The 116,471-nt window shown below is 47.0% G+C and overlaps 1 protein-coding gene across 1 annotated transcript; it reads left to right on the top strand.

Annotated features, from left to right (window-relative positions):
* Positions 1–16,126: 16,126 nt before the first annotated feature.
* On the top strand, positions 16,127–80,317 carry COL6A3 (collagen type VI alpha 3 chain). The gene is made up of 43 exons (XM_021679034.1): positions 16,127–16,217; positions 17,743–18,360; positions 23,525–24,127; positions 27,933–28,517; positions 30,259–30,858; positions 32,154–32,726; positions 34,118–34,726; positions 36,765–37,370; positions 38,744–39,358; positions 40,252–40,851; positions 41,630–41,967; positions 43,083–43,161; positions 44,010–44,155; positions 45,573–45,665; positions 46,126–46,179; positions 46,959–47,030; positions 47,743–47,769; positions 47,879–47,923; positions 48,039–48,092; positions 48,560–48,622; positions 49,222–49,287; positions 49,676–49,729; positions 51,703–51,738; positions 52,325–52,387; positions 53,379–53,441; positions 54,714–54,776; positions 55,672–55,734; positions 57,175–57,225; positions 57,422–57,457; positions 57,896–57,958; positions 58,637–58,699; positions 60,172–60,204; positions 60,290–60,326; positions 60,429–60,440; positions 60,538–61,031; positions 62,577–62,673; positions 63,466–64,164; positions 65,659–65,764; positions 67,860–68,281; positions 69,214–69,477; positions 70,506–70,601; positions 78,728–78,892; positions 79,508–80,317. Exons 1-43 carry the CDS (start codon positions 16,127–16,129, stop codon positions 79,546–79,548), a joined length of 9,558 nt encoding a protein of 3,185 aa, XP_021534709.1. The 3' UTR covers positions 79,549–80,317.
* Positions 80,318–116,471: the final 36,154 nt, after the last annotated feature.

Genomic DNA, 116,471 nt, shown 5'->3' with positions numbered 1-116,471 from the left:
GGGGGGGGGGGGGGGGGGGGGGGGGGGGGGGGGGGGGGGTGGCCAACCGCATGCAAATGCATTAGAGTGCAGCTAGGGGGCCACCCTGGGCAGAAGCTGAAGAGGAGAGCTTATATTCACACCTGTGGCCCTTGATCTGCCAGCCCCGGGGTGTTAGAAGCCCCAAGGCCAGGATGTCAGGCCCTCAGGCTTCTATGTGTTACCTATTGTTTTTTAAAGATTTTATTTATTTATTTGACAGAGACACAGGAGGGGGAACACAAGCAGGGGGAGTGGGAGAGCGAGAAGCAGGCGTCCCGTGGAGCAGGGAGCCCGATGCGGGGCTCGGTCCCAGGACCCTGGGATCATGATCTGAGCGGAAGGCAGACGCTTAACGCCTGAGCCACCCAGGCACCCCCTGTGTGTTACCTATTTATCCTTGCCCTTGCCCATGGCTCCTGCCTAACCAGCTGCCCACTCTGTCTGGGAGCAGGCATGGTCTCCCCGTGCTGTCTCCCCAACTTCCCTAAACTCCAAGGGGATAATCTGTGGAAAGGAGCTTATGTTACCTTCACTCTCCACACTTGGCTGTGGAAAGATCTCAAAGTCAAAAGTATCTATTAGAGGTCTCTTGATAGTTCCCATGAATCTCACCAAGAGTCACAGGATGGAGAGCAGGGGAGGTTTGGGGGGTGTCCAAGGCCAGGCTTTCGAACGAGCTCTGCCACGTACCCTGGTTTTTCTCACATGTAAAATGAGGCCATAATCTCACCTAACCAAAAAAAAAAAAAAAAAAAAAAAAGACAAATATGTATTTAAAGGGGTTGGGGGTGGTGATGTTTGGGAGAAAAGAGATAATGTGTATCAAAGCGTCGTGAGATGTGCAAAGCCTGGCAATTTGTTTCTCAAGAATTTTCTTGAAACTCTGAGCAAGGAAACCATCCTCGTTCCCCTTGTCCGTGTCCTAGAATGGGACCATGGGTCTCACAGGCAGAATCATTATGTAGAGAACTTTTTATTTTTTATTTTTTTAAAGAATTTATTTATTTATTTGACAGAGGGAGACACAGTGAGAGAGGAAACACAAGCAGGGGGAGTGGGAGAGGGAGAAGCAGGCTTCCCGTGGAGCAGGGAGCCAGCCCGATGCGGGGCTCGATCCCAGGATCCTGGGATCATGACCTGAGCCAAAGGCAGATGCTTAACGACTGAGCCACCCAGGCGCCCCTGTAGAGAACTTTTTAAAAAGGGGTAGCTTCATATTCTTGTCCTTTCACTGGTGAACAGAGCTCTGCTTAGCACAAGGCTGAGGAGATGCTAATTGCTGGTTTTTATATTTGAAAGGGAAGTTATTAGAAGAAGTTGCAATTCAGAAACTTCAAGAAGTGGGAGGGCGTGGTGAGGGTGGAGGGGGGAGATTGCATTTCCTGTTTTCCCTGCAGATGGTGTTGGAAAACACGGCAGGAAAACCATGGATACCCATGAAAAAAATTCCAAACTTCATTCTCTTTGCCACCAGGGGCCCAGCCCAAAAGGTGACGAGTGGAAGAGGTGGATTTCTTTTCAAGAGCTGGGGTTCGCAGGGGTCCAGCTAAAGGCTTGTAGGGTGAAGACAGCCTTCGGAGGGTGACATCAGCCTGCAGCGGGCGCCAGAAGCAACAGAGCACAGAGAGTCTGGTTTTCATTTACAGTTGGGTCAGGCCCACAGTGGGGAGGGGGAGCGGAGGGGAGGGGAGGAGGAGGGGTCGGGAGGAGGGGAGGGGAGGGGAGGAGGAGGAGAGCTGGAGGAAGCCCTGACTGTATCCTTGGACCGGGTCCAGTGTTTGGAGCTCAGTCTTCCACCGAAGGCCGCTCAGTTCTCCAGCGCTCCAGCCTCCTGCGAGGACCGCAAGGGGTTTCCTCCTCTGCCCGGAGCCCCACTCCTGCAGACAGGGAAGCAGACACCGTCAGTGGGGAAAGTCATGCGAACCTAAGTGAATACAGAAGCCCAGGGACATACACGTCTTCTGATTTGCTCAGGGTAAGTATGCGGTCCCCTCTGCTCTCCCGGGCTTGTGGGCCAGGAGGAACGGCTTCAGTTCGAGCGTTCTAGGGGGCTCTCGTGCTCGCTGTTCTGGACATGGTTCTGGTCCCTGGAAGATTCAGCTGAGGTTTCTTTCCCACTTCGGGGCCCCTGGGTTTCTGCAGCTTGGTTAAGGCCACGGCTTGCCGGTGGGCTGCAGTCGCGTGGCGCCGTGGGCTTCCTCCGCCCATCCTGCAGTGTTCCTGGGTTCAAAGTCTGTTTGACGTTCTCTCCTCCTTCTGGAACTTGGGGGGAATCCTCTTTGTTAGCAGAAGTGTCTTGCGAGGATTCTTAACTACCTGTTGAGCAGCTCTTCGGGGAGATTCTGTCCGAATTCTCCCCCACAGGCGCGTCAGGCGGGCATCCTGCCTGGGGGTTCACGTGGGCAGGGCCTGGTGGAGCACCTCTGCTGCCCTTGGGGGCTGGGGGCAACTTTGGTGCCCCGGCTCCGGGCCAAGTGAAGAGTTCCTCGGCCAGTACCAAGGGTTTCCTCTTTTCAGGAACCTGAGGTCACTGTTGGAATCTCTGTTCTGGGGCAGGGGAGTCGGGTGGGGGGGGTGTTGCGTAAAGGAGCTGCCGAGGTCAGAGGAGGAGGGGAAGGCATTTGGTGTTTGGGCCGCATGCCCAGTGGATAAGGCAGGGCTCCTAGGGCCGTGGGGCCCGCCCGGTTTGCCCAGATGTGGCAAGGGTGCCAAGTTGGGAGGCCCAAGGCCTGTTCCCGAGCTGGGACGCCCAGGATGGAAAGTGTTCTCTGACAGTTGCCAGCCTGCCTTGGGGACCCGTTTCAAGGGTTAGAAAGTGGACCAGGATTGAAGCAGGGGTGGGGTCGCTGGGAGGACCCGGGGGATTCCAAGGGGGGAGTATAAAGCACAAATCAGCATTTCACAGCCTGGCTCAGCAGCACACTGAGAGGCTGGTCTGAACTCCAAGAACAAACTGCTCTGAGTGCAGGGGTGCTGACCCGCGCCAGCCAGCTCCTCGCCCAGCACACAGCTATCTCCACATGAGAACTGTAGGATCGGAGGGCTGCAGAGGTGCTCAGAGCCCATGTGGGCAGATTCTCCTCCTCGACCTGGGATCCCCTGACCTCCCAGGGCACCCATTCTCAATACTTCGAAACACTGAACAGAGATGGCTTTAAAATCAAATATTCTTTGTTCCTAACCAAAATGATATTGAAAAGCAGCTGGCTGTTGGATCTCGTCGGAGCTTCTGAGTTCTTTGCTGGACTAAAGACAATGGCAGAGATTTTTGGTTGGAAGCCACTGAGGTGTGGTTCCCCGGTTTTCAGGATACAGAATCAGGGGCAGGGGCTCTGAGATGCTCAATGACTTGCAGGGCCTGCACAACCCATGGGTAGCTGAGATGGTAGTAAAATCTTCACCATTTCAGGAAAACAGATGGCCAAGCAATGGAGGATCCCAAGCTAACTGACATCTAGATTGGAACGGGCCATTTAATTTGTCCCTGCCCAGAGGACAGTGTCCTTCTGTCCTATTTTATTCTAAGTAATGGGAAACTTGGTTTATGTTCTCTAAGGCTCTCCCAGCTGATGGAGGAAGAAGTGCTAGGAGCTCAATGTTGGCTGGAGAATTTGAGCTGTAGGATCTGAGCACCTGACCTGAGTGGGCTTCTTGCCTCATTCAGGCCACCTCTGGGGCTGGGGGCCAGAGGGGTGGGACCTGTACTTTGTTCTTAATGTGGGCTTGTTGCTGAGGGTGAGGGCACAGGGATGGGGAGGTGAGGGGCTTTTGTAGGAACTCAACATATAGGAATGATCATGTGGTCTTGACCATCTTTGTTGAGGCAAGGGATTGCCATTGAGGCTTATTTTTCTCTTTGCCTAGTCCGGCAGTGAGAAAACCATGAATAAGACATTGGGTGGAGAACAGCGCCACAAGCAAGGTGGAAAAGTGTGGCCATCCTGCCTTTTTCCTATGGGGGAATTGGAGGGTGTGGCCACCCTACCTTCCTGGGAGGTGGCCGGGGAAGCCTCTAGAAGGTTAGCCCTTGGCTCCAGCTCCTGGGAGGCTGTGTGCCCCACCCCACCATGCTTGTGGCTCTCAGCTGATGGATTATACGGCCAATGTCCAAACAAGGCGTCTTAAGGGCATTTTTGATATAAGATCTTTCTGAATAGAAATGTCTTTGTTTCTGCATCTCCCTTTATTCTGTCCACATGAGTGCCTTTTGTCAGAACCTAACAGAGCACTGATGATAAAGTAGGAAGAAACCCCCTAATTGATAATCAATGATGGATTTCTGGCTCAAATGAGGTTCCCCATCTGACCGTGGTTTTGGGTCAGGGGGCTGCAGGGGCCACTGCTGTAAGCCAGCTTGAAATCAGCCCTCCGGCCCTTTTGGAAGTTGGTTTGAGAGTTCCTGCCTCGGGAGCTTGCTGCCCGGGGAGGTTGCTCGGTGTGTTCGGACAACCAGATAAAGTGTGGTCCTCACCAGCAGCCTGCATCACCACCCGCTTTTGTGTGAAATTCCACATTTAGGGTTTAAAAGCCACCAACAAGCCACAGAGTCTGTCCTAAGGGACTGTCTTGCAGGCATGCTAATGACCTCAGCCAGAAGTTTTATTTGACAATTCGTTTTTGTCACTGTTCTGTTTGGAGGAACCCGAGAGGATCTGCTATGTCTTGGAGAGGAATCACAGGCGGCTTCCCCGTCTCAATGGGACACTGTGTACCAGACAGCCTTTCCACGGCGACCCCCGGGCTCTCGTGGTGTCTTCGCCGTGGAAAGCACGCAGTGAGAGCCACTCCACTGTGGCACCAACAGCTGACGTTTCAGGAGGGACCTGACATTTAAAAAAATCTTGTTAGTAGCTCTAGCTGAGGAAATGGAAGCCCGACATAATTCAAATTTTAAAGCAGGGAAGCTTTAAAAAGTTCCTGCTAACTCGGGGCGCCTGGGTGGCTCAGATGGTTAAGCGTCTGCCTTTGGCTCAGGTCATGATCCCAGGGTCCTGGGATCGAGTCCCGCATCGGGCTCCCTGCTGGGCGGGGAGCCTGCTTCTCCCTCTGCCTCTGCCTCTCTCTCTCTCTCTGACTCTCATGAATAAATAAATAAAACATTAAAAAAAAAAAAAGTTCCTGCTAACTCAGACGGCTTGGAACTAGACAAGGACACTTCTCTTCACTCCCTGCATTTCCAGATATGGTGTCTGTCTTTCCAGTGTAAAAATTCTGGAAGGTTATATCCTCCACTTTAAGGAAAAGATGCTGCTTGCTCCTTCTAAAGCATGGGTGACGCCCACCCTCCCCACTCATAACACACAGGGTCCTGATTTACAAAAGGGGGCTCTCCACATTATGTTGATTTTTTTAAAAAGATTTTATTTATTTATTTGAGAGAGAGAGAATGAGAGAGAGCGAGCACATGAGAGGGGGGAGGGTCAGAGGGAGAAGCAGACTCCCTGCCGAGCAGGGAGCCCGATGCGGGACTCGATTCCGGAACTCCAGGATCATGACCTGAGCCGAAGGCAGTCGCTTAACCAACTGAGCCACCCAGGCGCCCTATGTTGATTTTTGAAAGCATAATTTTGAACGCCTTCTGGTCTCATAGGTCTATTCTGGGAGGGAGATGAAAGTTCGAGTTAGCACATACCATCCCAGTGTAGCCTATCCTGAAAACGCAGGCTGGTTTTCTGTCCTCTAGAGGGCGGTGTGTGTATCCCTCTGAGCTCGGGAAAAATCCCCAAGTGGTAGGAGTCCTTCAGGGTGTGGTTTCTGGGTTTGCAGGGAGTAGGTTGATAGACATCTCAGCAGGGCTCATGGGTAACGTTAGACTGTTTAAACACATATTTTTAAATGTGACTGTAATATCTGAAGTGGATATAAATTTAGAATTTTATTTTTTCTGTGCTCAGGTACTGAGGTGAAATTATGCCTTGAAACGAGGCATTCTGCACTCTCAAATAGTTTCATTACAAGGGCACTAGCCAAATAAGAACTTATAAAAGAAACATTTTGCCCACATCCCCTAAGAAAAGTTTAAGTTAACAGTAAGTTGTTTCAGAACCAAAGCGAGTTTGCATATTCAGGTCATGCTGTCTCCACGTAGGATTTTTGAACTTTAAAACTGGCAGGAATAATGTGAAGGTGAACTGATCCAGTATCTCCCAAACTTTGCATTACCAGCCCTTTGCTACTTTCTCCTAAGAGGCAACTTAGTTGAACATGTTTTAAAAAATTCACACAGACTATCATTACGAACGTCCCATTTTAAATCTTTGTTCAGACCTATCGTTAGCTGAGATTGTTAGCCTGAGCTACCCACTGTCAGGGTCCTAAAGGACAGAATTCTAGCTCAGAGAGAAGGTACCTAACCCTCTGCGCCGTCCATGTGTTCTCATATTCGTTCAAGCTCAATGAGCCCTGCTCTGCTCCATGGGCCCGGGAGCTTTGGGATTGAGGGAGGGTTTGGGAATGACTGAGACATAGACCCCGCCCTCTGCTTGGCAAATATGCCATTTCCATTTGGCTATTTTAAATATCAAAAAATTACTACCTGGGTGGATGCTTTCTCCACACCCTTGACATTTCAGACGAGAGAATGGAGCACAGAGAGGTGAATGACCTGTCTGAGGTCACAGTGCTAGTAGAAAAGCCAAGTCAGCATTTCTGGGCGCTCCTGCCCATATTAATGTGAGCCCATCCTAAGCAGATAACCCGGGACCAGGAATATCAAGGGAGTAAAAGTTGTTAGAGAATATTTTAGGGTATCCTGTGAAGAAAGGCACTTCTTTCCATTGACCAGTCTTCTGTGGAGCTGTGTATAAATTTCCTTAGCTGAGAGGTAATTGTTTAAAAAAAAAAAAATCTGGAAAGAGTAGAAAAATAAGACAAACAGGAAAAGTTCTGCCAAACCCTTGCCCAAAGGCAAATTGTTAATCTTTTGTAGGGGTCTGGCTGCATCTAGCAGAGCATGATCCTGCTGTTCTCCTTCCTGAATCCTAAGACTCACAAAATACCGAGAAACATTCACGAGCTGGGACAGGCCAGGGGAACACAGGGTGCGAACTAGCTCCGTAAGATTTCCCTGGTGTACGCCATACGTTTAGTTTTCATGGACCCAGAGCACCGAGCATTGGCCACTGGAAGGAAGAGCTCATGGGCCAATTTAATTTGAAAATTAAAAATTGAACAGCAGCTGGAGATGACTCAGGTCTCCAGGGAAGCCATTCCAGGAAACTGGTTTTTCTCTTCTGGAATCTTCATCAGTTGATTCAGCAGATCCGGGCCAGCACCCAGAGTTAGAGCCAGCTCAGCTGAGGCTCACAGATTGCCCGATGTGCCCCCGGGGTCTCTCTGTCTCTCGTTGGGGCAGCAGGAGACCCATCCCTGGTCAGGCCCAGGGAAACAGATGGAAGGAAATCTTGGCAGAACCCCACCAGTGAGAGCATCAGCCATTAGCCTTATTTTACACATAAAATAAGTGAGCCTGGGGAGATTAACTGACCATTGATGATGCAGAGGTAAGGAAGTAGAATTTTTCCAGACTTTACACTAAATCTGGTGTTGATAATATTATATTAGATGTTTCAACTTAATTAAAAAAAAAGTCTATTTTAAATAATCTTCTCTTCCAGATTTGATGGTGAATCAGAGCAGAAAACAAAGATGTTTAATTTTTCCTTACAGTGTGAGAATGTTTTAGCCACTCTGGGTCAGTCTACAGTGGAACAGCATGGTTTTGGAGAGGCCAGTAACCCCCAAAGTCCGTGGCCAGGAAAGGCAGAGAGGTGGCCCAAGGCCAGCGCCCGCCTGGAGAAGTGGCCCCGCGGGTCACGGCGTTGCCGTGGGGCAGACGTGTGTGCGATTTCTTCTGAAGTGTTTTCGAAGGCACTCTCTGCTTTAATGTTAAATCCCCTCTAGTCTCTGCGGGATGTTTATCGTTAGCAGGATAAATGGAGAAAAAGCTGTGTCTGGCTGCCTTGTTTTTTTTTTTTTTTTTAAAAATTTTTTTTTTTTTTTTGAGACAAAGGGAATGAGAGAGACAGAGAGCACATGGGGGGGGGGAGGGTCAGAGGGAGAAGCAGGCTCCCTGCCGAGCAGGGAGCCCGATGCGGGACTCGATCCTGGGACTCCAGGATCACGACCTGAGCCGAAGGCAGTCGCTTAACCAACTGAGCCACCCAGGCGCCCTGGCTGCCTTGTTTTAAGAGGGCAGAAAGTTTTCTACACACGCGCAGCGGTATGTAGCTTTTCCAGCTACCGCAGATGTAGAACTTTCTGCTTCGTGGTTATTATCTTGGACCCTAGGAATATGTCTTCTAAATAAATTTCCATGTATCTGGCAGCTAATCTGGAGGTTCTTCAAGTTGCCTTTATGGGGGGAAGGAAGCTGACCCAGACAGTGCTCAGCACACGCTCTCGCTTGACCTCATTCAGGGGGGAGGCTACTTGCGGGGAGGAGGGGGGGGACATCCAAACCACCTCCCCCTTTCTACATTGCTCTGTTTAAATACATGAGCTGCTGAATGGGTATCGTTTTACTTGATTTTACCAGGAGGAGCCAAAGATGAAAGATCTTGAGTTGGTTACTGAGTGTCTACAAGGACACTGTGGGTGGTAGAAAGGCTAAGTGAACATAGTTCATCAGAAGAGTTAAAATTTCGCTGTCACAGAGCCTGGGTCAAACAGATAATGGTTTACAGATATGTGTGCGTGGCTGATATTCTCTTCCCTTGTGCATTTTCATAAAATGGAAAGATGAGGTTCAAGTTGTAAAATAAACAGTTAAAAGACCACCTTCCCATTTAGAGGGGGTTTTCTCTGGAATGTTCCAAAGCATTTGCTTTTGAGGATTCCCCCAACGCTCTTTCAAATGGCAGGAATATATTAAATTCCACCCTCTTCCTTCCCTAACTGAGGACCTAATAAATCCTCCTTTTGCTTCCTCCCTAGGGGGTGAGAATGGGGACTCCTTTCCCAGGATTCTGGCCAGAAGGGAAGGGGAGTGAGAGAAGGAGGGAGAAGTAGGGTGGGCTGCCAGCTCGGGGCCCCTGGGGTTTCCTGAGGTGTGACTGCTGGTCTCGCAGCAGATAGGCCACACACCCGCCTGGTCTTCAAGGATTTCTTTCGCTCCTGCTTTAAATGGGACATCAGGAGTTAACAGAAGTCCTAGAACTTGATAGAAGGACCAGCCTGATTTTAAAAAGCAGTGCTTGCAGAAGAGCAAATAAATGCTCTCAAAATGGGGCCTCTGGATATATTTAAGCCTTTGTTTCAAAATGATTTCCTTGTGTGCTTGTGTGTGTCTCTTTCTTAAAAAAGATTTCCAGACATGGAAAATGAAAAAGCTTTTGAGTAGACTTTATGAAAACTAATTTCATGGAATTGCAAAATAGCTTGGGGAAGTCTTTGGAATTCGACCCAGTAGGATGGCGAGTCGGAGGTCCATGGAGAGCCATCTTTGGAATGAGAGATGTCTTTGTAAGTTTCAAATGGACAGCTACAAAAAGGAAAAAGGCACCTCAAATCCTTTTCAGAACGAGGCAGAGTGAAGGAATTACTAATGCCACATAGAAAGATAAGAATGAAAATTTATAAATCACAAAAAAAAAAAAAAAGAATGAAAATTTAATGAAGTTCTATGACCGGATCTGTTGACTTCTGGACCCAGAATCTATCACACAAAGAAGCACCTCACCGCACCCAACCCTAGGGTCTCTAGCAGCCAATTCTGACTTTTCTTTCATATTTAAAAGAAGAGCAGCAGACAAATGGATCCTATTGACACAGACTCTGTCCCCAGAGAAGTCTATTTTTTCCCCAGAGGAGATGGGGAGTTTCCTAGGGATCTGGGCCAAACCTGGCGCCATCTCTCAGGGTTTCCTGGGGCTCTTCCCATGGGCTTTGCAAACACAGACTTTGGTTAGGATTCTGGTTCTATCTTGTTTTATCCATGTGGTCTTACCTCCCCTGGTTTCAGTTTCTCAGCTATAAAATGGGGTGGGGGTGGGGGTGGGAAGCAGCCATTGGTTTGTTGGGCAGAGGACATGAAATCCCATGGGTGAGATAGAAGTGCCGGTAAATTCTACTTGAGCTCTCTTGTCTCTATTTCCTGGGGTGGTGGGGAGGGGTGGGGGGAGGGTAATGAGGGAGTGTCTTCGTCCTCCCTCGTTAAAAATGAACAAGCCCGGTGATCATTTGGGAAGATGATGTTTGACATCTTTTAAAAACTTCAGTTTTAAAAATTGGGACTCCATGACATGATAAATAGAATAGACTTAATTGCAAACAGAAACACTAACAAATATCCAGCAGCTGGGCTAGGAACACTTGAGCCACATGACTGGCTCCCGAGCATGATGGCAAGAAAAGTGTGTGGGACTGAAGGCAGTTTTCCCACCTGGGAATTCAGCTCAGCCAAACCACGTGAGCTCATCAGTCATGAGTGGGGCTTGGATAACACAAGCATCGTCTCCAGAACGGGAAGAGCTTTTCCCCCTCTGTCCTCGCTCCCCTCCCCTTCCCTCTCCTCCCCTGCCCTCCCCTCCCCTCCACGCTTCCCCTCCCCTCCCTTCCCTTTTCCTTAATATCTGGGTAGATTTTAGAAAAGATAATTCCTGTGCACTGTACACTCATTTCATTATTTTGTGTCTCAATGGGCAGCACTTCATTTATGGGGTTACCCTTCTAAAGATGAAAATCTTGGAAATAAAAGTTTTTACATGTCATTTTCAACCGATTTAAGATTCATTTTCCTTAGAGAAGAGTTGAAGTAAGTAATGCCTCAGGAAGATGTTAGAGATTTCATCTCATTACAGTTTAGATTTTTTTGAGCTTCATCAAAGAGGAGAAAATTATTTTGGAATTTCTCAATAGAGAGCCTACTCAGTGTTTAATATTTGAGAGGATTCGTGGATTCCAAGAAGTCAGATGTGACGCCATGTGGGTTGCAGGGACGGTTACAAAGCCATTAGTAAGCTGCTGAACACAGTGCACCCCGTTTGTGAAAGCTGCCTGCAGGGGCCTGGGGCCCTCCCGTCCCACACCCAGCAGAGGGTAAGCAGATCTTATCTCCCGACCTGCTTTTCTCCACATGGATTGCACAGTCCAGTGATTTCTTTTTTTTTTTTTTTAAAGATTTTATTTATTTATTTGAGAGAGAGAGCACAAGCAGGGAGAGGGACAGAGGGGGAGTGGCAGATGGAGAGGGAGAAGCAGGATCCCCATTGAGCAGGGAGCCCAATGCGGGGCTCGATCCCAGGATCCCGGGATCATGACCTGAGCCGAAGGCAAACGCTTAACCGACTGAGCCACCCAGGCGCCCCAGTCCAGTGATTTCTGAAGAGACCCTATGATATTCTCTTGCTCTTATTCTTAAACAAAAGCACTACTTAGAATCTTGCATCTTGTGCGTGGATCAAATATTTCAAACAAGTAGCTGGACTCCCTGAAAGATTCACATTAAAATTTTTCATTGAAGCGGTGGTATATGGTGCTTAAACTTTAGCGGGGAGGTAGAATAGATGCTTTTAGAATCACATGTGAACATGGATCGTATCCCCAGAAAGCCCCGTATACACAGTTACAGGTGTGCACACATTTGTGGGAGTTTGACAAATCCTTTGAAATTTGTGGATCCCATATTTAAAAAAGGTTTTGACCAATTACAATATTACAGGTTGTTTTAGAAAGGGCTGGCTATAGTTTTGGAAAGAATCCAGTAGAATTCAAATAACATGGACAATTTTCCCATAAAACAGTTTTCTAGTAGGATGCTTATTGGTGATAGAAAAATCCAATGTTTAATTTTAATAGAAAGAATCAAGAGTAGCACACATACAATGTACTTTTACATTGTTCTAAAGTGTATATCCTAAAGGTGTCTGAGTGGCAGAGTTGGTTAAGAGGCTCTTGATATTGGCTCGGGTCATGATCTCTGGGTCATGAGATTGAGCCCTGTGTTGGGCTCCATGCTGGGTAGAGTCTGCTTGAGATTCTCTCTCCTTTTCCCTCTGCCCCTTCTTCCCCCCTCTAAAAGAAGTGTGTATCCTCATTGAGAACACACACACACACATAAATTATAGACCTTGCATTTACTTTTTTTTTTTGTCCCCAGTAGAAAAATTCGAGAATAGGTTTAACAGATTGTGGGGGAAGGGAGGTATGGCTGGATGGAAAGATCTGGAAGATTCCCAGGGTGGAGCATCGGCTTGAGGGATTTCTAGGGAGTGAAGGGGGCAATCGTGGGGCTGGTTGGAAGGTCATCCTCGGTAGAGAAAGCAAACCAACCAGCTAAGTGGTGCCTGTAGGGAGTGCCCCGAGCACCAGCCAGGACTCAACTAGGACTTGGGGACACTGTGGCAGCAAAGCACCGAGCACTGGGGGCTGCCCCTTTCTATCGTATCGACCTGTGTCTAACGCGTGTTCACCATTTCAAGCCAAGATGATTGTGCTGAGCCTTTGAAATACTGCCGTTATGACCACTAGCTGTCGCCTTACTGTAAGAAAGAAGGATGCCCTCTTGATGACTGGCCTCCTGATCATCATGAGAACAACCTTTTCTTCGCAGTGTTGATACATTTCCAGGAGAAAGTTGTATTGACAGGTGGTTCTCTTTCCAAGCTCTCAGAATTGGAATCACAAGGTAGATTTGTCTCAGCCCGGGTGAGACTTTGTTGACTTTCCTTGGAAATCCAAAAGTTCAGTGGATCTTGGAATCCACTCTCTTGTTTATGGTTTTACCTTTCTCTGTCTGGTCCACCAACTTTTGGCCTACTGGCCGAGGGCCCACACTCTGCGTCTCGCTGTTCCTCAGAGCTGGGCCATGAGATCTGAACTCCAGCTTCTCCCTCTGGGCCTGACTTTTGGTGGGCAAAACCGTGCGCCTGAGCTTAGGTTTTCCTTGTGTTCGCTGCAGCTGTGTCCTTAGGTAGCAGCCTCAGAGGGGCTGCCTCTTGGTTCTCCTTGGCCCTCAATGCTGTCTTGCTGAGTAGTCCAACCGAACACTGGTCTCCTGCCAAGGCCACCTCACTAAATAGTCAGACAGACTTTCCTCTGCTGTCATGACTTGTGTTGCTCTATATGACAACACTGACGATATCAGACCATCCTTAACACTGACTTCATTAGCAATGTGGGGAAGATGGAGTTCCTGCACTGTACGGTGGACAACTGTGAACAGAATCACTGGGCCCATGGAGTGCCTAGGGCAAGAGGAAGGTCTACCTGGTAAGGTCAACAGGTGCAAAAGCTTAGGCCTTACGTGGAGCCGATTTCAGAGCTCAGGTGGTACTGAGGGCAGAAATAATTTTTGCACCAGGTCTCAATGTTACATCAGATTCTTTTTTACTTTCGTAAGATTCAAGTCTTGTTCCCCAAATCTTAATATTTTGCTGCCCGATAACATCTTTTCTTCTTCCTTTCCAAGTATTATTTACGGACAAGGACAAACATTGTGCTGTTTCTTTCCAGGGGCATGGACACATGCTTTAAGAAAATGTTTACTAGTATTTTGTTCCCATTTTAGCTCTTAGCCGTGATCACACCTCAGAGAGTTTATATTATACCTGTTAAATCGATGGTTACATTTAAGGGGTACATTGTTACCCTTACTTTTGAAAACAGGTGATTTTTCCTGTCCTTTTTAAAAAATTGTGGTAAAACAAACATGACATAAAATTTACCATCTTAGCCATATTTTAAAAAATATTTATCTATTTATTTTTGAGAGAGAGAGAGAGTTGTGGGGGGAGGTGAGGGAGAGAGAATCCCAGACTGCCCTGTGGATCCCGATGCGGGGCCCAATCTCATGACCGTGAGCTCATGATCCAAGCTGAAAGCAGGAGTCAGATGCTTAACCCACTGAGCCACCCAGGCGCCCTCCATCCTAACCATTTTTAAGTGAACAGTGCAGTAATGTTAACTGTATGCACCTTGTTGTGCAATGAATCTCTAGAATTTTCTCATCTTGCAAAACTGGAACTCTTCGTTTGTTGAGCATCTCCCCCCTCCCCATTCCCCACTCTTTGGCGACCACCGTTCTATTTTCTGTTTCTAGCCGTTGGACTACTTCAGATAACCTCCTCTAAGTGGAATCTTGCAGTATGTGTCTTTTTGTAAAAGGCTCATTTCACTTCTCACGGTGTCTGCAAGGTTCGTCCACGATGTCACATATGATAGGATTCCCTTCTTTTTTAAGGCTGAGTAGTACTCCACTGTATGTGTATCCCACATTTATCTTTACCTGTTCGTCCATCGATGGGCATTTATGTTGTTTCTACTTCTTGACTGTTGTGACTAATGCTGCAATAAATTTGGGTGTGCAGATATTTCTTTGCAATCCTGTTTTAGTTATTTTGGATGTATGTCCAGAAGTGGTATTGCTGGGTTATATGGTAATTCTATTTTTAATTTTTTTGAGGACCCTCCCTAGAGTTTTCTATAGTGGCTGCACCGTTTTATATTCCCACCAACAGGGTACCAAGGTTCTAATTTTCCTGCATCCTCATCGATAATAGTTGTTTAATATTTTTTTGATAGTAGTCATTCTAATGGGTGTGAGGTGATATCTCATTGTGGTTTTGATTTGCATTTCTCTGATGATGAGTGATGCTGTGCATCTTTTCATGTGCTTAATGGCCGTTGGTGTATCTTCTTTGGAGAAATGTCTATTCAAGCTCTTTTCCCATTTTTAAGTTGGATTATTTGCTGTTGTTGCTGTTGTTGAGTTGTGGGAGTTCTTTATATATTCCGGATTTGAACCATTCATCAGATACATGGTTTGTGAATGTTTCTCCCTTTCTGTAAGTTGCCTTTCACTCTGTTGATGGTTTCCTTCGCTGCAAGAAATTTTTGTTTGATCAAGTCCCATTTGCTTTTAGTGTCGTATCCAAGAAATCCTTGCCAAATCCAATGTTATGAAGACTTTTATATTTTCTTCTAGGAATTTTAGAGTTTTGGGTCTTACATTTAGATCTTTAATCTATTTTGAGTTAGTTTTTATAAATGTTGTAAGGTAAGCATCTAATTTTGTTCTTTTGTATGTGGATATACAGTTTTCCCCGCACCATTTGTTGAAGACTGCCCTTTCCTTATTGTGCAGCCTTGGCCCTCTTATGAAAGATCATTTGACCATATACATGAGGTGAGAGTTATTTCTGGGATCTCTGTGTCCTTCCATTGGTCCGTATGTCTGTCTTTATTCTAGTACCATCCTGTTTTGATGACTGTAGCTTTGTAATATGTTTTGAAATCAGGAAATGTGACACCTCCAGCTATATTTTTCTTTCTCAAGATCGCTGTGGCTCTTCTGGGTCTTTTAAACTTCCATATGATTTTAGGATTTTTCCCCCCTATTTCTATGAAACAAATGCCGTTGGAATTTTGATAGAGCAGGGGTGCTTTCTGATTTGGGGTAAGGGGAGGGTGTTGTTTGTAGGGCAAAGGTCTGGTGACACAGGCTACCAAGCCCATCTGAGCACGAGCTTGGCTGGTTGGAAGTCACGTGTGCAGCCCCCAGCTGGTGCGTGGCTATGGGAGATCGTGTAGCAACGTGGTCAACCCTCAGGTCTGGCATCACAGGCGTGGTAATTCAATGTCCTTGGACGTGTTCCATTCTGAGATTGGTAGTTGGCATCAGCAGGTTTTTGTTGGGAAAAGAGTGCTAAATAGAGAGCAAGGGCAAGATTTGAAGTGGGTCCAGAGGCCATGGTTGTGTTTGCACACACTCTAATTTGGGCAAAGCCCATTTTCTCCATAAACTGAAGATTTCCTGTGGGATTCTTTCAAACCTCATCTACACAATTAAGCTGGGTGTCACAGACCTGCTACTCTTTGGGTCCACAAGTACCTTTACTCTTGACTCCTTCTGCCATTTGTTTGGTGACTTGCTGCCCGCCTCAATCTGAGAAGAAGCAAGGTTTAATTGCCCCCCCCCCCTTTTAAGCTACGGCCAAAGGTATATAATCACTAGATTCAAAGATTCTCATGTATTGTTTAGTCAAAACTACATTTCATAAAAGGGATAAATCCTTGATGTACTAGTTTGTAATCTGTCGAAACTGATCATTTTACTTTGCCCTATTTTCTCGTTCAGGTTCCCACTTGGTGCTTAGACACATTCAAAATGAGGAAACATCGGCATTTGCCCTTGGTGGCCGTGTTTTGTCTCTTTCTCTCAGGCTTTTCTCTTACCCATGCCCAACAGCAGCAAGCAGGTAAGATCCAGAAACATTTCTTACTTTTATTCAAAGGAGTATGTTCTCTGATTGTAGATCTTAGACCTCACGAGCTTGAGATAGAACTTAGACATACTTTGAAAGGATGGTGAAGCCCTTTGTTACAGGATGTTCATTCAGCATACAGACTTTTCCAGATGCTCTGTATCCAGGGAGAGACGGCTTATTTTTACTAAAACTTGGGTTTGATATCTTGGAGTTGGTTTGCAGGTGGTTTGTTTTTACACTGGGTATGAGCAGAAAGCTTGTTTCACAAATATTTTACCCAATGAAGAGCTTTTCCACATTTCTGGCACTGGTTTGGTCTCACAGCATATAAAACCAGGACAAGACAATTATTGAGAATAAACATTTTTCTTGAAAACAGAACACATAGATCACCCTCCCTCTATAACTCTGGGCACAAAAAGACATTTTTCATCTAGAATCACCCCATCTTTAAAAAAAATTAGTTTCTCAAACCGGTTTACAAAATAGATGTGAATTAACCCTCTCAAGAATTTGCTTGCAGAGTTTTAGAAAACTGAGAAGTGCTTCATGCATTGTGAGCTCAGAGGGATGGCCTTGGGTCTTCTTCTCCTTTGCCTGGAGAGTGGGCCTTGGGCAGGGATCCTCCTACTGGGCTCCCTGGTCCTTAGATGGCAGGGAGCTGAGCTCCACCTCATGGAAAGGGGAGCATTACTTGGGGCATCCGGGCAGCCTAAGGTAAGTAGAGTCCGGGAGCCGGCTGTGTGAGGCCAGCCTGGCCCACAGCGCAGAAGGGCACTCGCCCCCCCCATAGCCTGGCACCCTGAGCCCCCTGCTTCCACTTTCGAGAGAGGACTGGATTCATCTTTGAAAAAGATAAATAACATCCCACATCTGCAAAGGCTTTTCTGGCCCTGAGAAAGATATAGTAACTAGTTAGAGTACCTTTCTTCATGCTAAAAAGACAGAAAAATGAGACACTGCCTTTCACTACAGTTACATCAGTCTTCCCTTAAGGAAGACCTCTTTATTACATTTATTTTTCTCGCAAATTACCCAAAGCGGCAGAGGCTAGTTGATGTAAAACGGTAGAAGTTTTCACGGTTCCTTCTTCTCAAGGCCCAGTCTCAGAGCCCCGACTGAAGGATGAACTCATAAAATGCTGGTTGGCGATCTCTGATGGGATAGCCTTCTGGTCTCATCAGGTGGGTCTTGGGGCTCAAACTGTCACAAAGAATCATGTCTGAGTTAAAAGACACTCCAGGGAATGCTCCCCCTCCATTCTGGAGCCTGCCACTGGCTCACGTATGGGGCTCATGGCATATGGAACTTGGGCCATATGCAGCCATCGAGTCCCCACGCCCAGGTCCCCGCATCTCAGGTAAGTCAGCCTCCCTGCCCGTAGTGTGAGCGAGGTGCAGCTCCCTCAAGTGACAGCCCAGTTCAAGCCCAGACAGCGTAGGAAGGAAGGTTTTGCGCCGATGGGAAGTCATTGCCTGAACAGGAGAAAAATCTAAACCAATGTCTTTTTTTAAAGATGTCAAAAATGGTGCTGCTGCCGATATAATATTTCTAGTGGATTCCTCTTGGAGCATTGGAAAGGAACATTTCCAACTTGTTCGAGAGTTTCTGTATGATGTTATAGAATCTTTAGCTGTGGGAGACAGTGATTTCCGTTTTGCTCTGGTCCAGTTCAACGGCAACCCACATACCGAGTTCCTGTTAAATACGTACCGTACTAAGCAAGAAGTCCTCTCCCACATTTCCAACATGTCCTATATTGGGGGAAGCAATGAGACTGGAAAAGGATTAGAATACGTAATGCAGAACCACCTCACTGAGGCTGCTGGAAGCCGGGCCAGTGACGGAGTCCCTCAGGTTATCGTAGTGTTAACCGATGGACACTCGGACGACGGCCTTGCTCTGCCCTCAGCGGAACTTAAGTCTGCTGATGTTAACGTGTTTGCAATTGGAGTTGAGGATGCAGATGAAGGAGCCTTAAAAGAAATAGCAAGTGAACCGCTCAATATGCATGTTTTCAACCTAGAGAATTTTACCTCACTTCATGACATAGTAGGAAACTTAGTGTCCTGTGTGCAGTCATCCGTGGCTCCAGAAGGGGCTGGAGGCACAGACACCCTTAAAGACATCACAGGTAATGGCAATATGGCCAAGCTGCTACCCGCCTCGCTGTTCTTTGGAGATAAGCTTGGCCACCGCTGGTGTTCGAGCAACACTGTAGCTAGCCGTGGGTGGGTGCAAGCGGGAAGAGATGGCTGTTCATGGGTCTAAAAACAAAGGTTTGACCGTGCCCTGGAGCTCCTTCGGAAATAGAGCTCTCACCTACCTCCAAGAGGGTGTTTTTTTGAACGCTTAAATTTGAACTCTAAAAATACCCCCATCTGCTATTATGATCCCCCACGAGGCACTCCTACGATCCCTAGCAAAGGAAGCCTCTGTGTAGCGAGCCAGGCGTCTAGCAAAGAGCCCTCGCACCTGTTACCTGAACAGAGAGCCTGTTTCCTGGAAAGAAGGCTCCCGGCCAGAAGGCCATGCGGAGGTCACAAAGAGAGGATCTTCTTGGGAAGGAAATCCAGAATGGTAGTGAGTCAGTGCCTGCAACAGCCCACGCAGGGGTCCTGCCTTGGGGAAGAGGGGGGAAGACAGGGTCAGTGGTGTGGAGCAGGGTGGGGAGGAGCCCTAGAGGCAGCCGGGTGTGCGACCCGGGGAACGCCACCACCGTGTACAGAGGGAGACCGAGGGCAGACCGTGGGCGTGCAGTAGTTAGTGTCCAGCGATGCTCACAGGCCCACGTGGCCCTCATGTGCATAGGGTGCAGTGGACAGAGGGCCACTGGGGAGGGGGCAGCTGGAGACTTGGGAGGCTGGCGCTCAGGAGGGTTAGCCACAGAGATGTTAAAGTCTCTGGAGATGAGCACAGGGTGTGCAGCGTGGACCCAGGCTGAGCGTGATGGAAAGGAATCCCTTAGGAAGGTCGACGATCCCTTCGGGGCACATAGTTGCCCCGAGGAGGAGGAGGAAGTGGATGATTCTTCGAAGGAGGAGTGAGCGGGGAGCAGCCTGGGCAGGCAGGCTCCACACTGCACCCAGGAAGTGACCACAGGAGCAAGATCCATGGCTGTGGCTTCTCCTAAGCTTTCCAAAGTTGTTGCCATGCAGGGGCTCAGAGATAGGAGGCAGGAGGCTGGGTGGCCGGCAGAGAGTCCATCTCTTGTTAATTCAACACATTGGGTGGGGCAGGGAGAAGAAAGAGTTGAGATTGTGAGGCATAAATTGACCAATCTAAAGGGCCACGTGGGAGGGTCTGGTGGAAAGACAGGAGGGGCCTGAGGAGTCTGGAGAAAGGTAGAGCTTTCTGGATTGTGGTCAGGATAATGGGGGAGTTGTAGGGACACAGTATGGATGTCAGGTTCCCATAACAGATTCAGAAAGCAAAGACTGGGGAAGAAGTTGACTAGTTGTCAGGAGAAGGAACCGGTCATCTTGGGCAGAGCTTGGAGGAGAGAAGGGTTCCAGAACTAACCAACCCCAAGTTGTTTCAGAGAGTGGTCTCCCCAGTGGTCACCCATGATCTCAGCTGTGACAGGGGTGGGAAGGCTAACACCCCTGCCAGCAGGTCTTATCTCTGACAGAGGAGTGAGTAACGGCCTCGATCATTTACACTTAACCCCGGAAGGTGTCCTCTGCTACACGTGACAAGCCTCATTTATGTTTTATGATGGACGTGTCAATCCTGCCAGATTATAGAAGGAGCTGGGACCCCCCAGAGCATCCCGAACCAAAAACTCTGGGCCACAAGGCAATGACATGAGGGTATTTATGATGACCTATCCCAATCTCTACAATATTCTCAGTGTCAGTAATTCACCATCAATCACATTTCTGAACAGAGGGGTAAGAACTAATCCACTGTCCATACAGTGAAGGCATCAGTAGAGAAACAGGACATCTTTTCTTGAGTGCCGGTTTGGCCAAATCAGGAAAAAGAGGGGATGAGTTTGCCTTTATGTTTAACCATTCTATCAATGAACAAGGAGCCTGTCGATATAGTCTGTTTCCACACAGATGATAAAACCTTTGTTTTTATGCCAAGGAAGCATCTCTGTCTTCTAGTGTCCAAGCCACTAGCAGCTCCAGGGTGGAATATTAATCTGTTTATGTTGTCTTTTCTGATTAACTTCACTCTGCAACTCCTCCAGTATCACAGCCCATTGCATGTTCCACAGCCAAAAGTAAAATAATAATCATTCTCTGCTTACAGTTTTTGGGAAAGGTAGTCAGAGGACAGTAGAGAGATTGCTAGTAAGTTAGCAACCGTCTTCCCATTACCTGTAGGTGTATGAAATGTTAATGGTCCCCACTGTTCTAAATGAACTCTACTCAAGTCATCAGTCTCCAAAGGTTGTATTTTTAAAAATCTCTTTGTCATTCTTTTATAAATCTTTTATAAAAGAATATCACTAAGATACAAAACCTTTGCACTGAAGCAAAAGCTAAAAGTGGTCTGTATTCAGTGAGGATTTCAGTGTCAGCCTTATTTTCTTTGCAAAATGTAGGTTTAAAGAACTCACAAAATCCATCTACAATTTTGTAGACTTGCATAGGAAATACATATGTGATCTTTTTTATTTTTCTTAAAAAGAGAAAGCATCCCACGAGCTCAGGAAGGCATTGTGCCCACACAAATGCGCTCAGGGAAAGAGTGTTTCCAACAGTGTTAAAGGAGCCTGATGTTTCCATGGACATTGTGAAACTTCTCTATAGAAAATGCCACAGAGGGTGTGATACACGAGCTGTTAAAGCAGAAAACCAGACAACCTCCTGTTTTTAAGTTTAGTTACAGCTGGTTATCCTTAGAGTTGATATGGGTCATTGGTTTGGCTTGCTGTACACAAGAACCCATAGCTCTTGTGTTTGTCTGAGGCTTTGGTTCTCCTGGATAACATAGCATGCCCTTGTTTGTCCCATCATTGTGTGCATCAGAGGACAATGTTGTTTTTTCAGTGATGACAAATTATCCAACATGTTTCTATGACCTGCTGCAGTCCAGCCTTTAGGAAGAGAAAAGTTCAAGGATTTTCCCCAAGCCCTGTGGGAAAATCTTTATGTACTCCTGTAAACTGCAACCAAAAAATAATAATGTGATAAATTAATTTAAAAGTAATCAACGAATAAGGACTGTGTCATCCTGCGTTTTAGGTATCGTTTTCCTCTTCTTGACCCTAGGCTCATAGCTAATCCTTCTTTTAAATGACCTGGTATGTGGAGTCAGCGGCCAATCTTCCACTGTCTCTCTGGGGCATTTGTTCAGGCCTGGGAAATGTTGAGGAATACGGTGGTGTGCCTGACATAGCGTCTGGCCCCAGTGACGCTGTCCACCATTTCTGTGGCACTGCATCCTCCCAAAGATCCCTCAGGAATCTTAAGTTTTGGCTAAAGACCAGCAAATGCTTTGGTGTTCTTAGCAAAGGCCCACTCTTATTTAGTACTTGGGTGTGATGTTTATTAAAAATATGAGATCTTAATTACTGTAGCAAATTATCCCTCTCATTAGATCTCATATTTCCAAGTTAATATCTTCCCCCATGCAAGGAATTCATCTGCAAAAGTGTCAGGGATTTTGTGGAAGTGAAAGAAAGAACCTTTCTGATTCTAGCAATCCCTGGCTTGGCTTACCCTGTGAGGGAACTTGGGGAAGAACGTAATGTCACTATAGCAAAATTCTTTAGTTTTATGAGATCAGATTTGTATCCTGTGTCCATAGTGAAAATGAAAGCAATTTTGCTGGCATAAGGAAAAATTCATTTTAAACATAAAATATTCACTGTCGTTAAAAAGGTCAGAATGAATAGTTTTATATATATATATATATATATATATATATATATATATAGTGTTGTAATTATATCGAAAATACAGCTTCCTAAAATCTCAGAATATAAATATCACATATGCTCCCATAGAATCTTTTCCTGTTCCTGACGTGCACTTAAGTTATCAAAAACCATTCACCAGACTAATTTGGCTTTTCCTCCAGTTTTAAATCAGTCTGATATAAATGTTCTAGCTGAGCCTTTGAAATATTCTACTCAGGTTTCTAAATTATTGATTGCTATTCTTTACAGAGTGCGTCTGTGAAACCCCCCATTCTTCCTAATGGGGTGGGAGTGTCTAGCTTGCCATTGCAGGGAGAATAGAGGCCTAGGTCTCTGTTTTTATGTCCATCTGTAAAACCCCAGAGCTAATTCTGATTCAGGGTTTATTAGAGGCTCATGGGCTCACTAGGCAGTCAGTTTAGGGTGTCATAAAAATAAGGTTGGATAATTATGTCATGACTGGTTTCATATCACTCTGTTTAACATTGTTCTGCATTATGTGATTGAATACAGAGGCAATAGCAAAAACACACAACAACAAATTTAGCCTAATCCCAGACCCACATGTGAGTTCCACACAACTAAACATCATATGAGAAAGGAAAAGACCTTGATGTAATGAGCACTAGGTGTTATATACAACTGATGATTTACTGGACTCTACATCTGAAACTGATGATACACTATATGTTAACTAATTGAATTTAAATAAAATAGGTTATTAAAAAAAGAAAAGATCAAACCAAACATCTATGAGAGTATTTTTAAGATGAGAACTTTAAGTGTAGCTTGAGTTCTTTCTTTCTAATTCACAGAGTTGCGTGCCTGCGCCATTTTGGTTTTTAAAGAAAAGAGAAGAAACTGTTGCTCAGAGAATTGTTTAACATGCTGGGATGATAAGTCATCAAACCCTGAATCTGAGATTCTATTTCCCAGCTGTGGATTTGGACAAAGAAAATTCCTATAATCATTTGGGGATTATAAGAGAAATGTCCAAAAATTACAAATCTTGTTTGGACCTCTGTGAATAGTGCACACTCCCTTATCTTTTCCTGTGGGTATGATAATGCACAATTCCAAGCAACAACATCTCCCTCCAAATTTCCTAGAAGTTTCTAGAATACGTACAAATGATTTCTCAGACAAGTGAATATGATGTTTTAATGTGTAACTACAGAGATGGTGCAAATGAAAATTTGATATAAATGCCCCATTTTACACCATGATTCCTAAGAAGTTGCCTCTTATCCATTCAGAATGCAGAACTAAAAGAGAATTTCACACTCCTTAATCAACATGTGTTTTGTGTGTCCATATTTCGTGTTTCTTATTGGTTTCCAAAGAAACATGTCAGAACACTGAACGATGCATGTGGTCACTTGTTCTAACGCTTTCACATTTTTTGCATTTCTTTCTTTTAAAGCACAAGACTCTGCTGACATTATTTTCCTTATTGACGGATCAAACAACACCGGAAGTGTCCATTTTGCAGTCATTCGCGACTTCCTTGTAAATCTCCTTGAGAGACTCTCAGTCGGAGCTCAGCAGATCCGAGTGGGGGTGGTCCAGTATAGCGATGAGCCCAGAACCGTGTTCTCCTTGGACACCTACTCCACCAAGGCCCAGGTTCTGGATGCAGTGAAAGCCCTTGTGTTCACTGGTGGGGAGCTGGCCAATGTCGGCCTTGCCCTTGATTTCGTGGTGGAGAACCACTTCACCCGGGCAGGGGGCAGCCGAGTGGAGGAAGGGGTTCCCCAGGTGCTGGTCCTCATAAGTGCTGGGCCTTCTAGTGACGAGATCCGCGACGGGGTGGTAGCACTGAAGCAGGCTAGCGTATTCTCATTTGGCCTCGGAGCCCAGGCCGCCTCCAGGGCCGAGCTTCAGCACATAGCTACCAATGACAACTTGGTGTTTACTGTCCCGGAATTCCGTAGCTTTGGGGACCTCCAGGAGCAATTACTGCCGTACATTGTTGGCGTGGCCCAAAGGCACATTGTCTTACAACCGCCAACCATTGTCACAGAAGGTACGTATGTTCTTCTCGCCATCCGTGGGGAAGTGGGGGGTTTTGTGTGTTGGTTTTCATAGAAGTAAGGCAGGCTCCTACAGAATGATTCGCCTCAGGAGAACCTGTAAGTACCCACGGTGGAGTCCTTCTGACGTGTGCTAGCTCTTGGTTGTGATGTCTGTGTTTGTTGTGGTGTTGGAGAAAGACACAAGATCTGGGAGTGAGTGGGAAGCTCATGTTAATGCATGCATTGTCAAGGAAGTGTGCTTTGAAGGTGAATTCAGGAGAGCTGTTCCACTGAGGTTGTCGAGCATCATTGTATTGTTTACTTACGGTCCAGTCATCTGAAAAACGGAGCTCAGGGGCCTATGGCAATTCTGGGAAAATTGGTCCCGGACAATGGCACTGCCTTGAAGCCAGCGTGTTAAGAGGTGTGCTCGTAAGCAGGTGTGGGCTGCCCCGCAGGGTCCTCTCTCTGGTGGGTTTCGAGAGCCACACTTTGAAGGTAAGCAACAACACAGCACTCACTTGGAATATTTAGGAGATGCTGTTTGCCTGTGCTTGTTGAATTTCTGACTTGTTCTTTTGAGTGGTGAAATCATGACATACCTTCAAACAGAGGGCCTTTGGCAAAAGAGCCCAACTGGAATCATTTATAAACATAAAACAAATCCCATCACCTAACAAATATACATGTAAGAAGTGTGGGAGGCGAGAATGTGTTTTCAAAATGTAAAGAAGAGTCCAGCTGTGCTTGAGGCTGTGACAGTTAAGATTCAGGCAGACCCAGTGGTACCAAGTTACCTTAACTGGTGATCTCACCTGCCTGCCAGAGATTACCCGTGGTATTCTGCATTATTGCTGGGTAGGGAAAACCAGAGTTGATGCCCAATTCCATCCTGAAAATCCCCTTGATGTTTCTAGACATCCCTCTGATTGGAATACCACCTACGGAGGTTTCTCTGGACTTGTACAGTTCTGGAAACAAACAGATGGTTTCCATAGGTTCCGTCCACATTGAGGAAACACCAAAGCTGTAGCTAGGAGACCCGGCCTTGGTCCTGGGTCTTATGGTAACCAGGTGATCCTGGTCAGGCTGCACAACCTTTCTGGGCTCCCAATTTCTTGAATTTATGACAAAGGAGCTACACTGGATGAAGACATTTTTGTTCCAGGAGAAGCTTCATGTTCTTCTTCTTCATGGGTTGCACATTGCTTTCATTTCAGTTCTCCCAAGCTAGAGTGTTAGCTCCTCACTCACAGACAGCCTCTTTGATCATTGTGACCATTTGTGACTATTCAACAAAGATCCTTGGCTCTCTGGTGTGAGCTGGACAGTTTGCCAAGCACCGGAGACACAGTGCTGGTGGATGAGAGAGATGTGGGCACTGACCCGTTACAGGATAAAGGGGAGATGGTGGAAATGTAAGCCAATGACCAGACGCAGTATTCCGAGTGTGAGAAGGTAGATGAGGGCAGCCTGGGGCTGTGAAGGGAAGAACAGGGGGAGGGAACTTTGGATGGGATGGCCAGGGAAAGCGGGTTAGAGAAGCTGCAGGATAGAAAGGGGACAGCAAAGGGACGGTGCTCCAGGTGCGGTGTCCCTGCAACACCAAGGAGCCTGGACTCTTTCCAGAACTGTTGGAAGGCAGCGGGGCTGGAGTTCACTTGATACACGGAAGGCTGGAGCTGAGGGACTGCCCTCCGGTGGCTCTGGTTTCTCAGGGACCTACCTGTGTGGTGAGATTGGGCGTGGGCGTGGGCCAGTCTGAGCCGAGAGCAGAGGATGAAGTGGTCATTCTGGAGGCTGGGAGAGGAAAGCTTGCAGGAGAGCACTGGCCGTCGTGGGCTGATGCAGATTACCCCGAGGGTGGGCTGCGGAGCAGGGGGAGCAGATCTGGGGCCTGGCGTGGCAGAGGCAGGGGGAGCATGAGTGAGCACCAGGTGGAGGCCAGGCCGAGGTGGGGGGGTGGCAATCTCCAGAGACAGTAAGGGCAGGTGGGGCCTGAGAAGCAGGTGCGGGGTCAGGGGCGGGGCAGGAGGACGGGCTTTACTGGGGGCCAAGGTCCCCAGTCGCTGAGGATGGGGGGAGTAGGGTGGAGACAAGACAACACCGAGAAGCGACAGGAGGGGTCCGGACGTTTGTAGACAGCAATGTGGCAGAGCCAGGGCAGTCACCCCTGGTCCTGGGCTTGTGAGGTCTGGGGGGATGTCGTGTCCTGGGAGTGCGCTGGTGACTGTCACCACGGGAGGTGAGGGCAGAAGCCCACTGATTAGCAGGACCTTAGGTTCACCTCCCAACAAAGGTATTTCAAACCCAGTTCCAGCAGAAGACAGCTCTGTTTGGGTGGGCATCACATGCCAAGAACGAGGATGCACTTACTGGAGGGGGAGGGGAGGCTGCCACTCAACCAGCTGAGGGAGTCAGCCTGGGTTATCGGGGATGACAGTTGACCTGTCTTTCTATTCCATCTATGGTATATCTTATATACGTATATGCCTGCACATACATGGAATGAAGGTATCTCTGCATTTATGGTCTCAGGATCAACTTCTGCGTCAGGGGTGGAGGAGGGCTGTGTGTGTGTGAGTGCATGTATCCGGGGCAGGCTGACGATCCGTGTGTGCGTGAAATGTACATGTGTGGTTAACTGTATATTTGTATGTATGTGTGTCTTCTATGTATGTGTGGAGGGGAGTGGAAGGCAGGGCTATGTCACACTCAGTGTCTTTCGCACATACACATAGTAAGAATTTCATGTGTCTGCACGTCTCTATGGAACGTTTAAGGACTTGGAACTCATCGTCTACATCACAAACTGCTGACAAAGCAATGGTCTCCGCATGCCTGTCCCTGGATGCTTTGTGTTCATGTGTGCATTTACATGTTTTCTCTATAATCCACCTGAGAGTGTGGAGTCATGGAGGCCTCTTTATGTCCAGATAATTATTTAATAAAGGGCAAGCACTCCTGCCTCCGCTTTAACCATTGACATCCTTCTAAGTCTTGGAAGCCCTGGCAGGGGTTTGGACTAGGTGTCAGGTCTGACCCAGTTCTTTGTGCCCGCGGCTCAGGTGGGCTGCCTGTGTGTCATACAGCAGGTGGACCCAAGTTTATAGTCACGAGGCAGTGACCTCGTCCAGATGCTTTTGCTGTGCGGTTTATCACAGTCCTAACACGGAACTTAGCCCCTTCCTGCACTGTGCAGGTCTCTTACATGGAAATCCTTCTGTGCCACTTGCTGGCTTTGACATCGATTTCCTTTCTCTAAATTTTATGATGTCAAGTAATTGGTTGTTTTTTTTTTTTTTTCCTTTGCCTGAAAAATCCAGGCATGGAGAGTAGAACGGAAGGGAATGGGGATGTTCACGCTCTGTCATCCTGGTGCTAGATGTTCATGACGTCACGGGTGTGAAACAAAAAGACCCTCTGGGTAGACACTGATGCTCCTTTACTCATTTAAGCTATGGCTTCGTTCTTGACTCTCAAATCTAACCTATAGACTTTTGGCAGAAAAGAGCTTCCTGGCTTTTTTAACCGACAGTGTGCTAAACAGGTGGTTACTAAAACTCAATTTGTTTTTGTGCGACTATTTTGTAAAAAGTACTAGGAGTGGGTGGGGGTGGAGGGATCAGGAGCCCAACCTGCCACCCCATAGGGAGGATGTGTGTATTCCGACAGATTCTCCTGGGGCTCCCACTGACTTCACACTGGCCAGAGCAAACGGGAGTGCCCTCGGAATCGAGTTAGCTGTATGGAGAGTCATAGTTGAATGTGCTAGGTAAGGCCGTTCTACTCACCTTATAATGTTGCTACCTACAGTCATTGAAGTCAACAAGAGAGACATAGTTTTCCTGGTGGATGGCTCATCCGCACTGGGACTGGCCAACTTCAATGCAATCCGCGACTTCATTGCCAAAGTCATCCAGAGGCTGGAAATCGGACAGGATCTTATCCAAGTGGCACTGGCTCAGTATGCAGACACTGTGAGGCCAGAGTTTTATTTCAATAGCTACCCCAGTAAAAGGGAAGTCATTACCGCCGTGCGGAGAATGAAACCCATGGAAGGCTCAGTCCTGTACACAGGCTCCGCTCTGGACTTTGTTCGGAACAACCTGTTCACTAGTTCGGCTGGCTACCGGGCCGCCGAGGGGGTCCCTAAGCTTCTGGTGCTGATTACAGGCGGTAAGTCCCTAGATGAAATCAGCCAGCCTGCCCAGGAGCTGAAGAGAAGCAGCATCATGTCCTTTGCCATTGGGAGCAAGGCTACCGACCAGGCTGAGCTGGAAGAGATTGCTTTTGATTCCTCCCTGGTGTTCATCCCCACCGAGTTCCGAACCGCCCCTTTGCAGGGCGTGCTGCCCGGCTTGCTGGCGCCTCTCAGGACCCTCTCCGGAACCTCTGAAGGTATGCTGGGGAGGAAGTCAGACTCACGGCAGGGTGGGTCTGCAGGCAGAGCCTTTGAGAAAAAAAAAAGCAAAACAAAACCAAGTTTTATTTGTGCTCAGCTGAGAGAGAGGTCTTAAATGATGGAAACAACTTAAATGGTGGAAACAAGAGCCATAAACAAGATTTATTTCAGGCTTCCTTTTACCCTGAGTTGGGATTGTGTGACTTGAATGCCATGTGATACAACTGTATGTCTTAAAATGTCATATGATAAGAATTGTATGACTTTACATGTCATCAGATAGAAATCATATGACGGAAACTATAGGGCCAGGGGCCACCTGTCCTTCTAGCTTCTGGCCTGGGGGGGGTCACTTCTAGTTGTTACCTCTTGTCAGATCCCAGGTCTGTCTCTACTGCTGACTCCCATTCAGCCTGCTTCTGCCACCACCAAGATGTGGCTTGGCTCTGGCTTTCCTGAGCCCACAGTCCCCACTCAGTGGCCCAGCCCCCAGTAGCGCAGAATGTTAACCCTCTCTCTTTTCTCTGAGGGATTTCCCTTCAGTCCTTGAATGGGCGTGGAGATTAAAAACCCAGTGGTTTCTAAAATCTTTCACTTAATATGATTATCAGTGAAAAGTTATTTTCAAAGACACGATAACAGTCTGTGAGCTCACTCGCTGGATGAGTACAGTTCGCCGTCCTTAACGAAGATGAATATCACGGAAACAAGCTTTTCCGCCTCACAACCTCACCACTGGAAGACTGTTGGCTGCATGACCCATATTGCATGATGCATGCTTTCTCCTCAGGCTCTCTGCTCTTCTGAAAGCCTCTCTCTCTCTTCCTTCCTTCAGACTTCCATTCCACACTCTCATAGCCAAAGTCATTTGATAGGACACAGGATAAAATTAGTTGTCAAGTTGAAATTTTAGTGAGACACCAGGGAAGAGATGGGAGATAATTTCTTTTTAAAGGCAGGTAGTTAAGTGTGCTGCTACAAATTCTTTAATTTGAGAACTGTTCTTTTGAATCTTCGTGTGCCTATCCTCAGCCAAGCATGGCAAATAGCCCTTTTGCATTTTAACACGTTTCCATGATCCTATTATCTCACTCTGGAGGAATTCCCACGGGCACCCCATGGGATTATTGCCAGGCGATGCCGTGACTCCCAACAAGAGAGAAGGACAAAGGGATCGTCCTAGGAATACTTCAGGATGAGAACAGCACAGTTTTATTAATTTTTTGTCTAGCCTTCAGGACCTCGTGTTCTCAGGTGACTTGGGCTAACACTCTAATCTATCTGTAAGTGGAAATCTCTCTGCAAATGTGTAGAGGTGAGCCCGGGGGACCCGGTCTCACCCGTGTAAGGCTGGCCCGGGGGACCCGGTCTCACCCATGTAAGGCTGGCCACGACCACAGTCATAAACCTGAGTGAGGCAGAAAGGCAGGGCACGCTGGTCGCTTCACTTCCGGGGAAGGAAGGTTCTGCTTCAAGGATTCTGATCACTTCTGTTGGTTGCAAACCCTCTCACTTTGGCACTCTCTCTCTCTCCACGAGCCCACTTGGTTTCGCCAACTTGGCTATCGAGTCGCCTCACAAACACCAGCTACCACTAGAGGAAAATATGCAGCCTTCCGCCATATTTTACGAGCCGGATATGCTTTGCCTCACCGACAGTCTGTGTGCTCTAGACGTTGGCATGCGTGCCCCTCGGGGTTGTGTACGTCTCACTTTGTTTTCTGTGCTCCACTGCAGTTCACGTAAACAAAAGGGATATCATCTTTCTTTTGGATGGATCGTTCAACGTTGGAAAGACCAATTTCCCTTACGTGCGGGACTTTGTCATGAACGTAGTTAACAGCCTTGATGTCGGAAGCGACAATATCCGTGTCGGTTTAGTGCAATTTAGTGACACTCCAGTAACAGAGTTCTCCCTAAACACATACCAGACAAAGTCAGAGTTGCTGGCCCACCTGAGGCAGCTGCAGCTCACAGGGGGGTCGGGCCTGAACACGGGCGCGGCCCTGGGCTATGTCCATGCCAAGCACTTCGCCGAAGCTGGCGGCAGCAGGATCCGCGACCACGTGCCGCAGCTCTTGCTGCTGCTCACAGCCGGGCGGTCTGACGACGCCTACCTGCCGGCCGCCAACGCCCTAGCACGCGCAGGCGTCCTCACCTTCTGCGTGGGCGCTGGCCAGGCGAGTAAGGCAGAGCTTGAGCAGATTGCTTTTAACCCGAGCCTGGTGTATCTCATGGATGAGTTCAGCTCCCTGCCAGCTTTGCCTCAGCAGCTGATTCAGCCCCTAACCACTTATGTTAGCGGAGGTGTGGAGGAAGTGCCCCTCGCCCAGCCAGGTAAAGCTCCCCGACTGCGCGGGGCTCCCTTCCCCCAACACCTCCCCTGGGGGGGGGCGGGGCAGGTGGCCCAGTCTGAACAGGAGAGCCTGCTGAGCTGTAGAACCAAGACTGGGCATCTGGGGTCAAAGTATTTTGGATGGGGGCTTTGAGACACTGTACCAGCAAGCTTAGATCCTCTGTCTAAAGGGAGTTCGTTCATGAAAGAAAGTCTAGAAGATCCAGCTTCTGTTCCTCCCATCTTATCCACAACCCCCCTCTTTTTTGCCCCAGTGCCTGTGAAGGTTCTGGAGCACAGATCCAGAATGGAAGTGAGAGCAAGAGGGATTGAGTCCCTTTCATACAGGAGAATGCATCGGGGTTGTTCACAGATGGAAATTATTTATATGATCTTTTTTTATGTTCAAAATCCGCTGAAGGTAGAAAATTATTATTATTTTTTAATAAACCCAACAAGGGCTGCCTCTTTATGTGATGACAAAATGATTTCCCAAGGAAGCCTGGACTATTGCTATCACTGCAAATTAGTACGGTGGTGAGATTTGGACGCATTGGATCTGCCAGCTTGCGGACATCACACAGATGGGGAGCAAGACTGAGACAACTGAAACCTAATCAAAATACCTCTAAGAACTCTTAGAGCTGAAAATAATGCTCACGTGATATTTCGTAGCCCCCTGTGGGCTGTCCTCCCTGTTTTCTGTTGGCTAAGTACAGCAGGCTGGGATGCACTGATAGACAGTATGACCCACAGAGTAATGATGGGCCCTCTTTGGGGTCCTAGCCCATAACCTCAGAGTTAGGAGCAGATAATCCAGTTAGAGCAGATAGGTGTCAACTCATTTATCCTTGGGTGGTTAACCCATGTCAGCCTTTGTTGCTAGAGATGGGTTAATTCTTAAGCAAAAGGACTGTATGGACCACATTTTAAATAGTTTAATTTATAACAATTGGAAAACACTGTTCTCCTAGGGTGATTACCTCCTGATGCAAGGATAAGACCCTCTGGGGCTTCCACTGTCTTGTTTTGTTGAAGAAGCATGATGCTTAGATTGGGTAGACCCATCCAGTTCTATCTAGTCCTTTGCAAATATGCACTGCTTTGAAATGGGACATTTTAGACAGCTGGTGCTTCAAGTTTTGACAGTGGGTGTTCTCCTTCCTTGCTGGTACAGTGATCATCAGGTGAATTGTGTGACCTCCCATTACCAAATGCTAGTGGTGCTGGGCTGAAGTCACATCGGTGCCTGTTACATTCTCCTCCCTCACTGTGTCCCAACCTACTTTTGTTGTAGAAAGCAAGCGAGACATTCTATTCCTCTTTGATGGCTCAGCCAATCTTGTGGGCCAGTTCCCTGCTGTCCGCGACTTTCTCTACAAGGTTATTGATGAGCTTGATGTGAAAGCGGAGGGAACCCGGATTGCGGTGGCTCAGTACAGCGATGATGTCAGGGTGGAGTCCCGTTTTGATGAGCACCAGAATAAGCCCGAAATCCTGAGTATTGTGAAGAGAATGAAGATCAAGACCGGCAAAGCCCTCAATCTGGGCTATGCCCTGGACTACGCACAGAGGTACATTTTTGTGAAGTCTGCTGGAAGCCGGATCGAGGATGGAGTGCTTCAGTTCCTGGTGCTGCTGGTTGCAGGAAAGTCATCGGATCGTTTGGACACACCTGCACTCAACCTGAAACAGAGCGGGGTGGTGACTTTCATATTGCAGGCCAAGAACGCAGATCCTGCTGAGCTGGAGTTGATGGTGCCGTCCCCCATCTTCATCCTGGCCACTGAGTCACTTCCCAAGATTGGAGAACTTCAGCCACAGATCGTCAATCTCTTAAAATCAGTGCAAAATGGGGCACCGACACCAGGTATGGCATAGAGATTCTGGTTGCTTCTGCAGCCCCGTTCTGCAATGCATGAGTAAGGTAGGGCTGCTGGCTCTTTCTTTTCCCACTTTAATTGTCTAACTGCTCTCAGGGCAAGTCAAGAGAATCAGGGTGACCGTTAGAATATTTCATAATTAGGTAGATATTTCATAATTAGATGATAAAGATTTAGACACATCAATAGTTAAAAATCCTTTCAAAAACCCTATTTTTACTATATGCCTAATAAAAGCCACACACCATGGGTACATTATAGCTAAAACAGTCTTCAGCTTCACAGTCCTCTAAAGTCTTACTTTAAGTGGGTCTCATTGTGCTGTAATTCATCCACAATTCATTCATCAAGAATATAAGGCGTGAGGAGAGGCGGGTACATTCCCACCATAAATGCTGCACTGGAATTTCCAACTGCTGATCTTTATTACCATGACTTTGTGTTTAACCGCTTTCCATTTGTTGGTAAAAATGCAGTTAAAAGAATAATTAATTTCAAGTATAACCCTTTTGATTAAAAACTGAGAATTTAGAACTTCTGCATTGACTCTTCAGCTGTACACTGTCGGGTTTGGATTGTAACCCTGACATCTGGTCTCCCTTTCCCCTTGTTGATCCACTGTGACTTGCAGCAAATCATTCAAAAGCTCCCATCTATGTAACGTGTTGATGGTTACACAGGTTCTGCCCTCCTGTCTCTCCTCCACCCAACACTGTTTCCTGAGTACACCTCTGAAAGTTGATAATGCAAGTTCTAAAATAAAGGTCTGTCTATCTATCTATCTATCTATCTATCTATCTATCTATCTATCTATCTATCATCTTTTTATCTATATTGCTGCATTCATTTTCTATTTCTGTAGCAAGTTGCCATAAATTTAGTGGCTTAAGACAAAATGGATTCATTGTCTTCCAGTTTTAGAGGTCAGCAATCCAAAACCAGTTCCACTGGGCTAAAAGCAAGGTGTCAACCAGATTGCATTCCTTTTGGAGGTTCTTGTGTGTTATGCATTCCCTTGCCTTGTTCAGCCTGCACTCCTTGGCTTGGGGCCCCTTCCTGCATCTGCAAAGCAGCAACAGAGCATCTTCTCTCTTCTCTGGCCTCTGCCTCCTCCCTCAGAGCTCTTCCTTGGACTCTCATCGTCTTATCTCCCTCTTAGAAGGACACATGATTGATTATACTGGGCCTACCCGGATAATCCAAGATAATTTCCTCATCCCCCAAACACTTCATGTAATTGTACCTGCAAAGTCCCCTCCACAAGTTCTGGGGATTCTGAATTGGATACCTGTGTGGGGCCACTATTCAGTCCAACCTCGACCCATAGCAGATGGTCCCCTTTGGGTCACGTGTGTCATTGAGGCTGTCTCCCTCCCAGTTTCAGGTGAAAAGGATGTGGTGTTTCTGATTGATGGCTCTGAGGGCGTCAGGAGCGGCTTCCCTCTGCTGAAAGAATTTGTCCAGAGAGTGGTGGAGAGCCTGGATGTGGGCCCGGACCGGGTTCGTGTGGCTGTGGTGCAGTACAGCGACCGGAACAGACCCGAGTTCTACCTGAATTCCTACATGGACCAGCAGAGTGTGGTCAACGCCGTACGCAGGCTGACCCTACTGGGAGGGCCAACCCCCAACACTGGGGCTGCCCTGGACTTTGTCCTGAGGAATATTCTGATCAGCTCTGCTGGAAGCAGGATAACAGAAGGTGTACCCCAGCTGCTGATCGTCCTGACAGCGGACAGGTCTGGGGATGACGTGAGGGGCCCCTCAGTGGTCCTGAAGAGGGGAGGGGCAGTGCCCATTGGCATCGGCATTGGGAATGCTGACATCACAGAGATGCAGACCATCTCCTTCATCCCCGACTTTGCCGTGGCCATTCCCACCTTCCAGCAGCTGGGGACCATCCAGCAGGTGATCTCCGACAGAGTCATCCAGCTCAGCCGGGAAGAGCTAAGCAGGTTGCAGCCAGTTTTGCTCCTCCCAACGAGCCCAGGTAAGGAAGGGAGTCCTTTGGTCATTGTTCCTAGAAACCTCTGGGGCTACTTATTCGGACTGTGGGCTCAGAAGTGTTCTTTGTTGGTTTTCTCTACCATATGGGGTGAAAACTGGCCTTTCATGAAGAATTAGGGGCCATGTGCCTTTGGTCTCAGTGGCCAGCAGTGGCAGAGGCCTGGGGACATGCTATGATTCAGTGTTTTGGGCCAAATTAAATTTTCAAAGAGGTGCATGTGCTCGGCTTTAGTGCCGATCCCTGAGTCTGTGTAGAGGCTTCTGCATAATATCGGAAGGGATGGGACCATCTCATTGGTGGCACCAGCTCAATATCAATTCTAAGCTGCCCCTGGCAGGTCCAGCTGGCAGCCTTCTGTGATAAGGGAGGGAAATTGACCACAGGGTCCCCCAAGCTGGGGCACAGTCTCTGAAAATATTGGTATTTCCAGAGCCAAAGTGTGATGATTGCTTTTGAATGTGGCTGGTGCTGAGAAGTAAATGTCTTAATTGGCAGGAGTCCACCTTGCTCTTATAACTGTAGTCCATTCTATTTCATCTTTCCTGTTTCCCTTTTGTGGGCCTGGTTACAATAAGCTAGAAACAGTGGGAGCCTGGCTGCTGAGAATGAAGGGGGCTGAGATATATCCATCCCTTTCACAGTAGCACTGAGGGCCTGCCCGCCCTGGGCACTGCGGTGGGGAGGGTCACAGTAGTGAATAGGCAGCAGCATCCTTGCTCCCTTGTGGCTTACATTCTACAGAGTGCCCTCTGAAGCCTCACGGCATGGAGAGGGAAAAAAAGGAAAGGCAGAGGGGAACAAAAGGAAGGGAAAAGTAGAAGCAAATGAGAAAAAAGTCAGATGCTGGATATGGTACCCTTTGGGTGAACGAAGGAGGTGAGGGTGACTGACATGGTACAGTTGAGAAGGACTGGCTTTTCCTTGCTGGTGTCCAGGACAGAGTACAGCATGCCCCACAGGCTTCTATGGAATGCTCTAAAGGGTTTGTGATCAAATAAATCTGGGAAACAGTGGGATAAACAAAGCAAAAGAAGTCCCCCACGCCAATTGATGTGTATTGCACATCTACAATTCAATAAGAGAATGCCACATTTCCAAAATTTATTTGATTGCAGGGTCCTTTTATATGGTGCATCCTGAGGTACCAGGGTTCTCAAGAATGCACTTTGGAAATCTTGTCATAGTGCATATGCTTCTTCTTTATTTTAAATACAAGCATATGTTTCTACAACATATTTGCTGTCTGACTCTTCAAAATAACTATTTTCTACCTTTGCCTTGTTCCTGTCTTGTTTCTTTTACACTCTCCTTCTTCCCAGCACCGCTGTCCATATCTCAGCCCCCACCTGTTCCCAGGTGAGCCGTCTCTGCCTCCTGGGCACCTGCCCCTCTCACCTACGCAAGGGTGCCATTCACCATTCTCTCTCCTGCCTCATTGCTTCTCCACCAAGGAAAGGAAGGATGATTCCCTTCACAATACAAACACATCACTTTTTCTTCTTTCTTAAAGACTCTCGATGCCTGCTTCCCCCTCCAGTCATGCTCCCATCTCCCTTTTAAAGAGTTCTCTAAATCTTTACAATTCCCTTCTGAATCCACCCTGATCTGTCTTTCACTCTCACCACTCCACAGAAATAGCTCTTGTCAAGGTCCCTCCATGATCAATTCTCAGATGTCATCTTGCTTGGTCCATAAGAAGCTGATGCATGTCACAGTTGAGATCATCTCCTTCCTGAAACACCATCCCTATGTGGTCTAGACATGGCTCTTGTGTGTCTACTCTCTGCCTCCCTCAGAGTTACTCTTCTTTGTTTTTTGCTGGTTCCTTCTCTTCCCCCAGACTTGTAATCCACTGTAATGCCAGAATTCACTCCTGGGACTTGTATTTTAACTAGAAGAGTCAGAATGAGGATATTTTGTCTGTCAGGTGGTGATTCCAAGACAAACTGGGAGGTGGTTCATTAACACTGAGAATTTGGTGCCAGCAAAGGTGAAGCCCATGATAACATGTGATTCGCAGGTGTTGGAAGCAAGAAGGATGTGGTCTTTCTCATTGATGGGTCCCAAAGTGCTGGTCCTGAATTTCAGTACATCCGCACCCTCATTGAGAGGCTGGTTGACTACCTGGACGTGGGCTTCGACACGACTCGGGTGGCAGTCATCCAGTTCAGCGAGGATCCCAGGGTGGAATTCCTGCTGAATGCCCATTCCAGTAAGGATGAAGTGCAGAATGCAGTGAGGCGGCTGAGGCCCAAAGGTGGGAGGCAGATCAACATTGGTGGTGCCCTGGAGTACGTGTCAAGGAATATCTTCAAGAGGCCACTGGGGAGCCGGATTGAAGAGGGGGTCCCTCAGTTCCTGGTCCTCATTTCATCTGGGAAGTCTGATGATGTGGTAGACGATTCTGCAGCCGAGCTCAAGCAGTCTGGTGTGGCACCATTTACCATTGCAAGGAATGCAGACCAGGAAGAGTTGGTTAAGATCTCTCTGAGCCCTGAATATGTGTTCTCAGTGAGCACATTCCGGGAGCTGCCCAGCCTGGAGCAGAAACTACTGACCCCCATCACAACCCTAACTTCAGAGCAGATACAGAAGATCCTGGCCAGCACTCGCTATCCTTCTCCAGGTAAGATGGGGTATTTGTTGTTGTTCTCTGAGTATTTTTTTTTTAATATAAAAAAATAACAAGTTCATAGATCCATGGTATTCATGATAAGTTAAAATAAAATAAAGGGACACCTGATATTGAACTAGTTATGTCTATTGCTCATTGCAAGGAGGGAGGATGCACATGATGGGGAACCATGGAGCATCTCAGTAAGAGGGTGTTAGAAAGGATTTAGGATAGGATTTGAGCTCATGGTAAGCAATTTTGTGGAAGGCTGCCAAATGGCAGTTTGGCCTGGATCGGATATTGTCAAGAAATGAAAGTAATTCTGTGATTAGGTATCTTTCTACATCTTAGAGCTAAAGCTGTAATTGGTAAAGAGGCAGCAGGCATTCCTATTAGCCAGGATGGCAGGTGTTTGGTTATTTTTGTCTTCTTTTTGTCAGTGTGTACTCAGGACTCTGATGTTTGTTTTCTGTGAAATCTTTTGTGTTCTACAGGAGAACCCAAAGCCTGGCTGTGTGTACTGGGCCAGCTTTTCTCTTTCTCAATATTGATGGCTAAATTCCATGACTTGTTCAGCTTTTGCTGTGCTGTGTTTCCATTATAAGTAGCCTACTGATTTATGAGGCAAAAGAGGCTGAATTTGTTGAGTGGCAATGTATGAGTAGCTCAATAAAATGGCATCCAAGAAGGACCTAGAATTCTAACTAAAAGGAAAACATGGCTCATCTTTCCCAGGACTTTTTGATTAATTTTGTATTTAAAAATGGATTCATATAAAGAAAATGGGGAAAATAACAATGAAAACAAAAAAAATTTTTATAAATGCTAGGGGTATGTGGGCAGGAGGAAATCCCATGAGTCAAACACCTGGTGACCTGTTGTGGCACAGTGGGAGAGAGTTGGCATTCTTCACCCATCACTACTTAAGTGGTGGCCTCGAACAGAGAGGACATTTGACCTCATTTGTCTCTCTCTTCTTGTATACCAAAGATGTTGTTCCGGGTGATCTTGATCCCTTCAGGTAGTAACAGCTCGTGATTCTGTAGATTCTGATAATCCAGTTTCTAAATACTGTTTACATTTTTTAAAACTAGTTGTAACCCAGACCGCAAAGCCAAAATTAAAATAGAGTAAACTTAGAGAAAGTTTTGGAGAACTTTCAATAATTCAAAAAGCAGAAATTGTTTTGGTGAAAAAGGCCCAATTTTTAGAGATTAATTTTAAAAAGCTCAAGAGATAAACGCATGTACATCAGCTTATAATTTTAATGTTAATTAATATTGTGGTGCAACATAAGGCAAAGTTCAGAAATGAAAGCAGAAACAAAACCAGATAAACAACCAGTCATGTACTGAGTTTTCCTTTTCCTTTCCTTCTAACCACAGCTATTGAGAGTGATGCTGCAGACATTGTCTTCCTAATTGATACCTCTGACAGCATCAAGCCTGATGACGTTGCACATATTCGGGACTTTGTTATCAAGATCGTCCGCAGACTCAACATTGGCCCCAATAAAGTGAGGATTGGGGTTGTACAGTTCAGCAATGAGGTCTTTCCAGAATTCTTCCTGAAGACCCATAAATCCCAGGCTGCTGTGCTCGATGCCTTACGTCGCCTGAGGTTCAGAGGGGGGTCCCCACTGAACACTGGCAAAGCTCTGGAATTTGTGGCAAGAAACCTCTTTGTCAAGTCTGCTGGGAGCCGGATAGAAGACGGGGTGCCCCAACACCTGGTTCTCTTTCTGGGTGGAAAATCACAGGATGATATTTCCAGGTTTTCGCAGGTGATTAGCTCCTCAGGGATTGTGAGTTTAGGAGTGGGAGACCGAAATATAGACAGAACAGAGCTACAGACCATCACCAACGACCCCAGGCTGATATTCACGGTGCGAGAGTTCAGAGAGCTCCCCAGCATAGAAGACAGGGTCATGCATGCCTTTCGACCCTCCGGGGTCACACCTGCACCTCCAGGAGTGGACATACCTCCTCCCTCACGGCCAGGTACGACCCATGGGACCTGTAACTACAGAGCATGTCATCAATTACCTTTTAATTGAAAAATATAATTAGCGTTTATTTTAATAATTTTCATCTGTTAGGGTTGTTGCTGCACATATAAGTAAAAACCAAACACTGGAAAAATGATTCAGTTGAACTGTAGAAGGAAACATATCCCAGAAAACATGGCCAATGATTGTTCCATGAGGCTTCTCTAAGGCTAGTCAGAGACCCATTGAAAGGTTCTATGAAGGTGCATTGAGGATTAGCCACAGATTCATTGGCTCTCAGAATAGGACAGAATCTTTGAGGTTGGCTAGTCGATGCCCCTCTTTTACTCCAGTCTTGATGGCTTGATTATAATTAGGAAAGTACCCCCAAATGCCATTGATTTTTGGCAGGCTTCCCTGAAGCTCTTAGCATGTTGGCAGGCAATCCTCCACAGGTGTATGGAGTCTGCTTCCCATTTTCCAATCTGTTTCTCCCAGCCCTTTTTTGATCTGCCTCTAGTACATCTCCCTCGACTCCTGTCAGACATCATTGTTTATTTTTGGCCAGAAGGAAAGTGGTTAGTGGCATTTCCTAAAACATCTGGGTTTATGGACCGTTGAATCTGTGACAGGATACCATTTTGCATGGGATAATCAGACTCAGTTCTCAGTTTCCCTGAGTCCTTCTGCCTCCTATCTTTTTATTCAGATGATTTATCATTTATCTTCTTGTTTTTAGCATAACAGAGGCTATGAATTTGGGAACTATAGAGGCATGGAATAAAGCAAAGGTGTTTACTGTGAATAAGCTCCAGGAATGTCTTATTCCAATTACTTTACACTTTGTATATTTGGTATGGATATGGAAACCAAATTTCTCCTCATTTCCATTTTAATCATTTTTAGAGAAAAAGAAAGCAGATGTTGTGTTCCTGTTGGATGGCTCCATCAATTTCAGGAGGGACAGTTTCCAGGAAGTGCTCCGTTTCGTGTCTGAAATTGTGGACACGCTGTATGAGGGGGGTGACTCCATCCAGGTGGGGCTGGTCCAGTACAACTCTGACCCCACTGATGAGTTCTCCCTGAAGGACTTTTCCACCAAGGAGCAGATTATTGACGCCATCAACAAAGTGGTCTACAAAGGGGGGAGACATGCAAATACCAAGGTGGGCATCGAGCACCTGCGGCAGAATCACTTCGTGCCAGAGGCAGGCAGCCGCCTGGATCAGAGGGTCCCTCAGATAGCATTTGTGATCACGGGTGGAAAGTCAGTGGAGGATGCCCAGGAGGCCAGCCTGGCACTCACCCAGAAGGGTGTCAAAGTGTTTGCCGTCGGCGTGAAGAACATCGACTCAGAGGAGGTTGGGAAAATAGCGTCCAACAGTGCTACAGCGTTCCGAGTGGGGAATGTTCAGGAGCTGTCTGAATTGAGCGAGCAAGTTCTGGAAACTCTGCATGATGCAATGCATGAGACCTTATGTCCGGGTGTGACTGATATTTCCAAAGGTAACCGATCCCCTTTATGTGTACATTTTCATTCTGTCATGCCAATGTTTAGGACTTGTTGAGTTATTTAGGTGCCTGGTGCTGGCCCATGGCTTCCTTGAGCCTTTGGCTTCTTTAGCCATTTTCCCTATATCTAGATGGGTTGGGTCCTGGCAACCACCTGGCCCCTGTTATCGACAAAGATACGTTATCATCTTTCAGGGTGCTGGCCCATGGCTTCCTTGAGCCTTTGGCTTCTTTAGGCATTTTCCCTATATCCAGGTGGGTTGGGTCCTGGCAGCCACCTGGCCCCTGTTATCGACAAAGCTACGTTATCATCTTTCAGGGTAAGGCTGGAAGTCTGTATTTTGTTGTTCTTCTAAGATTTACTTTTTCCCTCTATTCCTGGATCTCCCAAATAATTCAGACTTATTGATACCTGTTTGTGTTTATAGGTTTTATTAGATCAACTATTTGAGATCAGAGTATCTGAGTTCTCAAGTGCATTTAATTTAAAGCACAATCTGGGGATGTACGTGAACACCGACTGGATAGCAGGCCAAAATTGATTAACACCCCAGAAAAGCAAACCCATTAAAATGGCCTACACTCTCAGTTCCTAAGAGTCAGCACTGGTGTTCCCTGAGAGGCAGATGGATTGCTTCTCAAAGCTCACACATAGAGGATCTTGTTTTGCCCTTGAGCTTGATGCCCGGTCCCCGTCCTGGGGCTGTGCCTGTGTATTAGACTCATTTCGGCCACCTTGACTTAGAGCTCATTGCCTACTTTGCTTTTGCAGCCTGTAATCTGGATGTGATTCTGGGGTTTGATGGATCAAGAGACCAGAATGTATTTGTGACCCAGAAGGGCCTTGAGTCCAAGGTGGACGCTGTTTTGAATAGAATCAGCCAGATGCAAAGAATCAGCTGCAGCGGGGACCGGATGCCCACCGTGCGAGTGTCGGTGGTGGCCAGCACGCCCTCCGGTCCTGTGGAGGCCTTTGACTTTGCCGAGTACCAGCCGGAGCTGTTTGAGAAGTTCCGGAACATGCGTAGCCAGCAGCCCTATGTCCTCACTGCGGACGCACTGAAGGTCTATCAGAACAAGTTCAGACAGTCCTCACCAGACAGTGTAAAGGTGAGCGTGGGCGCCCCCTTCTTCCAGCTTCCTGTGCAGTTTCTGGACTTCTGTTGGTCAGGAGGGACACCTCTATGTCCAGATGCCCCTTTCCCCAAAGTGTTCTTCATCTATAAACACTCTTCATGTTTGATGGGGTTGGCAGTGCCTGATCATGGAGGTGCTTTATCGTCAACTGATCACAATAGTCTGAAATGTATTATCTTCCTCATTTCAGTAGTTTTACTTATACTCTAAAAAAAAATTCCTGGAAATCAGTAATTAAGATTGACTGAGTTGAAGTGATGATTAATTCATGTTTAATTGTAGTCCTATCCATTAAGGACATCATGTTCTGTTTCTCTCTCTTTCTCTCAGTGTGATGTATAGATACATACACGTATACATATATAGATATAATGTGAACACACACACACACACACACACACACACACACTACTAGTCTGCTCAGATGCCGTAACAAATTACACAGACTGGATGGCTGAAACAACAGAAATTTATTCTCACAATCCAGGAGACGCTGCAAGTCTGAGATCAGAGTGTCTGCTGGGTTGGTCTTCGGAGGCCTCTGTCCTTGGCCTCCAGAAGGCCACCTTCTCCTTCGGTCTCCGTACGGTCTTCCCTCTGTGTGTCTGTGTCCCAATCTCCTCTTCTTAGAAGGAGACGAGTCACACTGGATGAGAGCCCACCCCAATGATCTCACTAAATTTAAGGACCCTTTAAAAGCCCTATCACCAAATACAGTAATATTCTGAGGTACTGAAGGCTAAGGCGTCAACATATGATATTTGGAGGAACATAGTTCAGCCCATAACAAACATACACACACACAATTTTTAGAAACTGTATCACATAAATAGGAAAATGAGATAAACTGCCTTTATTTTTATTGTGATTTTTTAAGTTAACCAAACACCACAATAGACTCATTTATTTTATCCCTCATTTATTGCACAGTATCAAAGAGCTATGCCCGGGGGATGATCGTTTCTCAGCGTTGGCCCCAGTGTCCTCAACTGTAAGATGGAGGGTTTGAATGGTCCAGTCTCCCCTCTGGAAGTCTGTAATGTTTCTTTCTAATTGTGGCTGGGGTTTGACTGATCCTTTATTTTCAGGTGGTCATTCATTTTACGGATGGAGTAGATGGAAGTCTGGCTGATTTACAAAAGGCGTCTGAGGAACTCCGACAAGAAGGTGGGTTGTGGGTTTTCTAAACGTGAGAAGTTGGCTTGGGTGAGAGCCAGGAGTCCTCTGGGGGACGCTCGGGGGTTCCTCCCCACAGTCTGGCCCTCTGTCACCTGCCTGGGGCTGTCAGAGTTCCCCTCATACCACAGATGGCTTTATCACCAAGTCCTGACACAGGCCCTTCAGGTTCTCAGACTCATTCAGGCGGCAGAACATCTAGAAAGCATGATGCTTTTGCAAAAAAACATGACACTTTGATCACAGCTCAAACATACCACCATTTTAAGCAAAAAGATGCTCATTAGACAAACAAATAATGAACACACGTTTTCCAAATTTAAGGTGATTAGATAAACAGGGATGCCTATTATATAATATCTGACTGTCTGCTTTGGAGTTTGTAGCACTGACTATCAGAAAGCGAATGCCAACACCGGAAGCTTAGAGAAGCAAAATTTACCATAAGGATGTTCTATTTCTTAGCTGGCTTTTCCTGAGCAAGAAGACAAGACTTGTTAATCTAGTTTTGGGGGTGGGGCCTTGCAGCTCTTTCCACAGCATCCCTGTGTTCTGTCAGGTCAGGCCAGAGTTTACGAATTTATGTATGAATATGTTTCGTGATGTCACTTCCTGTGTTTCTCCTGATCAGCTTAGTTCTACGACTGGAATGGTTGCCCAGAGGCGTCCAAGGTTCCAGTATGTTAACTCTTCAGGGTAGCTAACTAGTTTGATTCCATACGTTTCAGGTAAAAGCCACATTTTACACTGAAGTTTTCTTTTAAAATAAAAAGTCAGGAGGGCGACGAGGTTGTGGTTTGGAGTGCCGGGCGAGCCACGGTGGATGTCTCTCCTTGCAGGGGTCCAGGCTCTGATCCTGGTGGGCCTGGAGCGCGTAGCCAACTTGGAGCAACTGATGCAGCTGGAGTTCGGGCGAGGCTTCCTGTACAACAGGCCACTGAGGCTCAACTTGCTGGACCTCGATTATGAGCTAGCAGAGCAGCTCGTGAGTTTTTATGTCTCTACCCACAAACCGGTCCGGATACCAAATTCTTTGTCATCTTAAGATAATCAAGGCTTTTTTTTTTTTTTTTTGCCAGATGAGTGGCAGAGGGGCTCTTTGGGTGGGTAATTCAAAATTCAATGAATTTAATTCACTTGGGAGGGACCTGCATTGTTGCCACCCCCAGCGTGAGTCCTGGAAACGGAGGTATCCAAGAGCTGGGAAAACAGCCAGGGGGACGGTGGGTCTCTAGGCAGGCTGCTGGTGGTGTCAGCTGGTGGTTTCCTCTGCTCCCTTTCGTGAGTGTCTTGCCCTTTATAAGATTGCTGCTAAGGCAAAACATCAGACTGTCCCCAAACAGGAAACAGTGTTGTAAGCATCAGAAAGCTTGCATGCGAAAACAAGGCTATGCAGGAAAAGAAAGACCATTTCTGGGCCGAGATGCATCTCCATTGCCTTCTCTCCTTGTTTCCTCTGGAGCAGATAAAGGTGCCCCCCGAGGCTTCCCAGTGCTTGGGTTCAGCCTCTCTCGGCTGGAGGTGCCGGCTCCCGGGTGGGAGTGAGGCGGGCCTTCGGGGGATGTGGGGCTGAGTGGTCAATTTAGGGATTGTTTGCTGGAGGCAAGAGTGGGCGGTGGGACAGATTGACTGTTCCTTCTTCCCGGGGCTGGAATTAGGACTTTATTTTGTTACTGGGTGGAAGGAGGTTGTGTTAGTTGATGCATCCGGGACATGGAAGAAAGTGAAAACTTTTAAGAAGCCCAGCGCAAGAAAAGCATCGGACCACCATGAGTTTAGCAGTTGGAAATGTGTCTTGGGCGTGCGCTTCCCCGTCAAGCCAGGGGCTAGGATGGGAAGGGAACGTCGAGGGTGTCTGCTGAGTGTGGGCCCCACTGGTGACCCAGAGTGTGGTGCTGGTGGCTAAGACACAGGCCACTTGTGTCTGCCCCCAACGCGGCAGCTGTCCCCGAGGCCTCCCGCGGGCGGGCCCCATAATCTGTGCCCTGACCATGGCTGTGAGGAAGGGTGTATGGATCTCCATTTTGGAGATCCTTCTGTCCGGGCCGTATGCAGTTTGTTTCTTAGGTCTTGCTCTTTGGAGTTTAAGACTATGTAAATTATGCTTAACCTTTGAGATTTGAAGATGTATGTTGGAAACTTGTAGAAGTAAGGCCCAGACTGAGGTGACACTGTGAATAAAATCCAACTTTGGTCGCTCTTCGCGCTCCCATTTGTGACTTGCCACCGCTGTCCTGACTGCTCAGCCAGTCTCGGAGAGAATGCCGTGCGAGCAGAACTTCATCTCTCACTGCGAAATCCACGCACATCAGATTTTGACCTTCACGGCATATTTATGCTTTTTTTTTTTTTTTTTTTCCCTAGACATTGTTGAGACCTGAACTTTCTTTTCCTTTTGGTAGGACAACATTGCCGAGAAAGCTTGCTGCGGAGTTCCCTGCAAATGCTCCGGACAAAGGGGAGACCGCGGGCCCCTTGGCAGCATCGGGCCAAAGGTAAGGTGGCTTTGCCCTTCCCTTACACATGGAGCTAGATCTCAGCAGAGTCCCAGGGGCTCAACAGGAGGCCCGAGGGGTGCTGGATGCCCGCCACCTTCTCTCTCTCCTCGGGGTGAGGGCATCTGTTCTCTAATGCACTGGTTCTTCATTTTATAAAATACTGTTAAAATCGGTGGGCATCACTAGCAACCTTGCTGTGGATGGTCAACAGGGATTCTTAGCACATGCGTCTAAGTTACAGGAAACGGACAGGATTTCTCAGTAGATCAGAGTCTTTAAGATCCTGATAGATTAATTACGCTGGAATAATGAGCAGAAGCCCAAGTTCAAGGGGACAGCTAAAGCCATGCTGATCGGTGGCACTGCTCTATCAAAGGAAGGGGGTCGGGGAGACACTTGAATGTGGAACAAAGGAAACTATGGGCCTTAACTGAGGAGCTGATTTGCTCTGTTCTAGGGTATTCCCGGGGAAGATGGCTATCGAGGTTATCCCGGTGACGAGGGTGGACCTGTAAGTACAAGATAATTTGTTCTTGAAGCTTTTATTCTGTCCTTATTCCTCACACGTTGGGGTTGAATTGTGGGCTTCATAATCTGTCACATTTCCAGTGACTTTCCTACTGGGAAAACATTAATTTCTGACCTCCTCCACGACTGCCCTCAGACCTCTAACTGTGGAGCACAGTGTGATGCTCCCGGACATGACCCATGTGGGCATGCGGTGCGGGGGTTTTCCTGGTCCTGTTTCCGAGGGAGACACTTGATGGCCTCTGAGACTTGGGGCCACCGGAGGGTCCAGCTGGGGGCTCAGGAAGCAGTTCCTGGGACCAGTGAGGTCTGAGAGGCTTTGAGACACTAGCAGGAAGCCCAGCCCTGGGATGGGTATAAAGGGCCCGGTGGGGAATAGGTGAAGTCACGGGCTCCCAGCTGGAAGTGCTGGGTGTCAGGGCTGACCCCAGGACCCTTTGGAGAGCTGGGAACCAGGGATGGCACAGAGGAGACGTCAGGCCGAGGATTCTCCCAGCACCCGGTACCCAGAAGTCTGCCCACCCTTGGTCCTCCAGGGAGGTACCCTCTGAGCTGCAGACCCTTCCAGGCCCCACTCCCTCCAGAGGCGGGAACTGCCCAGGGCTGGGGGTGCAGGGTGCCGGAGGCTTCACCGGGATCGAACAGCATCCCTGCCAGCAAAATCCACTTCCTAGGACACACCTTGCCCTGCAAAGCAAACTCAGTGGAGGCATGTGACAAGGAGGAGCTCCAACCTGTAAATGACTTTGTCTCTCCGGGCAGGGTGAGCGCGGTCCTCCTGGCGTGAACGGCACTCAAGGTTTCCAGGGCTGCCCCGGGCAGAGAGGAGTAAAGGTACAGTGTGTTGGCCCCTGAAAGTGTGGGGGGACCCACAGCCCCAGGGCCCTGGTAGGTGGAGGGCATTCAGTGGCACCTGCAGAAGTGAGAGAGTTTCCCCAAATGCCTCCTGGGGGGGGAAGGCCCCCGGGGGCTCCAGCGGCCAGCAGCCTCTCATTGGAGGGCGGCTCCGAAGTCTGGCGGGCTCAGAAGCCCTGGCAGCGGTGGGAAGGGAGCCTGAGAATAGTGGAATAGTTTCCTATGGGCAAGTCAGGAGGCAGTCACAAGGACAGAGAACGCACGGGCCAGGGCGGAGGGAGGGCTGGGGGCCAGCGGCTCCAGCCCCGGACCCCGAGAGAAGCCAGGAAAGTGTTGGGGCAGAGTGGATGGCAAGTGCTAGAAGATTCCTTGTGTGAAATACTTGGATTTGTTTTCTCCTCCGTGTGCTGAAGTTTGAAAACAGCTGCTGAAGGGAAGGGGCCAACGAGGGGCAAAGTCACAAAGGGATCTTGGAGCCTGGTCCCCTTCTGCTCAGGGAGCCAAGGTCCTGGCAAATTAGCCTTAGGATCCTCCATGTGATGGAGAGAGGGCAGCACAGACAGATGAGTGCCCAACCCTGAATTTCCGATTCGGGGTGCTCAGGTGGGGTGGGGCTCCCCCAGCCTGTTCTGGCCTCTTCTCTTTGGCCTCCAGGGAGGAGCTAATATCTCCCTTTTCCCCTACCTTCCAGGGCTCTCGCGGATTCCCAGGAGAGAAGGTACCTATGCTTGTTTCCGTTTTTTAAATTTAAAGCATTCCCAGTATCTGTCATTTCTCCTCTGCCAGAATGGCTTTCTATCCTCACTCTGTGTCTTGTTCCCTCGCAGGGTGAATTAGGAGAAATCGGGCTAGATGGTCTCGACGGTGAAGATGTAAGCGATTTCACACTCTGAGTCCACACCACGTCCAGTCCTGAACAACCCGGCCACTCATCCCTCAGATCTGGAAATTGTGCCAGGAGTGACATTTTCTTATTGTCTTTGACAGGGAGACAAAGGATTGCCTGGTTCTTCTGGAGAAAAAGGGAATCCCGGTAGAAGGGTCAGTATGTTTCCATAGTGTTGCCATTGTGGGAAAACAAAAAACATTTTCCTTAAGGAATATATTTTTTTATTCATGTATGTGAAGACTGCTTCCTCCCGGCAGCCTTCCCTGATGTCCTCTAGGGGTGCATCCTTGGCGTCGCCTCAGTCCTCTGTCAGCTGGGACAATTACATCAGATTTTTTGTTTGTTTGTTTGTTTGAAGAGTTATGTCTCATAGGGCAGGGACTGAGTGTGTTCTGTTTAAACAACTCCCTGGTGCCTGGTACAGAATAGGTCCCAGTAAATATTTGGGATTACCTGAACAAATCAGAAACATCTGGAAGTCATTTTACCTTCATGTAAATGAGCAAATGGGAAATGCTGTTCTGTTTAAGATTTATGAACTAAAGAACGTTATTTTAAGGGTGAGCTACAAATTTGAAACCCTATCTAATTTTTGTCTCTCCTTGTGCTTTTTATTTAGGGTGACAAAGGACCTAAAGGGGACAAAGGAGAGAGAGGGGACATTGGAATTCGAGGTGACCCGGTAAGGGAGCTTCCTCATCCGCAGTTTGAGACCCACATCTGGGGAAGGGGGTTGCAGGAAAGTGGGTTGAAAGGAAGAATTTTAAACCAGAATTTTGAAATTGCCTTTAAATGTATCAGTAACATACGTGGTTTGTCCTTTTCCTACAATTTTGGAGATGCATTTGCTCTCTTACCTGCAAAGACAAGCGTTTGCAAGGCCTAGCATACGAAGACCTCAGAAATTTCCCTAAAAGCTGGTCTCAGGCACTTTAATCCAGCAGGATCGGGTGGTTAGAAAGCTATTAGGGGTGGCAAAAACGTTAAGACCCTGAGCCACCACCCCTCAGCCACATCCTGCAGAGCCCACCTACCCCCCTCGGACAGCCTGACTGTGGGGTCACGGACCACTCTTGGCTCTGGGGAGGGCAGTGGCCCAGGGTCCCTCTCGCCTTGTTCTGGCCAGGAGGAGAGGAGGCTGGCCTGGGCAGGGCTTTTGTAGAACCATAGAACCAGAAAAGCTGCAAACCCCTTTTTTTCCCCATTTCTTTTCCTCACGTGAATTTCAAGCGTCCCTTTCTTGCATATGCGGCTCATGTCCCTGACCCGTGTTGTTCACAGGGTAACTCAGGACAGGACAGTCAGCAGAGAGGACCCAAAGGAGAAACTGGAGACATCGGCCCCATGGTACGGCGCTCTGCATTCCCAGGCCCCGTTTGCCGACAGCTTGCCCAGCCACAGAGGCCACGGAAGTGGTCTTCGGGGCCGTGGGGCACACGAGGCTAGGAGCGGACTGTGTGTGCAGGTGAAGGGGTCTCCCCAACAGGGAGCAATAGCAGCTGCCACCAAGAGGGGCTTCTTTTCTGCAGATTTGTGCCCCTTGGATATTAATGGAAAGTGCTTGTCAAGCCAGAGGCTTGTGGAGACGGGCCCGACCCACGTCTAAGGGGCCCCACCAAGCAGCCCACCACCCTGGGTGTGTGCCCCTTTTCCCGTAGTGTCTGGCACAGTGTGCCAGAGTTAGACAGTCTTCTTTGCAGATGAGAATCTTACGCTGATGTTTTCTCCACATCAGGGTCTCCCTGGGAGAGACGGGGTATCTGGAAGCCCTGGAGAAATCGGGAAAGACGTGAGTGCCTCTTGGGGCTTGGGGGGCTCCTTGGGAAGATTTAGCAAGTGCCGCCGGAGTTGCCGACACGACCTGGGGCAGAGCTACTCAGCAACTTTATACTTAGGGACTTTAAGGGGATTTCTGAAACTATTGTCACCCAGACCTTGCTGCTTATAGAAATTTTTCATTCTTATAGTTTGCTCTGTGCTCCATCTCTTCCCCCACCCCCCCGGTTCTGCCTCCTGCCCGTCCAAAAAAACCACATCCAACAGATGCTTTTAAAAGTAGTATCTTTGCTGCTTTCAAATATTTGGCTTGGTTTTATCCTGCTAAATATTTTAAAAATCCAGACAGAAGAAGGAATACAGGGGGAGCGAGGGCGTGAGGGGCGGGAAGGCTGACGGGTCGTATATTGGTTGGTTAAATGATTGTACTGCTATAATTCAAGGATGCAAGCAGATTCTGGCTTCTCGCCAATGGTATCTTGCAGCTGTCTTTCCAAGACATTTCACAAATGTCTGTTGCAGGATAGCTCATTGCTAGCCGGCTCTTTGAGTCTTGTTAAAGTGTTGCTAAAGCCCAAGTTATGTGTACAATCTTTAGGAGGTTTCCTGGGAACCCAGAGCTCGGGGCTCTGGAAGTAGGAGAGAGTCCTGGATAATGCTGAGGGGCTGCTGTATAATGAACAGCGACTGAGGAAATACTCGATTGTCATAATGGGCTGTCGGCTCTGTGGGCAAGCAGAGCCAAAACTTGTTTTCGTGAAAGGACTTAAAACAGAGCCTTGCATACCATTTGTTTGATTTCTGTGGGCAAGGTAGAAACTTGGGTTTGAATTTGATATGGTCAAGGGCTCTTACCTCACCCTTGAAGCTGGGCGAAGCCTGGCTGTTGGCCTCCTCCTTCCCTTACGACCTCGCTGCACCAGGCTCATGCCAGGGTGACTCGTGTCCTTCCCCCTGGGTTACCTCACGCCTCAGGCCACCACTGCAGGCTTTTGCAGGCTGCCTCTGGCATGAGCTGTGCGTCTTTGAGCACTGGTGGCCTCTGGCCATGCTCCAGGGTGTGTCCCCTTTGGGGGAGGCCAGCCAGATTGTCACTCTCAAGGAGTCCGGCCTGTCTCCTCCTCCTCCACTGGTCCATGTGTCGTCCGTGGAAGGAGACCAAAATCTTGCATTAAAGATGCTGCCACCACAGTGAATAATGGCAAAACAATCACCCCAGAAAATCTCTGGGCTGGTCCACTGGGAGCGGAGAATGCCTTTCTTTGGTTGATACAGCAGATGCACGAAGCCCTGTAACAGAGCTGGTGTGTTACAGAATCCAGAATACCAATGCTTAATCTCGCAAAGATACACCCAGGACAGGACCTTCATGCATTCCCATCCTAACCGTTTGCATTAGAGAAGAAGCATCACAAAATCGGGATTAAAGGATTACTTAGCGCTGCGGGCCCACATGTATTTGAACTAAGGGTCACTTCTGGAACATCGAGGAAGATGTTGCCAAGTCATGAGCCCAGACTAAGTACAGTTGGGCTTTTAGGTTCACATATATGTGCACTCCCAATGCTTTACTTAACGGAGTATGTGTTTTATTTGGCCAGGAGCATCTGGAGAGTTTGGGACTCTCTTCCATTAGAATGAACATATTTCATTACCTCTCCCCGCAGTTAGGAAAATGGTCGTAAAGCAGATGGGTCGACATTACCATTTCACATCCTTGTTTGAAACTGGCTGGGATCGTGCAGCGAGAGCGAGTCATTATTTTGCTTGGCAGGTCTGAAGTTAACTCTGAAAGCTTGGATTTGGGTGGTTAACAGGGCAGCACGGAAGCAAGAGCTCGAAGAGATGAGAGCAGGAGGAAGGGGGTCTCGCGTGCGTCTGCTCGGGGCCCGCTAGGCGCGGCGTCTGGTGCTTGGTGGCTCCCGTCGCAGAGAGCCCCGGGCTCTGTCCCCAGGCTCCCTCTGAGTTTCTTTGACTTCCCCACAGGGTGGCTTCGGCCGAAGGGGACCCGTGGGAGCTAAGGTAGGTCTCCCCCTTGGCGCCTCTTTTCTGCCATCACGCCAGGACTCACCGTGTGCTGTCAGAGGGCAGGGATGCAATCCCGCCCAGGAGCCAAAAGCACTGTCCCTCGGCCAGCAAGGCGTGAAGCTCAGACAGCTGGCCCCACTTTCTCCGCCAACTCCTTAACTCGAGCCTCTTCTGAAGGGCTCGTGAAACCGAGGGGCTGTGGGGACGAGGGGCAGAAGCAAAGGTGAGAGGTGGAGGAGGCGGTGTCCGGGCATACCTCAGCCCCGACATGCTCGCTTATCTGGGCCTTGGCCCGTCTCAGCGTCTACTCACCTGCACAAGGCAGGTTTGGATTAAAAACTCCCTGTCTCACAAAGCCATCCTGAGCAGAAGGTGAAAAGAGTGAGAAACCATCATAAGAGTGCAGAGTGACCCCCGCTGCATGGGGTCATGTCTCAGTCTGGAGGCACGGTGCCAGTGGCCCCCGCCCCCACGTAGGGCTGTTCCCCTGTCCCCCTGTCCAGATGTGACTGTGGAACACACAGCTGACATTGGCATAAACTACCCTGACCCTCCCCCTCCGTCTTCTTCTGTTTCCAAGGGCAACAAGGGCGGCCCCGGCCAGCCGGGCTCCGTGGGAGAGCAGGGGACCCGAGGCGCACAGGTCAGTATCCCCGGCAAGGCTGCGTGCCTTGTGATGCTTTCCCAGATGCTCTGGTATTTTTTTTTAAATTTCACTGAGGTGACCGTCAGTTTTACAAAATTGAACGCGAGACTAATCATTGTGAAGTGAACAATTCAGTGGTGGATAGTACATTCACAGTGTTGTACAACCATCAGCTCTATGTAGTTAGAAAACATTTTCACCGTCCCCAGAGCAGCCCGCTCCCCGTTAAGCCGTCACTCCCATCTCCCCTCCCCTAGCTCCTGGAAACCACTCATTTCCCTTCTGTCTCTGTGGGTTTGTGTCTTCTGGAAATTTCATGGAAATGGAATCATATGCTATATGGCCTTTTCTGTCTGGCTTCTTTCACTGGGCATCATGTTTTTGAGGTTCCTCCATGTAGTAGCGTGTCTATGCTTCCTTCTTCTTCGTGGCTGAGTTATATTCCATGGTGTGGACAGACAGCCATTTGTTTACCCAGGCATCAGCTGGTGGACACTTGGGCTCTTTCCACCTTTTGGAGACGGTGAATAGTGCTACCGTGGACATCTGCGGACAAGCTTTTGTTTGAACTCCTGTTCTGTAATTTTTTAAAAAAAATTCAATTTATTTTAAAGAGAGAGAGAGAGAGATGGTGGGGGGGGAGGGTCAGAGGAAGAGGGAGAAGGAGGGAAGCTCAAGCAGACTCCCCACTGAGCACGGAGCCGGACATGGGGCTCGATCTCACGACCCTGAGATCATGACCTGAGCTGAAATCAAGAGTCAGTCGCTTAACCGACTGAGTCACCCAAGCGCCCCTTGTTCCTTGTATTTTTTTAAACTGACTTCCCCATTTGTGTGCTGGGTTGGGGCTACTGTTAGAGCGGAGACAGAAGCGTGGTCTCTAGCAGGCTTTTTGGCTGGCGGAAGCGAGGCTCTGGCCTCTGGGTCCTGAGGTTCCTCATGGAGTGCCACCTTCACACAGCACTTACGTTGGCCTTTTACTTTTCAGGGCCCACCTGGTCCCACTGGCCCTCCAGGCCTGATCGGTGAACAAGGCATTTCTGGGCCTCGGGTAAGTCGGCTTGATCCCACCCCCGTCTTTAGCTAAGTGGAGAGCACAGGACTGCACGGGCTGAGGTCCCAGGGATGGTGGTGCTGTAGACAGACTTCCCTTCGACTCCTCCCTGGGTCAGCCTCAGTCCTCGCGGCGACTGGGTGACTGGCGAGTTTCCCTGAGGAAGTAAGAGGCTCTTTTCCTGGTGCTCCAGGGGCTTCTAAATCCCAGTGCTGCGCCTTCCCAACATGGGCCAGCTGGGTGGTAAGCATAGGGAGGCCGTCCCGCATCTCCAAAGTCTGAGGGCAGAACTGCATAAGGTCTGACTAAATCTGCCCCGATTCTCCGCGAATGCCAAATTGCTTCAGAGGTGGCCCCTAGAGATTGCCTTGTGGTTCGGTATTTCGTGTGAGGCGCCCCCCATGCTCAGGTTCCACACACAAGCTGCTCCTTTAACTTGCATGACCACAGGCGTGAGCATCCATCTCGGCGGTGGGTGACCATGCGCAGAACGTGTCAGAGCCGAGTGGGGACCGGGCGTCCCCGGCACTGGCGTCCCTCCTGCCTGATGGGATACCGAGGGCGCTACCTTGTCATTTGTTACGGAAAGTCAGAGTGACCAAAAACTGGCAAAGGCCTGATGTGTCGCGGCATAAATGCACAAAAGGTCGGATAGCGAAACAGGAACTTTGTGCGAGCCACTGTCTGTGTGGACGGTCCTTCCCCAGTGTGCAATCTGAGAAATACCTATTTTCTGAGCTTCGGTGGTTTTGGTCTCACATTATTTAAGCTGTGATTAGTCAAGAGTTTAAGGTGGAGTGGGGGTGAGGTGAAGCTCTTCAAATGGTCACCGATGACAAGTAGCTGCTACCTCCTGTTGTTGGCACATCCGTTCTGGTCATTTCTGGGCTCTGGAGGCTGCACTCCATTTTAAGAGCTATGTTTCATCATTATTTATTTGCTCGCTCAATGGATACACGTACACAGGATTCCACACCTGCACACGCAGGTGTCCGTGTGGAGGGGTGCAAAGGGAAACAGAGACATATGAAACCTGGGTGCTGGTCCTCTAGTCAGGGACTCGGGGTATGTGTCCCTTTGCGGACACTGGTGCTGCGTGGTCGCCCTGATGTTTTAGATTTGCACAAGCCCTGTCCGTGCGGGCTTGCATTCGGGTCTCCGGCACCGTGAGTGGCACTGAGTGCTGCGCGGTGGGGGGCAGGGCTCAGGCCCTTTGGCTTGGGGGGGGGGTGAATATTTCACTGACGTGCTCCTCTCCTCGTGCTCCAGGGAAGCGGAGGGACCGCAGGTGTTCCTGGAGAACGTGGCAGGACCGGTCCCCTGGGAAGAAAGGTTTGTCTTGACAAACGTAAAGCTCATGTCCTGAGGTCGAGCCCCAGCCAGAACCCCTGAGCCTCTGGCTCATCCGTCTGTGCGCCCCCCTGCCTCGCGCGCACCCAGCTTCTCCCTTCGCCATCCAGCTTGGCCAGTGGGATCCCTGTCCCGTCCCACCTCAAGGGAACACACGGGCTGTACTCAGTGGGCTGGCTCTCGTGGGGCCAGAACCTTCCAGCAGCTGGGGGTTCCCTCATCTGTCCACGCCGTGGCATGGGGCTCCTCAGAGCCATAGAGCAGATTGGAGGCGCTAAGCACAGCGTCGGGGCCGTGCTGAACACACATTTTTTAAAAGTGGCGGTGCACGCGCGGAGTGCTGCTGGCCATATTTAGCTAATCCAAGAGCCCCAGATCCCCGACTATTTTGGATAACGGCAGCTTGTTCTGTGAAGGCTGTCTGAGAACAGACTTTCCATAAGCCTGAAGAGAAACCACAATTTATCAGAACCAGTCTGAAAGGGCAGCATTTTCTCAGTCAAGGAAATGTGTTCATGGGAATCCACGGTTGTCTCTGTGCCTCTTGCTGGCGTTGTTGGGTGTCCCTGCTGAATTCAATGCCCTCCGATTTTCCTGGCTTCTCTTCCCCTGTTTCTCCTTCTCGTTGCCCCGTCAGCATGTCCCCGTGCCAGGCTAATGCAAGGAACAAACACAGACCTTCCTGGATTCTTTTCCAGGAGTCCACACACGAACACTGCAATTTAAAAAATCATTTTTTTCAGAATCTAAAAGGTGAAGTTAGCAGCTTGCAGCAGCAGCCTTACCACTGGCATCACGTAGAGCACAAGTGGTTTGGAATCACATTTTAAGTTGGCCTTGGACCCGCAGCTCTCTCAGCCTTGTTTCTTGTGTGTAGGGTGAGCCCGGAGAGCCAGGTCCAAAGGGAGGCATCGGGAGCCGGGGCCCCCGAGGGGAGACGGTAAGATCACGACGTGCCGTGGCTCACCCTTCGCTGAAAGGCGGGAGGCGGGGAGACCGGGGCCTTGCTCTGGGCTAGGCTTCATCCTTGCAAATTGGGTTGGTTCCAAATAAAGGTAACTCGATAGTGGCTTCTTGTATCCTTGGGGATCTGATTGAACACAGTGAAACTTTCTGCTTATAAACAGCAACTCAATTTCAAAATAAGTTTCAATTCATCAGGAAGAGTGGGTAAAGACACTTTCTTTCCCAAGATTGTGGGGACTCAATGAAACTTGAACCACCTTCATTTTCGGTCCTGCAAATGGTTTGTGACCATGACTGGGTGGGGCTTTCCTGCAAAAAAATAAATGTCCTTTTGCTAAAATGGAATTGGATCTGATCAGGTCTTGATCCAGATTGAAACCGTTTCCTTTGAATGAGACATCCTGGGGATAGAAGTTATTACCTCGATAACTCATTTGAAAAAATGTTATTTAAAAATAATCTATAATAATAACCTGCTCACTAACAATAACTTTGTAATATACATTTCCTGTACAGGGAAAAGAAGTCTATAGAACATTGAGAATTTTTAAAAAGTGAGGTGTCTACCTGAATATTGTAATTGGACCAGATTTATCTGATTTATAATCCTGAACTTTAAAATATTTTTTGCATGTATGCAACTTCTCTAGAGGAAACTGAAGTTTAAAAGATCCATTTCTGTTATTGTTAGTTTCAGGAGCAGAAGGGTAAAAATCAGACTTTAAAATCTATTCAGACCACTGAAGGAAATCTCTTCTTGATTCTGTGTCCGCACATTTTTGGGCAATACCTCTTAAGCTGTTATGTTTGCTTAAAGCTATAAATGAACTAGGTAGCATGTTCCATGTATATTTCAGGGATATTAATGTATAGTTTACATGCATTCTTCTGATTCTTTTGAAAGAGCTGATGGAGTCCAGTTCTGAAAGTCTCCCATGGGGGTGTGATGGGGCAGATCTGAGAGCACAGGAGGGGGGTGTTTGGAAAGAAGACAGTCTAGTGGCAAGGTCTGAGCACAGGAGACCCGGGCAGGTGTGAGAGACTGAGTCCCACGTTCTTGCTTTGAAGGATGATCAAAGACTCCTGGATGGCTTTCGGGAGTCCCTTCAGCTCTAAGAGTCTCAGGTTCAGTGGGTCTTTGATTCTGCGCCCAAGCCCTGTCTTTCCCAGTGGCTGTCCGTTGTTCTTTATGTGGGTGGCACACCAGCACCATTTTGCCAAAGGAGTCCATTAGGCCCGCCCACTTACAGATGCGGTCTTGTTTGCACCTGGAGGATGGGATGGGAGCAGGAACACTTCCTTGATCTGGGAACACTTCAGGGACCCAAGCACCCTGTGCTCAGGGCTCTGGACAGAGGTGGTTGTGCTGTGCCCAACATGGCGGCCCGCAGTAACGCTCTCTTTCCACCCCCAGGGTGATGATGGCAGAGACGGGGTTGGCAGTGAAGGACGCAGAGGCAAAAAAGTGCGTATCTGCTAGATTTCTTGAGCTTCAGACAGCTTGTGTTTTTAAAGAATTATTTCCCAAAATTTTATGTAATATTGTGAATTTTTTTCTCTTGGTGACTCCAGGGATGTATTTTTTTTCTGCTCAAGAATAATTTATTTTAGATGCCTTTAAATTGGGACCAAATATTGAGTTATTTATTTATCTCTTATAGGGAGAAAGAGGATTCCCTGGATACCCAGGTTCAAAGGTAAATAAATACTCCCCTAGTGGTGAAACATCACCATTGTTTGGGGCTGAGTCTGGTATGTTCATGAGTTGAAAATCAGAATATCGTGGTGCTAGCGTTGGGTCAGCCGCTTACTAACCGGTGACCCGTGGAAGGCCCCACCTCTCTGAGGTACTCCCTCACCTGTCAAGTGGAGGTGAGTGAGGGTTAAATGAGATGACGCCGCAGTAACATACTTGCAAACTTAAAAATATTGTGATCTGTATGATGTTGTCATTATGGGTTCAATAGGCTAAGGCTGACTCTGCAAAGAACACAAATATACTAGGAACCCAGTAAAACATAAATCAGAGTGAGCCACTTGGCTACCCTGGGAAGTGTGGTCCGGACGACCCAGGGACCCTCAGCCAGACCCTCCGTTTCAGAGCTTAATGCGTCTCTTTCTGGCTCTCTTCCCAGGGTGCCCCTGGTGAGCCGGGGACAGGCGGCGCACTGGGACCCAAAGGCATCAGAGGCCGAAGGGTGAGTCTGCTTGCACCTGGATGTAGGTGGGGAATGAGAATGTGTGGGGTGAAAATTATCCTTTTTCACTTGCAACCTGGCTAGTGGTAGTAGAAGGTAGAAGAAGAGGAATCCTAAGCCCCAGACCAGACCAACCCTCTGTGGTTGTCTGTTCTGTCCTCCTTCAGCCACGCTGTCCTTACGGGGAGGCCCAGAGAGCCCCTTCCTCTAATGCATCTCAAAGATCACTAGACCGCACGTTCCCCTCCTCACTCTTCCTTACGCTACTTCTAGCTCTGAATGACTCTCTTCAGTGGATGTTTACTCATCCTCTTAAGATTGCAATGAGTCCTGACTTAGCAAATTGTGGTCTAGATGTGGGAAACTGTTATTTATAGCTTAAAATATAATGAAAACCATCGTATTATCCTGTTCATTTGCTCAGTGAAGACAGTCAAACTACATCCTTTACTATTCAAGTTTTAAAACATTGGATTGGTTGTCTCCACTGAACAGTGATCTGATTAATTGTCATTTCTTGGTTTCTTGTGCATCCATGAATAGTCTCGTTAATGGTTCTGGGGCAAGCATCTTACAGTGAGAGATTTCTGGTGGGGACGGGGAACGTTGGATTAAATCACCTTTACCAACCCTGCAATCTTCTGCCATGCTGAGCAGTGTTTGTTCTGCCCTTTCTAGGGAAATTCAGGACCTCCAGGGGCAGTTGGGCAGAAGGGAGACCCTGGGTACCCAGGACCATCTGTGAGTACCCACCTAATTCTGATCAAGCCACGGGGGCGGGATGCTTTTTACACACGACTCTTTATAAACTTTCTGCTGTCTCCTCTCCTCACAGAGCGGATTGCTGCGCTTTTGTTGTTACTGCCTTTTTTTTTTTTTTTTTGATACCACAATGGAGAAAAGAGCTTTTGAGTTTTAGAGTAACGAGAAACTTTAAAAAGAAGTTTCTTGTGGAAACTTGTGGTCTAGGGTATATCGTAATTTGTCTTTATAATTTCCTGGTGTAGGTTTGTTTGAGGTTTGTGTACAGGACCAAAAAAAAAAAAAAAAGTACAAGTTTTAGTACCTCTTGGTTGCATCTTATAGGATTAGTATAATTTATGTCAGATGTTGGTTTGCGAACTACTTCCTTTGGTTTATAAAATCCCCAAGAGAGCTTCTGATTTGTGGTTTAAAACCCATGAGTGCCTGGCCACCTGGGGCCAGGAGGGCGACCTTCTGCAGCCCTTCCAGTATGTCTCTTCACTGTGAATGTCTTCGTTTCCTTATTTGAAGCTCTCCCTCTATTATCTCCCGACATGAAATTTGATGAGGTTCAAAGAATGACGGATAGTCACTCCTACAGGAAAAGTTGGGGGATTAGATGGGTTGAGCTTGGGTGAAGGCTGAGTCAGGTGATTGCTGCTTTTAAAAAGTGAAACATTTAATGGGAGAAAGTAAGCCAGTCACTAGTCTTGTGGAAAGACACCTGACTGGCCCACAAGATGACTGCTTGACCATCAGAGCGGCCACGCATTGGGATGAGAGGCCATGGTGGCCGTGGGTCTGTCCTCGGAGCTCCTCTGGGGTGGAATCCAGCTGGCGTGCTTCACACCTGGAGCCGAGGGTTAGCTAAGTGATTCCTCACTGTCCCTAACATGAACAGGAGGTACTAGGCTAGCAGGTGGAAAGGAAGCTCTTCTCTTGGGAGCAGTGTTGAGACTCAAGCCCAAATGTGTGATCCCTTTGATTAGTCATGAACTCCCAGGTTTCCAAAGTGTGGAGCTACTTATCTTGCAAGGGGAACATTTTTTTTTTTTTTAAGATTTTATTTATTTGACACAGAGAGAGAAAAAGAGAGAGAGAGAGAGCACAAGCAGTGGGAATGGCAGGAAGGGGCAGAGGGAGAAGCAGGCTCCCCACAGAGCAGGGGGAGCCCAATGTGGGACTCGATCCCAGGACCCTGGGATCACGACCTGAGCCGAAGGTAGTCGCTCAACCAACTGAGTCACCCAGGCGCCCACAAGGGAAACATTTTTGCCCTCAAAATTGTCTCTCTTTTGTTCCTTGAGCAGTAAAATCAAATTTATAGGGAGAGCCTGAAAATGATCAAGGTCATCTGAGGACCACCTTTGCTTCCTCTGTCGTGTTTCTGGGGGCTGAGGGTGGTTCCTTCGCATTGGTGGTTCTGCCTGTCTGTCCAGCTTCTCATTCTCTCTCTCCTTGTTCCGCAGGGTCCCAGAGGCAACAGAGGGGACTCCATGGATGTAAGTTGCATGTGCACAGCTCCAGTCATTGCACTGTAAGCCTTTTGTCCACTGCCCCTCACACTTCTTTCCTTTTCTTTTAAAGCAATGTGCACTTGTCCAGAGCATCAAAGATAAATGTCGTAAGTACACGATTCTCTCCTGTCCGTGACACCCTTCTGTTTTTACGTTTGAAATTCTCACATAGTAAACATGGTTCACTCCTCTCTCTGTTTCTTTCGTAGCTTGCTGCTATGGTAAGTTGATTTCAGCCCTTTGACTTCCTCCTGCGGAAAGAAGAGCCCCTTTTCCAGTAAGTAAAATTTGTCTTTGAAAACCCGCCACTTCCCGCAGGACCCCTGGAATGCCCTGTCTTCCCAACGGAGCTGGCCTTTGCTTTAGACACCTCGGAGGGGGTCACCCAAGACATATTTAGCCGGATGAGGGATGTGCTCCTGAAGATTGTGGGCGACCTGACCATTGCTGAGAGCAACTGCCCACGTGGGGCGCGCGTGGCCGTGGTCACCTACAACAACGAGGTGACCACGGAGATCCGGTTTGCCGACTCCAAGAAGAAGTCGCTCCTCCTGGACAAGATCAAGAACCTCCAGGTGGCTCTGACATCCAAGCAACAGAATCTGGAAACGGCCATGTCCTTCGTGGCCAGAAACACGTTTAAGCGTGTGAGGAACGGATTCCTGATGAGGAAAGTGGCTGTTTTCTTCAGCAATAAGCCCACGAGGGCGTCCCCGCAGCTCAGGGAGGCTGTGCTGAAGCTTTCGGATGCAGGGATCACACCCTTGTTCCTCACGAGCCAGGAGGACCGGCAGCTCATCAACGCCTTGCAGGTCTGTGCCCTGTGGGCGTCGTTGGCACCTCACTCTCTTCTTGGGCTCTGGGCAGGTTCCCAGGCCATCGTGCCTCCTTGATGAGTTCATGCCGGAGTTTCCTAAAGCCCCCGGGTGAGGCTGTTGTGATTGGCGATTTACTCGAGTGAGATTTCCAGGATAGCCGGGTGACTGGCTCCAGGGTGACAGCCAGTTGCTTGTGATTTATTCCCACTGAGTCCATCCTCACCTGCTGGAGGAGAATCCCCCAGGGCTGACCCTGAGGCCTACAGTCTCCTCGTGAAGAGCCCCCTCCCCCAGCATCAGTGACCCCAGCACCCCATCTACGCCCCTCTTCAAACCTTTCCTCAGCCAGGATGGCAGCTAAGGCTCAGCCTTCGCTGTGAAGCTGTGAAGTGCTCCCTTATCATTTGCTTACATAGCTTGTTTAATTGTTATAATGCCATATATAATAATCACTATACTAATTGGCTACTTAATCAATATTTATTCTGGGCCAATTCCAGCGGCATTGCTCAAGACGAGTGGGCGGTGGGCATGATGGGAAAGAGCCCTAGTTCCAGTGCCCCCCCGACCCCCACTTTCTGGCTTCAAGTCACTGCAAGTAACATGGTCACGTCACTTAACCTGTCTGGATCTTAGGTTTCTCCCCTGTGAAAGGCGGGGTGGGGCAGGATGGTCTCTAGCATCTTCCCTTCCAGACTGTGGGTTCTATGGTCTTAGCACTGCCTATGTCAGCAAAGGGCAGGCTGGTCACTGGTGTCATCTCTCGGGGCTTCTTCTGCTAAACCACAGGCCAATTTGAGCCCAGAGCCCTGAGCTTGGGAAGCCAGCTGGGGCTGCTAGCTGTCTACCCTTGTAAGGCGCTCATTTATGTACATTTTCCCTCACAGGGGCTGAGGGACCCAGAACCACATGGCTCTTGACAGCACTCTTTCAGCAAGTTGGAGAAGTCAATTAATCATCCATTAATTAAATTCAATTATTCACTAAATGACTCCTTAGTGATGGTGTGCTAAGTGCCATGATGATGAGCAGGGCTTCCTGAATCTTCTAGAAGTGATTTTAATACTTGCCTTGCCGTTAAATCCCTTTCTGTACCTGGGAGAGCAGGGGAGGATGGAGCTAACGTTTGTCAGGGGCTGGAATTGTTGCTGACAATGATCATACTACCGAAGTGCCCACTATTTCCTAGAGGCTAGCCCAGGCACTTTACATGCCTTACCAAATTAGACATGGGGAGTTTACCACTATCCCTGTTTTGCAGCTGAGGAAATTGGACCCCAGGCAGGTTAAATAATTTTCCTCGAGGCCCAGCAGAAAGTGGGGGAGTGGGATTTGATCTGCAGCTCATCTCCACAGAAGAAAACCTGTGTTGTCCTATTAAGCTCAGTGTGTCCTCCCCAATCCTACCGAGAAAACCCCTGAGAGGATGCTGATCTCTTGGGGTGTTTATTTTTCTGATGTGACTCTTCCTCAGCTACGTTTTCAAGTAGTTACTTACCATGGACACTCCTACCGAGCATTTCCTTTTGTTTCAACCAGATCAATAACACAGCGGTGGGGCATGTGCTCGTCCTGCCCGCTAGGAGGGACCTCACGGACTTCCTGAAGAACATCCTGACGTGTCATGTTTGCCTGGGTAAGGTGCTTCTCTAACAGGAATATCTGTTACAAAACATACTATACTATGCATAGAGCGACATTTGAATGAATGGTCTCTATCCATAGAAAGGGCTTGAGTTAAAGGAAGAATCAAAAAGCCTCACATTTATCAGTGTAATTCCTATATAAGTAGCTTCCATATTTAAAGTGGAACCCCTCAAACAGAGCTTCTCTTTGATAGGGAAGGATTCATTTCATAGGAGATAAGGGAGAAAGGAGGCTCTGCTTACATTTTGACCTTGGAGTCCAGATTTCAATTATTTATCTTTGTGACTTTCTGGAACACATTTCTTCAAAGAGTGGCAAAGAAATAATTTCCTTTCCTTTCCCTCCTCTTCTCTCCTCTCCTCCTTCTCTCCTCTTCTTTTCTCTTTCTTTTTTCTTCTTCTTCTCCCCCCTCCTCCCCCTCCCCTTTCTTCCTCTGTGTCCTCCCCCTCCTCCCATTCCTCTCCTCCTTCTTCTCCTCTGTCTCCTCCTCCTCTTTCTTCTTCTTCTTCTCCTTCTCCTTCTTTTCCTTCTTCCTCCTCCTCCTCTTCCTCTTCTTCTAATGCCAATGTCATAGTATACTAACAAGGACTTTAGCTTCCTGATTTGTTTCATTTAGTGTTAGGTGATGAGAACTGAAATCTGGCCACAAAATGGCAGCAAACTATAAAGAGGCTTCTATATTATGTGATGATTTTAATTACTCCTGACTCCCAGCACACTGACGTACAATTATCTTGCTGTGGAAGTCACAGAATAAATGGGCTCCCATGCTTCTTTCTAGACATCTGCAACATTGACCCATCCTGTGGATTTGGCACCTGGAGGCCTGCCTTCAGGGACAGGCGAGCGGCGGGCAGCGATGTGGACATCGACATGGCTTTCATCTTAGATAGCTCTGAGTCCACCACTCTGTTCCAGTTCAACGAGATGAGGAAGTACATAGGGTACCTGGTCAGACAGCTGGACCTGAGCCCAGACCCCACGGCCTCCCAGCACTTCACCAGGGTGGCCGTTGTGCAGCATGCGCCCTACGAGTCCGTAGGGAACGCCAGCGTGCCGCCTGTGAAGGTGGAATTCTCCCTGACGGACTATGGCTGCAAGGAAAAGCTGGTGGACTTTCTCAACAGCAGAATGACACAGCTGCAGGGGACCAGGGACCTGGGCAGCGCCATTGAATACACCATAGAGAATGTCTTTGAAAGTGCCCCCAGCCCACGGGACCTGAAAATCATGGTTCTGATGCTGACAGGTGAGGTGGAAAAGGAACAGCTGGAAGAGGCCCAGAGAGTCATTTTGCAGGCCAAATGCAAGGGTTACTTCTTCGTGATTCTGGGCATTGGCAGGAAGGTGAACGTCAGGGAGGTGTACGGCCTCGCCAGTGAGCCGAACGACGTCTTCTTCAAACTATTGGATAAGTCGACTGAGCTCAACGAGGAGCCTCTGATGCGCTTTGGGAGGTTGTTACCATCCTTCGTGAGCAGTAAGTCCTACATCGGACAGTGTGGGCTGGGCCGGGGCTTTCTGACAGCCCGTAACCTCGGGCTCTCTGGGACATGGGCCGCAGAAAAGACGTCTAGTGTGCTGATGTTGACTTGTTCATCATTCAACACATATGTATTGACACCTACCCTAAAGGGTGTCCCAGACACCCTTTAGGAGCCAGGGATGGCAGTGAACACAACAGAAGGAAATCCTGTCCTTGTTCACTCACTTATTCAACCAAATTTGACTGGCATCTCCCAGCCATTGACCCTGTGCCCCTGAGAGTGAACAGTGGATCAAGTGTGCATTTATTATGCATGACACAGTAAGTGGGGAAGCTCCTCGAAGGAGTTGTGTTGATCTGGGCTTAGCCACCAACCCCACACTTGGAAACTTCTGGGTCTTTGCTGATGTGAATCTCCTCCCCGCTTTAGCGGCAAACCACATTCATCTTCAAAGCATATCCCTAGCTGCCCCTGCTCACCGTGGATGCTCCCCACTCCCAAGGCTTTGTCATCCTTAATCTGGACACTATTTACCGTATCTTTTCTGTGGCCTGCTGGTTATTCCTTTGTGGTCTGCGGTCCCGGTAGACTGGATGGTCCGTGAGGAGGTGCATCGTTCACCCTATGCTCCCGGGCCTGGCACAGTACACAGCCAGCCCCAGGTCAGCACAGGAGAGTATCTAACTATTGGGGGAGCTGTAGAAAGTAGGAACAAACATGCATGTACAGAGAGTTTGTTATTCAAGGGAAAGGCGAGGTCCATGAAAACCGTGTTCACATTTGCAAAGGCCTGTCCCTCGCAAGTGTTAGAGAAAAAATGTGAAGCAAAGGTGAGTCAGCAAGTTCACCCCAGGGCCACCGTCACTACTTGCGAAGACTAAAAACAAAGGTTTTATTAAGCACAACAGTGAGAAAACATTAGAAGTAATTTGGTTACAATTTGATGTTCAAGAGCCCGGAACTTGTTCAACTCCGTGCTTGATTTCTCTTCTATTCCTTTCTCCCCCCTTCCACGGAGTAAATATTTTCTTCAACCCAATCACCCAAATATTGCCAAACAGAAGATTTTGGCTTGAGATATTTTATGGGTCAAGTACCATGGTGCTTAATGTTTAAATTTACTAGACATATTGTCTGGAGGAATGAATTAATTTAACAAATATTTATGGACTGACAACCTGCTGTGTAATCCTTTTAACTCATTAGCAGATTAATTTTAATTTGCACGGGATTAATGTGCATTTAATTTTTTTTTTTTTTCTGGGGCACCTGGGTGGCTCAGTCGGTTAAGCATCTGCCTTCGGCATGGGTCATGATCCGGGGGTCCTGGGATCGAGCCCCGCATCGGGCTCCCTGCTCTGCGGGGAGCCTGCTTCTCCCTCTCCCACTCCCCCTGCTTGTGTTCCCTCTCTCGCTGTGTCTCTCTCTGTCAAATAAATAAATAAAATCTTAAAAAAAAATTTTTTTTTTTTTCTGTTTCTCTCCAGGTGAAAATGCTTTTTACTTGTCCCCAGATACCAGGAAACAGTGTGATTGGTTCCAAGGGGACCAACTGTCAATTAAGAATCCTGTGAAGTTTGGTCACAAACATTTGTAAGTATTGTAATAATTGTCTTCAAAAGTACAAAAAGTGTAGAAAGAATGCAGAGGTCCTCCAGACAATGCCTAACTTTTTGGGTAAAGACATTGAAATCCAGAAAATGTGACTTCCAAAATGTCATGTGGGGCATTCTTTTCAATCTGTTGTATCCATTTGCTTTTGTTGCAGAGCAAACTCTCGAAACTTAGTGGCTGAAAGCAGCTATTTATTTAATCCGCAGTTCTGTGGGTTAGCAAGCTTTGCTTGGGCTCAGCTGGGCAGTCCTCTGGCCTTGGCTGGCCTCACTTCTTTGTCTGTGGTCAGTTTCCCAGCCACTGTGCTTGGGGGTCAGGATGGTCTCAGCCGGTTGGCTCCCCTCTGCTCCACGTGGCTTCTCCTTCTCCAGGAGGCAAGGTTGGGGGTTTGCTCCCAGGTCAATGGGCAGGGTTCCATGAGAGAAGTCAGAGGGCCTGAGGCCTCTTGAGGCCTGGGCTGGAACCAGCACACTGGTACTTCTGCCACATTCCTTTGGCCAACGGATGGCCAATGGATGTCCAACAGCCCAGCCAGTCTAGATTCAAGAGTTGGGGGGCTCGACTCAGCGGGGGGCCCTGTCACATCACATCTTGAAGGGCACAGGAAGGGAGAGGGTGGGAAATTGGGGCCATGTGTTGAAACAGTCTACTGCACCTGGTATGAAGTGATCTCCTACAGAAGCATTGACTACATTAAGCAAAACATGGGCTCCAAATCTTAAAATGATTAGTGTTACGATAGCACAGATTCTGGTGGTGACACCGGGAGGCAACGTGCGCGTTCCACTAGGAAGGCTCACGAGAGGTGGGGGCCGGGGGGCTTGTACCCACGGGGATGCTGGCCCGGCTCCATCTGTGGTACCAGCTCCAGGCGTGGAGAGGCGGGCTGTGTGGCCATGTGACAGAGGGCGAGGTGACGGGGACAGGGTGGCTAGAACTGAGCCCAGGCAACGTGCCAGCAATCTGTGCCCCTCCGGGGCGTGCCACGGACCGTCATGCTTTCTGGGTGGGAGAGGGTTCCGACCGTAACACCCAGAGGAGACTTGGACGTGGATGATCCTTGACAAACGAGTATGTGCCGTAGTCCCGGCTGACCTCCACGGTGGGACAGAGAGCCCGCCTCCCTCTCTCAGCCCTGAAGTCCTCCAGCTCTTGTCCTTGTCCTTGGAGGGCGGGCTCCACGCTCCGCAGAGCAGACTGGCCGTCGCCACTGATGCTGTGAGCTGTGTCCTGCTTCGTCCGGGTCCAGGGCGCTCTTTTCCTGGCCTTAGTTATCTCTGTGATTTCTCCCAAACACTCCCCGAACCGTCCTCCGCCTTATCGTCAGGAAAACAGAATGAACTATAGCTATAACCTAGTGTTTGAAGTCGTAGGGCATCACCTTGAACCTACGCTGCTTGTGTCTTAGAGCAGGGGCAGACCGATGAGTCAGTGAGTGTCCGTCTCTGGGCAACGAGCGGAGGACGCCCGGCTCTGGGCTGTTGCGTCTGATTATGTGGTTGTGTTTTTTAGGGATCCGTAATAGATCAAGAAATTGTGAAAAAAAAACCCCACCCCACACCCCAAAATTAAGGCAAATAAATATACACAGTAAGCTCTGGGAGGGAAAGTAACATGCTGACTTAATCATTTGGAGCTCATTTTGTTGAGTGGATACTTTCTTAGAATGGGAGTAGCTATTAACTGGTTTTATTTAATTTTTGGTGTGTATGTTTCAGTTGGTTAATTTTTAAAAATTAGGACATTGTTCTAGTATTATTTTATTATTGCTAATGATAATAACAATTTTATAAATTAAAAATAAGATGTCAGATGTATTCATAGTACAATACAGATGTTATTTTTAATGATTCTATTACTTTATACATAGCGTTTCAATATCTTTTCTGTGGCACAGATTCTAAAAGGAAGGAATTTAATGCATGCAATACTATATGTAAAATATAAAAACTACTGCATGCATTTTGATAAAGTAGCAAAGTTCACATAGCTCATGGGAACTATGTTTTTGTAAATTCTAGAGGGCAGGCGAAAATATGTATGGATTGAAACAATATTTAATTTGTTTTAACAGAAATATCCCAAATAATGTTACTTCAAGTCCTACATCCAAACTAGTGACCACCACAGAACCAGTGACCACCACGACCAAACCGGTGACCACCACGACCAAACCAGTGACCACCACGACCAAACCGGTGACTGTGGTAAATCTGTCAGCCTCAAAGCCGGCCGCAGCAAAGCCAGCCCCGCCCAAACCGGCCGCTTCGAGACCCGTGGCCACGAGGCCCTGGGCCGCCAAGCCTGAGGCCACCAAGACGGCCACGGTCAGACCTGCAGTGGCCGTGAAGCCGGTGGCCACGAAGCCGGTGGCCGCGAAGCCAGCTGCTGTAAGACCCCCCACTGCAGCCAGACCAGTGGCCGCCAAGGCCGAGGCCCCCAAGCTCCAGGCAGCCAAACTGGCCACCACCAAGCCGGCCACTGCTAAGCCGGCGGGTAAGAAAGCACGCTCAGGGCTGCCAGCTTGGGACAGCCTCATTTCCTGTGTTCAGAGCATGCCCCCTGAAGCCTGTTTATAAAGCGAATGAAATGCAGTCATTGTTCCAGGAATGGTACCTCTAGATGATGCATTTGAGAAGGTGCTGGTCAGAGCATGTGATTGTCAAAACATTGCCTTTTTTTTTTTTTTTCCTGTTAGAAAGCAGTTTTTCTCTTTCCTCTTTGAGGCTCGTGAGCTCCACAGAAAGAACAGGTGGAGTGAGCCTCCCACCCTCTGCTGCCTCTTTCCTCCACTGCTCAGGCCAAGCCCCGAACTCTGCCTCGGGGTGGGCTGGGGGGAAGCACGTTCCCATCGGAGAGAGGCCCCAGCCTGCACTGTGGTGATAGTGGGGTGTTCCGTGAGCCGACTGGCAGGTCAGAGCCTGGACAGTCAGCCTTCCTCCCATCCCCCCAGACTGAATATGTGCTAATACTGTCCGTGGGGAAAACACCTTCCAGACGGAATTCGATATGAGGGTAGGTGGGCTTCCTGAGACCCAGAGCAGGGATTCCTTTAAAAGAATTTCCTCTCACGTCCTAAAGTTTCCTGACTTCATGCATTTTAAATGGTGGAGCTCATTCCATCTTGAATGCTTTCCCGTGTATTGTCAAAGTCTCTCCCGAACAGGAGTGAGTCTCAATAGAAAAGAAATCGTTTTGTACCTTGCTGAGAAATAATGAGATGATGCATTCCACATTTCATGGATGTTGGTAGCTTCCGAGACTAATATTCCTCGGGAGCTCGAACAAGAAACTCGTGCCCCGCTCACCTAAATTTCCGCTCCGCTGCGTGCTGATTCATCTCTTTCTGTTGCTGTCTGTTGCCCGTGGGTCACAGTCATGTAGGGTTTTAAGCTTTATCTCTGCACTCTGCTCCACCTGTCTTCCAGTGAAGGCATTCCAAGAGGTCCAGGTGTCCGACATCACCGAGAACAGCGCCAAACTCCACTGGGAGAGGCCCGAGCCCCCCAGCCCTTACTTTTATGACCTCACCATCACCTCGGCCCACGACCAGTCCCTGGTGCTGCGGCAGAACCTGTCGGTGACGGAGCGCACCGTCGGGGGCCTGCTCGCCGGGCACACGTACCACGTGGCCGTGGTCTGCTACTTGAAGTCGCAGGTCAGAGCCGCCTACCAAGGAAGTTTCAGCACAAGTGAGTACACGGTCAGCCCCGAACAGTCGGTCCCCGAGTTCCACGCACAACCTCAAACAGGCCATAAAGGGAACGATCCCGATTCATTGAATCTGAAACAACAAGGTTAGAACAAATCCCGGGTGTGTTTGGGTGACGCCCAGTCTCAGAAATTGACGCAGCGGAAGACTGGATTCCTTGGGACTCTTGCCCTGCCCTTGGGGTCCTGGGATACTTCATGGAGGAAGCCAGATCCATCTGGCCCGAGGGCAGCCCCTGCTCTGAGAGAAAGAAATAGGTCCACGGAACCTGGCCGGGGTCTCGACTGCCCACCACGACCATGTTTCTGAAGTATGTCTCCACGTTCAGTGAGCAGAAAATACCACCAAGACTCACTGGCTCCTCAGAGGGTAACCGAGTCCGGGCAGTCTTACCGGCCCAAGGCCAGGGGACGTCCACAACCACTGTGCAAAGGGCCTCAGCGCTCCCCTCCCTGGTCTACCATGCTGGAGCTCTGCCTTCCCTGGCTCTGCCCTCCGTGGCCCGTTGTCCCCCTGGCTCCTCCGTGGCCCTGAGGCCCGAGACCTACTCTTGCATGCATTCCAGTCCCTGTTAATTACTCACACCCCTGATCTTTTAAAGTTTTCCCAGATTCCCCTACCTCCCCTTCTTCTTGACCCGTGTTGCTTCTGGGATGCGGAGGGGGCCCACATTCCTTTCTCTGTGGGCCAGTGTAACTCAGATCAAGGAATTCTGCCTGAGGAAAGGGAAATCCCAGCAGTCACCATGTAATCCATGAAGACATGAGTGCAAAGACCATTCAACCCCAGGGCTCCATTTTCATGGATGGAAGCAGAAGCGGTTATGTGGGAAATGTTCAGATTTCCTCCATTTGCTTGTTGAGATGAGCGGAACCTGCAGACGACAGACGTCCGTAGTGTCTGGAGAGACTTTGCGGGTCTCACCCTTACACGAGCCGTCGGTCCCTGAGAATTCCTAAGCCCTTTAGCTTCCGTGTTTCTGACTAGTTGCGTGTTTTTCTTTTATAGAGAAAGCTCAGCCTGCGCCTCCACAAGCAAGGTCAGCTTCTAGTTCAACCATCAATCTCATGGTGAGCACGGAACCAGTGGCTGGTGGTGAGACAGGTGAGTTGTGAGAGTATTAGGTCCGTTAACAGCACTAAGAGAGCATCCTTCCAGACATTTTCAAGCCTTTGAAGCCTGGATTCTGGGTCGTCCGCTGGGGTTCTAATTCTCAGGCAAGCCTGACTTCTATGGGAAAGTTCCCATTGGGCTCTCTGTGGCCCAGTGTGGTCTTCTTCGGCATAGTCCAGTTGTAAATGGGTCACTTTCCTCTCCTGTCACCAGACTCTTTGAAGTTGCTTTGGGGCTAGAGCCGGGAATTCATGTGTCTGTTGATAGGATTCTCCTGTATCTCCTGTTGGGGTTGGAGTTGATGTGTGGCTTGCGATGCTGGAAGCATAGGACTCGTTCCCTCAGTGACTTAATCTAATAACAACTGCTTAAAAGAACACAAAGCAACACAGATTAGAACGCACGAAATACGTGGGTTTGGAAGTGACCCCCGGGATGGACGTTCTGGTCCTAATTCCCTAAGCACACGCCCTGCCTTAGTCTGTCGTGCCGTCTCTGTGCCTGAGCGCGAGGGTGTGCACATTTCAATCAGTGACGAGTTACACCTGTTTCTGGAACTGACAACTGTTTACATGCTTTTGTTCCCGGGCAATGGGACCCTGCGACTCTGTGTGACCTCAACCCTCATTCAGTGGAACGTGAGCTTAGATTGTTCACCCATGAGAAAGGGATTATCGATACAGTTGATACGCTCGGCTTATGGGTGTTCTGCAAAAGACGTTGGCAGTAATATCCGAAGTCAAAATTCCGTGGGCATTTACATATGGTATTATGGACCCCAGTGCAAAAGGTTTCCACTCACTGGGGACATGTCCTTATTCTTTGATGTACTGGCCGCTGTCCGGAGGAGGAAGGCATTTCTCTTTACAATGTTTATTTCTGAAATTGACTCTGATAAAAGGCATTTGCTGAAGCTCACTGCTTTGGTGCTGGGTTTAAAAGCCCTGTGCTTTCTCAGTATGCAGTGAGTTGTCAGAAGCTCCAACACTGCTTTCTGAGCCTTTCTGGAGGAGTCCTCATTTTGCTCTTTCCTCTGTAAGTTTTGAAAATGATGTCTGTTTCTCTATCTTACCGTTTCTGTAGAGGCTGCATCCTATCCCATCTGTGTTTACATAAAATTGGATGATTTCTGACTCCACACACCCATCTCTTTGTGGCCACGTGGGGCGAGAGACCTCTTGATTCTTTTAGTTGTTTCTGAAGAGAATCTTCTCTGTTGCTAGAACATTCTGTTCCATCAATGGACTTCCCCTGGAGCCATGTCTGTGTGTACATCTGTATTTATTTTCTGTATCTGTATGCGTATCTATACTATGTCTCTATGTCTGTGTCTATCTGTCTATCATCCCTTAGTTCAGCCCCAACCACCATGACACGCAGCGTCAGGAGTCACTAGAAAGAAACTAAGTCAATACAGGAATTGTGGAATTATAAACATAGATGTGTAATTACTCTAAGCCAATGAATTACTTAGAGAACTGAAAAAGGTTTAAAATAATTTGCCTTTGGACACAAGTTTAGGAATCGGCCTGTGGTAGAGACAGCCATGTGTTTTTCAAACTCTTGCAGCCTTCCCATTGGAAAGATTGACAGAAAAGCAAGACATTCTCTTCCCTTGATCTAAATTTATGGGAACGATTCAGGAATTCAAGGTAGACTGGGTAATTAAACTTGAACTTGTTAGGAATTGCTTAAAAAGATTTTATACAAACTTTTAATGTTCTAATTTTCAACTTAAACGAACACAAAGGGAAGTAGGATTTGGGATGGAGAAGATACCCAAGTCTCTTCTGCCTCCTCGATTTCTGCACAGAAGCAATCTTCTGAGTCCTGCGTCAGGAGACCATGGATGAGCCTTTGTGCCCTGCACTGGGGACCTGTAGCTCTAAACCACTCCGGCTCCCTGCCTCAGTCACCTGCGTGGTGACTGGGTTCCCAGCACGGTGCTTGAGCTCAGACAGAGCTCAAAGAACTCACTAGGATTTCCCCAAAGATATATGGTCAGGACAGATGAAACTCTAACTTCAAAGTCACTGAAATTCTGTCTCTTTGTTTCCCGCTCGCTGGGAACGTTACCCCTCACAGAGTGTAGGAAATACAAAATTCCTGCAAATCCAGTGCTACATTGAAAGAAAATGACTAAGAGTAAGTTCCATGGTGAGATTTGGGCATGTTTCTGGTTTTCTTATGTGTGGTCCAGAAGGGACACAAATATATAAACAGTATTTAGTTAATATAAACAACATAATCTTTAAACAAGAATCTGGCTGGCCTCTTATGTTTGTTGTTAAGACTGAGTCATAGGTTCAGAGTTAGGAAAGTCCTTTTAATCCAGACCTTTACCACTTAGGTCTCCTCTCACCATGTGGCAGAGAAAAGGGTTTTTGTCGGGGCTTGTGAGTCTTTCATGGCTACAAGTAGTTAGATACAGATGATTCTAACCTTTCTCCTTCACTGTGGTTACTACATAACCTCAAGCCCAGAACTTAGAGGTATTCTTTAACCCTTCCCCGTGTGTGCAGGTGCATAGCTGTGTATTTCCCAGCTAGTGATTCAAGTCAGTGTGAAGATATAACGTGCTTTTTTAAAATTTAAATTCAATTAGCCAACATATAGTAAGTACATCATTAGTTTCAGATGGAGAGTTCAGTGATTCATCAGTTGCGTATAACACCCAGTGCTCAAGAACAAGACCCTACATAATTGATCACTACCCCTAGTCCCGCAGTAACCAAACAGCACTTGCTGGAGAAGGCCCGTCATCTACGTTTGCTCAATGAACATACGTAGGTGCCCGTGCACACACCCACACGCCATTTTTGAGAACTCTTTTTGAAGGAAATCAATTTGATATTTACTTTAAAATGTTTAAACCTCACAATGGAATCAGGAGTCAGAATCAGGAGATGAGAGCTTCCTCTCTCTCTCCCAACCTCCTCCCCCTTCCCCACCTCCCTGCTATAATTAAGTCATCTTAGGAATTTTCCCCAGGGAGAAAGACTTTTCTATGATATTCATATTTTTGCAGGTAGAAAAAGAGTGACAACGAATCACTTTATTAAGAAACTTAAAAATACTGTATTCATGCTCCGTAGTTGCTTGTGTATTTTGCATCCAAATATCGATTACCATACTATGCAGTATTTCTCCAAAGATGTATTTTCTAGACAATGCAGGCAAAATTAAATTTAAAAGCTAGTTTTTATCTGTAGACACGAGTGCAGTTTAATTTCTATTTTCTGCATTACCAGTTAATTAGAAACATGGTTTGTAGTTACAGAGATGTGTCCCTGTCCCAGGATTAAATGTTAGATTCTTTTCCTTGCCCTTTTTATACCTCCACGAATAAAAGATTCTCTGGGGTTTGATTCTACCTTAAGGAACTGTATTTTGTTATAGTTTAGCATTTTGGATTTAGAACACATGGTGACCAGTGTTTGAATCTGTGCAGGGATTTGTGGGCAAAACCCTATGAAATGAAAAGTCCCCCGTCCATGTCATCTGATGGAGGGGAAGAAGAGCGAACAGTTTTAAAACTTGACTTTTTGTTGGCATAGGTTAATGTTGGATGATTTTGAAATTATGCTTAACAGATATTTATCAGGCATTCCTTTGTTTGATGCAGGCACATACTGGGAGGGGGCTAGTGAGGGGATTATTTGTCCCCCAAATGAGGTCTGGCCCTGTTCAGCATGGAGTTTGAGGGGAAGGTTGATTACAGTAACAGACTGAAGGCATCATTACTCACCACTCAGGATTCCCAACTTTGCAGTATTGCATGATTCCGTTTTAAATGGTTAATACTTTTATTTTCTTTAGCAAAACAAAGCAAATCCCCACATTCCAAAATATCCCGTCCCACTTTACGCTTTTCTCAGGATCTAGAAGAATCACATCCACTTTTCTGTGATGCATTTGCTGCCCAGGAGGGCAGTTAGCAACACTTAAACCAATCTTTCAGCAATTCTCACAGCCTTTAAAACTGGGCCAGGCATGTTTGTAGCCCACTTTGTTGCGGCCAGCTTTGGGACTGCTACAGAATTGCTAATTTTGGTTTTAGGTTTTTGGCACATCTCTCTCTCTCTCGTCCTCAGTTTTGGCTAAAGAGGACTTGGATAGATACTCTCTATGCATGAAGTTTCTAAACAACACACAATTCTTCTTTCTCAGAAAATTTACTTTTTCCAGTATTACAAAGAGAATCCTAAGTTATTGGCTTGTCCCATACATATTGCAGAAAAGTTTCAATGCAGAGAGCGCCCAGATACTCACCAAGTGTGTAACTTTCTTTTTTACTTATTCTAGAAATTAACCATCTGTAGAAATAAACACTTTGAGCAGGTGTTAGTAAGTCAATTACATAGCTCTGAAGGAAGTTCTTCAATGTTTTACTTATTTTATTGATTCTAGGATTCACTATTTTCCCCTTGTAAAACTTCTGAAATTGAAGTGTGACTTACAATTGATGACGTATCATGGCTTTTGACAGTGTTTTGTCCTACTTAGGGGGATATAAAATAATAGTGCACAGTGAAATTAAGATATTTTAGATTTGACAAAATACAGTATTTGGTTGGCTGTGTCCCAGTCTATCATACTGGCTAGCACCAAATGGCATAATGGGGAAAATAGATGACTTTATGTTAATGGTCATTTATAGAACTAACTTAATCTCACAGATTGAGGTCCATTAAATAGCTATAAAAATTTTCCCTGCTTGGTAGAAGAGAAATAGCCCTTTTCAAGGCTGTGCGTTTGTTGTTGCGTGAGGATGTATCATGGCAATGTTTGGGTTATGATGAGCCTCACAGGGCATTTGGCACTTTTTTTTTTTATTGTGAAATAGAAAAGTCCTAAAAAATAAAAATCTATTGGTCAAGATGTAAAAAAAGGATCCAAAACCTTAACCACAGCTACATTCAAAATAAAATACAAAAAATTTCCTTGGTACCTTTTGAGCCAATTAAGGCTCAAAATGTTGACTCAGGCATTCACTCATTCAGGCAAATCATACCTGCTTCCGTGGCTGGAAGCACCTGATTCCGTATCAACAATGCTGGATCTAAAGTCTATTAAACCTTCTTCTTGTGTTTGAAACCATTAAATCGCCGAGGAGCATAGTTACACATATTTACAATTGTAGCATAAACACCCGCCCCTCCATCACACACACCAGTTTTGCTCAAGGAAGCACTTAAATACCAGTCACTTGTTGGCTTGGAAAATATCCAAGCTGATAACTTTTAAAATGCTGCTCTTAGACACTATAGAAATCTCAAGCTATAAAGAAAAGGCAAGATTTTCCAATGGAATGTGTTTTGTTTCAAAGAGTAATATCATAGGTATTCATTGTGGAGAATCCAGAACATACAGGAAAGCATAAGAAAACGTCACTCCATGGTTGCAGCACTGATGGCCACCATTAACGACCCAATGAATATCCCTCCTGATTTTTTCCACGAATGTGATGCATGGGCGTGCACGCACACGTGTGAACGTGCACACGTCATTGTTACAAAAATGGACAGTGTTTCTTGGGGCGCCTTGCACCCCATGATTCTGTTTTAGGATTCCTAGTTTGGCTCCTGTAGCTTCCGTGAACAGCTGGGATTCCCTGGCAGGGTTTTCTAGACTTTGTGCTGGTGTCCATTTCCTCTTGTGGTCGGATGCTCACTGATGCTCAGTGACCAGTCACTGCTTCACCAGAAAGTTTCACCAGATGGTGATCGGAATTGGGCAGCCCCTCAAGTCTGTCTTTTAAGATGAAACGTATTGACATTGTTATTCTGGGCAAAAGTGAATCAGGAAATGTTATTGATAACTTTTACTCCTATTGTCCTTTCGGCTCCTCTTGGGTTCTCAATGTAAGGAGGAGAAAATGGGTACACATGCAACCAGAACCTCCTCTCAGGTCGAAGAGGACCCCAGGCTCCCAGGCTGTGCCCGAAGGGGCGAACTCATTTTGGAGTGAGCACATGAGCAACTAATGTGTCCAAAGACTTGTTCTGGGGAGAAGCTCAATGAGGTCCTTCCAACCACACCTCTCTGGACACAAGACATTTTTATTTTTGTGTCTTTTAAATGGTTATTTCAGCATAGACGCAGCATGGGTGAGTCCAGTCTGCATGGCGCGTCTCAGAAACCAAGATGATGGGAATTTAAAAGTACAAGGCTTCTTAAGGACCAGACCTCCCATTTTCATGCTTAAAAATGAACACTCCCACGTTTTGGTCTTTTAACAGTGTGGGGCCCTCGTGAATATGTTTCTCTTGGTCTACCAAATATCTGGGTGCCCACAGTGCCAGCGCCCTGTGTCACCTTGAGAAGTGCTATGGGGTCTTAGCAGCGACCCTCACTGGCATATAGGGTGTGGGATGCAAGAGCAATAGTCTGGGGCTGGACAGTTAGGGTGCAAATCCTAGGAAGCCGGAAAAGCCAGCCAGTCAGGGAGCGGAGTGTCCTTCCACAGGGCCACCTCAGGCTGTGTGTCCTCGGGTCTGGGAGGACTTCCCGTGTCCGTTTTAAGAGAGCATGGGGGAGCGGGCGCTGGGAGCATTTGGAACAAAGATGGAACGAACATGAGCCATGTGGGGGATGTTGGGGGGAAGAAAGGAGAGGGGACTAGGCTACTATTTGGTCTGAGCTTCCCACTAAATGGGGAGTCCACCAGCAAACGAGGAGAGAGTTTTGGTGGTTGAATCATTTTGCCTCGTACTGTCCCCTGCATGACATTTCTTGAAAGCCAGGCATTCTCTTTCAGTTGTTGGCACATTTGAGAGGAAAAAAGAGTTGTTTTCGTAAATTGTCATCATTTTATTCTGGCTTCATTGGTTCTTCCTAGGGCTTTCTGGCTTTCTGGGCCTCTGAGAGGGTTTGCAGTTAGGGGATCCTGTGGAGCCCCCAGTCTTTGTGCCTGGGTAATGGCCTCCCCATGTGATCAGGGAGGGTTTTAGGCCAATTCTGAGCCTCAATCCTGTGTACCTCTGAGTCTGGTCCATGATGGTTCACCCAAGCTTTGGTTCTCTAACCCAAGACTTTGGTTTTCCTTTTATTTCTTGGTGCAATCAGAACTGCAGATGCTCACAACCTCTGCAGCTGTGAGCAACTCACGGGGGTGGGGGCAGAGGCCCATGGAGATGTCAGCCCTGCAGGGGGAGGGCCCGGTGACTCGGGCATGTTGGCTACTCCCATAAATGTGTAGCATCGTCCACTCCAGGGACTTTGGTCAAAGGAAGGTTTACAGTTTTCAAACTTTCGGATAATGGTTGACAGTAATGCCTCTCTTTCTCAGCATGATCTGGAGTTTGCCAGAAAACTCTGTAAACAGATGTTTTACTGTGGAAGGGCTGTAAACTTTTCTTTCCAGGCATCATGGAGAGAGTGTAGCTTTTACTTTGCAGCTGGGCTGCATCAGAAGTATGCGTTTAAAACATAAACTTCCCTGACTGGAAAAAGAACGCTTCTGTGTCTTCAAAACAGCTTTGCTCTGTGACATTTTTGCCATTGTGGGTTTTAGATTAGTGGTAACACTTCTTTTACTTGTTTAATTTGGCCGCTCTCGAAGGCCCTCAGCTACACACACACACACACGTGTGCACACAAATGCACACACTCAAAAAGGAATTTTCTTTTCCACTTTAACTTTTATTTCACATCTGTTTGGCTTGTGAAATGTATGGCCTCATTTTTGAACTATATTCTGACAGAACGTAGTTGCTATTTTGCAGAGGAGTAGAAAACGACATAGTTTTATTAAGATGTAGTTTCTTCAATGGGGCTTTACTATCGAAGGAAGTGGAAGGCAAATGGCCCCATGACTGGAAAGGGAAAACACAGTTCATTTCATCTGAAATTATTCAATAATGATGGCTTGCATTTAATATCCCAGGGGAAGTTGGCGAGGTCTTTCCATCAAGGTCATTGTATTCTTGTCGTGGGTGAGAATCACGTGCATCCCATAGCCAGGGGGCGGAGGCAGGGGCCTGGGGAGGCTAAGAGGGTTCCCCTCCTCCAAACTCTCCTCTTTGCTCTTGTGTCGAGACCTTCAGCCCCAAGCGCTGGGGGCAGAGTCCCTCGGGTGTCCTAATGAATGCTCTTTTCTCATCCTGTTATTAAAGATATATGCAAGTTGCCCAAAGAAGAAGGAACTTGCAGGAAATTCATCTTAAAATGGTACTACGATGTGGAGACCAAAAGCTGCATGAGATTCTGGTACGGAGGCTGCAGCGGCAACGAAAACAGATTTAATTCACAGAAAGAATGTGAAATGGTTTGCGCTCCTGGTAAGTGACTGAGGGTTCTTTTGGGTTTGTGGCTTTTGCAAATCAGAGAAGAGACCCAGGCCAGTTATTCAGCTTGTGAAGACATTTGAAAGACAATGATTATGAGAGCTTATGACAGAGAAGGTGGGTGGTATCTTAGATGAGGAAGGTAATTCAAATAAAACACAGGGAATTCATTTTCTGAATTATTGTTATTTCCTAAAAACATACTTGTATACCTGGATTCTTGCCGACGAGGAAACACACCCAACTACTTCCTCTCAATACTAGGGTTGACACTGGGGCTATCCACTATATGCATGATGTTGGCCAATTCGACTGCAGATAGGAGAGCCCAGCCAGAGCCAGAATGGGGCGAGCGTGGTGTGCACAAAGGCCCTGGGGCCGGGCGAGGCAGTGAACGGGCTCGGATCGCACACACGGCCCCAAACCCGGGCCAGGGACCGCCAGGGAAGCCATGAAAGGCAGTCAACAGAAAAGCGAGGTTAGGGAGGAAAAACAGAGTCCGTGGGACGGTTTTCGTGAGAAACCCAGTGTCCTTCTTGGTCAGTAACGTGACTTTTCCCCTGTACTCCTTTCCCGCCCTCCCCCGCCCGCCCCTCCATCAATGCTCAGCGCTCGTCAACCCTGGAGTCATTGCTGCCCTGGGGACCTAAGCGTGGCCGACCAGCAGCACATACCTCTTGAAGAAGAAGGAGTCAGCCGTTGCAAGTCGTCTCTGTAGAAGCTCTGGGTGTAGACATCCTCACACTGTTCCATTTCCTGCTTTGATTTACACTCGAACTTGGGAGGAACGTTCTGCCGCATGATCTATCAATATGGTGCTAAATGTGTCTGTGGACCCAACGCTCTCTGTCTCCGGGCAGTCATATCGTATACTTCGAACGTTGTGTAATAGTTATCCACTGCTGGTGTTTATGTGAACATTTCTATAAACTCATACACCCCCTGGACTCTCACACTCTGCCTCTTTTGGGCAAGTGTAAGGTCCAGGATAGAACTCCACATCTCACCGCTATCTATATACTTCTGCTTGGTTCATTTCTTCCCTCTTCAGTAAGCATGACTTTAGATGGAAAGCCTTGTAAGGTGAAGAAACAAGAGTCCAACTTTTTTTTAACTCCCCCCTCCAATTTCCTAGATTAGATTTCAAGCTAATTTTCCTTTTCTAAAGCCTCTAACAAATGATCTAGTTAGAAGGAAGCGAAATCCCTTAATCTTTGTGCACTGTTGTGGGACCAATGCCTTCATTAAAGGATGAAAAAAAGTCATAATAGAGAATATTTTTGGCATTCCTCTAATGTTGTGGGGGGTTTTTTTGTTTTTTTTTGTTTTTTTTGTGCTGGGTTGGGGAGGGTGTTTAATTTTAATTTTAAAAATTTTAGGAAATTTATACAAAGAAACTTTTTAATAAAGTATATTGAAAGTGTCATGGGTTTGGTGTTGCTGGCTATCTTGTTTCCATGATACCTGCTGTCACGAGGACCCCAGGCCAGGGGAATGGGGCCCAGCCCACCAATGGGGCCCTGCCCAGCCCACCACTCTTTTGTTTCCAGGGGAGGGGAAGACTGCTCTATCACAGAGTGTGGGGATACCCGGGCTCAGCCCACTGGCATGGCAGCTCTCCATGGCGCCTTCCCTGCTTAGGACCCTTTCTGGAGTCTTTGTGATCTTCAAAGCCCGGCTGGCTTTTATCTTGAGCTCTACCTTCTGGTTGGACCCAGAGCCTTGGCCTCCTTACCTGCCTCTTCTTTAAGGTGACTGTTTCCCAGGGTTGGTTTGGCTCCCGCCCCACAGGGGCTGAGAGATGGGACACAGTTGGCCAGGACACCCTAGCCCTCTTCTGGAGTCTCAAAGACAAAGCCTAAAGTCTTTCTTTTTTTTTTTTTCTTAAAGACCTTTTCTCCCATCTTCAGAAGTAACACAAGCAACAAATAAATACATATTTAGGTGGCACCTGAAGCCCACCTGAAACTGAATTCGTTTGACAAAAAGCACATCTACTGAATTAGTTACACATCTACTCTGACAAATGTTCCCGACAGCTGCAGGGACGTTGGGTGTGTGCGGAACTGCTTTATGTTCAGATCAGGGAGGAATCTGTCAGTTAATCTACAGAGAGGAAAAAGAGGAGGTCAGAGGGTGTGCAGAGCTCCCTGTGATCCAGTCCCTCTCACTTCCACCCTGATCTTTGAGTGAACTTTCTAAATTCTCAAAATGCGCTCAGAGTGGCCCCATCTGCCTAGAAACTGGTAGAAACACTGAGCTCTGCGCCCGTATCGAGGTGGAGGAGAGACAGAGAAGTAGAAGGATGGGGTGGATAGAGGAGACCCCTGTTGGGAATTTGCAGAAATTTGAGGGAGGGCTCAGGACTTCATGGGACATTGGGGATGTGAGTTTCCTTGCCTTGTTTGGGACTGAGAGAGCCTGTTTGGACATCAGGGCAGCTTCAGGGGACCTAAAAAACTTCGGGAACTCAGACGTTCTCACAGCGAGGACACCTTTGCTCACGTCCTGGCAGAAGCTCCATGGGGTTCCTCTCCCCATCCCTGTTCGGGGTGAGCGACACACCAAGCCAACACTTCCTTCCCAGGGGCCCTCTGCCCTCAAGTTCATGCTGACCCTTCCTCATCTTTAAGGACCCCTTTTTTGGATAAAGCCAACACAGGGGGTTTACAAAGAGCTCAGTGATGGTCATGAATTCCCTTCAAATGGATATTCAACCTGGGTGGGAAAAGTGCATTCTGTGACTTTCTCAGGGACGGCTGCCCCAAAGTTCCCCAGCCCCAGAGGAACACCCCCGCCTTTCCATATAAATATGCCTGTGTGCCTCCCCTCAAGCTGTGTGCGTTCAAGCCAAGTCCATACCACTGGAGTGAAGAAATGCTTGCAGTGGGGCTAGGGAAAGGGAGCATCACTGTGTAGCAGGTGGAACATAAGCCACGAAACAGTCCTTGGCTAGCTACCACAAACTGGACAGCTAAAACCACAGAGCTTTATTCTCTCACAGCTCTGGAGGCTGGCTGTCCAAAATCGAGGAGTTGGCAGGGCCATGCTACCCCCGAAATCTGTAGGAAATCCTCTCTTGTTTCTTCAATTTCTGGTGATCCGTTGGCTTGCAGCTGCATCCCCCTGCTTCTGCCCCTGTCTGCACACGCTGTCTTCTCATAAGCACACTGGCCATATGGGATTAGGGGCCCACCCTAGTGCAGTGTGACCTCACCTTTACTACTTACAGCTGTGATGACCCTATTTCCAAATATCCTGACATACTGGAGGATTAGGACTTCTGACCTATCTTTTTTGGGGGGGAGGAGGGAGTGCACCATTGAGCCCATAAGAAAGACAGTGGTAGCATTTCCGATAACCTGCTCCCCACTCGGCCATGATGCAGCTAGCGCCGGCGAGGGCTTTCAGCTGAATCCTGTCACTTTCTAGTCCCTTTTGGTTATGAAAACCATCCCTAATGGATCTTAAGGCTGGGTCTCATTGATTTTAAAACTTAAATCCCAGATAGTCTTCACAGCCTTTTGCCGTGAACCCCAGTTCGGGCTAGACTCATGGCTCACGGTGCCTGGTGGAGTTGGAGTAGAGACGTCCATGGCTTGTTTTCTCCCCCATTCTCCTTCACCCTCCGGGCCTGTGGACTTCTGTGCTTCCCCCTACGGCCCCCGGGGCCAGGCTGACCCTGGCTCTCTGCTGCTGCCCTGCCACCTCGCCCTGCCCTGCCCTGGGCTCCCTCTGCAGCAAGGTCCCCAGGCTGGCTCTCTGGAGACACATATCAGTTCTCTGGGGGAAACTGGGGGGCCTAGTAGCCTGTCCCTTCCTGCCCCTTCCTGCCTCTTCCTGCCTCTTCCTGCTCCACTTCCTGCGCCTTCCTGCCACACTTCTTGCCCCTTCTTGCCATGCTTCCTGCCCCTTCCTCCCACCCTAGGAAGTGAGTCCCTTCCTTTCCCCATGGGAAGTGAAAGAAGCAAGCACTGCTTTGCCCTCTAAAGGCTACCAGGACCCGTGCTGTGGTTCTCTTCTGCCTCAGCAGTGACCTGGAGTACTCAGGGCAGTGTGCTCTGAGCTGGGCCCTTGGTGATCCATCTGAGAAAATAGGATCTACCAGGCAGGCAACACCAGCCTCTTGTAGGAATGTTACAAGGACAGAGCTCTGGGCCCTGGCCCCCTTTGTGTTGGGCTGATCATGGCACTTGCCCTCCTTGCCCTCAGGGGACATCTAGAAGGAACACTCACACCCAAGGCACCCCAATAGCTCATTAGTGACAAATGGACAAATGGACAGTTCACTGAAGACACTTTGAAGTTTCTCACAGATTCCATGGTTTACTTCATACAAATGCCCTGCTGCCTCTGCCCCAGAGGTCCTCACCCCCAGCAGCTGCCTCAAGTCTCCCCCTCCTCTTTCCTCACCTAGCTGCTTGTAACGCTCCATGCCTACGGCAGTTCCGGCCCTCCCGTTGGTGTGGGCACTTTGGGTGGGAAAACACAAGCCCAAGAGATGGGGAATGGTGGGTGTTAAGCTTTTGGCACTGTTCACGGGACATCTATTCACCCCATCACACTAAAAAAAAAAAAACCCTCAGTCTTACCTGCGACAAAATGCATCTATTTATGTGTATTTTTTGATGAGCTTTGACAAACGAATGTACCCACGTTACCCACCCCCCACTCACGATGTGCAGCATTTCCATAATCTCATCTGGCCATGTGTGCAAGTTTCCACGACTACCAGGAAAAAATCAGGGATGCATAAAGATTCTTGTTCAAAGGTATTCTCTGTGGCTTTATTTGCGATGACAAAAATTAATTCGAGATCATCAAAATGGCCAACAAGAGGGGGATGCTTAAATTCAGCTTGCTTTGCCAACAACAAGAAAAAGATAAATAGTCAGTAAATATGTCATAATGTTGATAATCAGTTGTGGTTTATCATAGAATGTTAAAAAAGATACAAATCTGTGTATTTAATATGATAATCGCATATATGTACACGCACACACACAAATATATGTTTCTTTCTCACAAAGAGAAAATATATTAAAAGCAAATACAACAAACATTTCCTGGCCAGCTACAGTGCTATCCCTTCCCCTACACCTAGACCCTAGCCTTCAAGCTGCTTTTGCCCCCGTATTAGTTACAAAATAGAGTTGAGCAGTCATCAATGGGCTCAGCTACCCCAGATTTCCAGTTGTAGCACAAAGATCCCATTTCCATCTAATTCTGTTTTGTTCAACAGCGACAGTTGGTTTTATGTTCATTCATTTGACGGATACTGAGCACATTGTATGTGTCCCCGAGGGGCTCCCGATCTCACGGTGGGAGACAGACAAGAGTGGGAAACGTGACAAGAAGCCAGGCTGCTTTGGGAGCTGGCTGGGCTGGAGGCGGGGGCGGCCACCAAATCCCAACAGGGTGGCCACAGGGGACTGGCTGGGGAGTCCACTGTGAAAAAAAACACTTGGGGATGGTGATGGAGGTGGCCAGGTGGCTAACTGAGGAGGGTTCTGGGCAGAGGGGACCCTAGAGCACAGAGTGCACCTCAAGGGTAGGAGGAGAGCCGGGGAAGGGCATGGCTGGGCTGCAGAGAGGGAGCGGAGGACTTGAAGGTACACTGGGGGCCCCGCAAACCTGCTGGCTTTCACTCAGTGACACAGGGGCCGTTGCTTAGCGTGCTCAAGGGACCTGGGTGCTCTGCCATGAATTTGAAAGGGTCCCCTGGCTGCTGAGCGAGGACAAGACATCAGAGCAGTGAGATGGGACACCAATGATGATAATGTGGCATAAATTCAGGTGACGGTGAGAGATGACAGTGACCCAGACCAAGAAATAGCAGAGGAGATGAAGTGCGGGTTCTGGGGACGTTTTGATCTAAAATATGCAAGAATTGATATAATTTTTGTGTTTAGTTTTTCATGGATTCCCACAGAGGAACTAAAATCCCTGTTTTAGGTCATCTGTCCTGACTTTGTGTTCAGCAAAGTGTGGTCTGAGCAGAAGGAACTCTGACCCCTGACAGCTGTGGACTTTTTTTCAAGACCCATCCATTGCCAGACCATACCGCAGACCCTGTGTCTTTCCCTGAACCCTGGTGTGCCCCGGACCCGAATGTCCATGCAGTCCTTTCTGGGGTAGCCTCAAAGAACCTCCAGCCGGGTCCTGCGGATGTGGCTTGCGATGCCTGTTTTGGATTTTGTGAGCAAGACCTAAACTTCTCTCGGGATGATGCCCCGAGGGTTTGGCCTGTCCTCACAGCTAGTGTGAACTTAAATAACCGAATTCACTTCTATCCAGTAGCGGTCGTGTGTCAGCCGATGTATTAGGTGCTTCACACACACAACCTCAGGGAGCGCTGTCCGGGAGTGGTCACTACCTTAGTTTCCCAGATGATGAAACAGTGGGTCAGAGTGGTCCAGTTCACCCAGCTAACAATCCAATGGAGACTGTATCTGAGTAAGTCATTGTGACCCAGAAGCGCCCCAGACCTTCCAAGCACGTATGGGTTCTCGCGGGACCCCCACTTTCATTCTCCAGGGGCTTCGGACTGTTTCCCTGGGAGCTGGGCTTCAGCCGTGGCTCCGTATTCTCCCGGCAAAAAGCACGCTCTACCCAGCTCCCTACCCAAGACCTAGTGTTTCTCTCCATGGATAGAGAATCTCTCTCCATCCTTCCCCTTTCCTTTTATTACAACCGTTCTCATCTCTTTCTCATTGTCCAGAGCTGCTCTCCTCAGGGAAGGACTCGGAGAAGCTGGATGTTTGGCTCAAGTTTAGGGCCTGAGTAGAGGTGGCCTGCTTGAGCCTCTGTGGTCAGGTCACGGGGACATCTGTTTGGACTCAACTATTAGCACATTTCAGTCCAATCATCTTCATCTTTGCTGGATTTGTGACTATAAGTGCCTTCCACTCCCCCCTCACCAACAACTTTCTATAGAACTAAGAATCAATCAATCAATCAATCACAACAAGCATGAATGGCAGCCAGTCTTTTTGGTAGGAAGCCAATATCATGAAACCAGAATGTCAATTTTAAGTTTCTTCCCCCGTGGTGATTCATTTTTAGGGAATGGGTCTGATTTCCCAGCCAAATTCTACTTGTTGTCAGATTTCCAGCTGGACCTGGCTGGTCCTCAGGAGCCAGGTTCTCTGGGCCCACCCATCGGGGTGTGGCTTCCAGAGAAGCTAGGGGCTGCTACCCAAGGGCCTGCTCCTTCTCCGACCTCAGTTTACTGGGCTGAGCTTTGATGTTGACTGTGCCTCCCACCTCCCTCCGGGCTGAAGTGTGAGTGGTGGTCTGTTCTTAGCACCACTGGATTCCCAGGCGGTCTTCCTATTTCTTTGGAATCATGACTCCAGAGTTGGACAGTCTTTCAGAGGTTTGGAGGCCCAGTGTGGAGCCAGTTCAGGGATGCCTTTCCCCATTGTTCCTGATTCTGTAACCCGCATGATGAGCATAAAATTGTCAAAGAGCAAAAAACCAAAGAAGGAGTATTTTAGAGTCCAGTTGTTGGAGCCCAGAGACATTTGGTGGTGGGGAATGGGAAACAGCCAAGGGAGAAAGGGCCTCTGTGCATAATGGGGACACCTTCCAAGTAATACTCAACCTGGAAAGTAGATATTATTTTCCTGCCTTAAGTCAGAGGTGTCTGTGAAAACCCTCAAGCCACTGTTGCAAAATGTCATCTCGTGGATGGACTGGGCATCTGCAGAGGGACCTTGCCAAGCATGTTTGAATCCGAGAGGAATGCTGAGGTTCCAGGATTGGCACTACTCTTCCAGGAGATGTCAGAAACAGAAATGGTTAGCACACTACAAAAAAACAGTAGAGTCGGTCTACTCGAGAAAGGATACTTCAATTTTTAAAGACTCAGATTTAGAGCAGTTGCATTTGATAAGAGCATTTGGGTTCAAGGAGCTCCTGGTCATTTGTGAACCAGGCCTAGTTTGGGTGCGTCTGAGAGTGGACCCTGACTGCTGGGTTGCAGGTAGCTGGTTTGGGAAAGTATGTAGGAAGCACAGGTGAGGGAATTGAGAAGAAAGACCCAGAAAAGTCAACAGAAGGTGCATTATTTTTGAGTAGGTTCCCACTCTAGTTAGGGTGGCCATGGACAACTGAGGCTTCATCCCACTTGGGGAGGATGTGATGAGGAAGGGGAGGATGGGGGCTTCTCTCTTGGCTCTCATGTCTTTTGGTTGGGGCTGCCTTGGGGGTGTGAAGTGTCTGGCACTTTCTGGGGCACCTGACCACACTGTTGCTAGAAAGTCCTTAGGCCCAGAAACAGGGGGATGTGGGCCCCTGAGGTGGAGAGCTGTCAGCGCACCTGGAATGTCCACCATGGCTCCAGGGGAGCTCACGGGTGGGCCGAGGAGTGTGGTGTGAAAGGCACTGGCCACCAGCCTGTTTGGACATGACCTCACAGGAGCTGAAGTTGGAGACACAAAGTCGAGTTGAGAGAGGGTTGTCAGAGAGAACGGCAGGAGACACTCCGCTCCTGATTACTCTTGTGGGAGCAATGATGGAGCGGATCCTCTGGGCTCTTCCCAGAAGCCCACGTACGGCCAGCACTCCACCAGGTGGGGGGCGGCAAACTGTTTTGGTAAAGGACCACCCAGCGTCCAGTGGTCCAGGGGCCCTAGAGAGAGCCATAGGGCTTGTGGTGTGAATTCTGGCTGTGGTTCTGGCTGCTCAGCAGCCTGGTTCCTGTCCATTTTTGGAAATGATTGTCTAGTATTCCCATCGTTGCTGTTAGCTACTCAGTATCCTTTTAATAAACTAATTTTCTCTGTGTTAAGCAGAGTGAGTTTCTGGCCCTTGAAGCCCAGAATCTGGACTGGTTCACAGGAAGTCATCCCATCGCTCACTCAACAAACATTTGCTGAGCACCTGTCATGTGCCAGGTGCTACAGAGGCATCCAGATACAGACGAGCAATACACACTCCCTGCCCTCACTGAGTCCACATGGCGAGGGAGCTGGGCAGCAGATGTCAGGCCATGCAGTACATAAGGAGGCATCAGTGGGTGCCGAGAGGGTCTGTGGGGGTCCTGGGGGGCTGGTTAGGGCAAGCCTTTCTAGGAGTTGGTTTATGAGCTAATCCCAGAAGGGCAGGAGGGAACCAGCCTTCGGAGGACCTGGGAGAGGGTTCCAGGTTGAGAGAGGAGGTGGGTCGAAGGCTCTTCTGAGTCTGGCATGTGGAGTCTGACGCTTTGGAGAAGGAGGAGGGTGGCTGGTGTGGCTGTGGCACCCAGGGGAGGAGGCGGTTGTGGGAACCACAGCCCTGGTTAGAGAAAACGGAGGCTTGAGCCAGGTGTTGGCCATGGACATGGAGAAGAGAGGACGGGTTTGTACTTACTCGGGGGAATAGAGTCCATAGGCCGTGCTGATGACTTAGACACATGGGTAAGAAAAGAAGCTCAATAGTTCATGATGCCTTTCACTGAGATGATGTGCCATTTGCTTATTTTCAGAAGTGGGGTGGGGTCCTCAAGAACTCTGCCATGTGCATTTTAATTTGGAATGCCTCTTGACCTTTCTAGAAGTGGTATCAGGAAGGCAGCTGAAGTCCGGGCAGCGCCCAGCTTGGGAATAGAACATCTTTTGAGCTGTGAGTCCAGATAGACGGCCTGGTCTGCGAGTGTAGGTGAGAAAGGGAGAGGGGGTCAGGAGAGGCCTCTTGGTACATGGACAGCTGGGGCTCAGCAGAGGGGACAGGCCCAGCCCGGGAGGCTGACGAGGAGCATCTGGAGCAAGAGAAAGGCATCCAGGAGGGAAAAGGGTCATGGGAAGCACAAAAGCAAAATGTTTCAAGGACACGGAGCGCTCAGTTATGTTGAATCCTGCTGAGACCAGGCCAGGGAAGTCTAGAGAAGACCCGTGTGGATGCTGACATGTGCATTAGATGTTCTCACCTGCCAGGGATTGAAACCCTGTCTCGAATTGGCTTGGACCCTAGAGACATTTTTACCGCGGCTGCACAGGAAATCTGGAGCCTGGGCCGTGGGAGCGGTCACTCAGGGGCCGGAGGATGCCTTCGAGGGTCCAGGTTCTGTCACCGTTGTCCACGATCTTCAGGTGGGACTCTCTGCTCCAGGCTGGTATAAGATGCTCTCATTGAGTCACGGCACTATTTAAGGGAAAAGCAGGACCAGTCTTTCTGTGGCTGTCTCGGGAGTGAGGGAGTGTCTCCCCACAGCCCCCAGAAGACGTCCCCAGGGCACTCCCCTTTCCCAAGCCAGTCACTGACAGGACGACTGCGGGGTGGGGGGATGGAACGCCAGCGACAAAGAAGCCACCCTCCCTTCAGGCCTGGGATCCTGAAGGTCAATGGGACTCTGGTCAGGAGGATGTGGGCCTACTGGATCCATGACCATATCCCTTACTGGGTGGGTTTGTGTGTGCATCCACAGCACATTTAAGAGACTGTGTAGTTCATCCAGTGGCATAAGATTTACTCTTTTCTCAATTAATTCTCTGGATAGTTTCCAAAGAGAAAACAGAACAGCAATAACAAAGCATTTTACCTTTGGTTGAAAGGAAGCACTTGAGCTAATGGGACTTACTGACATTCAGATGACTGTTCTTCATGGTGGCCCAGGAAAGCCCAAGACTGTCAACCCAGCCACCTCAGCGAGGTGCCCTTTGGCAGCATGTCTTGATTTGGACGTTGGTGGTCTATGCCTGGTGCCCCAGCTTGCACCTAATCCCAGCCCCCTCCCCCCACCACCGCTGCCCCAACTTCCCATCAGCCTTCACTGACTCCTGGGCCAGATTTAATGCTCGGGACCTATGACAAGGTTTTGGAAAACAGTATAGTGGTTGGGTATTAGTTTAGTGCAAAAGACTTCAAACACTTTTCCATCTTTGTTTTTCCGTAGTTAGCAATAGAGGGCTGGGCCTTATTTATACATAATAAAGAGTTTGTTGAATTTCCTACCTCATCAAGGGAAGGAAAGCTACTCATGATAAGACACAACTTCAGGATATCAAAACCAAATGTTAACCATTTCCAGAAACAAAAACTTAGGCATATTGTACACTAGTCAGAATTAAGGCCCAAAGTTAGAAATATCCTAATCCTATCCTATCCTATCCTATTCTATTCTATTCTATTCTATTATTAATTATTCTGTTCTTAGAATATATTCAGAAAACGTTCCTTCTGTGACATTGCCCTGGGAAAGGCGTGAGCTGAGGACGGGGTCTGTTACACATCAAGCTCTAACCAACAGGCCAAACAGCTTTGATGTGTAAAGTAAATGTCTGAAGGGGATTTATATGAGTGGCTCTGAAGTCTCAGCGGCAGATGAATCACACAGGGATTGTCTTTCCTCAGACTATCGGAAGGCAACACGTCTATCAGCTCGAATCTTCATTTGGGTTTGGGTTTTCAAATAAAAACTTATTTTCACTTAAAGGACACGCGGGCGCAGGTCCTCGTTGGTTTGCTGGTTGTCCCCGAAGAGCTCCCTAGGATGGAAATGTGTCCTCCGCGCGGGGTCCGTGCGCCTGTCCCCTTAGCCATCTGATGTGACTTTCTCAGGCCTTTTAAGGAAACACATTCAGCCTCTGGAAGCGTTTCAGGCGCCGCATTCCCGATTGCACACATGGAACCCATTGCCTGCCATTTAGCAGGAAAGCATCTGCCAGTGTGGCCAAGAGGAGAGCTAAAAATAGCTGGGTGCAGTAGGCTTTGCTGCCCGCCCCAGCTCCCGTTCATCTGTGCGAAAATACAGGACCCGTGTCCCGGGTGTCCCTGGGACCCCGATTCCCTAGTTCGTTCAGCAGAAATCGCTCCTCAGTCCCCACCCCAAGTTAATTTTTGGTTTTAAGAGAGGACCTGCACCAGCGTGGAGCTCCTCAGACCACTCTGTCTTGTAACCGCCCTGACAGTGCGGACAGCGACACCTTCTCGGTGACCGGGCCCCGCCCCGAGGTCCCCACCTTTCCCGCTACAGAGTTTCTGGGTGGGCAGAGAAGAACGGGCTGAGGAAATGCATGCTCAGCCAGCAGCACGGTGACTGATCTCAGAGGCCACCCTCAGGCTCGGCCCCCGGGTCTGGAGCTCACTTGTTTGCTTTAGGTGTGGTTACAGACACCACAGCCCTCTGCCCGGGGCAGGGTAGGTTCATAGATGAGTAAGGCCAGAGGAAGGACTGTGGGGCTTGAGGCCGATGCGGGGAGATGTCTCTCTTACAGGCATTCAGGTTTGACGAAGTTAACACACTGCTGCCAAAGAAATGTCCTCTAGGCAAGTCTGGGCCTTGGGCCACCGGTTTGCAATCTCTGGTTCAGAGACACAGAGTTTAAGTTCAGGATTGCTGCATCTGGTCTGTTTTATATGGACTGTGCAAAACTTTGCAGCTTTGGCCTGGAAATGGAGTCCCCTTGACCGCAGGGTTCCCGCATGTGACCCCAACAGAAGGACAGAACACAGGGTAAGGCCGAGAGATCTTTGCCCTGTGCCCAACTAGGACAGTTGCCAAAGTTGTCTGAGGATTCATTATGTTCAGCAACTCTGCCTTCATAAAGAATAAACTCCAATGTTCCTAGCAGCAATGTCTGCAATAGCCAAACTGTGGAAAGAGCCGAGATGCCCTTCGACAGATGAATGGATAAAGAAGATGTGGTCCATAGATACAATGGAATATTACTCAGCCATCAGAAAGGAGGAATACCCAACTTTTGCATCAACTTGGATGGGACTGGAGGCGATTATGCTAAGTGAAATAAGTCAAGCAGAGAAAGTCAATTATCATATGGTTTCACTTATTTGTGGAACATAAGGAATAGCATGGAGGACATTAGGAGAAGGAAGGGAAAAATGAAGGGGGGTGAAATCGGAGGGAGAGACGAACCATGAGAGACTATGGACTCTGAGAAACAAACTGAGGGTTTCGGAGGGTAGAGGGGTGGGGGGATGGGTTAGCCCGATGATGGGTGCAGAGATTCTCCTGAATCTGTCATCCGATTGACTTCCACCTCTGCTTCACTTGTGCGGCTAACTGCTTGCTTATTAGCTTACACGCCGGAAGACCCTCAAAACCAGGATTGGTCATTTTCCTGACCGGTGCATGACTCATCACATGTTCCCCATCTCAAGGAATGGCTCTACCTCAAGCTCTGTTCTATAACCCAGAGCTGGAAGCCACCAGGGGCTCACCCCTGTCCTCACCAGCCCCATCGAGCCAGCCACCTGGTCCTCTCGTTCTGGCCCTGCATCTCCTCCATCCCTCCCTGGCGCACAGCCCCGATGAGAGTCTCTAGCTAGACTGCTAATAGCCTCATTTCCTGCCTCCCTGCTCCCCTTGACGGAAACCAAACAATTCGTGGGGACCACAAATGGGAAGTAGACTGTCCTGCTACAATGATGTGTCATCGTGCCATTTGCCTACTTCAGGAGAATCTCTGCACCGTTGAACCCTTGGATGCCAATGCTCTTGTCCAGAGAGACGTGTAGAGAGCAAAGGGAAGCAAGGCAGGAGCTGGGGAACTCAGCAGGTAAGGATAGACCCGGAGGTGGAACCTTCGCTGGGGCTCACAGGGAATGGGAGGTGGGAAGAAGGAGACAGGGGAGCTGCTTCTGCAAACGAAGGGTGAAGGAGGAGAGAATGTCAAGGGGAAAGAATATTAATCGTTGAGCGCTGAACAGATGACCACGGTGTTTCTCTTTACTGATCATGATTCTGCAGTATCATTTTCACGCACTCGTGATCTTTCACGCTTGTGCATGACCCACGATCACACCAGCTCATTTTTCAAACACCCACATTATTTCCACTTTTTTACTATTATAAATAACGTGGTGATAAGTAGCTTCATGCATAGACCTTAACACGGTTATCTTTTTGTTCCTGCAGAATAAATAGTGAGAAAGGGAAATATATGGTCAGGACTGTTCTCCTTCTTGTGTTTGGTGTGCATCACCAAACTGCCCACCAGAAAAGCGACACCAATTTCTACTCCTACTAATGGGCTTTGGAGTGTCCCATCTGTCTGATAGGAAAGATGTTGATTTTATTAAATCTTTGCTCCTTTGATATATGAGAATTTATGTGGCATTATTTTACTTTTTAAATTAACAGAGAAGTTAACATTTTAAAACAACAGAATTCATCCTTAACCGTTGTAAAAAGTCTAACAGTAACAGACATGAAGGCTTTTTCAGGCCCAAGATTGTAATCTGTAACCAGCACCCAGCACATCAGGTTCTCCCCACAAAGGTGCAAGCTCTTCATTTTGTAGACAGGGTGACGGAGGCTCAGAGAGGTTTTGTAATTGCCCTGAGTCACACAGCTGCTAAATGGACACAAATTGGCTTTTGGATTCAACACAGTCTGAGAGCCCATCTTGCTAGCTGTGCTATTTGTCTTTTGGCTTATTTATTGTTCTGTTTTAAAGCTTTCTTCACTTATTGAATGACTTTAACTAATTGCACATTTTTAAAGTATTCACCATTTCCTTACATTTTGTGGCTTTAAATTTTTATGAACTCACATCTATTGTTTTTTTTTTTTTCCCCTTACAAATCTCATCTCTGCTACCCCGTGTGTAAGTGTCATCTCTATCTGCAGGTTAGAACACCGTGTAGCAGATGCTGTCTGGGCATCTGCCCAGGCCCCGGGCCCTTCTCTGGCAAGTGCCCCATGGCCCCACCTCCTCGTGACAGAAGCCATGTCTTACTCAAGGAACTGCTGCAAGGGGCAGAGTCCCCGGGGTCAGCTATTAATCACAGAAGCAAGGTGAGTTTCAATTGTCACGTCAGGCAGGCAAGTGTTTAACAGCGGTTGGCTTGGAGGTCTCAAGCTGTGGCTCAGACACCATGAGTACCACAGCTGAAATGGAGAGGGAGCTCACCAAGGTTCAGTACCCAGAGAAACCCCAGGTGTGAACAGAGGCCTCAGGTTTCTTAGCATCTTAGGTCATCCTTGGGCCCAAGAGCCAATGGGCCGACCTGAGCTCTCCATGACATGTTAGTGGAGAAAAAGCAAGGCCTCCAAAGATGGGGGACCGGTAGCGGTAACATCATGGCATATAGCCTTGCCTTGCTCTTGGCAGGATGCCCAGACCAGGGTATGGGCACATTTCTGGGGACATTGGGGTTATGTGCCAAAGTCCTGCTGAGGGCAAATTTATCTCAGCTACGAAGGCTGCCAGGTTCCACATCCTTGCTGGAGTAAGGCAGGAAGCCAATTATTTGATTTGATGTCATCTTGAGAACATGACCTGCTCTCCCCTCCAAGCTGGAGGTCGGAGGGGTTGTGTAGACCATTTGGAGGATTCTTTGCATCTTCGTCTAGAAAAGTATTGGAATTAGAATGGCTATCTCATTGTGTGACCGTCTCTCCATTATTTCCAGCTTTCTTCCATAATCATTAAATTATTTTTATTTTATTCCTCTTGAATCTTTTTAAACCTTCATTTTTATATCTTTTAATCCTTTTTAATGGCATTTTCATTGTTCGTAACCTCAGGGGATGCTACTTCATTTTGCCTTTCTAAATTTAAAAACGTTTTCAGTTTTTTGTTTATTTTTTTCATTGCTTTGAAAATTAATTTTATAAATTTCAGGACTTGTATCTTTTAAATTTATTTTTATTGCTATTAGCTTATTTTCTTTAAACACTTTTTAGTTCATCATAAGACAGACACTTGGAACAGCACATGGGGACCAGCTGTGAGGCCCCTACCTGTCCCTTTGTTCAAACAGGGACAGCCATTCTGAAACTCTTTGAGAGGCCAGTGATGAGCCTTGACTGGATACCATCACAGCAGAGTTCCTGTGGATTTTGGAACTTATCCACATCCCCTTGAGCACATAAGGACTCTTCTTCTGGAGATAGCTTCTGTCATGCCAGTGAGCATGAGGTGGTCTTGCCACCGAGGTTGCCAGCCATGAGCCAGATACACCCCGCCAAACTGCCATGGAGGCAGGTGCACCTAGCATCACTCCATCAGTTAGTGGAAGATCTGGGCTGGTACAAGCAGGGTCTGTAGACACAGGAGCTTGGCATGAGCTAGTAGCTGACACGCCTACTTCCCTCACAATGCTATTCCTTCTTCAACCCACACTTGTGACAGTAACAGAGGAGAAGAAAGATGGAGCACAATATATATAATTATCTAACATATATTATATGATATATATCATATATGTATATATATATGTATATATATAACCTCAACCAACTCAGTTCAGTTATCACAAATGTCATATATATAATGTGTATATATATATTGCAAAATGTCTTGATGCCATGTGATGTGGACTGATGGTGTGTTAAGCTCTTATTCAGGGTACCCTGAAGGAAAGCAGAGAAGGGAAAACCTTCTACAGGCAGATCTTTGACAATCATCTTGTCCACTTGGTGTGAAGTAACCTTAATCGGGAGGAAAATAACAACCAATAGCACATGTCCTTACACTGCTTTTGTAGCAACCAGGGGTGAAGAAACAGTGAGAGATGAGGAGCCATACTGATGAATGGACCATGGCATGAAAGTCAAGGACCCAAAATGAGCAGGCTGGAGGATTAGAGACAAAGAGATTTGGGATAAAAGCCTGGTCCTTTTGAAATGAGCCCAAAATATTCATCTCACTTGAAAGTCCACCCAAAGATCCCCACTGCAGGGGATGCTCTCAGTCATCAGGCAGATGGGATGACTCACCCTGGGGATCTTTGTTAACATCTTTCCTCCAATGATCAATGTCTAAAAACACCCAAGGGGCCCCGGAGCTGATGATCAAGCCTATGTATGAGATCCATGATATGGACTCTGTTTTATCAAGGTGAGCCTGGCCACTGTCTCCGTTGTGTGGTTTACTCACCAGCAAATTGTGCAAACTTTATCTCCTGATATGGTATCTTGAGGGACCCACCAAAAACTCCATGTGGTGGGTTGATAACATTGGACCCATTCCACCAAGAGGGAGCAGTGGTCTGTCCTATTTGGAACAGACACCCTGAATTTGGACTTGCTTTTCCTGGGGACTGTGCTCTGTCAGCACTACCATCCATGGACTTAGAGAATGCCTTATTCACTGCCACAGCATTGTCTCCAAAGGGAATCACTTCACAACAAATGAATTTCACTGGCTTTATCATGTACCCCATGGCCCAGAAGCAACTGACCTTGTAGAAGGAAAGGTGAATCAGTTAGGATAGGTTAGGTTATGGTGAAGTAATAAACAAAACCCCAGCACAACAATGGATTATTTTTCATTCACATTTCAGGTCCAACCCAGCCTGAACTCAGGCTGATGAAGGCTTCATCCTCACTAACGTTTCCACAGTTCCTGAGGTAGAAAAAAAAAAATAAGGTAATGCGTACCCTGATGGGCATTATCACTTCCACTCATGTGTCATTGGTCACATCGAGGTACAAGGCAAACTTAAATTCCAGAGAAGGAGGAAGGACTTTCCTACTGACTTGCTGGAAGGAGAGGAGAATCAGAATGTATGTGATCATCCTAATGACTAATAAAAATGGTTTACTGAAAACATAGATCTGTGCCAGCCAGGGAATAACACCATGCGATGTTATGGTGTTGTCCTACAAGCTCTCCTATATACTCTTAGCCAGAGGCCAATGTATGGTGCTGTTTCTTTCATAACTAATATATATGGGTGTAAGAACAATGAGAGGGAAGGGAATTTATAATTTTCCACAAGTATCCCTGATAAACTGATTGCATTTTTTTTTTCTTCATGTTGCCATGATGCTGGGATCTTCTGCGTTAGAGATCGTAGTGCCCTAGAAAGCAATGTTTCTTCTATCCACCCTGTGGGAAATAATGCTGCTACTTGGCCATTCAGAGTTCCTCATGCTATAGAGCTAACTGGCAAAGAAGTGGATTATAGTGCCTGCATGATCGATCCTGACCCTCCAGGGTGAAAAAGCTATTTGCTACGAATTGGGTGGAGGGGAATAGGGATGCAGCCCCCAGGTTTCCCTGCTGTGCCTTCATGGACCACCGGCACACTGGCTAGGGTTAATTGAAAATGGTTGCCATTCCATAGAGGCAGGACCACCAAGGACTCAGACTCCTTGCCACAAAGGGTTGGGCTCCTCCCTGGCTAAGAACCTCAACCAATTCAGTTCAGTTTTCACAAATGTACCACATGAATACAAGATGTTCATAGTGGGGAAGCTCTGTGTGTATCCAAAGGGGATATAAGGGAGCTCTATTCAGTACTTTCTGCTCGGCATTCCCACAAACCTAAAAGTGCTCTAAAAAAGAAAGTCTACTAATTAAAAAAAAGTAAAAAACAAATTAAAAAAAACAAATAGGAAAAGACTAACAGGGGGTGTGCTCTTTAGAGAATGCCCGTGTAAAAGGCATGGGAACCTTGGGTAGCTGAAGGTGTTTGCGACCTGGACAGTTGCCATTTTTTGGCTGCCCAGCCTTCTCTGCTCTTCCACACAGCATGCCTCTCTCTTTGCTGTTGGGATGGCAGATCTGGTGCCCATCTCCCTCCACAGTAGCCAAAGGGGCAAGAACGCCTCACTGTCCTGGTTTGGCCAGAGGATGGCCGTGATCTGATCCCAAGCCATGGCAGAGCTGCCCCCCTCTCTCCCCTGTAGGTTAGGTGCGGCCACATGACTTGCTTCGGCCAACAGTAATGTGGGTGGAATTGGCACGCCACGTGTTGGGGGGAGAAGTTTGAAGATGACATCATGGCCCACACTCCCCTTTCCTGCCTCTACAATCCAGGAGGTGAATAACACTGTGGGTCTCCATCACTTAGCTCCTGAGGACGAGGGCAAGCAAGGCTCCCTGGGGGGACACACAGCAAAAGTGAGAAACACACTAGGGGTGGCAGTAAACATGCTGTGCTGGAAGCATCAGCTGCTACTTAACCCCTCCTAGGACAATAGGAACCTGAGAACACCTCTGAATGATAAAGGATTGAAACATAACCCTGAAGGATCCAACTAAGGGGAGAGCCATCACTCCCATCATACATTCAGATGTGTGCAAATATATATATTTAAAGGCAGGCAGGAAGGACTCACCACAGTAGTACTCCCAGCTATGGCAGAGTGAGTGATTTTGGCTTCTTCTCTGTACGTTTCTGTCACCAGATTCTCTTTTTATTTTGATATTTTCATATTTTATTCATCATGGGTTGTGTTGCATTTATTTTGACTTTTTAAAATATTGCATTAAAATATTGCCTTATTTACTCGATTGCTGAGGCTTTTGGTGCTCCCTTAAATTTTGTGACCAAAGGAAGTGACTACCCTGTCTCACCCTGGTCCCACTCCCCCTCTGCCCATTGCCGTGTGCTCTCTTAGCCTGTGTCTGTCCTTGGTGGCAGAGTCCAAGACTGCTTCACTTACCATCGGATAAACACCACCTGGCACTGCCCCTGGTCATTGTAGGAACTCAATGACTCTTTGTTGATAAATGAACATATAATTTAATAATAATAATAATAATAATAATAATAAAGCACAGTGTTCACAGGGTGGAGATGAAGATGGTAATGGGGGCAGAATGAGCACTGAGCCCCTTCTTCTTCGACCTTTTCTAGCTATGTTCATCTAGACTTCCTCCCTTGGGCAAGTCCATTCCCATCCTTCCTTGACAAGTTTCACCAGGGCAGGAGATACGTCAGCATCCTTGGCTCATCACCTGGCAGGGTCCTGAATTATTCTTCTGTCTGATATCCAATTCCTGCTTCCCTAACCTCTAGTGAGTCCCAAGTGGTGTGACTAAGCCCCTCCCCATGCCGTGCCTGATGCTGCTATTCACCCTGAGTCTTCTGGCTCAGGTCTGGCTTCCTGCTTGACTTCTGCAGCCTCCAGGAGCACAGGATATTGGTTCCTCTGCTCCTGCCCCTGTCTGCAGATTACCTGAGCCAGGTGGACAAGGAGCACCAGCTTCTTCTGTTTGGGATGCAAGCTGATCCACTTGTGAATCCACCTGATGTTTTTTCCTTGGGTAGCCTCATCTGCTTGGATGTGTCTGAATGTGCCCCTCCCATTTGGACACAGGGCATGGGTCTTCCTGACTTCCTCCAGCCATGTCTGATTCTTCCCTGACTCTACAACCTGTGTGGCTAATATCCTAATCTCCAGCATGCCTTGCACCCAAGTCCTCTGGATAGTAACCAGGAAGGGAGACAATGTGGTACAGGCTCAGGCAGGTATTTTCACTAAGAGTGGTGAGGTAGAGGTTGGAAGCAAGTAGCTATACCATGAAGAGCCTGGGGTTAGAGGGAAGAGGCATGGGCTCTGGGGTGTGGAGTAGGACAGGACCTCAGCTTGGGCACTGAATATCTGTGTGGCACTGGGGAAGCTCTTTAGCTTCTCTAAGCTTCAGTTTTTACGTCTGCAAAAGGGGTTCCCTGAGCTAATGTATGTGGAATGTTCTTCGTAAACTGCACGTTCAATATAGGCTTTTATTTTAAGTCTTCAGTGAATATTTCCTTTTGCTATGATAGAACATGATTTTTCCTCACTATCAAAAGGTATTATAAATATTACTGTTAAAGCTGGAAGCTACTTTGCATTTCTGCGATTTAATCTTAGTTCAGCATGGTCTCACTGCTCTCTACTTTTAAATTACTTTTTATCTTACGTTTGATAATTTATTATTGAGAGTACAGTCAAGTTAAGGTTATTCTGAAGTGCTTACACATTATATAAGGTTTTTTTGGTAACTACAAGATCAGTTGGGGATTGTGATATAATGACGGGAAGCTCTGATGCCATGACGAATGTTAAGCTTGAGATCAAAGGTAATGCTCAGGCATCTGTGGAGGTTGGTCTTGTATGAATTAGCCATGATTCATATCAAGGAAAACATTTGTTACTGCGTTAGTCATGGAAAAGCCTATGGTCTAGCTTGGCTTTGGAGTTGACAATTTCATATACATTATTTCAACTAACCCTCACAACAGAAGGTACCATGGTGGAGAAGCTACCATGATGAACAAAGTACTGAGAAGAAGAAGGTACAATGAACCTATTTCACACAGATGAGGAAATTAAGCTCTGAGGCTTGGAGTGGCTAAGTCAAGATCACACACTTGACAGGAATACTGGCTTTTTGCCTGTGATCCTTGTTTCACCACATTTCACACACCTCCGACCAGTTGCTCTATGTGTTGGATGAGAGGTGCAAAAAATGAACACTTATTCTCTGTGTCAATCATTTCTCTGGTGTTTTAATGGTACCAACTAGCAGGTGTGAGTGTCCATACACGAGGGGTATTCTTTCAATGAGATTGGCTCACTCCTTTCTTTGGATGAGCTGTCACAAGGGTGCCAGAGTCATTTCATATACGAATTGGGTTGTCAAGTATGAAACTTGTTCTATTAAAACAAAGGATGATTAACTTTGTTTTTGGGATTAGTACTATTAATGTTTTCAGCTGTATGAATTGTTCTTAATTTCCAAACTGTCTGTATGTAGTAGGTGCATTTTTAAGGAAGTTATTACAACTAGAACTTTCCTGAGGTTTACACCCAGACGTATGGCATTCCTTAGCTGGTTGAGGGTATTGAGGTGGGGCCATGAAAGGTGTGCTCAGATGATGTTAAGATTGCCTCAAGTACACAGGGATAGAGGGCATGTCTGTAGTTTTCACAGCACATGCTCATGATCTCAGCTAAATTGATACTCATCACAACCTGGAGAGACAGGCAGAATAGATATTGCATTCATTTCGTTGATAAGACACTGAGGACACTCAGGGATATGTCCAAAGTTATGGAAGTCCTACCTGGTTATATGACTCTGCTTTTTGATGGTATATGTTTTCACAATAGTAAAGAAGATAATTACAATGTTTTGCAAGGTGGCTAGTATGAAATCTTCCCTATCACTGCATTGCACTCAGTGGAAGATCTAGGAACTAAGATCTAAGAACTACTCTCATAGCTACCACTACCCACGGACATCATTTCCTTCTTTCGTAGGAGCTTAGCTGGGGAAATGTGGTTGACTTCGTGCATCATCTGTTCCTCATCAAGTCATTTGATGAGCCTTTTATGATCTGCTTGTGGACATGCTGGACAACTGTGGGGTGGAGGCTGGTATAATGAGGTGAATTACTAAGTGGCTAATGGTGTCCCAAGGAACTGTTGACTCAATAACCCAAAGATTTTTGGCCTTTGTATTGCAGAACACCGTCCCCAGTTCCACACTGTTGAGCATTTTTATCTATGTCATGGACAGACACACAGAAGACGCTATTTTCACATTTATAGGTGGCACAAACCAGGGAGGTGAGCCCTTGATGGAAGGGACTGGATTTGTAAAATCCACTTTGATCGGCATAAATAGAAATACTTTTGTTTGGGTCTGCTTACTTGAATCCCACAGATAAACTACCTTCCAACATAAGATAAAGCAGTAGTATTTAGTAGTAGTACATTGCAAAGATCTTAACACTTCTAGTCAGTGTTAGTATCAGTTAAATCTGAATAGACACTGATATAACCACTGAAGAGCTAGTTTGATCTCAAGATTTATAGAAATATGGTATCTAGGTGGAGGTCTGATTAGGCCACATTCAAGGAATTGCCACTCTGGAAAAGGCCCATTGGTAAACTGTAGTATGTGCAGGACAGTGTGGTCAGATTGTGGAGGTGGTGTCAGTCTCTGGCCTGGGAGGGTGGTTGAGCTCTTCCATGTGGCAAAGAGAAGATGTAGAGGTAAGAGGTCATCGGTCATTTCCTGCATATATGTGAAAAGCATTCTATAAGAGAAAAATTATTCTTGTTCTTTTTAGCTCTAAGGTTTAAAACCAAATGGGTAAATACCTAGTAGTGCAATTGCTGGGTCATAGGGTAGCTCTACTTTTAACTTTTTGAGGAACTTCCATACTGTTTTCCAGAGTGGTTACAAAAGTTTGCATTCCCACCAACAGTTTATCCAAAGGATACAAACAGAGTGATTTGAAGGGGCACCTGCATCCCAATGTTTATAGCAGCAATGTCCACAATAGCTAAACTATGGAAAGAGCCCAGATGTCCATCAACAGATGAATGAATAAAGAAGAGGTGGTGTGTGTATGTGTGTGTGTGTGTGTGTATACACACACACACACACATATATATGTGAATATATATAATGGAATGTGTGTGTGTATATATATAATGGAATATTACTCAGCCATCAAAAAGAATGAGATCTTGCCATTTGCAACGATGTGGATGGAACTAGAGGGTATGATGCTAAGCAAAATAAGTCAGGCAGAGAAAGAAATATACCACATGATTTCACTCATAGGTGGAATTTAAGAAACAAAACAGATGAACATAGGGGAAGGGAAGGAAAAATAAAATGAGAAAAATCAGAGAGGGAGGTAGACCAAAAGAGGCTCAGAACTCTAGAGAGTTCTGCTGGGGGTGGGTGGGGGGATGGGGTAACTGGGTGATGGGCATTAAGGAGGGCACGTGATGGAATGAGCACTGGGTGTTATATGCAACTGATGAATCACTGAACTCTACTCCTGAAGTTAATAATACACTCTATGTCAGAGAGGAGCAATCAATCATGGATTCAAGGCCAGAGAGACGCTTTGTGGCTGGCTTTCCAGGTGGGGGAAGGAGCCGTGGCCAGGGAATGTTGGCCGTTTTTAAAGGAGGGAAGGGCAGGGAAACAGATTCTCTCCCAGAGCCCTCAGGAAGGAATTCAGCCCTGCCCACCATGATTTTTACCCAGTGAGGTCCATTTTGGAAGTCAGAATTTCCAAAATGGAAATAATAAATTTGGGTTGTTTTAAGTTACTATGTTTGTGGTGTTTGTTACAGCAGAAATAGAAAACTAGCACATTTGGGTTAGTTTGAGCTCTCTGAGATAGTTTTATTTAATGTATAAAATAGAGATATTAATAACTAATAGTATAATTAATCTTAGAGTTCTTGCAAGTAAAGTATCTAGTACCCTACTTGACATATTGTGTATGTTCAGTAAAAAGATCATCATCATCATTATTATGAAAGACATTTTTATGTGTGAGTTTTCCCCCAACATCATCTAGCTGTCACAAAAACCCATAACAATAATCAATATACTTCTCCACTTTGCAGGACCTCCTAATACATCCCCTGCTTCCCCTGTATCAGAAAACATCATCACTAAAGTTAGATCCAGACCCACCTGTCTTCCTCATTCCAACTTTTGGAGAAAGGTTAATTGGCCCAACTGACCAGTTTGGGTCAAGTACCTGCTTACGCACTCCTAATACGTTTGACTATATGGATAACAGGAAAGGGTAATCTCCGGAAAAGTAGTACGAAGCAAATTGTCTAGTGTAGTCTGCAGAACAGTGGTTGGCTACCTAGAACACAAGTACACACACACACACACACACACACAGAGTTATTGCATCCAGAGGTAATAACACAGAGCTGTTGCTGCTTGCTAAGTATAGGATCTCTGGTCAAAACCATTTCTTCCCATACATAGTCTTGAAATGGTGCAGATATAAGTCTTCACAACCTGCAACATGGCACTAAATGACTAAATGTCTGTCACATCTGATGTGAACTGTGGAGACAAAACAAGATGAAAAATGCAAAATACCATCTACTGGTCAAAGGTTCAGAGCACCTATTGTTTTCTTCTGGCTAGAAAAAGTAATGTATGTCTCTTTGTTGACATGTTGCCCTGGATGTGGATGGAAGCCCTTGGTAAGTCTGTCTGGAGGCCACACCTTCTTCTGCTGTTGAATGTTTCCTTGTTCTAGTGTCCTTCTGGACCAGCTTAAGAGAGTAAAAGGACATATTCTCTTGTGGTGTGGATGAGTGTGTGGACTACTCATCAGTCTAACCCATTCCTGAGGTGCATCTTGGAGATTGAAAGGAAAATCTCAAGACTCTCTTAGCCCCACTTGGGAGTTTTCTAGTGACCTAACTACCTAAAATATTGCTTAGATTCCTTTCTTTTATTTTTGAGGTGTACATCTGTATACAGACTGTAGCCCCAGACTTCCCAGGTTACATTCAAATCTTCAAACCAAATTTGCTTATGTTCATTTTTTCCTTCATTTAATATGAAATTATTGAAAGTCTTTATATTCTAGACATTGTTCTAGGCACTGTGAATATAACCATGAACAAAACAAAGTTGCTGTTTTCAAGTAGCTTACATTTTAGTGGAAAAACACTAGATCAAAATTGTAAGCTGTTCAGCAAAATCCAGTCTCTTCTTTGCACGCACACCAAAACTCTATTTCTCAATGTCCTTTAAAGCTGTGTATAGCCATATAACAGGATCCTTTCCAATCAAATGAGTAAAAGTGATAAGTTCTGATTGGAGGACAATGAAAATCTCCTAATGCACATCTCCCCATATTTTATTATCTTCTTTTTTCTGGATTTGGGGAATGATTGACAGAGCCACAAAATGGAAGGAGTATGTATCCCTGAGTGACTCCGTGGAATAGGGATGAACTGCCAACTTGAGCAAGAAATAAAGCTTGTATTATGTTGAGACACTGCATATTCGAGTCTATTTGTTATTAGATCAGTTGATCAGTTTAGCCTACGCTAAATAATATACAAAGATAGGCAAATAAATACATAGCATGTTTGGGATGATAAGTGCTGAGCAAAAAAATATAGCAGAGTAGGAGAATTGAGAGTGATGTGTGTGTATGCTTTATAATTGATGCTGAGGGAAGACCTTTCTGGAAAGAACACTTTTGAGCAGACATCTGAAGGAAGTGAAGATTTGAGCCAGCCATGAAAATATATGATGAAAGGCAGGGGTGTGGTAACGAGGGAGTATTCCTGGCAGGAGCAACCATAAATACAAAGTCTCTGAGCTAGGCCTGTGTTGGGGCCCAAAAGAGCTAGCATCTTGAACTCCACTGCCTCTTCCCAGATAGCCTCATTCCAATTGTGAGGATTTCTCATTTTTCTTACTGATACATTAGCTTTAGAAATGATGCAGTTTCACAAATGACATGTTTATTTAAAACTTAGCATCATTATATTGCCAGAAACAGGGAAAAAGAACTTCCCTTAACAAATGATAAACTTCTGGTGCTATTTTTCTGCTTTTGGGCAATCACCTTGGACTGGAGTTTGCATTCTCATTCAGCTCCTTACTAAGGCAGTAAGGGGGAGTCAAGACTTCTTGGTACCATGATATTTGTTACCAAGTATTCTAAAGCACTAGTCTCAGTAGGTGATCTGAACCCAAGGAGATTAACAGGAATTGTCAGCTTTCCTTCTCAGGATGGAGGGATTTTGAAGACTATCACCTCATCTCTGTTTAGCCAATTCCATATGTCAGGATTAGTTACCCAAATCAATTTCTGTTTTTTCTTAGTATAAGTATTTTGCTTATAAATAGCAAAAACCACTAAACAATAGGGGAAATTTTAATGATTATTGAGTTGGCTTATGGAATTTGAAGACTTGAATCATATATTAAGCACTATCTGGATACCATCTTTTTATAAAAATAAATTTTAAAAATAAATATTTTTCTGCTTTATTCTGTATGTACTTATTTGGCCATGATGTATGCATCCACCTGGGACGCAGTAAAAGTGGCACACATTGTATTAAAGAAGCCAAACCAATGAAAAAGATATTTGCAAAATAAGAGAGACTAAAGAAAGAAAGAACAAGGTAGAGGCAACAACCAAGTTACAAGGCATACATAGAAGAGAAGAAAGGGGAAATATTTATGCCGATTAAATTAAAAAATGCACAAAACCTTGCATACCACTTTCTTTGCAATTCACAAGATGATTATTAACAGCATTGCATGTGGGATAATGCACAGGCTTTCGAGTCCAATTGACTAGTGTTCCAATACCAGATTTACCACTTATGACCTGTGCATCCTCGGGTAAATTGTTTAGTTTTAGAGAGTTGTTTCAGGATTCAAAAATATAATGATTATAAAATATGTGCCCAAGTGCTTGGAATTTGTAAGGTCCAGTAATTAATATATTTAGCTGCAATATATCTTAGAATCAATATCTCTATTCAATTATCCCTCACGGGGTATCTGTATCTGTCTCTTAACATAGGGCATCTGTCCATATTCCTAAAGTTACTTCTTGGGAGCCTAAGGTGTGAAGACATAATGAGACCTGGGAACAGATTTGTCATTTTCTTTGTTCTGGGCCTGAGTACACAGTGGGACTCACCAGCTCCCACTTATATCCCATCTGTCTTGCAGGTAGTGGGTCCAGACAATGAGTTCTGGCCAAGGAGAAGGGATATGTGTTCTATCCTGTTGAGACAGTAAAAAAGCCACACTCTTCAGTCTCTCCGTGATGAACTTGGCCCCGTGTTCTTGGTGATGTAGCTACAAAATTGGGGAGGCATCATTAGCTTGGGAAGTTGAGTGACCGTGTGGGCTGGAGGCCACTGCGGCACCATATAGGACAGGTAATGTGGATCCAAACTAACTTTCTGCTGTATGAAGCTCTTGAGATTTTGGTGTTGTTGGTTACTACACATGATCTAGCCCTCCACAATGAGCACCATCCTACTAACACACCATTTGAGAAATGATGGAGAAGGACTGGCTGATCTTTCACATTTAAAGAACCTACATTTCTACAAATTGCTGTAGTTGATAAGAAGAATCTCACTACAGATACTATGTCTGCCATGACAGTGTCATGCTTTTCAGGGAGAGAAATGATCAACTCCATCTCTTTTCCCCCAGCACCTAGCACTGTGTTTAGCACCTACTAAACCACAAATGGTCATCACCTGTTCTTTATGTTGGTTATTGCCCAATAGGACCCAAGAACTAGAACAGGACTCGGTGGCATTTACCTTAATTCACATTTTCATTTTCTTACTTAATTCCTCTGAAGTCATTGACATTATGACCATAGGAAAAACATCTGACTGACTTGGTCAATTTTTAGGTTAAGATATTTTGACATATTCATTTTGTTTCTCCTATGACATAACTGAGTTAAGAGAAATATCACACATCATGTGCTTCTATGAAAAATGTAAAAACGAAACTGAGTTTTTAACTTTGATTCCACACAGGGGAATTAAAACACTTCTTGGAAGCTTACAATAAACTCATAAAATGCGGCACTGAAACCTACCAGAAGTCCTAAGAAAAGAGACAGCATTTGGAGAAATTTAAAAACAGCTATGATGGTTTCATTTACTTTATTATCTGGTCCTCAGTTTTTCCATCTGTGAAGCTGGGATGATTGCACATTTGAAGCAGCTTGGAAGCAGTCAAATCAGGTGCTAAAAGGATAGACTTGGTGCCAGACTGTTCGGTTCCCATCACAGGACAGGGCGGCCATTTCCTACCTGCATGGGCCCATTACTTATCTTTTCTGTGCCTTGGTTTCCTTGTCTGTAACATAAAGCTAAGACTCCTTGTTTTGCAGGGTTGTTGTGAATTAGGTGAGTTAGGATTTCCAGTGCTGCCTGGCACATGGCTGTGAGTATATTAACAGCCTCTGCTGCTGGAAAGTTTATTTAAAGTATCAATCGCCATACCTCCTTAATATCACAGGTATGTACTTCCAGTGTTTTCACTACTTTTATTATTGTAAACTCTTACGCTTTACCAAACTCTAATTTTGATATAATTTGTTAAAACGCCTCATCAAAGAAAACTTCCCTGCTGTCTCCTTTTCAAATATAAAAATTGAGAAAATTATCAACCTAGAAGATGCAGGCCAACTTGAAACAACGTGGAAGGGAGGCAGTTTTTCTAAAAAAGGAGATACTCTGAGTAAACAGTCCCCAAAGTGGTCCTGAGTGTGTTCCAGATGAGTAATGATTTATGAACAGGAAATCTGGTCGGCTGGCCTTCAGTTAAACAGTGTGGGTAGATGGAAACCATATGTTTGACCTTCATCTTGGAGGCCCACAGAGCAAGCGGTGTGAAGAGGCGGGGCAGGGGGAGGGGAGAGGTCGACAGACAAGGAGACAAAGGAGGAGGACGTGTATCACAGGGACACAGAGAAGAGCAGGAGGATGGGACAGAGAGCAGAGTCAGCTGGGCAGGCTCTAGTGGAAATAGAACGCCCTTCCAAAGTCAGCACATGAAGTATTTCATCAGCCAGAAAACCTGGTGCTTGCGTAGGATAATGAGTTCGGTCTTAACCTATGTTCCCATGGCAACCAGATGGAAAGGTTCAGACATGTTTATTAACTTCAACTACTTGGGATACAGAGACCATATGTGAGTGTATGTGAATACACACGATGCATTTCAAAGTGTATTTGAACGAAATACCTCTTCTGTTCCAAGTAAATCTCTGAAAGAGTCCAATTCCCTAAAAGCTGAAAACAAGATTTTAGTGTGATTCTAGCAAAGAGAAGAAAATTTAAGTGTGTATTCTTCCTGATTGCCAAACTGTCTAATAGAGAGGAAATCAGAGATCTCTAAGAGGGATCAGCAAACTAGAGCCTGTGGACCAATTTTTGCCCATAGTCTGTTTCCATACAGTTTATGGGCTAAGAACTTTTTATATCTTTATAGGGTTGTGGGGGAAAAAAAAAGAAAAAGAATACAAAGATGAAATGGGATTGTGTGTAGCCCACAAAGCCACAAATATTTACTATCTGGTCCTTTACAGAAAAGTTTGCTAGCTTCTGATCTAGAACACCATCCTATTGCAAGTGATGCCTGTGTGTACAACACAGGTCCATTTGATGACAATCACTGCAAATGGAACAATTCTTAGAAATATTTTTACAGGGGCGCCTGGGTGGCTCAGTAGTTAAGTGTCTGCCTTCGGCTCAGGTCATGATCCCAGGGTCCTGGGATCGAGCCCCACATCGGGCTCCCCGCTCCGCGGGAAGCCTGCTTCTCCCTCTCCCACTCCCCCTGCTTGTGTTCCCTCTCTCGCTATCTCTCTCTCTGTCAAATAAATAAATAAAATCTTAAAAAAAAAAAGAAATATTTTTACAGACCCACAGAATGCTGGTTGGATTAAAGTTCATTTGATCAAGTCATGCAAATCCACTGTGCCTCATCCACCAAAATGAGCAGAGCCATCAAACAGAGCACACTGGGGCCAGGCAGGGATGGAAAGGTTCTCTGGCTGCATCGTAGGGAAAGCACATGATGTTCTGGGTCTGTGCAGAGTTGTGTCAGCGTCCAAGCTCAGAGCTGGCACTCACCTTTTAAACCTCATAAAGAAATATGAGCAACGAGTGTGAAAAGTCACAGAAGAATGTATCTTGGGCTTTGGAGGGACCCAAAGAATAAGGCACACAAAGAGAGACAGTTAGCAGATTGTGTCCTTGGGTAGATAAAAGTGACACTGACCAAATAATGGAATGAAGAAGAACAGTAGTAATTAAGTTCACAGTAACTAAAATTTATTGGGTGTTTATAGTGTGTCAGGCATTGTGCTAAGCACTTGCCCTGAATTCTATTTAACTCTCATAATGACCTTCTGAGGACGAAGGAACAGCCTCAGAGGTAACTTAACATTTCCAAAGTCAAATAGTGTTAAGAGGCAAGTCGTAGTCTGAGAACAGATTCTTAACCACCACCTTTATTGCTTCTCAAATATAGAAAGGCTCAATATAAAGTGTTCAAATAAAAATATACAGGGTGCAAATGGAATTGAAAATAAATCTTTATTATCCATATTTTCTCTCCCCTTTTCTTTTAAAAACCATGGTAATAAAACACCTCGGATAAGCATTGAGGTGTCCCAAAGTTTCATTCTAGATTTTATTTTCCATGTAGTCTGAAATGTGCTGCGTTGGGCCATCCTCAGCACTCTGTACCCGAAGACTCTCCTTCCAGGAGACTCTGATGCTCCATTTTTCTTGCTGAAAAGTCTGTTCCTTGGTGCCCAGGTTCACTGACTATACGATATATCTTAATTTGACAATACTTGAAAATAAAATCCATTTGTCAACATACGTATTTTCTTCCATAACTGGTTCCAAATGGTGTCTTATCTAAAAAGTGTGCAGAGGCACGGCATGGGAAATTCAGACTGTGCTCAAGGAAAGGTGAATGTGGTCACTCGGCCTCAGCCATAAGTCAGAGAGACACACATAGCTTTGCTCAAATAGGGAAAACAGTGGTTAGCTGGGCCGGTCAGGATCAATCTTTCTCTCTCTGGAATTTAGCTAGCAAAGTTTTTTTTTTTTTTAAAGATTTTATTTATTTATTTGAGAGAGAGAATGAGACAGAGAGACAGAGCATGAGAGGGAGGAGGGTCAGAGGGAGAAGCAGACTCTCTGCCGAGCAGGGAGCCCGATGCGGGACTCGATCCCGGGACTCGATCCCGGGACTCCAGGATCATGACCTGAGCCGAAGGCAGTCGCTTAACCGACTGAGCCACCCAGGCGCCCCTAGCAAAGTTTTTAACAAGAAGTCTCCTACAAATTCTTCCCTTTGCTCTTACGTTGGTAATGTGATGCTTGCAAGACTTTTCCTTTATCTTTGCTTTTATGTAGTTAGGATATAATGTGTCTTGGTGTGTTTATTCTTCTTTAGTGTTTATCCTGTTCTGGAGGTTCTCTGACCTTCTTGTGTCTGTGGTCTGATGTTTTTTACTGTTTTGATAAATCCTTGTCTGATATCACTTCAAATAGTCCTTCTGGTCCCCACTCCCCTCATTTCACCCCTCCTTCTGGGATGCCAATTAATTATGCTAGACCTTTCAATATTGTCTCATAGCCTTTGGGTTCTCTGTTCTATTTTTTCCACTCCTTTTTCTCTTTATTCTTTAGTTTGGTCATGTCCATTGGGCTACCTTTATGTTCAGTAATTCACTGGCTGTGTTGAGTCTAGTAATGAGCCTGTGGAAACTTTCTCCATACTTAATTTGATTTCCAGCATTTCCATTTGAATCTTTTTTAATAGCTTCTCTCCCCTGAGATTGTTCATCTGCTCATGCATGTTGTTCACTTTTTCCACTAGAGTCTTTAATATATTAATCATAGTTATTTTAAATTCTCAGATAGTTTCAATTTTGAGTTATCTCTGAGTCTGGACCCATTGATTATTTTGTCTGTTGGTGGTGGATTGCTTTTGTCTTGGTTTTTTTTCCCCCTATATCTCATAATTTTTTATCAAATGCCAGACATCGTGCATGGAACAGAAAAGCCTGGGGTCAACAATATTCATTCTTGGTAAATGGGCACACCTTTCCTTTTGATAGATTGCTCTGTGGAGGTTAAGTCAATTGAATGAGGAGTTGAATTACAGCTTGATTTTGGTGTTGCTGAGTTACCTTTAGTACACCACCAGCTTCAGTGATCCCTTGTGCTTAGAGTGGGCATGAGAGGGGTTTCTCAATATTCCCACTCTGTTTTCAGCCTTCTCTGTGAGACTAGTCCTCAGGCAGGCTGTCTGTCCATGGTCTTGCCCTTCTCTAAGCTGCAGACTGTGGTTTCTCAGTGGGGAAGGTGATGGGGGTTCTTTGTTGCCCTGGTCCAACTTCTGTCTCAGGCAGACTCTGTATGTCTGGGTCTCAGGAATGAGTCTTTCTCAGTGGTCCTTCCCCTCTTCTTCATGGCAACCAAATTATCTTGTACCCAGTCCTTCCCCGATGGCAGGAGCTATCTAATGGCATTGGCATAGAATTCTAGACCCAGGACTCCTTCTTGATCTTTGATCCCATGGACAGAGGGATTTTTCTTTCACTCTTTCCAGAGATACATTGAGTCTTCACTTAAGCCCCAGAGGTGACAGAGGTTTTTGCCTTTTCCACAGTGGTTTGAGTTTTGTTCCATATGCCAGTTCCTTCCTTCAGTTATGCACCAGCTGGGGAGACACACTCTCAACTCCTACCCAACCCCCAGCCTCACTAGAGAGCACCAGGCAGGGGCCCAGGGAGAAGCCCTTGATAGTTGCAACCTCCCTCTGTATCTGGGAATCCCAGGAGCCTCCATACTCTCACACCCCACACTTGGCTTTACAAAGTTATTACAAAATCCCTCTTATCTGCTGAATTCCTCTTATCTGTTTGTATGGTGTTTGGAATGTCTTCCTCATGTGTTTGTGTTCTGTTTCTCTTTTGCAGGGACCAGTTTGTCCTTGGATTTCAGGCTACCTAGTGGCCCTGCAACCTCAGCACCCTGCTTGGTTGAAGAAAAGTTATGATTCTATCATGTGTCTGGCTTTTCCTTACTGTTAGGGCAGATTGATATTCTTTCCCCTTTTCTACATCCTAGAAAGAAGTAGCACCTCAGCTCTGTCAGAATTTAAATTGGGAAATTTTTATAACTGGCAAATTAGCAGTGAGAAGAAAAGACACACAAAAGAGAAGAAAAAACATGAGAGGCCAGAGAACAGCTTGATCTGGTCCCTAGAATTGCTCTGAATCCAACCAGGTCCTGAATTCTGTCTTGGCACCTATGAGTCCTGCCTGGACATCAGGGTTCTGGCTTGCATTCTTATGACCATATTTGTACTTTTGGTCACCCATTCATTTGTTCATTCATTTGGGACATCCTTATTAAGAGCATCTTGATCCAGATTCTCTACTGGGTACTGAGAATTCACCAGGGAACAAGCAGACATAATTCTAACCCTCATGGAGCTTTTAGTCTAACTGAGCAAATGGATATTAAAACAGGTAAAAAATTAAACATCTAATAAGCATTATCAAGGAAGACTGTTGGGCTATGTGAGTCTTAATGTAGGGTGCTGAGCTAGCATGGAAGTCTCTCCCAGGATCCGGAGGCTGTGGAGACTGAAAACGTACCTCTTAGATCTCTGACTACAGGGACACTAACGGACTGATGTCCTAGCTGTTGTGTTCTGAAATCTACAGTATGTGGACCCTGAAACCATGCTTCCCCATAACTGGCACAGCAGGGACACTAAGGCACACTGTTCTGGGAGATGTCTGACTCTTCGGATAACTGACTTTGGATTTACCAAATTTTCTTGAGCTGCACTGTAGTCTACAACTCTTTCACCAGCCTCCCATCCTTCCCCGTTTCTTTGACAAAGAGTCAGACCTGCTTCAGGGTCTGATGGATCTCCAGCCTCCTCTGGCCCCCTCCCCCTTTCCCCCTCACAGGCATTTCCCTAATAAATCTCGTGTATATCCAATCCCAGCTTGGCATCTGCTTCTTAGAGGACATGGACCAACACAAAGGCCAACACCTGGAAGTGGGGGCAAAGGTGAGCCAGGTGAATAGGAGGGGGTTGGGGAATGGGGAAGATAGGCAGTGGAATAGCCGGTTCAAAAGTCATGTGGGACAATGCTCACTGGCCTTTCAAAGGCCTAAATGCTACTAGACATCCGTTAGAATGGCCGAAATCCAAAACACTGGCAACACCTCTGCTGATGAGGACGTGGAGCAGTAGGAGCTCTCATTTGTTTCTGGTGGGAATAACAAGTGGTACAGCCACTTCGAAAGACAGTTCACCATTTCTTATAGAACTAAACACACTTTTACCATACAACCCAACAATTGCACTCTTGGCATTGACCCAATGGAGTTGAAAACTGACATCTACACAAAAACCAGCATGTGGACCCTTATAGCAGCTTTATTCATAATTGTCAAGACTTGGGAGTAACTGACTTGTTCCTCAGTAGGTAAATGATTAAATAACCCACGTAACATCCAATAATGGAGTATTATTCAGCACTAAAAAAAAATGAGCTATGAAATGCCGTGAAAAGACAGGGAAAAATTTAAATCAGATTCCTAAGTGAAAGAAGCCAATCTGAAAAGGCTACGTACCACGTGATTCTAAGTCTATGACACTCTGGAAAAGGCAAAACCATAGAGACAGTAAAAATATCCGTAGTTGCCAGGGATTAGGGGGGAGGGAGGGATGAGTAAGCAGAGCACGGAGGATTTTTACGGTGGTGAGACCATTCTGTATGACACTGTAACGGTAGATATATGTCATTATACATTTGTCCAGAGCCATGGAATGCACGGCGCCCAGTGAACCCTAATGTACACTATGGACTTCGGGTGGTGAAGACATGTCAGCGTAGGTGCATCAGTTGTAACAAGTGTACCACTCTGGGCGGGGATGTTGACAACGGGAGGAGGTTGCACAGGTGTGGGGGCAAGGGGTACATGGGAAATCTCTCTTCCTTCCTCTCAATTTTGCTGTGAACCTAAAACTCCTCTAAAAAATAAATCTATCAAAAAAAAATACTGAGAACCATCTAGAGTGTTTGCAGCCGGGAGGGGGAGCTGTGGAGAGACATGAGCCTAGGGCAGGAGCTGATGCCTTCACCTAAGGATTTTGGCTTCTATCAGATATGGTGGTAATCCACAAAGGAGTCCATGGATCGATTTTCATATTTAAATGAACTTTATAGACATGATGGTTAGAACAGATTGATAAGGGGACAAAGAGGGGAGTTGCATGGAGACCAGTAGGGGAAGAAATAATAGAAGTTTCTTGGCAGAGACAACAATGGGTAATGGGAGAGACAGAATGTGCGACATTGGGGAAGTACGTAAAGCTGACCATACTCGATGTGAAGAGAAGTCAAAGACATCTTCAGATTTTAGTCTTGAGCAAGAAGCTGAATGATGGCCTCACCCACTGACATGCCACCACAGGATAGAGGCAGGGTTCTTTTGGGGAGTGGGCATGGAGGAGTTTCAAGCATGTTGAGTTTGGGGATCCAGCTAGACACCTACATGGAGCTGTCAAGGACATGGTGAGAGTTTGTGGGTCTGGAGCTCAGAGTGGACTGCTGCTAGAGATTGCAGAGTATTCAGTCCATAGATGGTGCTTGAAGTCCCAGCACAGATGGGATTGCAGGCCGAGTTTAACCTGAAAAGAATGGGCTCCCGGCCATCCTGAGGGACTTTGGCATTTAAGGGCAGAAGAAGATGAGCTGGAGAAGGAGATTGCCAGGGAGCTGAGAAGACAGCGTGATGGGGACCCCTAATCCCCCCCTGGGGGCTGTGTGGGAAAAATTGCCTGAGTTTTTAAGGAAGTGAGAACATGACCCCAGTGAAGAAGCCTGATTTAGGCAGGGACAGCAGCAGGTAGGAAGCAGAGACGGGAGTGAGCGCAAATCTACGTGGGAAAATGCAAACTGTAGGGATGATAGGGTAATGTGCTGGATGATGAGGGCAGAAGCTGAGGTCAAGATGGGGGGCAGACCCTAAAGGGTGCTCTGTTCCATCTGACAGCCGTGTGGACTCTGTTCTGAAACCTGGGTGCTCATTTGAGTATTTTAAGCCGGGATGCAGCATGATCCGATTTACGTGTTAGGTAGCTCATGGGAGCAGCCCTGTGGTGAGCTATGGGAGATGTAGAGACCAGCTGGTAAAAGGAGGCTGTGGATCCAGGCGGGCAGCGAGGGGATGGGGCTGATGCAGCGGCCGTGGGGAGGGCGGGCAGTGACGTCCAGGGTCATGTGCAAACCGGCACGGAGATGACTTGCAGTTAGATGTCTAACACCTCAAGAAGTTCAAAATTTTCAATTTCCATCTTGTAAACATTGTTCTTAGAGAAACAGGTTATTAATTACAACTCACTGGTGACAGTCCAGATATAATTCATCAAAGTAGAAATGTAATTCCTTTAAGGATGTTGAGTAACAGGTGTGACAAGTTGGTGTTACTGTAAGTCTTTTTTGGAAACTACCTTGCGTCTATCCCTATTACATGCATTTCACATAAAGAGCTATCCAAAATTATTAAATGTTTTTCCTCAGCCACTGGGGCCCAACATTAGCTATCTTAATACCATTATAAGTGGGTTGTCACTGAATGCAAGTTCCTTGGTGATATGCAAATTTACTATAAAATGCTGTCTTCCCAAGTAAAAGCCCCAGTCAGAATTGCTAAAGCACTAGCCATTAATGCTTCTAAACAATCTTCTTCTTTTTTTTTTTTTTTAAGATTTTATTTTTAAGTAATCTCTATATCCAACATGGGGCTTGAACTCACAACTCCAAGATCAAGAGTTGCACGCTCTACCGACTGAGCCATCCAGGTCCCCCTAGACAAGTCATCCTATACAACCCAATTCAATTTAAAAATTATGAAAGTGCAGTCTGATTACACTAGAAGCACAAAATATGGCCATAATGAAGTTATTATGGCTCATGATGGAATTTACCAAGACAGCATGGCACATGCGTGATCACCTGTCTGAACTTGCTGCTGAGAGCTCTGTGAAATTTCCTTACATAACAACAAATATTGCTGGATTGCTTCAAACAGTAAACACCAGTTTCAATAAGACTGAGTAAGACAGAGGTGACATGAAGGGGTGGGGGATGGGTCGATGATCATCATTCTCATTTCCACCAGGATGGTTATAAAGGGGGGGGGGCGTGAAGGGAAGGACCTCCCTTGTGCACCCTCCATCTTGGATCCAGACACACAGGGTGGGTTTTGAGCTAAAATGAGAAACTTGGAAATATCTGGTCATCATCAGAGGCTCCACTGCTTGTCCCGAATCTGATTGAGGGTAGATGGACCCTGTCCCCTCCACCTACACAACTCATGACAGCTTCAGACTTAAGGCTGTGCTTCCTGATTGAATAACACCGGCTTTCATCAGCCAGTGGTCCCTCTCTGTCCCCAACTCCTGGTATTTCTGCTCCTCCATTTAGATGTTCATGATTAAGTGGGATCCTTCCTTCCTTCCTTCCTTCCTTCCTTCCTTCCTTCCTTCCTTCCTTC

Source organism: Neomonachus schauinslandi, chromosome 3 (assembly GCF_002201575.2).
Source record: "Neomonachus schauinslandi chromosome 3, ASM220157v2, whole genome shotgun sequence".
NCBI lineage: Eukaryota > Metazoa > Chordata > Mammalia > Carnivora > Phocidae > Neomonachus > Neomonachus schauinslandi.
This window is presented reverse-complemented; position numbering and strand designations above follow the sequence as displayed.

Bases quoted from the DNA above. Each gene is read 5' to 3' on its own strand.
- COL6A3 (XM_021679034.1), top strand. From the start codon at position 16,127: ATGAGGAAACATCGGCATTTGCCCTTGGTGGCCGTGTTTTGTCTCTTT. The intron at 43,162-44,009 runs GTGGGTTGTGGG...CTCTCCTTGCAG, and splicing joins TGAGGAACTCCGACAAGAAG to GGGTCCAGGCTCTGATCCTG. The intron at 70,602-78,727 runs GTGAGTTGTGAG...CTGTTATTAAAG, and splicing joins AGTGGCTGGTGGTGAGACAG to ATATATGCAAGTTGCCCAAA.